Source organism: Amborella trichopoda, chromosome 7 (genome assembly GCF_054954075.1).
Source record: "Amborella trichopoda isolate Santa Cruz 75 chromosome 7, AtrichopodaSantaCruz75HAP2 v2.0, whole genome shotgun sequence".
Taxonomy (NCBI): Eukaryota; Viridiplantae; Streptophyta; class Magnoliopsida; order Amborellales; family Amborellaceae; genus Amborella; species Amborella trichopoda.
This window is the reverse complement of record NC_142342.1, coordinates 1,314,949-1,459,127: the sequence shown is the minus strand read 5'-3', so window position 1 is coordinate 1,459,127 and position 144,179 is coordinate 1,314,949. Positions and strand designations below refer to the sequence as shown.

At 34.6% G+C, this 144,179-nt stretch overlaps 8 protein-coding genes across 35 annotated transcripts in view; 7 read left to right on the top strand and 1 right to left on the bottom strand.

Annotated features, from left to right (window-relative positions):
* LOC18995803 (synaptotagmin-2) overlaps positions 1-5,926 on the bottom strand; it is a 7,651-nt gene extending 1,725 nt beyond the window's left edge. The window contains exons 1-11 of one of the 8 annotated variants that reach the window (XM_020668653.2): positions 5,510-5,926; positions 4,198-4,398; positions 3,881-3,979; positions 3,265-3,315; positions 2,756-2,879; positions 1,733-1,851; positions 1,521-1,622; positions 1,096-1,170; positions 718-794; positions 373-619; positions 1-147 (exon numbers count right to left, since the gene is read on the bottom strand). The exon at positions 1-147 is cut by the window's left edge and continues 216 nt beyond it. In XM_020668653.2, coding sequence (XP_020524312.1) covers positions 1-147; positions 373-619; positions 718-794; positions 1,096-1,170; positions 1,521-1,622; positions 1,733-1,851; positions 2,756-2,879; positions 3,265-3,315; positions 3,881-3,979; positions 4,198-4,305 — 1,149 coding nt within the window. In that variant the 5' untranslated portion in view covers positions 4,306-4,398; positions 5,510-5,926. Of the gene's footprint in view, positions 148-372; positions 620-717; positions 795-1,095; positions 1,171-1,520; positions 1,645-1,732; positions 1,852-2,755; positions 2,880-3,264; positions 3,316-3,880; positions 3,980-4,197; positions 4,399-4,480; positions 5,290-5,509 lie in introns of those variants that run through there. The other 7 variants (XM_020668655.2, XM_088872007.1, XM_020668656.2 and 4 more) reach the window with 7 other exon arrangements.
* A 33,196-nt stretch (positions 5,927-39,122) lies between these two features.
* On the top strand, positions 39,123-52,033 carry EIN2 (NRAMP metal ion transporter family protein). Of its 6 annotated transcripts, none has more exons than XM_020668660.2 (8): positions 39,123-39,623; positions 42,170-43,146; positions 44,077-44,163; positions 44,323-44,433; positions 44,521-44,733; positions 45,013-45,210; positions 45,732-48,392; positions 51,592-52,033. In XM_020668660.2, exons 2-8 carry the CDS (start codon positions 42,898-42,900, stop codon positions 51,946-51,948), a joined length of 3,876 nt encoding a protein of 1,291 aa, XP_020524319.2. In that variant the 5' UTR covers positions 39,123-39,623; positions 42,170-42,897; the 3' UTR covers positions 51,949-52,033. The 6 variants fall into 6 exon arrangements, with proteins under 6 accessions (XP_020524319.2, XP_088728129.1, XP_088728130.1 ...); XM_088872003.1 differs by having other exon boundaries at positions 39,280-39,623; positions 41,960-43,146; XM_088872004.1 differs by having other exon boundaries at positions 39,299-39,623; positions 42,055-43,146; positions 45,016-45,210.
* Positions 52,034-60,455: 8,422 nt separating this feature from the next.
* On the top strand, positions 60,456-68,398 carry LOC18995800 (large ribosomal subunit protein uL10). 4 transcript variants are annotated; one of them, XM_006846733.4, is made up of 5 exons: positions 60,456-60,772; positions 63,604-63,720; positions 66,858-67,142; positions 67,636-67,704; positions 68,025-68,398. In XM_006846733.4, the coding sequence occupies exons 1-5, from the start codon at positions 60,641-60,643 to the stop codon at positions 68,331-68,333; spliced, it is 912 nt and encodes a 303-aa protein (XP_006846796.2). In that variant the 5' UTR covers positions 60,456-60,640; the 3' UTR covers positions 68,334-68,398. The 4 variants fall into 4 exon arrangements, with proteins under 4 accessions (XP_006846796.2, XP_088728126.1, XP_088728128.1 ...); XM_088872000.1 differs by having other exon boundaries at positions 60,471-60,772; positions 67,885-68,398; XM_088872002.1 differs by lacking the exon at positions 66,858-67,142 and having other exon boundaries at positions 60,546-60,772; positions 67,885-68,398.
* Positions 68,399-71,027: 2,629 nt separating this feature from the next.
* Positions 71,028-78,054, top strand: LOC18995799 (uncharacterized). Of its 5 annotated transcripts, none has more exons than XR_016059344.1 (15): positions 71,028-71,342; positions 72,855-73,048; positions 73,213-73,324; positions 73,408-73,545; positions 73,806-73,910; positions 74,116-74,199; positions 74,285-74,400; positions 74,756-74,857; positions 74,973-75,076; positions 75,253-75,309; positions 75,712-75,778; positions 75,894-75,947; positions 76,464-76,538; positions 77,243-77,278; positions 77,442-78,054. XR_016059344.1 is itself a non-coding variant. In XM_011625972.3 (15 exons), the coding sequence occupies exons 2-15, from the start codon at positions 73,029-73,031 to the stop codon at positions 77,532-77,534; spliced, it is 1,173 nt and encodes a 390-aa protein (XP_011624274.1). In that variant the 5' UTR covers positions 71,028-71,342; positions 72,855-73,028; the 3' UTR covers positions 77,535-78,054. The 5 variants fall into 5 exon arrangements, 4 of the variants coding, with proteins under 4 accessions (XP_011624274.1, XP_088728125.1, XP_011624276.1 ...); XM_011625972.3 differs by having other exon boundaries at positions 74,963-75,076; XM_011625974.3 differs by having other exon boundaries at positions 71,324-71,499; positions 74,963-75,076.
* A 9,561-nt stretch (positions 78,055-87,615) lies between these two features.
* On the top strand, positions 87,616-96,649 carry LOC18995798 (Nucleotide/sugar transporter family protein). Of its 3 annotated transcripts, none has more exons than XM_020668704.2 (8): positions 87,616-87,709; positions 89,993-90,149; positions 90,812-90,996; positions 93,038-93,105; positions 93,293-93,425; positions 94,259-94,420; positions 95,483-95,755; positions 96,347-96,649. In XM_020668704.2, exons 2-8 carry the CDS (start codon positions 90,029-90,031, stop codon positions 96,434-96,436), a joined length of 1,032 nt encoding a protein of 343 aa, XP_020524363.1. In that variant the 5' UTR covers positions 87,616-87,709; positions 89,993-90,028; the 3' UTR covers positions 96,437-96,649. The 3 variants fall into 3 exon arrangements, with proteins under 3 accessions (XP_020524363.1, XP_011624273.2, XP_020524362.1); XM_011625971.3 differs by having other exon boundaries at positions 87,616-87,714; XM_020668703.2 differs by having other exon boundaries at positions 87,616-87,813.
* Positions 96,650-100,863: 4,214 nt separating this feature from the next.
* On the top strand, positions 100,864-108,365 carry LOC18995797 (Ribophorin I). 2 transcript variants are annotated; one of them, XM_088871997.1, is made up of 9 exons: positions 100,864-100,985; positions 101,802-101,837; positions 102,842-102,886; positions 103,058-103,689; positions 104,404-104,551; positions 106,552-106,731; positions 106,871-106,939; positions 107,574-107,663; positions 108,006-108,365. In XM_088871997.1, the coding sequence occupies exons 4-9, from the start codon at positions 103,544-103,546 to the stop codon at positions 108,153-108,155; spliced, it is 783 nt and encodes a 260-aa protein (XP_088728123.1). In that variant the 5' UTR covers positions 100,864-100,985; positions 101,802-101,837; positions 102,842-102,886; positions 103,058-103,543; the 3' UTR covers positions 108,156-108,365. The 2 variants fall into 2 exon arrangements, with proteins under 2 accessions (XP_088728123.1, XP_006846793.1); XM_006846730.4 differs by lacking the exon at positions 101,802-101,837.
* Positions 108,366-127,148: 18,783 nt separating this feature from the next.
* On the top strand, positions 127,149-140,491 carry LOC18995796 (Pleckstrin homology (PH) and lipid-binding START domains-containing protein). Of its 3 annotated transcripts, none has more exons than XM_011625970.3 (22): positions 127,149-127,584; positions 129,354-129,428; positions 129,740-129,793; positions 129,900-129,965; positions 130,089-130,150; positions 130,884-130,924; positions 131,484-131,582; positions 131,656-131,702; positions 131,803-131,903; positions 131,981-132,076; positions 132,440-132,504; positions 132,595-132,666; positions 132,787-132,933; positions 133,475-133,785; positions 134,289-134,358; positions 134,808-134,983; positions 136,323-136,424; positions 136,698-136,748; positions 136,832-136,975; positions 137,068-137,163; positions 138,036-138,137; positions 140,066-140,491. In XM_011625970.3, the coding sequence occupies exons 1-22, from the start codon at positions 127,426-127,428 to the stop codon at positions 140,153-140,155; spliced, it is 2,226 nt and encodes a 741-aa protein (XP_011624272.1). In that variant the 5' UTR covers positions 127,149-127,425; the 3' UTR covers positions 140,156-140,491. The 3 variants fall into 3 exon arrangements, with proteins under 3 accessions (XP_011624272.1, XP_088728115.1, XP_088728116.1); XM_088871989.1 differs by having other exon boundaries at positions 132,433-132,504; XM_088871990.1 differs by lacking the exons at positions 127,149-127,584; positions 129,354-129,428; positions 129,740-129,793; ... (6 more) ...; positions 131,981-132,076; positions 132,440-132,504 and having other exon boundaries at positions 132,595-132,671.
* A 3,288-nt stretch (positions 140,492-143,779) lies between these two features.
* Positions 143,780-144,179, top strand: part of TPST (tyrosylprotein sulfotransferase) — a 14,517-nt gene continuing 14,117 nt past the window's right edge. For 3 of the 4 annotated variants that reach the window (XM_011625969.3, XM_088871994.1, XM_088871995.1), the window contains exon 1: positions 143,781-144,179. This exon is cut by the window's right edge. The gene's annotated coding sequence lies outside the window, so the exon portion shown is untranslated. The other variant, XM_020668666.2, reaches the window with a different exon arrangement.

Sequence of the window (144,179 nt, the reverse complement as noted above, 5' to 3'; positions counted from 1 at the left end):
AACCACAATTTGACCTCTATTCCTCTTGTTTTGGGGATCATTGAGATTCATGTTCTTAAGTAACTCAAGCTCAAACGTCTTGGTCTCATGTGGAGTCAGCAGCCTAAGAGGAATGACTTGCATTCCCAACTTATCATGTGAACCAACCTGCATGAAGAATGGCATAGCCAAACTGTGAAAAATTCGATAAAGAAAATAAGAGAAAAGAACATTGAGGGACTCTCTCTCTCTCTCTCTCTCTCTCTCTCTCTCTCTCTCGATTTATGGATTGACTGACTAGGATGTAGACAATGGCTAACCAAACAAAGTGTTAATGGAAGGCTCATCTACATTATACTAAGATATGTAAGCAATTGCCGGTAAGAGATTTGCCTTATCCCAATCATAGACATGGAGTTCAAGGACTTGAGACTCGGGATCCTTCACAACAAGCTTGAACTGCTCGTTCCACTCAGGGCTCAGATTGCTCATTTTGATGGTGGTTTTCTTTGCTGGTAGTTTCTCCTCACTTAGGCAAAGCTTCACATAGGGATCGGATTTCCCCAATAAATCCATCTTTCTGAGGTTGATCGCCCGGACAACCTTAACATGAAGTACGCCTACCGGCTTCTTCATGGCCCTGTTGTTACAGATAGTAGTGTCATTTACATGGTTTAACAGATAATTTAAGTCCCATTTGTGTAGAAATTTCACAGGAAAATAAGGGGAAAAGAATACCTAGTATTTTCAAGAATAGGTATTTCCAATACTTTTGGCCATAGGTAAAGGCAAACAATTTGTTCTTTAATCTTCTCCTGCAATATCCATTTGGACCACATAAAAGATAAGACGAAAATATAAATTTCTTGCATTATTCTCTTTGTATTTGATGAGAACTAGCAACCCATTTATTGACAATGCACATTAGAGATTAGATACAATCTAATTATATAATTTTTTAAAACAATTTGGTGGCTTTTCATAATAGCCTAAATTTCCTTGCAGATGAGTGGAGATGCATGTGACTACCATGATATGACAATATTTTCTAGACCAATGATACTCCCATAAACATTGCCGTAATTTAGCAACAGATCCAGTGAAGTTTGAGAGTACCTGAACATATCGATAGAGACCAGGGATAGCCATGATATCACCTCCAAGTAACTTCAGTCCAAAATCGACATGGGGCTATAAAAAAACAAGCAAAAAAAATAGAAGTGAGGAATCAAAGCTACTAAGTACTGATAAAATCAAGGGAAAGAATACTGGAACCCAACAGGCCTATGGTGTACTCATAATCCAATGTGGTCATTACCATCCAAAACAGTTTGAAGAATGGGATGAGGCCTAGTGGAGATGGGCACCACCATCCCAATCAACTTTCATTGGTTCATTGGATGTTTGTAACCCAATGGACTATTTTTTTTTCCATAGTCCTACAGATAATAGTATACTTTCCTTTTAATTGAAAAATGGGATTATTTTCTTAGCAGCCATTCAAAAGACTAGGAAATAAACACCATTTTCAGCTTTCTTACCTTCTCCATCAAGGACACAATCACGTTGGCAAAGCATGGGAAAGATGGCACGAGTGGCTTCATAGTTATGCGAGGAGTTAGGCAAATTTGCAGATCCAGTAGCTGAAGATACAGTTTGGTAACACTGTTTAATAGGTTTAAGTGATGTTTTCAGATTACTATCTTAGAAATAAAAGAAAGGAAGGAAATTGGTACAAGAGAAGTTGCTTAACCTGCACAGTCACCGGAAGAGATAGGGCTTTTACAATGACTGATATGTTGGGGTTTCCAGCCCACTTAAGCACAGGCTCCAAAACCAAATCCTTTTCCTGTGTGTCATAGATTTTAACCCCTGCCATGGTGGAATCACTCAAGAATTTGCTTCCTTTAAATATATCTCCAAGAATCAATACAAGTGAAAAACAGGTTTCTCTCTATAACAAAATAAGGCCATATATGTACTTCTTTATCAAGTTGGAATATTTGAATTTGAACTTTAAATGATCAACAAGCACTAACCTTTTCCCTTTCTCAGTTCTAATCTTTGAATGGTAATTGTGGGATTCATCATCATAGTCAGAGCCTTTTCCCAACAGATTTGAGGTTCAAACCAGCAAATTTGGGAGTGAGAGCAGTAGTTTCTCATTGTATTGTGAGGAAGATTTATTTCAACTAAATTCCAGATGTTCTAAGCTAACTCATCTAAATATATTAGTTTAAGTCAAGTGATAGCCACTACAAAAACTCATTCCATTTTAATATTTAAAATGGAGAATAAATCTTTTTGACAACTCGAGACCTCTCTGGGAAAAAAAATATTTTTGAAAAGTTGAGATATAAAAATCCAAGTAGTGTTTGATATATGTAAAATTGAAAAGAATGACTTGAAAAACATAGCAGAGAAGAGTTCTATTAAACTGCACTCTTATGATAGACTATTATCACTATTTTTCCCTGTAATTTTCTCCATTTCATGTTTGTTGTCAATAAAAGGAAAGAAATTTTTCTGATGCACCTCAACTAAGGCACACACCCATCTGACACCTTAAATTCCAATAGAAGTATTTCGAATTAACAATTCATCAACAATTTCAAATTAACAGATCAACAATTTCAAAAGTAACAGATCACAGAGGCAGAAAAAGCTTGTATATAGACCATAAAAATAAAACAAATATCTAGTAAGAAAATATTTCACCCAAATAAGCTCAAATTTTCATTCTGTTATCACTAGAAAAAGGAACTTCATTGCATACCTTGAACAGTCGGAGGCAGAGACCCAAGAGTTAGGCTGTCAAACTGAATAGACTCAATGCAAAACTTCCCAGTGTACTGACCAAATATTGGTTCTGCCATTTGTTTTATTGTTCTACATATTGCCTGTAAACAAATAGCATTATATGAGCCCAAGAATACATTATGAATCACATTAATATGAATGAAATAGTATCATGTATTTTCAAGTTCATCTCTAACTACAAAAAGGTGAACCCCAAGGAAGCTCAGATAACATAAATGAGATTAACTATAGAGTAATACGTTTAAGGACGTGTACTGTGACCCAATGGAATATGGTCTATGATACTCCAGACGCCATGCACCTTGGGTCCTGGTGATGGAGAGCAGAGATTAACCCCCCGTGACATTCACTATTATATGCCCCTTGGGATGGATTATGGTACAACTCTGCTATTCCAATACATTATCTTCTTAAGTAATCTAAAACTGCAGTCAGAAGAAAAATATATAGAGGCGCTAGAATTACCTTGTCTAGGTAAGGCCACATATCATGAACAAACTTGTTCAGCCAGTCTACCTGAAATCATCATTTTCAGTCGGTTTAATCTTGCTAAGTACAACATAAACATCTTATAGCATGAATGGTTTTTACTTTGCCAGCTACTGAATATTGCATTGAACTTATGGGAAAGCTTCTTTAAACCAGTAGATTATTCAACTATAGTCCATTGCCATCACTGGACTAGTGGATGGGCATATAGTGGTATCCACCATAATAGGACATGACCCCATTTAGTGGGTCCTCCTCTCTCACTCCATCTCCATAACCATCTGTCATTTCAGTCGATGGAGGTGACCACAATGGACAATGAGTTTCCATAGCAATTGGATTATGTAAGACTTCCTTCAACTTATAAATTATTGGAAGAAAGTATCAGTTGCAATCTCCATATTTGAAAAACTATGTTAAATTATATGAACACAAAGTCATATTGAACAAGGTGCATTATGTTTGAAATTCAAAAGGATATCTTTCAAATTGATATCTTTATTTTGATCCACACATTTTACCAAAACTCATTTCACACCATGTATCAAAGTGTATGAAAAATAAACATGGACGAATGTCAAGAAATACTCACTCTGTCATAGTCTGGGTTCTTCACCCATGAAGGAATCTCTGGCAGAAGGGAATGCAATGCTGTTGAATCCAATTCATTAATTGGCCTTATATTTGGATCCTGTAAGAGTCTAATTAGAAGGTAACTCTAGAAATAAAATAAATGACAAGAAATGCTTAAAATATCTATGAATAAAAGTAATGAGGCAGTTAGACATTTCCAGCTTTCATCTTGTTCAAGGAACACTAGCAGGCTTAGCAAAGCAGGTTGTGAGAGAGAGACATTGAAAAGGATGAAAATTAGTAAAAACTAATCATCAAAAAATTGCCGGGACACACCTTAGTCAGAGGTTCTGGACTCAGCTCAGGTTGGGAGTGTGGCAAGTCCCGAGGTTTTGCCCAAGCACTGAGTTCCACCTGAGTCACTTTTATAGGTAAAATACACATCGGACTGATTCGGAACTCACCCGAATTCGATGGGGTGACTTGGGATTATAGTGAGTCCAAGCCCAAGTCTGTGGTTTTTATCACTGGTAACAACTAAAAAAACAGAAATAATGAATATTGAGCATTACTAAAGGACGAAAAGTTTTTGTAACAGAGGGAGAGATGATGAGAGTACATGGCTGAGGAGGCCTGCTTTTGAGAGTTTGTACGAATGCAAAAAGGAGTTTGTTTTTGTTGGGGGGGGGGGGGGGGGGGGGGGGGAATTCTGATAGAAATTTTGAATAGTTGATCAGAAATATACTACTTCACAGTGCCTTTCTCATGTAGCAACTTTAGACTCACTTGAGACTAACAAAATAAATGCTCGAAACATTTTAAACTAAAGATGATTCAACAATGGAAAATTCGATAAATACTACCACAGAATTCACCCTGACCCAAAAAAAAGGAGTTTAGAGAACTAGGTGATGATAATTCACTCTGATCGCCGAATTTCCAAGCAGACAAAAACCAAACAGAGTGATGCAAATATAAAAAGAAAAATTGATTGATGACACCAAATTAGAAACATATCACATATAACATCCAGATTAACATACTGAGTTAAGAAACATGTAAACTAATCATTTTAATGTAAAATCAAAAATTCAAAATTAAAACAAATGTAACAGTTGACCAGCCAACATCATGCATGCTTGAATCTTCTAATCCTCTTTCTAAAAAGCATCAACAAGATTAACCAAAAATCACTAAATTAGTCGGAAATGATTAACACCAGCATAAAAGAAATAAAATTATGATATACATTAATAACTTGATCATGACACAACAATATAACCGAAACTCAATCGAAAAGTCATCAACCCATTCACTAAAAATTGCAAAATCTCAGGCAAAGCCCAGAAAAAACAAGGGATAATCACAAGCTTAAAGACTAATTTTCCATTAACAAGAAATAAACAACTCTGTTTTAATAAACCCAACTTGATGAGTGAATCTATAAACCAATGATTTAGTCAGAAGAAACGAAATCATAAATATCAGTTTCCATCAACAATGAACAAACAGCTCTATTCGAGTGCGACCAACTTGAACAAACTAATGAATAAATCATTGATTATGTGAAACCAATATATCATTAAGAAAAAAAACAACATTTCTTTGAATGAAATGAAAAAATTCAAAGAATTTCATAGAAAAATACCTTGATTTCTTTGGTCTGGAAGTATATGAACAAGAAATAGCCCAACAGAGCACCAATAGGTATTCCAAATCCAAAACCAATGAGCCCCAAAACACTACTGAGAAAACCCATCTCTATGATTTCATCCAATAACTCAAAACATGGGTGAAAACCAACAACAAATAATAGAAAAATTTAAGAAAATAAATGGAAAAGACCCCAGTTCTATTACTGGGAAATGGCAGAGAACTTCTAAATGGAAATATAAATACTAAAATAAAATAAAACAATAAAAAAATAAAAAAATAAAAATGAGAGCAAAACTAAAGACTTGGTTTTGCCGGCCTTTTTTTTTAATCTTAGAAAAATCTTATTTTCCGTGCTGATGATGAAAACCGTCGAAACTGCAGAAACGATTCATTCTACGAATCCATGCATAATTAAATAACAAATTTGGCCTTGTCTTTTGTGGAAATATCCATTGGACTCGTCGTCATCAAGACTTTTTGGTCAGGGGTAAAAGAGTAAAATGGATATTTTTCACGAAAAAAGGTATTTATCTTGCTGCAAATATCTTAAATACCCTTTTAGTAGCATTAATTTGTTTTTTTTTTTTGGATAATTAGCATTAATTTTGTTGATTTTATCATGATAGCCATGAGAGAAGATAGCTCCTAAATTTTTGTTTTAAAATATGCAAAAAAAGATATTTTGTGGGGCTCCAGATTTATGAGTCCGCAGATCAAATCTCATCGAAAAATGCAGTTTCGGTACAAAAAAAACTTCAAATACATATTTACCTCGATGGTTTTAGACAATGATAGATTTTAGACAATGAATATAGTTTATCTAGTAAAAGACTTTTGAATTATTTTTTGAGCTGCAAAATTTATAGTCTTGCAAAAATAAATTTGTAAATAATCAAAAGGGTTTTATATATTTAAACTAAACTTTTTAGTATATTTATCAAGATTGGACCGGATTGATTGGTCGGGTAGTCAATCAGGCAGTCAACCTGCCAGTTTCGATCGACTAAATAAAATTACATAATTTTTTAATATACTTCATATTTTTAAACTATTATTGTGGAGCCGCATTCAATATAATGTGCCGAATTTAAATATTTGTCTCTCTCAATTCACAATAATGTTTCTTTACTGGAAATAAACGATCCCAATCCCATGTGAAGGGGAGATTTTATCAATAATTTTATACCAACCCAAAATAAAATACTTTCGAAAGAAATAGCTAAAAAATGACTTTGCTAAAGGACCGAGAAAGGAGGAAATAAATGTGCAAGGGTGGCATAGGATGGGCATCACATATAAAGTAGGAGGTATCATTTTTATGTATAAAGTCCGAATAAATTTTTGTCAGATTTTATACGCACCCAAGTTTATAATAGGGGCTACTACATTTCACATCTGATAGTCCAGGGTGATTTTATCGTTCATAAAAAAAGATAAACAATCTCATTGTATACTTCCACATGTATAATTAATTTGAATATATATGAATATAATCCATATAAATGGTTTTAAAAATAATAGTAACATATGATGAGCCATGAGGGCACAAAAAACTATGACATTTTAAAATTGTCTCGAGTCTTGATTGAAATCATTTTTCTAGCATCCCCAAGAAAATTAAAATCAAATTGATCATCTTAACCTCAACAATTATAAATTTGAAACATAAAACGATTTTAAGCGCTAAAAATAGTGAATTTTCACATTCTTTCTTGGAACTTGTTTTAAACTTCGAATTTAAAATATCGACTAGAAATAGATTTTAAGGCAATTATAAGAGCTTCCTGCTGTTTGTTAGTTGTTTCTTATCAGTTGTTCCCAACCCGAGATGTACGTAATTAACTTATTTTATAATGTCAAATACTCTTGTCAAGCAAAAAAAAAAAAACAAAGAGCTTCCGGTTGTTTGAGTTCAAGAAATCTAATTCTCATGCTTTTTTCTCTAATTAGGTTTTTTTTTGAAATTTTTGGGACAAAATGTGAGGAGTTTGGTAATGTTCTTTATGAACCTTTGAGTACGCACCAATAAAAAATTTAAGGAATATAAGTTCAAAAAACTAAAATAAATTAAAGCATATGCTTAAAATTTAATGAATATTTATTAAAAGCATGATAGAATAAGTTAATAAATTCGATACAGTAAGTTAATAACTTCGACTTTCGTGGCTTACGAGGATGAATATGATATGAAAGGTTATCTTTAGGGTTTATTTTCAACAGGTACAGCTTGCTTCCGCGTGAGCATACTGTACACTAGCTCCCTCTAGCAAATGCCTCTATTTATGAGGATTTTTCCAGTTTGATCCACTTTAGAATTGCCTGATGAGTATCTAAAGAGAAAAGGTCAAAATAAATTGTGAGTTTCTAAACGCACCGTCAAAAAATTGAATGATCTTTTTAATCTTAAAACATTTTTTTTATTCACATACATTTTTTTTTTTTCTATTTTACATTAGGCAATAGATTGAGGAGGTTACATCCTGAAATAGAGTCTTAAGCAATTCCTATACAGTTTGATGAGAGTTCAACAAAAAAATAGGTACTGTCAGAGCTTTAACTTATGGAGTAAATGTATTATATGCTCCCGCAGGAATGTATGATCCTTTGCTTTTTTTCTTTTGTATTTTTGTATCTTTCATACCTACCCCACGTGAAGACCTCCACCAGTAAGGAACATCCCCATAAGTTTTGGACCAGAATTAACCCAGTTTTATAACCTTCTAGAGTAAGCTAGGCAATTTTCAACAAAAAAACAAGGGGAGATAACCTCAGTCTACATGACCAATTAAAATTGGAAAGGAGTTTATATAAGGTTGCGACCTTATATTATTGAAGTAAAGTGCACCTCAAAAATCCTAGGCGAGAGTTTACTGATGTTGAAGAACCCTCCAATTGATCATCTTGACATTTAGATGTATGGAAATGAAAAAAAAAAAAAAGAATTCTACGTTCAAAAAAGTGTACATCTTGTAACAGGTATATGAACTGTTTATTTTCAAGATTTTCAAATATTTATTGATCTGCTCAATTTTTGCCATGTTTAAAATTTTAAATTCTATAACTATGGATGAAAATAGATTTTCAAACCATCATAAAGTCTCTGATACCATAACGACGTCTTTAAATAAATTTTAGAGGTTCGCCTTACTTCTATTGTATAAGGAGGCAACCTTATACAAACCTCACCCATTAAAATTAGGTAAATAGTTTATCTCAATTAGGTCATTAGTCAAGGGAGATATATTAAGGTGAGTTAGTCACCTTAATATATCTTTCCTATAAATTCAAAATTACCAATATCTTTCTTTTAGTTAATTTTAAAATATTGGTAATTTTGAATTTATAGGAAAGATATATTAAGGTGAGATAGAGTAATTTTATTAGTCTAAATCTCTAAGAGAGATAAACTAAGACAAACTCTAGAAATTTTAACCAATTTATCTAAAAGCATTTTGTTAGCTATATTACCAAGGGAGATTAAATTAGAGTGTGAAATTTGAATTCCTCTCCATGATTCTATTTTTTTTCAAACTTTATATTCCATTCTCTAACTCTATCTGAGGACACTCAATAACTCCATCTCTTGGATTGTTTCTGGAAGGCACGGGAAAGGTAGGACTCAGGTTATTATTATCATCTCCAACTATTTGGTTGGCTACATGAATTTTATTTTGTCATTTTACTCTATCAAAGGCCATACATTTAGTGCTAGCCATACTCTCAATGTTCATTACTGTAAAGTGTGTCGCTTACAGAAAATGCTCATGAACATATAACATCGATTCATGATTCATTAAAAGATGCACCAAAGTTATAAGTTGACCGCCCACCTAACACAATCCCTCCTCCTTTCTCTAGGCTTGGGATCGGTTGTGGCTAGATTAAGACTCTCATTTCATATATTTTACTAATTATCAAAAGTACAATGTTAAAATTGCATTTTTTTCACAGCAAAATTATATGTTATTTTATTTATTAAAGTATTTGTTATAAATAATTGTTATATGGATGGGGTTTCTATGAGTCAACTAACTCATACGTACACGTGCCGCCCCGCACAAAAATTTACCTTAAAAATAAATTTTTTATCCAAAATTTTAGGGATTCATCATCTAAGCCAAGTTGATCATATGCAAACGAAAATAAAAAAATTGAACTTTAAAATGTGCTATTTTGGGATGCTTTTGGCACCCTCCATATTTGAGTTGACCTGTGCATTTTACGCGACGTCCATCTTAAAGATGGACGTTGAAGAGTCATCGGGCTCCTGCACCTACTTAATCATGAAATAATTTTCCAACTTTGTTATAAGAATGGCTAAAAAATCCAATTATTTTGATATAAATTAGTCAAAAAAATAATCAGCAAAATAGTGATAAAAAAATGGATAAATATGTATTTTACGCCTCACATAATATGTCTTGGCTTAAATTATAGGAAAATTAGAAGGAGAAAGTAGAGATGGCATGGAATTAAAAAATAACGCCACCATATATTATCCGACGGTACATTAATAAGCTTTAATTATAACATTTGAATTGAAATTTTTTAAAAAATTGGACAACTTTTAACAATAGTTGAATTTTGAGAGATCCATCTTTTAATATTGTAGAATAAACCGGTTAAAAATAAAACTGAAACAAAAATACCTTAAAAAATCCAAAATTTTCATTGTATCAATTTGATACACAAATTAGCATTGGGTATTGCTAAGCCCCATGATGAGGTCTTTAACTTCATTCTCACCAAAGAGGTAGGGGCCAAATCCTATTGATTTTTCATTTTTTGAAAATGGCATGGGGCCTTGACGGTAGTATTGTTGAGCCTCATGGTGAGGTCTCTGACTCCATTCTCACCAGAGGATAAGGGTCCAAATCCCCACTGACATATTGCTTTTATATTTCTATTTATTTAATTACCCAAGAAAAAATACCAAAGGTTAGGGGTCAAGGGTCAATTACCATTTAAGATATATATATAACATAGGATTGTCTACAAAGAGACCATTGATCTTTTGTACAAGGAGGTCACAATGTTTCGTGTTCCTTAATTTTCAAAATAGGTGATTGTAAAAGTGTCATTGAATACACACAAAATTCCAAAAAAATTTTGCGGACTTCGTGATTCACTCCAAGCCATTCAATTTGATATTTAATGAGTGAGAATTATTGTAACCTCCATGCACAAAAAGATAAAGGAAAATTGTTTCATGTGGCGAGGACCGTATTTTTACATTTGTGGTCCTCGAAGTATAAAGCATCAATATTAAAGATGGATGTAAATACGTGGTCTATCTAAACACAATTGAAACGAATGGTCCAAATGTTTTCTTAATAGAATTATAATTTATAATTTTTAAAATTTATTTATTTATTCATATTCATAATCTCCATATTAAAGATTACATGTTCTTAAAAATTAAGTAAAAAAATCCATCTCAAAAATAGATTTTTAAGAGGTGGCTCATTTCTACATAGACTCATAAAAACCGTGTCGAAAGATAAATGGTCTCTTTGAAGACAATCTGATATAACGTATCTCTTTTATTTTTCCAACATAGCTTTGTACAAGTACACTCACATTATAATTAGTGGCCTAAGTTTAATTGCCTAATTTGGTTTGCTTGTTTGCCGTATTAACTTTTCTAATTATTATTTTTCTTAGAAATAGCTAACGACTAGTGTTTTCTAATTTAAACATAACTTTGTTTTCAAAGTTAAACCTAACTGATTTGACATGAAGACTATGTTCCTTGAGGAAACTACTGGTCCTGGGGTTGGTCACCTGCTCGCTCAAAACATGTACTTTTCATGGTTAAGTTGAAATAATGCGTCTATACTGCTATGTTAAACTTCTTAGAATGTAAGTCCTTTTACATGATTTATTTTAAGGGAAAGATTTCTATACTTCCCCTACATCTATGCTGCCCTTACCATCCAGCCGTCTAATTTTGATCAAGAAAGTTACTCACCGTTTGATCTTGGATCCAACATCTTAAGGTATTTTATTTCTAGTGTTTTTTTTATACAAATTGTATGAAAATGAAATTTGGTATGTATCATCTTCTTATTTGGATGCACCTACAAAAAATATTTAAAATAAATTTTTGATCAAATATAATGACCAAAATACCCCTTGAATCTTTCAGGAGTATTTTGATTATTTTATTTTATTAGAAATATATATATATATATATATATATATATATATATTTCGCTAGTGCGAGTTAATAGAGGATTGGACGTACAAAATTTGGTGCCAAACTAATTTATAGAAAAAAAATGAAAAATAAAATAGTGTAGAGATGTGACATTGTGATTGGGGCAGTCTTAGCCCTCCATTCAGAATGGAAGGTTGGATAAGAGTAAGTATATAAGTTTTATGTTGTAGGGGAAACACGGAAAGCTTGCCCTTATTTCAAATACCATCTATGCTAGATATGTTTTTTTTTTTTTTTTTTTTTGGTGAGTCAATAGGGAGAGGGCCCTTACCCTTGATAGGAATTGAGCCTACAACGTAGCGTTGCAAATCGTCTAGTGCTAACCAATTAAGCCTAGGCTCTTTTCCCATGTTAAACTTATTAGGATGTAAGTCCTAAGTGTTTGTGTCACCACAATGCAATAACTGTTTTTGATACTATAGTTAGGGATAGGGACTGAGGATGAGGTCCTGAGGGAGAGAGGCTGGTGGTAGAGAGCTCAGAGGGGCAGACGGCCCTGGCATTAGGGTTTGGAGCAGAGGAAAATGGGTATGGACTGGGTTACGGTTCCGGTGGTTGAGGCTTTTGAGTTTTCAGTTTTTTAATTTTCACCTTAATCGATTTAGGGTTATTAGAATATTAGGGATTCCTAAACTCAATTTAAATAAGTTAATAATTTATTAATAGCCTGTTCATGAGTTTAATTAAAATATACAAATAATATATTAATTAACTAGTTAATGTTTAATTAAAAACAAAATATAAAAGTAACATATTAATTATATAATATAAAAGGGTCGGGTCGGGTCTGGGTCGGACCCATATCCGACCTGGACCTATTTTGGGTCCACGATATTGCACCTATACTTAGACCCGGGTCTGGTTTAACCGGCGGGTCCTAAGTCAGGTCTGGGTCTATTGCCAAGCCTAGCTGATTTGTTAGATTTAATTTAGCTTCTATTTATGTTGCACACAACACGGTGTGAGCTGGAAACAATTAAAGTAAGGTGTATCTCCAAATCCGGGTAGAAGATGGAGTTCTAGCTTGGAAAACCCTACAAAGACCTGGCAATCTATTTTTGCTGCCAATTATAAAATTTAAATCTAAAAAAAATGTTGCAAATTGAGCAAATTTATAAATACTTAAAAATGGTTAGTCCAGATAACATTTTACAAAATACACTTTTTTTTAAGATTTGAAATCTTTTTTCTTCGTATAAACACATCTCCCTTACTAGTTGATAAATTTGAGGGTTTTCTAACATCAAATATTCTTTTTCAGTAGGTCTTTGAGGTCTATCTTACTTTTATATAAACTTTTTCCTTAGATATTTCTTCTTTTCTTGCAAATTAAGGAGCTCTACTTGCACACTACAGTTCACGTAAATAATGTTTTGATGTTTTTTTTTTTTTTAGTTTTTTTTGTAAATCTTTCTCTTTTCGCCTCTAATTTGAATAGACAACTAGGACAACTTTAGTCTGACCTTTGATCATATGATCTTGATTGGATGGATTGTAGTATTTTATTTTTAATTCTTTATACACAAATTATATGGACATAAAATTCCAAGAATGATGCATAGATAGACCTGGCTGCCTGGTCTAGGTGGGTCATTTGCCGTGGGTTAAGAGGGGTTCTTATGCTATTCTTAAGTGGAAAATTGGGGCTATTTTTGTGTTTAAATATTTTGTGAGTATATAGAATAGCCCCAATTTTTGTGTTTAAATATTTTTCTTTATGAGTATATAGACCTGGAATCGCTATTATGTCATTATGTAACAACCATTACTGCCATAAAGGAAAATATTTTGTTCACAAAATTTTTATTCTCTTTATGAGCATAATATTGGGTACTTATCCATAATTATCCATGGATAGGGGAGATGAGTTTTTTATCCACTTTTAATGCTGCTCTGTTTTAAATATGGGCAATTAAGCCTTGTTTGAAAGCTTCTATTTCTTAGATCAGCGTTAGGCCTTGGTTGGACTCTCACATTTTTTGAAGACCCTGTTGGCCCTGATTCTCGCTGTGCGAGGGTCAACTCATATCTAGTTGATCCTGGGTTAGGCGATTTAGGAGGTACTGGGTCTCACTGGTTTGAACCTCAACGGCCTTCCCTTTAGCTTTGGACTTAAACGACCTAAATTATCGGCTGGTTCTCCAAAATCGTTGAAAATTTATCTCTCGATATATCCTACAAGTATTCGAGACCTCTCTCTCACAAATATAGATTCAAAAGAAACAAAAAAGCAAAAAAAGAGAATGATCTTTAAGAATTTCATGCGAGACATCACGCACACACATACGTGTGCATGCACATTGCCCTAAAAGAAGTGGAATGTTAGCTTGGCATGACACTATTCATGAATACTTATCAAGAATCAAATCCAACGTATAAAAAAAAGATGAGGTTTTTACAAAACACTTTCGAAGACAGAAATCTCCACGATGGCTCTAAATCATGTTTTGACATGAACAATGGAATTCGAAACTAAAAAATACATGATACGGGAATATTTTCACGAATGCCTTGATGGCATGTAAAGATAAGGCTGAGATAGAACTAACATGACATCCAAATGAGATCTTACTCAGGAAGATGAGCACATCTGAGTACCTAACGTTATACCAGTGCCAAGTACACTCAAGCACGATATATAGTAAGAAATTTGTATTCAATTTTTGTTTTTATGTTTCATACCCTTTTTATTTTATTTTATTTTCTTATCTTCTTTTTTTTTACTTCAAAATACCCCTGCTTTAGAATTTCAAGGATTGAAATGGGAAGACATTTCTTAGCTTCTAATCTTGAAGATTAGAATTAGCTTCTAATCTTGGAGATTGGAAGCTAAGACTCAAAATTTTAACTTGTCGAATTGATTTTGGAACTTGAAGATCTGAAGTCTTATGAAGCCAAGACTTGTCAAAATGACTTCAGACCTTGAAGATATGAAGTCATCTCAACAAAACTTAGTCACAATTAAAAAACTTAATTTTGAAGGTCTGAAGTCATACTAAAAAAAACTTGTCCAGAACTTCGACCCAAAGCCACTGTCACTTCAAGGTCCGAAGTGGGGGATTTTGAAAAAATAAAAATTTGAAGAAGGTATGGAAATAAAAACGCACAAAAGTTTTTTTTTTAAAAAATGTTGAACGGCAATTATTTTCCATTTGATATTACATTAGGAAAATTTTATATATAGTTGCAACCTTACACTATTGAAATTGAACCTAAAAAATCCCACAGGAGAGAGATTTCTGGTGTTTGCGAACCCTCCAATTGATCATCTCGACCTTGAAATGTATGAACATGAAAAAAAATACAAATTTGAAGTCTAAAAAATAGTGCATCATGTAACAAGTTATTTGGAGTGTATATTTTCACGTATTTATTGATCTGCTCGATTTGTGTCATTTTTTAAATTTTATATTTTATAATTAAAAATAAAAATAAATTTTCAAGCTATCATAAGGTTTACAATTAAACAAAATCTCTAATCAAATTTTAGAAATGTACTTTACTTCAACGGCATAAGAAGTTGACCTTATACAAACCTCACCCTTAGCATTAATACCACGCTACAACCATGGTCCTGAGGTGTTTCTCAAAACTTTGATTGGTTGTTCCATTTCATCAACCAAGGTTTGTATAAATTTCTTTGTGCCCCCCAATATGTTGATTTAAATTTCTTACTTATTAAATTACTTTATAAATACTGTTGTATGTTGTTGTTTAAGAATTCTAGAGAAAGAAATGACCTTTTGAGAAGATAATTGTGCCCTACATTAATCGATTGTGGTGGTTCTTTCATTGTATTTATAATGGTAATACAATGGTATAATGTGTACCTTCATATCTTGTTACATGCAATATAAACTTTCCTATCATACTACCTTCTACAATGGCAATATTTCAATATACACTTTCCTATCTTGCTACATTCTAGTAATATTTTCTTTTTATTACTCCCCCTCAAACTCGGCTAGGGAGGCATTTGAAGCTCGAGTTTGAAACAAAGATATTGAAAAACATCTCGTGGCAAAAGCTTGATGAAGATATCAACTACTTGATTACAAGAGGAAACAAAAAGAGTGATAGGTAATCCAAGAGCAACATTTTCATGCACAAAATGATAGTTTAAGTCAATGTGCTTTGTCCGTGCATGAAAAACAAGATTAACTTTCATGTAGGTAGCACTAATATTGTTACAAAAAAGTGTTGGTCGCAGAGGAAGAAGTAATAAAATATCCCGAAGAATAAAAGAAAGCCATGTCAATTATGCAGAAGTGGATGCCATAGATCGATACTCTGCTTCAGCACTGAAACGAGCTACAATCGGTTGTTTCTTAGCAGTCCAAAATATACACTTGGAATCAAGATAAGGGCAGAAACCAGTGGTTGAACAACGAGTGGTTGGACTTCCAGTCCAGTTTGCATAAGAGAAGACATATAACTCAAGGGAACTAGCAAATAAGATTATTATACCATATAATTGTGTACCATCGAGATTACGAAGAATCCGCTTAACTGCATAAAAATATACAATTGTAGGGGCATGCATAAATTGACATATTGTATTAACACTATAGGAAAGGTTTGTTCTTGTTATGGTAATGTATTGCAGTACACCAACAATACTTCGATAAAGAGATGGATTAGAAAATGGATCAGAATTCCCATGAATAATATTCTTCATTGCCATTAGTGTTGAAATAAGTTTGGCACCGAGAATCTGAGCATGATTAAAAAAATCACGAGTATATTTGCTTTTTGAGAGAAAAATCTCACCTGAAAAATAAGATACCTCTATACCAAAAAAGGAGTGAAAAAGTCCAAGATGTTTCATTGCAATTTCCCTTCCAAGTTGTGAAATGAACCATTATAGAATATTTAAGTCATCACCAGTAACAATAATATCATCAACATAAAGGAAAATGATAATAGTGCATTTAGTAGTATGAGAAACAAATAGAGATGAATCAACGATGCTACAATAAAACCCCAATGATAATAAATAGGCACTAAATCGGTCAAACCAAGCCCGAGGTACTTGTTTGAGACCATATAAAGCTCTTTTTAATTTACAGATATGTTTTGGATATGTTGAGCTCACTAATCCAGGAGGTTGTACCTTAAATACATATTCTTTAAGAAAGTTATGCAAGAAAGCATTTTTCACATCAAGTTGTTTGATAGGCCAGTGACATACAATTGCTATGGTGATCCGAGTACTAGCAGGCTTAATAACATGACTAAATGTCTTAGATAAATCAATTCCAACAACCCGACTGTTTCCTTAGGATTTAGTCTGACCTTAAGTCTCTCTAGACTTCCATCACAACATTCATACCTGGAAGACGTGGAACTAGCTCCCAAGTTAAATTAATATATAGGGCTTCAATTTCCTCTTCCATAGCACGACGCTAACCTGGATGTCCTAAGGCACACTTAATGGTTTTAAGTTCAGAATGGATACTTTCAAAAGCAAAAGCACTTGATATTGCTGCCATGGATGGGAGAATTCGAGGTCTTCAAGTACCATCTTGAGATCGTGTAACCGTATGATGATGGGGATGCTCCGATGCTGGTAAAAAATTCAATTGGTTGGTTTCTTGAGTAGCAACATTTTCATCACCATGGTTATGTGTTGCATCATCCTAGACATCTTGGATCGGTGTTGCAGTGGTGACATCTTCCTCTATCAGAGAAGTTTGAGAGCTATCATTGGTGATGGGTAAAGAAAGACCTGCGGGACCATATACATCAAAGGCATCCCGTATGGGTGGTTGATGTGGAACTAATGAATCAGAAAAGGAAGGAACTTTGGTGGTTCATGTGGAACTGATGAATCAGAAGATGAAGGAACTTTTGGTAAGATAATTGTGCCCCACATTAATCTATTATGGTGGTTCTTTCATTGTATATATAATGGTAATATAATGGTATTATGTGCACCTTCCTATCTTATTACATGCAATATACATTTTCCTATTTTGCTACCTTCCACAATGACAATATTTCAATATACTTTTTCCTATCTTGCTACATTCTAGAATGGTAATATTTTCTTTCTATTATACCATAAAGAATTCTAGAGAGAGAAAAAAACTTTTGAGAAGATAATTGTGTCCCACATTAATCTAATGCGATGGTTCTTTCATTGTATATATAATGGTAATACAATGGTATAATGTGCACCTTCTTATCTTGTTACATACAGTATACACTTTCCTATATTGTTATCTTCTACAATGACAATAATTCAATATACACTTTCCTATCTTGCTACATTCTACAATGGTAATATTTTCTTCTACAATGGTAATATTTTCTTTCTTAAATTGTTATTGTTGTTGTTATTTATACACACCACCTTATAAATGTTTGTTTGCATGTAAGGGCATTTTTTTGTTTTTTGAGAAGTTGTTAACTTTAATGCCTAAATTTATTCTTAAGAATTTCATTCCATTTTTTAAAAGTCGGACTCAGTTCTAACTTGCTACTTGGGTGAGTCTCGAGTCAAACTAGGCAATCTCTAATGATAAAATTCAAAAAATTATAAAAAATGGGGGACTCCAGTGATTCTTGAAAGAAAGACTAGTGTGATCTTGCTGGGGAACATTTTATTTTTATTTTTTTATTTTTTTCACTATTTTTATTTTCTTTTGGCAAATATCACTTACAAGTAGTCTTATTACAATAACTCTTGCTTCAAAGAAAATAAAACTAACAAATCCAAGATTTTAAAAACCTTGATGCCATTAAACCAATTTTTGTTAAACAAAAAAAATACTCACAATTCTTTTGCTAGGGAATATAAAGATAATATAATTAATATGACAAAAAACAAAAAGAGAGTGTCGAAGATTACCTCAACTGGACTTAGTGCACCCCACACCAAGTCTCCTGCTTCCGATCGTACTCGGGATCTATAATCGGTTTATTGATTCTCCTACATATCACAAAATCTCAATGGCATGTAGATCTCGATCTAAAAAACAACTGCCTTAATGTCATAGTCTTGCTCAAACCCCTTTGGCTTAATCTTTTGAGAGATAAGAGATAGATCAAAAAGAGAGAAAGAGATCTACAAGGGGATCATCCCATTTGCTATCCAAAAATCAAACCGCCACAAGATAAGCTAAACTCTTTTGAGAGATGAGAGATAGATTAAAAAGAGAGGGAGAGATCTATAAGGGGATCATCCCCTTTGCTACCTAAAAATCAAATCGCCATATGATAAACTAAAATCATTTAAGGGATGAGAGATAAATCAAAAAGAGAGGGAGAGATTTACAAGGGGATCCTCCCCTTTGCTACTAAAAAATGAAACCACCACAAGATAAGCTACCTTTAGCTTGGGTATGCCACTTAGAAACGAGAGAGAGATAACTTGGGCATGCCCCCTTGGCTTGAGAGAGATTACTTGGGCGTGCTAGAAAAGCTTTCACCTAGAAACAAGAGAGAGATAACTTGGGCATATCCCCTTGGCTTGAGAGAGATTACTTCGGCGTGCTAGGAAAGCTTAGGAGAGATCTAGGTGCATGCCACCCTTAGAGAAAGAAGAGAAAATAGGTGTGGGGGTTTTATAAAAGAAGAGAAAATAGGTGTGGAGATTTTATAAGGTGGGAGAGCCTTTTTTTATAGATTTTTTATGCCTTGGGGTTTGCTTTAATTCATAGGGTCAAATCATGACCGTCGATCTAAGAAGACGTATGGAGAGAGAGATTTGAGCCATCTATTTCTTTGATCCACCATCAAGATTCAAAAAGATGAGCTAGAACCTTATCCTCCTTTTCCTCGATTAATCCCCATCAAATCTTTAAATAAATAAAGTATACATCTTATTTTCTATTTTAGCATATCCAATATTGTGGATCAAACAATCTTGATTCAAAGATTTATTAAATATTTCAAATATTCAACTTAATGGTTATATCAAAAGATAAGTCAACAAACAAGTGTATAACATTCTTCCCAAGAAAAATACGTGAATGGGTGGGGCATGTCACCTTTTTGGTGGCCACGTGTGGGCCCCACCTAATCCACATGTTTTTTAAATTTTGGGCCTTATATTTTATTAAGGTCTGATATATTGTTTGCAAATATTTTATTTCATATTTAGAAGTTTTAAATCTTTATATTTTATTTAAAATATTAAAAAATTAATTTATCTTAATTTATAAATCTAAATGACAAAAATAAAATACCATAAGATTCACAAAAATTCAATTAAACATTCTAAAAATCATATATTATAAATTAATTAAAACTAGTTAATTTTTATGGGAATCAGATCCAATAGATATAGGAATTATCAATACATTGAGCACTCCGCCTTCAACTGCGAATCACTATCTGCCTAGCTTTCTCAAACTGACCCAGCAGTTCCCATGACCCATAGTCCACTGCAGAGGCTCATGATTGGATCACCAAAGTCAGTCAATAGACTAGGAGATGCAATCCCAGTTTAGAGTTGCAAACTTAGGAGATGTTTCTTATCCTGAAGCTCTTGAAACACAAGGTGGACTCATGAGTTCACAAATGCACATTTAACTTTGAAAAAGTTTATATAAGGTTGCAATTTTAAAACCTTGAATTAATGTGCACCACAAAATCCATCACAAAAGGTTATTTCAGTGTTGGGAAACCCTCTAATTGATCATCTCAACATCGAGATGAATGAATATGAAAAGACAAAAATATTTTTAGTTCTAAAAATAGCGTATCTCACAACATATTATTTGGACCATCAATTTTCTAAATTTTCAAGTCTTTATAGATCTATTTACACTAATTTGAAGTTTAAGATTTTATAATTGGAGATGAAAATAGATTCTCAAGTCATCTTAAAAAAAATTTATACCAAAATTACAATTATGACAAAATTTGGATGGGCATCTTAATTTTATTGTCTTAAGTTACAACCTTATACAAACCACACCCTTTAACTTTTTCCTTTTCCATTTTTCACAAATAGGCCATGGCAACATTTTCAAGTGTTGGACCAAAACATATTCTTAGCTAGTAATAAGTTAAAAAGGGTGCCTTTATCTCTATTAATTTATATTCTTCAGCAACCTTTTAAAGGGCCAAAATAAATCTTTATGTAAGCATTACTTTAATCTAGTGCTTTAGCATTGGACTGAGAAGGGCAAATCCATAACAAGACATGTCTTTTATTCGACCAAATATGCCCTCTTTTGGAAGGATATAGCTTTTGTGAGGCCTAGGACTCATATATATGCTTCCCCTCTTCCTGACCGAGATGGATTTTTAACCTAATTTTTTAAATATATGTAACCTCGAACATGGAGATAATAAATGCATAAAAAAATAAATGTTAAAAAAAGCAATAACTAGTTTATGAAAGAAATTTCTAAACTGTTGATTTTACCTTGTTTTTAGAGAGACCACAACTCTACGTCTACTTTTATGATGCCCCGGGGGCCCATGCATCCTTTATTTGCAAAAGCTTGTGTACTCTGCTCAAGGTAAAAGAAAATGTAAGGTTATAATTGGATTTTACTGCATAATGCTAATCGCATTTTATTTTTTAAGTATTAATGGTAGAAATGAAGCTCAAGACGTAATGTTGAAACACCTGACCCTAACCACAAATGCCACGAACCCATTCCATGTGTTTTGGGCAGGTTTTTAAGTGGTGCCAAAATATGCCTTACTGGCTTATTTGGAAGCAGCTTTTTATGCTCTTTTAGCTGCACACTCATACAAAAGAACACTGCTTTGTGTTACAGAAAACACTGAAAAGCACCGATTTCACCCCCAAATGTAGAAGCGCCACTCCTTTTTATGGAATCTGCAACTGCAACCAACAAAAACATGTGCAGCAGCCAAACAAGCTATAAAAGCTGTGCCGGTTTTCAAGTTCTAAAACAGAAAAAAAGAAAAAAACTAAAACTTGTGTCTTCTCAGCTTCAAAGCTAATGAAGTTAGTTTCAAAACTATGGGGGTCGACCGCAATGAAAACTAACTCGTAATGGCAATGACAAAATTGTTAACAATAGCTCATTTCCAGAAAGCAACAGTAGAACTGATCATCATGCTCATAGGAATGTAGAACTGCTAACCACTTTAATATTGCATGAAGCAATAAAGAACTGACAATGATAGAACCTTCAATTATTAAAGCAATATTGTTTCATGCGGCAGGGACGACATTTTTACATTTGCAGTCTCCGAGGTATAAAGCATCCATCAAATATGTAGTCCATCTAAAAACAATTGAAACTAACGATCCAAATACTTTCTTAATGGAATTATTATTTTTTTAAAAAAAAATTTATTTATCTATTCATATTCATAATCTCCATGTTAGATATTACATATCCTTAAAAATTAGGTCAAAAAATCAATCTCAAAAATAAATTTTTAAGATGTGACTCATTTCTACATGGACTCATAAAAACCGTATCCATTGTTGAAAGAAATGACTTTTGAACAAACACTAGTTGTGCTTGAGCTGAATCGTAAACACATGATGCTCTCGCTAACTTTAAGGTATTTAACAACCCGACATGATTCCTCAAGAAGCAATAAGGTTTTTGCAAGGCTACTTCCAAGATAGAACTTGACTATGTGAAGCATTGAAGCTCTCTTCGGTTTGCACACTCAGAGACAGGGATAGAGATTCAGATACTGAACTTAAAAATTAGGTCAAAAATTCCATCTCAAAAATAGATTTTTAAGATGTGATTCATTTCAACATGGACTTGTAAAAACCATTTATTATTTAAAAAAATGACTTTTGGACAGGAACAAGCACTAGTTGTGCTCGAGCTGGATCGTAAACACATGATGCTCTCATTATCTTTAAGGTATTTTCCAGCCCGACATGATTCATCCAGAAGCAATAAGGTTTTTGCGAAATAAAATGGAAGGAAAAATCAGGAAAAGTAACCTTCTCTCTTTAAGATTTGGGGTTTATATAGACCACTCAAAATAATGATTTCTTGTTGTGAATGACAATCATTCACTTGCAAAGAGGGGAGCTAGTATTGGACCATGAGGAGAGGAGTGAGCACGTATCGGCAAATCATCACAGTTAAAACTCTTTTCTATCTAAATGAGGTCGGTTACATGAATTCAAGTCTACCATTCTGCTCTATTAAAAATATACCATCATTAAAAACTTATTGACAATTAAAGAAATGACATAATTTGACATTCACGAATAAAGAGATGAGCAATCATGTCACACCAAAGAGTTTTTTCTCCCTAAATCCACGTACCTTTCAATAAAGTTAGATTCCAAATATTTGTTGGATATTGAAGCACTCATATTAGTTATGGGTGTCCTAGGCAACCCTACAGACCATGGTGCGTCGTGTCAACCCCACCTAGGTCCAAGTCTAGGTCCCACTTCTAGACCTTGCTGGTTAAGGTATATCCAGAAGGATCAGCCATTTTGTCTTGACTAAATTTATGTCTAGATTGATGCGACCCGACCCATTTACACCCCTAAAATTACCGATAATTTGTTATGATGAAGTGCAGAGATATTTGTTCCCTTCTAGTAAGGAAAATTAGTTCAGGATGGAGAGTCACAATGGGGACACATATCTGTTTAAGAAAGAATTATTTGGAGTATGTTTGCCTACAAACCTCAGAAATCTTTGAGTAGCTTGGTTTATAGAAAGGAATAAAGGGATACTTAACATGTATACAAATCAATGCAACTCGAGTTCTATTATAGGCTGAAAACTCACCACCACATGTTCTAAATGGCATTACAACGCATCACCACATGTTCTCATCACCACATGTTCTAAGTGAGTACTTAACTACGTCTATGTACCTTCTCAAATGTGGTGGCGGCAATGGGCCCGATCAGATCCGGGACCCAACGGATAGACCCGACCTTGGGTTTGGATATGAGTCCAAGTTTTGGACCTGACCTGTACTCATAGTTATAGGGTATATTAGATGTTCATGTTGTCACAATATTGGCAATATTTCCAGTATTGTTGGCAAAAAAAAAGAAGCTCATGGTCATAAGGTATATGCTTGTTAAAAAAAAAAAGGCAAAAAAAAAACAGAAAAAAGCTCATAGTTATAGGGTGGCAATAGATCCGACTAGAGCCGAGACCCGATGGGTCTAAATATAAGTCCAAATTTTAGACTCAAATAGATGGGACACAACCCGTTGCCACCTCTACAAATGCTCTCTTCTCTCTCTCAATGTTGGTATTGAATAGGAAATTGGTACTTATATGCAGGCATTCTCTCTCTCTCTCTCAATGTGTTGGTATTGAATAGGAAATTTGTAACCCCCTCTCTCTCTCCGTGCAATGAATCTTGTTATTGAGTAGGAAATTAGTAATATAGAAGCATGTGAATGTATTATGCACGGTTTCCAAGTATCCATCTTATGTGGAGGACCCCTAAGTTTGGTTCAAAACTTTGGAAATAGTGTAGATAAATTTTAAACAAAAGTTTAGCCCAAAACCTAAATAATATAAAAAAAAAAGCTTTTTTTTATGATAATTTAAAAAAAGAATAGGAGAACGACCAATTTATGAACTTTGGTACGTGTTTATTGATTTGTTTGTTTTTTACTAACTTTCTACCTGGCTCTAACCTCCTGCCAAAAGGCTTAGGAGGAATTTGCCCCCAAGTTCTACACCCAATTGTGTTTATAAACCCTTTTTTTTTGTTTGCTAATTTTTTCCTTCCCCTTCCTCAACTTTATTTTATTTTAAATGCTATTATTTATATTTGTTACTTTTACCTTTAGATTATCTTTTTTGTTATTTTTTTTGACAATGCATCATACATAAAGTTTTAATAGAAAGCATAATCAAATAAATATGGTCAAATTTTATCTTTGGCCCATTCAAGTGATGTGATGAATAATCCAATCTTTAACAGTTTTCCATAATGGCAATGGTCAAATTAATTTCAGCCAAAAAAATAAAAAATCATCATCATCATCAAAGACTTTTTCTAACTATTTGGGTTCGCCTATAAGAATCATATTATGTCATTTGCTCTATCAAGGGTAATACCCTCAATGAGGCCAAAAGTTCCGCCATTTTTTCTCACTACTTTCAATCATATCATTTTGGGCTATCCTTGCTATTTTTTAGCCTTCCACTTTAACCAACTTATAAATCTTAACAGGTGTTGTATTGTGTCTGCATGGCACATGGCCAGCCCATCTATGTCTACTTTGTTTCATCTTATCGTCTATTTGAACTACACTTAAGTTCTCCAAAATGTGTTCACTTCAAATTCTGTGACTTTCTGTCTTGCCATCTCAACATCTTCATCTCAACAACACTCATCCTATAGGTATAGTGTTTCTTGACTGCCTAATATATTCATCTCCATAAAGCAAAGCTGGTCCCACAACTTTCCTATAGAACTTCTTTTTAACTTCATTGGTATGTGGCGATTACATAAAATTTTGTTTGTACATCTCCATTACGCCCACTAATCTCTAATTCTATGTATGACATTTTCTTCAATCTCTCCAGTCTCTTGGATTATCGACCTAAGATATCGAAAGTGTGTTCTTTGTTATATTTTTTTAGCACCAATCTTAACTACTTCCTCGTTTCACTCCTTTTATTAATAATTTTGTTAATAATAATGATAAATAGATTAAAAAGAAGTAAGTTCGATGTATCCTCCTTATTTTCACTAAAATGCCTCAATGCCGAATTTTACCATAATAATTTTTTATTGTTCTTTTTTGTTTTATTTGTTTTTCATTATTAAGTCCCATAATAATTCATTAAATTTTTTGGTGATATACAAAATCGAGATGACTCTTAGTAATTTGAGTAGGCAAATGGGAAGCACGAGCTCCATCCTCTAAGCTTGAGCCCCTTGTGAGATGATAATAGAAATAGTGATAAAAAATATTTCTAAAAAACTAACAATTATTATTAAACTGCAATTATAATAGCACGTGGTTCCCAAACAAGCTATATTCTGAATTTTGTTTGCATAAATATAATTTTGAATGTGTTTGCAAATATAAAGTATTGGGGTTGGTTTCTCACAATACCGAATTCATTTGATTAAAGGTCCATGTTCAATGTATAACAATAACTCAAAACAGGTTGTTGCATTGGGTGGAGAAGCGGAAATGAACAATGTGACGGTGCTCTGAACTAAGAAGGCTATGGAGAGAGAAAATTGAATTATCTTTGTCATGAGTGACTAGATAATATTTGTTTATTGTAGAGAGAGAGAGAGGAGAGAGAAAGAGAGGGAGTACTTGGTAATTGTAGGGTTGAGACTGAGCAGGAGAAATATCACTTGTTATATATATATATATATATATATATATATATATATAATGCTGGTATAGATCTATTAGCCTATTGCTATATATAAATTGAACAATCTGGGCTGATCTGACAAATACGATATCATTTTGCATTTGAATTTTAAATTATTTTCTACAAATCCAAATCATATGAAATTTAGATGTATATTCTTCTCATCAACGCGGACCTAATAAAAATATTAAAAAATAATTCACAAAATATAAATTGATCAAAGTACCCCTACAATATTTTAGGGGTATTTTGATCAATTTATTTTTTATGAGATATGTTTTTGATAATTTTATTGGATTCTAATATTTTTAAAGATATTAATATTTTTAAAGAACACATGCTTAAAATTTCATATGATTTAATTTATATTAAAAAAATTAAAATTAAAATATAAAATACAATTGTGATTATTGGATCTACCCAGATTCAATATGGACCGTTGAGCCTATACATCAGCTTTTCTTATATATATATAGAGAGAGAGAGCACTTAGTTAAATGTAGGGTGGAAGAGCGAGAGATTTACAAAGTGAGCATGAGATGAGCTATTGAGGAATTAGTGGAGGTTCAAATTTGAAAAGCGAGGTACTCCCTCCGAGTGATAGTAGGTAATACTGCAGTGTGCATATCTTGTCGTCCAGCGAGAGCACTCTATACATTTGGTCTTGGATTATTTTATCGATCTAAATTGTTTGATCTTTTTTGTAAAAGATTACAGATGGTAATTTTGAAAGAGAAAAAGAAAATTAGGATTTTAAATTCATATAGACCCAAACTTTTCTTTTCTTTTCGATATGTTAATGGTGGGAATGTCTAAATAGTTGATATTTATTTATTTATTTATTTATTTATTTATTTCCGTTTTGCCATTAGGTTGAGTAGATCACTTCCCAAAACTCTGAAGTCAAAAAATTACTCTTAATTAGGGTTTTGCCCGACGGAGCAAATGTACATTTTGCTCTAGCAAGTGGACACAATATGTTCGTGAAAGGTAACTGGAAAAGAAAGGTGTGTTTCCAAAAGCTCTATTTGAATAATAAAGAAGTGAAAACATTAAACTAAGTGACTAAATTGGTGGGTTCTTGTTTCTCAAAGTTCCTATGCTACATTTGTATTTCAGATAGTTTGCTATCATCTCTTCAGCCATGCAATATCAAGAAGGAAGAGAGAGATGTGTAGCGTAGAAATGATACACCCCAACCATCCGATGCTAATCTTACCGTTCGGATGGCGCGGAATCTCATACGCCATTGATCTTTCCCAGTGCAAACCATTGATCATATAAATCATGCTCATGCATATACCTTTCAGAAAAGATTATATACTCCTACAAGAGAGAAATATACATTTGCACCCTCAGGCAAAACTTATTCAACTAGAAAAAAGGGCAAACATATTGAACTAAAAAAAAGAAAAGAAAAAAAACAAAATTGATTACACTCTTTGGATCTACTAGAAAAGCATAATGCTGGGGCTGCAAATTAACCATCTAATTTTTGGGCCGTCAGATCCAAGTACTTAGAGTCTCTTATTCTTTTTCTTTTTGAAAAATGCACGTCTAAGTTTTCTTTTTGAAAAATGCTCATCTAAGTTTTCTTAAGTGGATCACAAAATTTTAGAAAATCATCATTTGTCATCAGATGCGATGCGGGGAATAAATGGATTTTTCCACTCCCACTCATATTTTTTTAAAATTGAACAATATGAATGATACCCTGATCAAACCTAAGTCTAAGAGAGTTTCAGAGCAATACGTTCAAAGAGACCTAGATATCTACTCATAGAGCCCAATACTTTCAGAGTGACCTAGATATCTACTCATAGAGAATTGGGTGAAGGTCAATCGAGGTTATATGCAGTTCCTGTACCCGAAATGTTGACCTAAAAATCTATTTCCCTCCTGAATATGAAATTTTACCTGAAATTGGTGACTTTCATTCATGCTGACACCACCTATTGACACCTTCAAAAAACCTAACTCCTTAATCTATCTAAGAAAAGGGGTCTGTCTTTCCCACTAAATTATCCAAAAAAAAAACACGCTTTCCAAATAAAATTAGCACCGATAATTATGGGACTTATTAATATTCTTTGTTTAGGGAATACAATGTGTCCTAAAATTGGGACCTTCTCAATGACGGATAGTGAAGCAAATCGTCCTTTTGATATTACAAATCAAATCTCTCTCTCTCTCTATATATATATATACTTTTTATATTATAAATCAAATCTCTCTTTCTCCCTCTAAGCATATCTTCAAATCAGATCTCTCTCTTTCTTTCTTTAGTATCAATTTTCATAAATCTTTCCCATGCTTTTTTTTTTTTTTTTTTTTTTTGGAGAATCAAGATAGATGTGCATTGTTTGGTTTCTAGAGAGAGAGATTGAGGCAATGCATCATTCTAAAATCACTTGATTCTCCAGTAATTTGATTTTGATCCCAATCTCAAAGGGTAGATATGAGCACGATTATGGAGAGAGAAAGAACATTTTATGATCACTAGATTCTCGTGAAAAATAATCCTGATTTTGGTAGATATGAGATCAACTTGGTTTAGAGAGAGAGAGAGAGAAGATCTATACGTAGAGATCACAAAATTCTTGTGAAATATGCTTTTATAATGAACACTTATACTATGCTCCTGAGGGAGCATAGTATACTTCTACTCCCTGAGTTAAAAGACTTACTTGGGAAGACTTTTTTGGTCCGAAATTTTGGGAACCTCTTAAGAATTAGTAGATAATTGTTCTAAAAAGTAAAAGTTAAAATTTTGAATTTCTTAACACTTAAGTCTCACCATTTAAAAATTGGATGGTTTCTATTCAATCTCGAGACATTTTTTTTTTTAAGCGCATAGATAATATAATAAGGAATTTTTTATTATTATTATTGAGGTTAATCTATAGGTTGAAAAGGTTGCATCCCTAAATTTGGGATACTAAAATCTTTTCTAGGTGAATTTTTCCCCGAGTAGAAAAGTTTTCAGCTTTTATGATAATATTGTCTCTCTCATGTATATATTTGGCATATGTATATATTTCTCTTGAAATATGTTAAAGAGAAATATATTGTTAAAATAATATTGTCTCTCATATACAACCGTTGCATTGGATCAGTGCTCTATATGTTTTATGTATATATCTATTTATATGTTTCCCTTATATATATAACTCTCGGCGAGCTTTTTATGTCTCTCCTAACCCTTATGATTTATACGTGGGAGAGACATAAAATTGTTGGATTTTTTATCAGATGCGCTATTATTTTTTGCTTACTCTTGGCTATTAGATGGTGATTAAATAGTTGTAGATCCACAAATAGATAAATTATATAAATTATCTGTGTATAAAAGCACAAAAAAAAAAGATTTTCTTATAATTTTGATTGAAAATCTTGCATGATACTTCTAAATTTCTAATATTGAATTTCCATGCCTCTTTGTTTATAGTCAATGATCTTAAAAATAAGTGATAAAATCACACATGATATCCCAATATCTATTTATCTTATTATATATAAAGCGAGAGGATGTCCCCTATATTATCTATCTATCTATTATATATATTTAGAAAAGAGAAAAAGAAAAGAATTTTGAGGTCCTAACGCTTGGATCAGGCTATCTGAGAATTGATTGTCTATGTTCAATCTTGGGATTGCTTTTCTTTTCCTTTTTAAGGCAAATATAAAGGAATACTTCTTCTTCTTCTTTTTTTACTGTTTATAGCTAGGTTGAGATGGTTATTTCAGAGTCTTAAAAATACTCCTAAGTAGAGTTTTACCCGAGGGAGTTAATGTACAGTATTCTCCCTCAGGAGCTTTAGGCAGTATTTTTATTATTATCATTATCTTTTCTTCATGCCATTTAGCTATCAATGATTTTTGTTTATTTTTTTTTACCGTTTATAGCTAGGTTGAGGTGGTTATTGCATAGTCTTAAAAATAATCCTAAGCAGAGTTTTACCTGAGGGAGTTAATGTACAGTATTCTCCGGCATAAGGTTTAGGCAGTGTTTTTCTTAATTTTTTAAATCTTTTTTTCATGCCATTTAGCTGTCAAGGATTTCTAGCCATATTCTCTTTGTTTTAGGTTTCCATAAAGGACTCTAAGACTAAAGTCTAAAGGCTAAAAAATGTAACTTCTTTCAGTATCCAAGCTTTCATCAAATCTTCCAATAACAGTATATTGTGATTTTGTGCAAGGGAAAACACTCAAAGATAGGGAATATTTTATTTTCGTGTGTAACATTCAATTATAGGAATGGTGAAAGTATTAATGCACATTTTGCTCTCTCTCTCTCTCTCTCTCTCTCTCTCTCTCTCTCTCTCTCACACACACACAGAAAACATTCAAAACTAGAAAAATTTTCATGCAGTGCATTGGTCTACAAATTGGTCTCTTTCTGTCTCTCTCTCAATTTTGTGCAACAAACATTCAAATTAAAGAAATATTTCACATAGTTGGTCTCTCTCTCTCTCTATTGTGTAACAAAGAAACATTCAAATTCAGGAAATATTTCACCTTGTTGGGTAGCTCACGAGATTACAACTTTACATTTTGGTCTCTCTCTCTCTATATATATATATACGTTGACAAAGAGTTCGTTGTAGTAGGGAAGATGGCTTGGAAGATTTGTATATTACTTTTGTTTCTAACTGTCAATAATTTACAAGTAGGGTGAAGGGATTTGTCAACATTTATCTCAAACGGGTTGCCTCTTCCCAAAGAGACAGGGCCATGAAATGTGTTTCCCTTGGACTCAATCACGCTTTACTTGAGGAAGAATCTCCACACCACCATTTTACTCACTTCCCATCAATTTGGGCCACCATGTGCTTACTTCAACACTACTCTCTCTCTCTCTCTCTCTCATTATTTTATGTTTGATTCGGTATGAATTTCAACACATTACTTCATTATTGGGGATGAGCTCCAACTCTCTCTCTCTCTCTCTCTAGGGTAGTCATCCATGACTCGCTCTCCTCTCTCCTTATGGTAGATATCCAAGTTTCTCTCTCTCTCTCATGTAGAGACCCAAATTTCTTTCACCTTATCTAGGATCGAAGTTTCTCTCTCTAAAGAGGATATCCAACTCTCTCTCTACTGTAGATATCCAATTTTCTCTCCCCCCTCTCTCTAAAGTAGAGATCCTTGAAACCCAAGTTTCTCTCTCATCTAAGATAGAGATTAAAGTGTTCGTGGTTAAAGTTTTTTTAAAAAAAGACGGTAGAGATCAAAGCGTTTATGGAAAATGATAGGGTGAGAATGCGTTGGGTCAGGTCTGGAGTCCAGATGATGACCTTTTATATGGATAGGGGGGGGGAATGGGTCAAGCTGGGTCATATCCGGTCGAGACTAGTTATAAGTTCTACTCGGACATAGGACGGATTCAAATTGAGTCAAATTGGGGTCCAAATTACATATATATTGAAAAAACGGTCGAATTTAAAAAAGGAATTATCAGTTTCACATAGTAAAATGATAATTTTCGACAGTAAAATGGTGATCCGAACTGCTGATTTACGAATCTGGATTGGTTTTTGGCCAGTTCACTGTTTTTCACATATTTTTTTACCGGTTCACTATTTTTTATGTATAGTAAGAGAGCAATTCGGACTACCAACTCACCGATTTAGACATGTTTTTGAGGTGCCTGATCTAGGTCACCGATCTATTTTTTAATCACTGGTTTGTACTAATATATATTAGTTTAGGGTGAGCTCAATCCGGACCCAACCCAACCCAACTTGGCATATCTAAGCTCGACCCGGACCTTGATCCGGACCTAGACCTGGACTCATACCCCACCATTAGAACCCTATCCGGTCTGCCCGACCCAATTCCCAGTATTCGGTAGAGATCATCTTCTCTCCTCTCCCCCTCTCTCTCTCTCTCTCTAGGCAGGAGACCCAAGTCTCTCTCTCTAGGGCAGCAACTGAATTCTCTCTCTAGGCCTCCCTGAGCCCGTGGCACCGCCTCCTCTCGGCCAATCACAGGCCGCCAAGTGTCCTCGAAGCCCGTGGCTTCACCTCTACGTGGACGAATGGCCGTGTACCACGTCACCATTTCCCTTTGGCGCGTGGGTTCCACAATAGCCTTATCTTTGAGGTTCTCTCTCTAGACCTTAGCAAAAGTTATGGAACCGTTGACAATATTTCTTACCTCCATTAAAGTGGTACCATCTTTTTCTTTAAGATCAATTTTATATTGTCTCATGTGCCCCCACGCCCCCCGCATTCAAAATATTATTTTTCACCTAATTCATGTGGCAAAAATTTTTGTTGACAATATTAACCTTGATCTTTCCAAATATTTATTTTGTGTGTCAATTATTTTGGGAGTAATCTCAGGGTTGGCTGCAGGCTGGATGTTGGGGTGGCAACGGGTCGGGTTGCGTCGGGTCTAGCTGGACCAGGACCCAAACCCAGTACCGGTCTTGAAAATATAGTGTGAGACCTGGACCCGACTCAAAAGTTAAAATATTAATGTATTTAACTATATTTAAATATATTTCATATACTGGAACCCAAAAATATTATTGGACTTAATCCCAAACCCAGACCCGAATAGTATTTAGTTCCAAAATTTAGACCCAGATCAGACCCGTTAGGTCCAACTTTTAGACTCATATGTGGATTCGGATTAGGTCCACCTCTCGGATCTTAGGTCAGGTTTGGATCCATTGCTAACCCAAGCCGGGTGCCCGATTAGTCCAAAATTGAAAAACTAGGGTCTAAGTTCCAAAATGTGGTGTGAGAACCTACGACCTGTGTTTGTTTAGCGATTATTTTTCTTTCCTTTTAATTGGCTCGGCCTAGGCTTTAGCTATTGTTGGGCTTAAATAATTTTACTAGGCCATAAAGGGCTAAACATTTTTTTGAATGTTAGATTCCGATTTAGTGAAAATGAAGCTCAAGACATCATGTTGTAGTACCTACTAGATCACCTCTACCTAGAGTCTTTTTTGGTATCAAGGAAAAAAGCCTTTCATGAGCCCATACACGTGCATTTTATACATGTGGAGATTGAAAGCTGTCTGTGAGAGTTGTCAATGAGTTGATAATAATTATATATAGTAGTCCGAGCTATTTTTATTAAAAAATAATTAATATAAAACATTGTTGTTCGTTCATTGCTAGTCATTCGACCAATAATTAGACGATAGCTTAAGAACATCAAATGTTATGCCTTCGGATCTTGATGGATGAATTTTAGTAAGTTGATGATAATGGCACAGACTAGCATAAATTATTTTTGTTTAAAAATAATCAATACATGACGTTGTTTCGTCTCGTTGATCGTCGTTCTTTTAGTGTCAGTTCCTGAAACCATATATGGGGACTTGCGGTTGTCTAATTTTGATCGGATGGCTATGAAAGAATCGAAAACAAAGATCACATGCACAAATTGTACTTGCTATAATTAATTCGTGACGTTATTTTTGGCTCGCAATGCTAAATCTTTTGATTGAAATGCGTACAATATTTTTAATTGGAAAATTTATCAAATTACTCATAAAAGATGAACAACATTTATCAAATTACTCATAAAAGATGAACAATATTTATCAAATTACTCATAAAAGATGAGCAATTTAACGCTATATATGTCTTTTGATTTAATTTTAATACACACGTATCTTTTGAATAGTTAACCTCTTGTTTCTATTTCGATGAAGTTCCCTACTTTTAAATATGGAAAAAGTTTATATAGTGCCGAGGCTCTAAACAATCAAATTAGAGCCTACCTAAAAAATTTCACTAGAAGAGGTTGTTTTGATGCTCAAATATCCTCAAATTGATCATCTCGGCATCAAGATGCATGGGCATGAGAAAAAAAAATGGATTTGAAGTTTTTGGAAATAGTGCATCTTGTAACACATTTTTGGACCGTCAATTTTCATGATTTTCAAGTTATCATATATTTGTTCGATCTGCACTATTTTTAAAACTTTAAATTTAATAATTAAATATGAAAATATATTTGAAAGCTATCACAAAAATTTCCAGTATTGAAACTATATTTCTTGATACTATTTGAATGTGCGCTTTACTTTGATTGTTTAGAGCTTTGGCTTTACACAAACCACACCTTTCAAAATATTGGCTTAGATTTTTACTTTGAATAAAGGAAAATGGTTATATAGAGTGATAGTCCTATCAAAATAAGTAAATCCTCATCTCATAACTCATTGAAAATTGTAAGTATTGGAAAACCTTTATATCGATAATCTCGACTTGAAATTATAGTTGTGAAAAAAAAAAAAAAAAAAAGATTTCAAGTTTTAGTGTATATTGTAACAAATTATCTAGCCCAACTATTTTGTTTTAAAAATAAGTGTTTACATATCCGTAAGATCTCTGCCATTTTTTGGATTTCAAAATTTATTGTCAGTGTTGAAATTTAATTTTAGAGCCATCATAGAGATTTCGTCACAAAAAAGTACTTTTCTGATAAGGATTTGAGGAGGGGTTTTATTTTGTTTTCATAAAACCTAGGCCTCCTAGAAACCCCATCATTAAATAAAACAACCACTTTGACATTTTTACTCCCCTTTCCTCTTCATTGTTCCCACGAATTTGATGAGCATGGCCTATAGCTTTAATGAGGGATATTACGTCATTATATGATTGCTTTATGCAAAAATACATAAATCAAGAGAGAGATGGGGGATATTACGTCATTATATGATTGCTTTATGCAAAAATACATAAATCAAGAGAGAGATGGGGGATATTACGTCATTATATGATTGCTTGATGCAAAAATACATAAATCAAGAGAGAGAGGGCATGCATGCTTTGAGGAATAAGTTAGAGAGAGAGAGGGCATGTGCACTTTGTATAGATTAGAGAAAGAAGCATGTTCTTCGTGCAAAGAAGTGCCAGTGGGAGAGAGGGAATTTGTGTTTCGAGAATCAGGTTGTTCAAAAAATTAGAATGGTGACCTAAATAGCCAATCCGGAAATTCGCTCTAGATTGTGAAATAAGCTATATGGTCAAGTAAATAAAAATAAAAATAAAAATAAAAATTTGAAAAACAATAAAAAAAGTAAAAAGTAAGGTCTGATCGGTTGGTTCTTGACATAACCAATTGGTTATGTCAGGGATCGGTTTGTACCTAGCAAGAACTAGCTGGTTCGTACATAATTATAGTTTACTATATAGTTTTCCAATATTTTACACAGAAATTCCTCTTTGCCGTCAATTTTTTTTTTTATTATTCTAGTTTTGCCACCGGTCTGACATTGTAAACATCATAACTATTTTTTTTCATTGTTTCTATGGTAGTTTGACACTGAAATAATAAACAGATCCAATTCTTTAATAGTACGCTATTGGAAACATCGGATCACTCTTGTGTTGACTTGATCATCGTTGATTCAATAAATGTTCATCTTATGGACATGATGATGATTAATGAATTGAAGGTTTTATCCTATGAATGCATTAAGGAAAATTGTTTCACGCAGGTTGGACCGCATTTTTACATATGTAGTCCATAAAGTGTAAAGTATCCATCATGAAGATGGATGCAAGTAGGTGTTCGATCAAAAAACAATGGAAACTAACCGTCCAAATGTTTTCTTACTAGAATTATTATTTAAATTTTTTAAAATTTATTTATTTTTCATGTTCATGATCTCCATGTTAGAGATTACATGACCTTAAAAATTAAGTCTTAAAATCCATCTAAAAAATAGATTTATTAAGAGGCCCGCATTTCTACATATGCCGGTTTAGCCACATAAAAACCAGATCCATGTATTAATGGTGTGGAAAATATAAGAATGTACACATATTCGTATGCCTATGTACACAAAACTTATCCAGATTTTATAATAAAGGAAAAGGTCAAAAGAGTGTTTGTAACCTCATACTAGAAGTAAGATGCACCTCAAAAATCCAGTAGAAAAAAACATTATGGAAGTAAGATGCACCTAAAAAATCTAATAGAAAAAAACGTTATGATGTTGGAGAGCCTTCTAATTGATTATTTTGACATCAAGATGTACATATATAAATAAATAAATAAAGAATTTCAAGTCCAAAAAATATACATCTTGTAACAAATTATATGATCAATTTATTTTCAAATGTTTATAGATGTACTTGATATATGCCTTTTTTTTTTTTTTTTTATTGCGTCGACCGCACATTTTCAAACCAGACGAAATTTGGAAGTGCGTCATACTTTTACATTACAAAAAAACACCTCATGTAAACCTCACATCATAAATCAGTTTAGATATCTATAAGATGGAACCCTCATTAAATCGATGATGATCACATTGACTAATGAGAATTTTGGGTTCGATGTAGAGCTGGCTATGGGCCGGATTTGGTCGGGCTCTAGTACCCAAAGGGCAGACCCAAGTCCAACCCTGCCCTGCTCAACCCAAGCCAAAAAGGCCTTGGCCCATGCCCGACTCAAGCCTTATCTGGCAGTGCTGGGCTCGGTCGAAATCGAGTTGACTTTAGCCCATGCCTAACCATGGCCTAGCCCTCGAGCCACATTTTATGGCCCAAGCCCTAGATTTTTAGGCTCAGATGGGGCCAAGCCACCCGACCCATTGCCACCGCTAGTTCAATGTTAGGAAAATTGGACCTCTCAATTTTTTTGTTTTTTATAATTGGGTGAAGTGTCCACTTTATACAATACAAGTAAGTTGCATATCTAAATTTTATCGGAAGATGTAGCTCAGCTGTCAAAACCTTTATGATGTCTTGAAAGTTTATGTTTAATCCTAATTACAAGATTTAAATGTCCAAAAAGTGATACAGATCGAGTAGATCTATAAACATTTGAAAGTTTTAAAATAGACAAGATAACATGTTACAAGATGTATTATTTTTAGGATTTTGAAAATTTTTATTTATTTATATCCATACATCTCACTGTTGCGATGAAAAAATTTTTAACTTCAAAACACTTTTTTTTTTTCTTTGACTTTTTTAAACACTCTTATCTACCGATTTTTTAGATGCACCTTACTTTTGTAAACCTTATGTAAACTTTTTCTTTTATAATTTAAAGGGGTATATTGCTCGAGATATTGGATAGCTTTATACCCACCATGTGGGACAATAAGGCGGCCCGTTTTCAACATAAGACTGCCCCAAAAATGGATCCATCCAATATTTGTGGCATCTGACTGCCCTAGAAATAACAAAAAAAAATTACGGCAAAACCAGAAGAAATATATATAACGAGAGACAAACTTGGGTATAGGTTATAGCATTAGACGTACATAGTTCAATCACAAACCCGACCATTGTTGGGCTTACAGCCAACCCTGAGGCGCAAATGAATGCACACAAACCTATATGCATGTAGAGAGAGAGAGGATAGGAAAGATAGAGAGAGAGAGCCATTGTTAGGCTTAGGATCAACCTTGAGGCTAAGGGTGACAATGGACCCGTCCAAACTTGAGACCCCACAGGTAGATCTGATCTCGAGTCCAGGTATAAGTTCAGTTTTGGACTCGAAAGGTTGGGTCCAAGTCTAAAACATAGACTCGAATACTATTTAGGTCCCGATCCAACCGGACCAGACCCTAATGATATTGGTATATGTTACATGGGTATTCATACATGTTGCCAATATGAATTTCCAGTTATTACATAAAACAATAAGAAATGTAGGTATATGTTGGTATTCATAGATGTTGTGCAATACTATAAATGTTGCCAATAATATGGGTATATGATGGTAAGAAAAAAAAAATCATAATCATATGATGGCAATGGATCCGACCAAACCCAACTCAAAAAGTCAAGTCCAGATCCAAAATTTAGACCGGTTTGAGTTTGGGTCCAAATCCATAAACCTAAATACTATTTGGGTCTATATCCGAATCTTGTTGGACCTGACCAATTGCCACCCCTACCGGAGGCGAAAAGGCATGCATACATATATGCAAGGAGAGTGTGGATAAGAGAGAGAGAGAGAGAGAGAGGGAGAGAGAAAAGTTGGTTAAATGCAAGTGGCCTTAAAGTCTCGAGCTAAGCTCTCTAGCTCTCTCTTTGTGTCGGTATACCTCATACTCTCTCTCTTCCTCTATATCCACTTCTCTTTCTCTCTCTAGTCTTTCCTATGTAATCTCACTCTCTCTCTATTTACTAGCCAGACTAACTACAAAACTTCCTCTCTATTTACTGGTCACAGTAACTATAAAACCACTGACCATCTCTCTCTCTATTTACTAGTCACTCTTAACTACAAAACTACTTAGCATCATCAGTTATCACTCCAATGCCTACAGAAGTGTCCAAAGGTCCCAAGGGTAATTTTGTCCTAAAACAAATGAGGACAAAGAGCAAAAGCCTTTATTTCTCTCTCTAAACAAATTGGAATGCCACCAGCGGGAAGTATGGGTACGTCTCTCTCTCTCTCTCTCACAAACGGTGGGGCCATGCACGTTTCTCTCTCTAAACCAATTTGGAGCCCCATACTCTCTCTCTCTCTAGTCTCAACAGTTGAGGAGGGTCTAAAGAGGCCACAGAGCTTTCTTTCTCTCTCTAAAGGGGCAATGGAACAAATCAAAGAATGCTCTCTCTCTCCTCATTATAATTGACCAAAAATGTATGGTAATCAATATCAATATAAAATTTCTCTCTCTCTCTACATAGCTAAATCAAAAGTAGATAAAAATGGTAAATACTAAATTTATATATTTAATGTATTGAAAATATTTCATCTTATATAGGCATTTATCATTTATAAGTGTAATTAACAAGATTCAGAGCATTGTTCATTTTAGGAAAAGTTTGACTTTCTCTCTCTAAAAATGTGACTCTGTCTCAAATTATGCGCCTCTCTTTATTGGGAGCCCTGTTATTAATGGAAAAATTAAAAATTGTTACTCTCTAAAAATATGACTTGCCTCTCTCTCTCTCTCTCTCTAAAAATTTGTTACGCTCCGTGACTGGCCTCTCTTTTTTATTACTAATTGTGATTATCCTCTCTATATCTGGCCTCATCTCACTGATTGCGTTTCTCTCTCTAGAAAATTGTCAACCTCTTTCTCTCTTAAATTATGACGCCTCTCCATCTCTCTATTCAAAACCGGTTATTTTGGGCAACAAAAAATGTCTCTCTCTAAAATTGTGACGCCTCTCCATCTCTCTATTCAAAACCGGTTATTTTGGGCAACAAAAAATGTCTCTCTCTAAAATTGTGACTGGCCTCCCTCATCGTGATTCTCTCTCTTAAAAAATGAATGCCTTTCTCCCTCTAAAACTGTGAATTGTGACACCTTTCTCTCTCTATTCAGAGCCCAGTATTATTTAGGAAAAAAATAAAATGTGATTCTCTCTAAAATGTGTGATGCTCTTATAAATGTGACTGGCCCCTCTCTCTCTCTCTCTCTAAAGTGTGATTATCTTAAAAATGTGACTGGCCCCCCTCTCTGAAAAACATTGGGATCTTCCTCTCTCTCTGTCTCTCTTATTGTTTAGGGGAGCTTTAGGCCCATGTGTTGTTTTCTGCGCACTCATTACTCAGGGGACTGTGTTGCCCCCAAATCTTTTATCAGACAAAGCTCGTCTCAGACATTAATGGCGGCTTCTCGTCCAATTACACTCTTCTGAGAGGTGAGACCTACGGACCCTAACTCTAAAGTCCAATACCTAGTTCCTTGATAAAAGTTCCACTGGAAAATGAACACTTTTCTTTCGTCTCATGGTGGAATATACGCGATTCATAACTCGCATCAATGGGAGCTTTAGGTTTCAGTGTGAGAGTCGTTGTTTTCGTTGCTTTGCCCTACTTATTAGTCGAGAAGCTTCGTAAATCTATGCGTTTTTGTGGTTTAGTAGTTTTATGGAGCTTGCTGTGGGGCATTAATGGTATTTACTCTTTTGAACGGTCCGGTGTTCTGAAATTGTAAAGCTAGTGTTTCGTTGGAAGGGACTATAGATCCAACCAATTCTGTAATTATGAGTGAAAACCTTGTTTTCTTGGAAGTGAAATGAAGCCCTAAGCCTGAATCTTTGTGTCTAATTGAATCATAGTGGAAACTGTAAGTCCACTTAATTTTTCTGTGTACTTTTTGAAGGCTTTATGTGAAAATCGAAAAAGCTCCCTGTTCTAGCACAAAGCTAAATTTTGAGTGGAGGACCCAAAGTTAATCTTAGTTGTAATATTCTATGAGAAAACCACTTTTAAATCAACTGAGTTTTTGTGTTTACCAGTCATAAAAATTTATTTTTTGGGACATCAACGGCTACCTGTTACAGGAGAGAATCAAATGGTGGGCTGTTAATCTGTTCTAACCTTAAATCTTCACTGAAAGAGAAGTCGAACTCCACATACTTGTAACTATTGATTTGCTGAATTGGGCAACCTTTTGTGAACCCTACTTTCTCTTTCTTTTCCATTTCCTTGGGCTATAAATCCATTGATTTTGTTTGATAGAAATTTGTTGTTTTTCTCTAGTGTCTGAATCTGTTTCTTTCAAAAAGAGAGAAGGGAAGAGAACAATGTTTTGGCAACTCAGAACTAGAAAAACACAGGGAATTAATGTAATTTGGACGCATGATTTTTTATTTATTTTTTATTTATTTTTATTTTTTTTAAGCTGCTGGGTTTGCTCGTGTTGTTCCTCTCATGAGCTCGGGTAGTGTTTCTGCTTTCTGGTGTTTGGTATGATATTTTTCTTCCCATTTGTAAAATTGGGAAGCATTTTACTTCCCTCCCCCCTCCCCCCGGTATTATGTTGAGCTATCTGAGTTACTACAAACCTGATACTTTCCTTTTTCTTTTCTTCTCTTTTTCCCTTGAATGAAATCAAGTCGACCAAGCAAAATTGGAAACTAAATTAAATGGAAGATTTTGTCAAATTCACACAATAATAATTGTATTTTTTTTCTTAGTATTTGATCTATGATGCTTGCCAATGTATTTGTTATCATTTGATATGAACTTCTTGCTTTTCTGGGTAATTGAACACCATGACAATTTTTATATTTTTAAATATCTATTGATTTTTATCTGAGATTTCATTCTGCAGTTGGTTATTTCCATTTTTACTTGGTGGGAACTCACTAGCATCTTCCTTGAGGAACTGGTTCTACTAAGTGATTTAATGCCGAACCTTTTAGGAATCGGAAGTTTAGCCCCATCTCCTAGCATAGTCTTAGTAGCAGTAGTAATAATGATAGTCATGAAGATGGAGATGATGTTGATGATGACAATAATAAAAATACCAATAAAAGAGTAACATGCTATATCAATCTTCTACTACTTGTGCTACCACCACGTGAGTATCTTGTGAATGTTTCTGTCTGAGTATACTGCATGTTTTTTCTTTGCCTTTTGGTGCAAATATTACCATTGTTGTCCCACTTAATGATGTAAAACTGTGAAACTGCTTATTCCAGTTCATGTTCTTCTGTGAGAAGATTTTCTGATTTATCATGAATTTATGATCTGTTCATAATACAGAGTTATCAGAAGAAATCAACTTTGTAATTGATTCCATGTGGATTTCTGAGTTCTCTTCTGTGGGTATTAAATTCCTTGCATATTATTTGGAGTGTTAATTTCCTGCACTCATCTCATATTTCTTTTGACTGAGACATTTCTCCTGTGAGACTTCATTCGTTGAAGTATCTGCATTGTCAGTAATGACTAAGTTTGAGTGATTTCTTGATATGATGAGTATTTTTGGGTTTTGGGTGAATATGGTGAATTTTGAATCTTGATACATCCATTTTCTGCATACAATAAAACAGTTTTGCATTTATTGCTCTAGGGTTTCATGGTTGTACATCTGACCTACGTCCATATGAAGAAATCTGTCTGCTGCTTGTGTTTTTTATTCCTCATGTTCATTTCGATTTGCATTCTCATGTGGTTTCCGTCTTGTTGTCTTTTGTTTATCTGCTATAGTTTCTTTTAAAAATACTAATTTGATGTTTGAATTCAGTTTTACAGGAGACTTCTTACACTGATGTTTGTATCTTCAAACTGAATAAATGCATGGGGATGAATAGGTGGTTGATTTTCTATTTTTGGTGTCAGGACTTTCCCTTGGTGGCATATTTGTCTTTGGAAACTCCTTCTATTTACTTGTACTAGGCATTGCTTTGTAGTATATGACATGACTTAAGTTGTAACTTGAGGATGCCATCCACAGAGTGCATGGCTGAGTTTCCTATGGATGGGTGCGGGATGGATGTTGGTCTTCTGCACATTGAACAACATATTCAAATGTAATTGTATCTCTCGCATTGCTGGCAAGGGCGTTTGAATACTTTATCAAAGGGAATATTGTAGCTTGACTTTTTGGGTAGAGAATCAAGGCTTAGTAGTCAGATCTCATGCTAGCAGCTTCTTTTGGTGGGGATTTTGTGTGGGCTGAGAAAATTAACGAGGCAGAGTGCTTTTGGAGTGTTTGTTTTGTCATGGCTTTCATATCATTTCAGCATTATATGCTCTTCTAATAAACAGCTGCTTATTGTCTTGGTGTGGTTTTGCCCGAAGATGGTCAACAATGAGACTCCTAAATGTCCTGATGGATGACAATTTGGGGGATGCATTTATGCATCCCTATGACATCAATTATCATGGCAGTCAGGATTGAGGTATCTTTGTCTTGCAGTTCATTTGAGTAAATTTCCCCAACTACAACTTGGTAGAGATCACCTTTTCTAGCCACCCCTGGGGCATATAATACTATTAAACAGGATTTTAATCTTGTATCTCAATTAGGTTCTTTTGTGTGATCATACTCATTGTGCTTTCCAATGCTCCTTTTGAGGATTTTTGGCTGCAATAGAGTATATGGGCGTGGGAGATATCTGCCGACATCGCCTGTATTAATTATTAACAATTTCTGATGTAATTCAAGAGTTGCATGCACTCATGGAAACTGATATCTCAAGTGAGCTACAGATACCCAGTATGGCATCACGGATCTGTCCGTTCTTTGCACCTGCTCTGCTGATCTCTATGGGGTATATTGACCCGGGCAAGTGGGCTGCAGCCATTGAAGGCGGTGCTCGTTTTGGATTTGATCTTGTGCTACTGCTTTTCATTTTTAACTTGATTGCTATATTATGTCAGTCTCTTGCAGCACGTATTGGCATGGTCACTGGAAGGAATCTTGCACAGGTGCTTATTTTTATCATAACTGTTATATTTTACTCTTTTTCATTAGCAGTAGTTTTGTTAAAACTTTTCCTTATTACTTCCGAGATGGTTGAGATAAGGCTAAAACAATTTCCTGCATATTAACCTCAATGATTCTTTCACTCCAAGCTAGAAAACAAGTATAGATCTCCTGTTCAATTTGTTTAATGCTATTTGAAATCACTTCCTTTTTGTAGCGATGTTGTTTAATGGTCCCACTAGGAAGTTATTAGTTCTACTTATCTTGGTACCATTAATTCTATTTTCTAACGGTAATAATGCATGTGTATGGTTCGGCAACTCCAAGTTATTAGTTCTATGTATCTAATTAGCTTATTGGGCTCAATATTAAGGAATATGTCCCGAATTCTATCTACACTAGGTATTTTGGGTTTATAAATACTTGCAATACTTCTGGGTATTTAACCTGATAATTTGACATATGCTAGAGGGGTCCTTAAAGGGGCCTAATAAGGGGAAAGAAAAAAGAGGTTTTTGAAGCTTAGATTACTGAAATTAAGTAATGCCTTCAGAAGGATTCTGATGAATAAATAATATGGCCAGTCTATGGATTTACAAAGGATTATGATCATTAGATAATATGGCCAGTCTATGGATTTAAAATTTTCAATCCTTGCTGAAACTGCAGTTAAAATTTATTAAATTAACATCTAAATCAAAAAACACGTTTACTCAAAAAAACAAATTCCGTGCTGAAACTCATCTGCTATGATGCACGCATTACAGTTCACGTTGTTGGAGTGGTGCTTTGGTTTTATTGATATGTATTTCTTGTCTATATCCATTCTGTTTGAATGTCTGGCACTTGGCTACTTAATATTGAACTTTGTTATTCACCCAAAAAATAGTAACTTTGTCATTTTGTACATGTTGGCATGCTTGTTGGGAAAGATCTGTGAGGAGGAGTACACCAGGCCCATGCGAATGTTTTTGGGAATTCAAGCAGAGCTGTCATTGATTTTGCAGGATTTGACTATGGTATTGTGCTTCTTAACTTAATTTATGGTTGGAAACCAGGACTATGTATTTCCCAATGAGAGTTATGAAGTGAAAGAGGTCTCTAAATTGCATGGTTAACTGCTATGTTTGGATCTAGTGTAATGCAAACGTAATGTATGTTTGCATTGACTATGTCAGATTCTGGGAATCGCACTTGGGCTTAATCTTCTGCTTGGCCTCGACCTGTTTAAATGTCTCCTCTTCACAACGATTAATGATGTTTCGTTTCCCATTATCATTGCACTACTGGTAAGATGAATTGTAGATTTTCTTTCAACACAGTCAAATCATTTGGTGGTTTTCTTGTTTGGACCTTTGTGGGTTTTCATGTTGCAGGGGAATCAAAGGGCAAAAATGCTCTGTGTATGCATGGCAGGCTTCATACTATTTTTTTTTGTATATGGAGTACTCACCAGCCAGGCAGATGTTCCTTTTAGTTCAAATGGAATGGTTCCTAAGGTGAAAGCAGAAAGTTTATACACACTCATGAGTCTTCTTGGTGCTAGTATCTTGCCTCACAATTTTTATATGCACTCAACCATTGTACAGGTATGGTAATTAATGGCATTTAGTTTTAGTTTCGTTGTAATATCTATAATATCTGATCATAATATTCAGCTGTAGTTTTGTTGGCCTTTGAGATGCTGCTACATTATACCTATTATACCTCATTGTTGTAACTAATAGCACACTTCAAAAAATATTCAACCCTAGTCCGTTTTGCAACCATAAGGTTTCTGTTAGTTTGCAGATCTCTTAAGATCGTTACTCATTAAACAGTAAGTTTCTGTTTGAACTTTCTAAGCTTTAGTTTGTTTGGACTTCCAGCAGGAAGAGCAGCAGTGCCGAAGATCGCCAAATATTTCACTGGGGACGGTTTGCCATTACCATTTTGTGGCAATCACAATAATTTTTAGTGGTATTTTATTGGCAAATTATGTGCTTATGAGCTCTGCAGCAACTGTCTTCCATGGTGCTGGCCTTTCAGTGCTCACTGTTCAGGATGCTTTGTTGCTAATGGATCAGGTTTTCCTCTAATCTCTTTCTCCAATGATGTTTAGCTAGTATCTTTTTTACGGCTTGTCTCTCCTAGTATTTATGGAGTACCAAAGAGAAGTCTAGGTTAGCTTGTTTGGGCTATTCAGGACAAACTTGGAGGGTTTGAACCCTTGACCTCCCTTACCCTTACAGCTAAGCCAATGCCTGAGGGAATTAAAAATAAAAGTATATTGGCCCAAAGCCAGTATATATGGATTGATTAAATATCCTTTAGTGATATCGTGGCGCTATATTATTAATGCTTTTATGAGTCTTCCTAGATCCTGAAACCATATCTTTATTTATTTTTCATTTTAGAGTTTTTAAAACTAAATATTCCATCACTATACATTCACAACTGTGATTTTACATTTTTTGGTTTCCTTATCTCATCGTTTTTTCTATTTTATTTCATTCGACCTACAGCGATTTAAGAGCAAGTTCTGATTGTTATCCAATGGGTCACTAGTGACATATCTACTTATAAACTGGGTCATATCTTCATGCAGATATTCAGGAGTTCTACAGCACGTTTCACATTTTTCTTGGTCATATTTTGTGCAAGTTGGATTACAAAGTTAACATGTGACATTGGTGGAAGATCAGTGTTCCATGGTTTTTTAGGTCGTGGTCTTTGTAAACGTGTGATAATAAAAGCCTTCACTATCATCCCAGCTTTATCTTGTGTTTGGTTTTACGGGGCTGAAGGGGTGTATCAGTTTCTTATTTTTTCTCAAGTCATAATGGGTTTGCAGCTTCCATCTGCTGTGATACCCCTCTTTAGGATAGCATCTTCAAGCTCCATAATGGGTACCTACAAAATCCCTTTGTTTATTGAAATCTTCTCGTGGACCTCCTTTTTCGGGATGTTGGTTCTAAACATTTTCTTCGTTCTTGAGATGGTGTTTGGTGATAGTGACTGGATTGGTAATTTGAGGTGGAACATGGGGAGCAATGTTGCTCTACCCTATCTAATATTACTTGTTATTGGTTTCACCTCAATCAGTTTGATGCTTTGGTTGGCTGCTACTCCATTAAAGTCAGCAAATGACAGGCCTGATGCTCAAACATGGAATTTGGAGTTGCAAACTTTTCATGGATCATCAGAGAATCTGGACCAAATAATGTCAGATAAGCTCAGGAATGATCGGGATGAGAAACCCATGGATGATATGCCTCCCTCTGAAGTTGTCTCAGACAGTATTGCGAAAAGCTCAGTTGTGGATGAAAAAGCCTTCTCGGCTCAAAGCATTGTAGAGGTGGATCGATCTAGGCCATTGGATGTTAATCAAAGTCAGCCTGAGTCCTTGAAACTTGCATCCAAGGTATCACTCCAGTCAGATACGGCTTCAGTTTCAGTGCCAACAATAGAGAAGATTGATGTTGATGCTGGGTTAGAAGTTAAGGAAACACCTATGAGTGTTGAATCCCAAGGTCCTATTCCAGTAACTAGAGAAGTTGAAGCAGATCTAGAAATAGAGAAAGATGACGATGATACAGATGTTTGGGAGCATGAGGATTCATCTGGAGGGGCTTCTGCAACTACTCCCACATCAATGCATGAGGGACCAGGGTCATTTAGGAGTTTTAGTGGCAAAAGTGAAGATGGGGGAAGTGGAAGTGGAAGCCTTTCGAGACTATCCGGCTTGGGTCGAGCGGCTAGACGGCAATTTGCTGCTGTTCTTGATGACTTTTGGAGGAAGCTTTATGATTTTCACGGACAGGCAATACCAGAAGCAAAGCTCAAGAAGATTGATCAGATGTTGGCTGGGAAACCCTTTATTAATTCGGGAAAGATGGGAAATGAAGCTATTGGGCCAGAGCATTCCATGTATAGCCCCCAAGAAATAGACCGGGGTTTTGATTTCTTGCCCAAGTCTATGGATTCTTCTCCAAGACAACAGTTGAACCAGAGCAATTTAGAGCATTCATCTTATGGGGCTTTGATTGGGTCTCCAACTTGGTCGTCTCAAATTCCTCCGCTTGATGCATATGGAATGAGATCCAGCTTCAGCACACTTGATAATGAGCGGCGCTACTCTAGTTTGCGCCTGCCTCCATATCAGGAGAACCGGGACTATCAGCCAGCCACCATACATGGCTGTCAGGCCGCTTCTTTTCTTAACAGAACTAGCATGAACAAGAACATGGATCCATTGGCTCCCCTTGATACAATGGCCCGAGATCCTTCTTCTTTGCTCTCTAGTTATACTGATTCTCTTGCTTATGCCATGGGGAAAAATGATTTAGGCTCAACTCATGATTCAGGCATGATAAGCATGGCAATGTCAACCCATTTACCATCTGATTCTCGACCGTACTATAATCCTCCTTCCTCCATTGTGAGCAATGACAATTCTGGGTCCAATAGCTATGCAAAGAAGTACCACAGTTTGCCAGATATATCAGGGCTCGGAGTTTCGTGTTGGAGTCAATTAGCTACTGATACTAACAACAACCCATGGAGCAACAGCATTAGCCCATCTTTATCTATCGGTGGGAGAACTACATCTTCCATACAACCACCGTATTCACACATCAGATCAAGGGCTGAGCGAGGTCCTTTGGCTTTTGATGAGCTTTCGCCCTCTAAGCTCCACAGAGAAGCATTCTCATTGCACTCAGACCAAGATACCAGTAACTCCCTTTGGTCCAGGCAGCCCTTTGACCAACTTTATGGCAGGCCTAGTGCTCCTCGGGCATTAGAGAGCCAACAAAGAGGTACTCAACATGACGTTGCATTGTACCAAGCTACTTGTGAGGCTGAGGTGCTTCAGTCCTTGAGATATTGCATAATGAAACTCCTTAGATTAGAGAGCTCAGAGTGGTTGTTCTCCCAAAGTGGTGGCTTGGATGAAGAACTTATAGACAGGGTAGCTGCAAGAGAGAGATTTATTTATGAGGCTGAGGCTCGAGAATCAAGCCGGGCATATGCTGGTGATTCAAGATATTTGTCGGCTGATCGAAGGTTTGGGTCGAGGATTGATGATTCAGGACTGGCCCAGATGCTGGTTTCCTCAGTCCCAAACTGTGGAGAGGGGTGCATTTGGACTGTGAGCCTGGTTGTGAGCTTTGGGGTGTGGTGCATACATCGTGTTTTGGAGCTTTCACTCATGGAGAGTCGGCCAGAATTATGGGGAAAGTACACTTATGTCCTCAACCGCCTCCAAGTATGTATCTACACTCCCTTGCTTGTGAATGATCCTAATCTTATGTTTATCTTTATTGGCATTTTAATGAATATCACAATCTTAAGAATTGACTAAAAAGATAAATCATTAAGTGTTAGTATCTTTTTCCTTACAAGGATTTTCCAACATACTTCTAATATTGTGATCTTTGTTAACATCACCAAATCTCTTTAGTGTAGAATATACTCACCATCTATCACAAATCAATCTGGAGTTATCATCAATATTTTTGATGTTTTTAAAGGCATGCCTGATGGGTACCTTCAGAGTCAGTGACATTGATAGGGTTTACTATTAGCCGTCAAGTCAAAGCCGCCCTTTTGTTGTGCGATGATATTCTCTCTTGAGGCCCCACCTAGAGTGTCTTTGTGATAACACTGTAACTGGGGATACTAGTTGGAATGATGGAATGGTAACTGACAAATTTATGTCAACAGGAGAAGAAGGGAAAATATCAGTAGGAAAGAGGCCCCATGAATTGCCATGATGGGAAACCCCTCAACTGCCATAATGGATATCATATGTATATAGCTTAGGTGGCAACATCATCCACAAAATACGCACTTGAGAAAACACTTAGATTACTCATGGGGATGTAAAAGAAACAAGTAACAAACACATCTAAATAACCAGTGCCCGAATATTTGAATTCTTTTACTCTTGAAATAATGTACTAGAGGTGTCTTGTCCAGAATCTATGATGATACCTGTGCCTCAAAAGGGATCAAACAATTTGAATTGTTCAATCGGAGCAAGATTCATGGACAAATTGGGGACAAGGTAAAACTGGAAAACTTGAAGTATTTGGAAGAGATTCGTTTCCATCCCAATTGTTGAAATAAAACAATCACTAGTAGTTTAAGCCAGTTGGTTATAGATCATTCGATTAAGCAGGGATCCAAGATCCAAGAAATTTTGGAAGAAGGCCCAGTACCTGTAATTGATGCTACAAAAATATATTAAATCTGCTAAATAGCTGCTGATTAGAGAAGGCAAGAGGGCACAGCATTAATTGACGAAGCTGCAACTACTGGAATTTCTCTATGCAACGACCAATAATCCAATTAGATTCGGCTGATTGTATGAAACACAAATTTTGATTTGAGCAATAGAACCACTTTCCAAGGACATGTACTTTCAAAAAGTAATATTTTGTCAAGCATAAATCATATAATTATGTGTTGAAGTTGAATCTTTTTAAAATTAGCTGACTAAGACAGAATACATGGAATGCAAGTTTAGTAATAATAGGAGTAGAAATGATGAATTAGTTAAGATTAATGGCGAAGAAGTACCTAGAAGAGATTATATTTGATATCTTGGATTGATGATCCATGAGAATAGATAGATTAAGGAAGATGCTGCGCATAGCATTAGAGCTAGGTGGACGAAGCGGAGGTGCTTCCGGTGTCTTATGTGATCGTTGTAGACCAATGAAACTTTAGGTGAAGCCTGTGTCTTATGTGATCATTGCATACTAATGAAACTTAAGGTGAATTTCTAACGACTTTTGTAAGACCAGCCATGCTTTACGGGACATAATGTTGGGCGATCAAGAAATAACATATTCGTAGAATGAGTGTAGTTGAGATGAGGATGTTGAGATTGATGAACAGCAATACAAGAAAGGATACAATTTGGAATAAACACTTTTGAAAGCACTTAGGGGTGGCTCCAATAGACGATGAGATGAGGGAAAGTAGAGGGTTTAGGTGGTCTAGTCATGTGTAACATCGACTTAAAACAACATCAGTTAGTAGGGGCGATTGGTTCAAGTGGAAGGCTCAATGAGGATGAGTGAAAGGCCCAAAGGACATAGATGGAAGAAGTGAGAAGAGATGTGGTGACTTATGGTCTAATTGAGGGCATAACCCTTGATGGAGCAGAATGGCGGAAATATTTATTTATTTTTTTGGCCTATTTAGCTAGGAAAATGAAAAGCAAAAATTGAGAAATTGAGATATTGTTTTATTTTTCTTTTTTCCAATGGGCCTATTTGGTCATTGCTTGAGATTTGGCAAATCGGCTGCTTTGTGCACATAAGGTAAAAGATTTGGTGGAAATTGGCTGATTTCCAGTCCATCTTTGTGACCAAACTGGAGAAATGTGCTCATGAAATCCAATCTAACAAGTCGATAGCTTGAATACTCTACGAAGGGGCTTATTATATACTGGTAATGTATCTTAACAGAGATTTATTATATAACGAAAATGTATATTGATGAAATTAAGTTGAATTTTCTAAAGTGTAAATCATGCAGTAAATGCTACATGTGGGCAAGAAGGGTGAAGGGCCGTAGCTTTCACCTTTATTAAACATTAAGTGCCCCTTGCTCAACTATACATGTCTTTTCCTTATTTGATAACTATTTCTAGCCATTTTTAGATGGGGTTATTTTCATTATTTGTCAGGGCAATGGAAAAAAATACAAGTCATGCCTTCCACCTTGAATGGCTGCTCTCACTTTATAGTAACTCCCATCGCTGTCCCATCCAAATGATGATGCATACCCTATCCAAAAGAAGAAAAAGAAAAGGCTAGAGAAAAAGACCAAGACCAATGTTGAGGAGTTTATGAGAGTTTCCATTCCAAAAAAATGACGTATTTTAATCCAGCAACTTTCATGGACTTTAGGCTTTTCCCGGTTATACGAGGAACAATTCGTCTCTAGTAGCCATTAATGAGTATGGCTTGTATAGATCACATGCACGTGATATGTGTGCATTCACGATTCCATGTATAGATATGTATATCTACTTGCCTATGCCTGTATATATACTTGTATATATATATTATGAATTCATGCATGCATGCATCTATGTGAATTGAAACCGTGGCTGCCACTGCATTCTGGGGAGCATAAACATTACAACATTGTTTGAAAAATCAGAGACTCAACTAGGGACTTGGGGCAAGCCAGCTCGGTGCCCTGGCAAGCCCAGAGGCGAAACATAGGTCTTTCTCTTAGTATCCCCTATAACCCAAATTTCTGTGTTTGAAAATCATCAGTCCAACTAGGGACTCACCAAGTAGGACTGATGACTCAGGCTCCTGAACTCAATAGTTCCAGCCCAACCCATGTTTTTAAACACTGCAGTACCAAACATTAAAAACAAAACAATGGAAAAAGAAGAGCATGTATATAAGTATATAATCTAAATTGTGCTTTTGCAACAGGGGATTCTCGATCCAGCTTTTTCCAAGCCCCGGCAAGTCCTTGCCCCTTGCTTTTGCCTTCAAATCCCATCGATCGCCCTTCGTAGACCAGGCCATGCAATAACTCCCAATGGGCAAGGTTCAAAGGGAAAATGCACAAGTGCTTCCATGCTGTTGGACCTTATAAAGGATGTCGAGGCAGCGGTGGCCTCAAGAAAGGGGCGGACAGGCACCGCTGCAGGAGATGTGGCTTTTCCCAAGGGCAAAGAGAACTTGGCTTCAGTGCTCAAGCGATACAAGAGAAGGTTGTCGCATAAGACTCCAGGTACTCATCATGAGGCTTTGAGGAAAGGGCTGCCACCCTCATTAGTTCCATAGGGTTCTTTTGTTGGTTGGGTGGGTTTTACCGTGTAAAATCTCTTGGTTTATGTGAACATTTATTTAAAGCTGTTGGTCTCTCAAAGTTTTCTCCTCTTTTCGCTTTCAGGGGTTTGAAGCCCCTTATGTTTGCTGTTTTGTGTTTTGTTTTGCTTCCTTTACTGTATGTGAGTGTATGAAAATGTTATGGTCCCGGCCCTCATGGAACAGGTTAAGGCACTCTGCACCGTCTAGATCAAATGTCGCTAATCAGGTTAATTTATTGTAAAAATTTGCAGTGCTCTAATCTAAGTTCACCATTAGAGAGTGTTGTATTAGGGAATAGACCATATAGATACACATGCATACATACACACATTTTACATTTATCAACTTGTTAAAATCTGTAAATATTTAGAACAACTCTTGTTCCTTGTATAGCATTACTACAAGACAAATAACTGTCTCTAGTTTCTTTCATTTACCCAGTTTAGTGGCATAAATATGCTATGAGATTGATTAGATATAGATATCATTTTAAGGCACGTCTTAGCATGCAATATGCCGTTTATGTATTCCAATTCAGCCTCGTCTTTTTTTTTAAGGTGGAGAAATCTAGGGGAGAATATCCAATAAGCTGTATACCTTTTGAACTCCAAATATGGTTCAAATCATGGTTCAAATCAAGTAGATTTATAAACACTTGGAAATCTTAAAATGGACGGTTCAGATAATATGTTACAAGACAATATTTTTTAGGACTCAAAATCTATTTTTCTTTCCATGTTCATACATCTTGATGTTGATATGATCAATTAGAGGGTTTTTCAATATCAAAACAACTTTTTATGATGGATTTTTGAGGTGCACCACAATTTTACATTTTAAAGTTGCAACCTTATATAAACTGTCCTTTTCTTTAAGGAAATAGTTTATATAGAGATGAGGCTCCAAACAATCAAATTAGAGCCCACCTCAAAAGTTTCACTAGACGAGGTTGATTTGATGCTCAAATATTATCAAATTGATCATGTCGACATCAAGATGTATGGACATGAGAAATAATGGATTTCAAGTTTTGGAAATAGTGCACTCTGTAACACATTTTTTTATTGTCAAGTTTTTAGATTTTCAAGTTTTCATATATTTATCTTATCACACTATTTTTTAAGCTTTAAATTTTACAATTAAAGATAAAATTATATTTTTAAGGCTATCACAAAGATTTATAGCATTGAAACCATATTTTTCAACACTATTTGAAGGTGTGCTTTATTTTGATTGTTTAGAGCCTCGGCTCTATACGAACCGCACCTTTTTTCTAATGTGTGAACTTGTATTAAAAAAGTTATTCATGAACTAAAAATGCCCCCCTGTATACAATCCCACAAAATATAATATATTCCATATGGCCTTCATAAAAACCCAGCTACAAGGGTTACGAGGCGGCTATGGGTGTGCCATTGGCCATACATTTTGAGAAAACATTTTTTCCAATTATGCAAGCAAATGATATGCTCTCAATCATCTGACGATTAGGAGTGGTTGTGATCTCTTTGTACCAAGATAATTGGTTATAGTGTCTATTGTCTTTTTTAATATACTTATGGTCCATATCATTATAATAAAAACATGTAAAAAATGTGATAATGAGGTTTATCACCTTCCAATCAAGGGGTTGGAGGGTAATGTAAGGAGAGTGGGTCCCACAGTTCACTGTCTAGTGTGCTCTCCATCGCCATTAAACCTTTTGATCGGATGGTGACATGGTGATGACTTTCTTGGCCATGACTTAAATGGATGATAATATACTTTGCCTTATGATATAGCATCTCAATTATAATGGTGAAATTGTGAAACTACTTATGTTGGTTTGGCAACGAGCATGCCCCTAGCCATGCGCAGCTTCAGAGGCGCCGGCCTGGGACCCATCCTAGGTTGCTTGGCCCGACCCTTCCCTAGTATGGCCAAAGGGGCCCTGATGCACGCATTGCGGCTGGGTTGGGTTCGGTGATTGCGAAGAAAGAATATTAACAAAAGAGGGGGGCTGAGGGCCGGTACTCTGGCCACATTTTATGGCCCAGGCTAGCGCTTTTCAGGGCTACACCCGGATTGGGCAGGACCTTGCAGACCTTGCAGACTTAACAAAGAAAACAAAAACCCGAGCTGGCCGGACATTTCTCCTAGCCCAAGCCACACCGTCGGGCCAACTCATGTGGCCGGGATGGGCTGTCTGGCCCTTCGCACATTTTTTTTTTGCTAAAAAAGTTGTGCATGAATGATTTATATGCCAATCTACTAACTATTCATTGATCATGCATGCATATGCATGAAGCGAAAGGCCATGAAGATATGAAACAGATGGTCCGCATGCAGTCTGTGTGTGTGAAAAAGACATTAGCATAGAGGGGAGACGGAAAACTCAGTGGAGTTTGCAGAGAAACTTCCAGGAGGTTCTCCAGGTGCCTCCAGGGCGAGTTGGCCTACATCTTAGTTTAAAGAGAGATGATGATGATGACAACGACTACGGCATAAACGACAATGATGGAAGCACTCTGGTGTAGACAACGATGACATACGTCTTACTTTAGAGAGATGATGATGATGATGACGACGACTATGGCATAAATGACGATGACTGTGGAAGCACTCTTTTTTTTTTTTGAACGGTGACCGCGGAAGCAATCCGGTGTAGACAATTGTGACAAAGGAAGCACTGACTTCTTAGTAATGTCCATCTTCTCCTGAGAGAGAGAGGATGAAGAAAATGACGATGATGGAAGAAGCCTAAACAGTAGCAACACACCCAAAGAGGATGCTCAAGCAGGCCACTACCTGTTTTCATGCTCTTCTTCCTAGAGAGAGAGAGAGGGAGAACATTCATAAAAAAAAAAAAAAAAAGTATGCTCAAGTAAGCCCTTTAGTTTCAAGTAAAAAGTTTATATAAGGATGCAACCTTATAATGTAGAACTACAGATGCATCTCAAAAATTCACTGGAAAAGGTAGTTTTAATGATGAAACATCCTTTGATTGATCATCTCGACATCGAGATGTATGATCATGAAAAATAAAAAGATTTTAAGTCTTAAAAATAGTGCATTTTACAATATATTATCTACACCGTCCATTTTCAAGATTTTTATAGATCTACTTGATTGTAACCATTTTTGAAATTTGAAATGTTATAATTAGATATAAAAATAGATTTTGAGATAATCCTCAAAACATTTTACATCAAAATTATATATTATGATAAAATTGGAAGATGTACCTTACCTCTACAGCTACGAATGCATCCGTATGCTAACTGCACCCTTAGTTCAATTCATCATCATCATCTTCTTCTTTGAGAGAGAGGCGAGAGAAGAACAAGAAGAAAAAGACCATTGAAGAAACCTAGCATTCATTATCTTCTTAGAGAGAGAGAGAGAGAGAGAGAGAGGATGAATTGTAGATATTGCAACAGAGATCCTAAACAACCTCCTTGAATTTTCCTCATTTTATCTTTGTAAAAATGGGGAAACCCACACATTACAGAGAGAAAGTTGGTATTTTGGAGCAAGCATTCCATTACTTCCCTCATAGGGAAATCTTTTAATAATGGCACATTAAAATGGACGTGGGGTTCTTTATTAGAAACTCCGTAATTTCCATTCCCAGATTCCTTTTTTTCTATTTCTTTTCTTCTTTCTAAACGGAATTGTTGCATATTTTCAAGAACTTACATTTATCTAACTTGTTTCTAATATGGGTGTGGTTTCTTAAACAATCCAATTAAAGAGCGTCTCTAAATTTTATCACAACATGTAATTTTGGTGTTAAAAAATCTTAGGATTATTTAAAAATCTATTTTCATATCTATTTATAAAATTTTAAACTTTAAAATTAAAATCAAATAGATCTATAAACATGTGAAAATCTTGAAAATAGACGGCCTAGATAATATGCTGCAATATGCACTATTTTGGGGACTCAAAATCTTTTTTTTTTTTTTCATTTTTTTGTTTTCCATATTCATGCATCTTGATATGGAGGTGATCAATTAGAGGGCTTTTCTACATTAAAGCAACCTCTTCTGATGGACTTTTGAGGTGCATATGTGATTCTACATTTTAAGATTGCAACCTTATGGAAACGTTTTCTTTCTCATTGTCAAAAGTCTTTTTCCAACTAATGGGAGTAGTCCACTTTTTTGCTCTATTAAAGGCCATACCCATAAGTCTCTCATTTCTAATGTACATGTATAGTAAAGTATGAAAAAGCAATATCGAATTTAATAACTTCACAGGGTTTTTTTTTTTTTTTCTGTAAATGAAAATTAGCCTGCATTTTTAGATGTAGATGTTCATCTTTTGGATGATCACAAATAGTATTGTAAGTTAGCATGTCGATGGTAGTTTGATAGTCGTTTTCACCTTATGGTGAGCCCTCCTTGAAATTCACCGAATTGTGTAAACTTTCAGAACTCACTTAAATAAGGTGAGCCCTCCTTGAAATTCACGGAATTATGTAAACTTTCAGAACTCACTTAAATTCTTCTTTATGCAACCTTTACCTCTCTAGGGTAGAAATGGACCCGAACTCGACCCAGGACTTGAGGAGTAGACCCATTCTAAGTCCGGGTATGGGTCCAAAAATTGGACCTAGACTTGGACTCGAAAATATAATATGGAACCCAGATTAAGAAACGAACCCGAAATCGTAAGGGGTCGTTCATTTTATTCGAATCTGGCAGGTGTCCAATTTTTGGACCCATACCCGAAAAGCACAAAATAAACGATGATCAAAGCTCCCACACATTCCCAGACTCGGATTGCCCAACGAGCTACCATCAACTCCAATGAACAATGAGGAGGTGGTAACAACTCATATTTATCAAACTACTAAAATTTAGCATTCTATCTATACTTTTGAAATCCCCACATATTATTTATTAGCTGACGAACAAGGAATCAAGAATCCTATTCTTCGCAGTCTCCTCACCAAGTACAAGGCCCTTAAAAACCTTTATGTTCCTCTCTTTCCAAGTATCCCACAAAATGACATCTCTAAAAATTTTCTGAATTTTTTTTTTCGATTTTTGTAGATTTGGAATATTGAGATAATCCCAAATATGGGTAAAATCAAACTCAACACTAATAAATTGAAGGCCCACATCTATTACCAATGTTCGTAAAATCGAATCGGAACAGTTAATCTGGGCCCAAAAGCGGTTTAACCGGCCTAAACCAGTAAACTGGCCGATTCAACTACTCTAACTGAGCAAGTCCAGGGCGGTCAAAAAAATATTGAAAAAGTAAAAACGATAAAAAAAAAAACGATTAAAACGTGAAAAGCATATAAAGAATTATTAAAACAAAACACATGCAAATGAAGTTTTTAAAAATAATGAAAAAATGGACTTTAACGAATCAATTTGTGTCTAGGGGTATTTTTAATTTTTTTGAAAAAGATGAAAAAAATATAAAAGTCACTATTAATGACCAAAACAATTTTTAATCCTTACCATAATATAAAGAATATTAAAAAATGCAATACAAATCAAATTCCTTATTTTTAAGAATTTATATACTTTTTTTTATTTTTTTAAAATACCGGTTGATCACCAAAACTGCCCAAAATCGGAACTAGCTAGTGGTTGATTCCGATCTAACAGGGCGGTTAGTGGTTGGATCATTCGGTTTTTTCTAACAGTGACTATTACATGCCATATTTTCCTTAATTGATCCACTAAAAGCACTTTTCCCAAACTTCATACCCAAAGAAAAGGAGATTATATACTATGAGACCATTTTTCATTAGTACGAGGCAAGCACAATCAAATCATAGCTATTAGATGCCAAATTTGAAATATGTCATTAAGTTCAAAAACTTTATTTTTGAACTTTGAGTCTAGTCAATAATATACTTACAACTATTTGATTTGAAATATGATGGACATAGTAATTGTGACCTCCTTGTACAAAAAGTAAATGGTCTCTTTTGAATACGTTTTTAAAAAAAAACTCGAATATTGTTAGAGATCGGCCATTTCCACACCTTCGCTCTTATGCTATCATACCATTTATTTTATATTTTAAATAGTAATAAATAAAAAGATTTAAACGAAAACAAAGCATCTAATTCACACTCCAAAATAATCTCATCCTCAACCTCTGTGGAGATATAAACATCCTTGAATGCAAGAGTTTTGTCCCCTTCTCCTATCACTCACCAAGAGTTCAAAAGACCTTTCCAAAAAAATGAAGTGGCCCTCCCTTTCTTAGCCCATTCCAAATGGGCAGACAATCCTTATCCACCCCATATTTTGCGGACCATACCTCATTGTGAAGTTGTGTAGCTTCTTGACAACTTCGCTGCCATTTGGCTGAAAGAGACTGATTCATAAATTTCAACCACCAAGTAAGGGGTGGCAATGGACCTGGACTCGACCGAGGGGTTGGTTAGACCTGATCCAGGTCCGGGTATAGCTTCAAAAAATGAACCCTGCGGGTTAAGTCCAAATCCAAAATTTGGACCTGAATACTATTTGAGCCTGGATCTAGTTGGATCTGAGTTCAGGTCCCGCGTATATTTTCAGGTCTTAATTTATGAAAAATAATTAAATGCATATATATATATATATATATATATATATATTAGTTTTTGGGTCAGATTGGGTTGTGTATTGGTCTGGCAATATATTGGGGAATGATTTCATGCAACAGTTGTATTATAGTATGATGCAACCACACATCTAGAAAATCATGTTTTTGACATTTGTATGACCCCATATTTTGGTTGCACATTCCTTTCATCCTCATAATCAATTTTAGGGAAAAAGATATTCAATTTGCACTCTAAATATGGTCAAAATTAGTATCTTCCAACAATGAATCTTGACCGTCAGTTTGGGAAATTTCAAGATCTAGGCCTTGACAAATTCAATATCACTTTTTTCTTTTTAGCATTGTTAATCTAATGATGATAACGCTATATAAAAATTTTGAAAATAAAAAAATCCTTTTGAGGCTTATATCTAACCATTGCACTAAAATGGACGACTTATATTAATTGGGCTAGAAAAACACTTTCAACAGCATTTTTTCAAAATTTTCTTTTTTGTGATTGTTCTTTAGAGTTAAAAGAATGTACATTTAAAAATTTGTGTCAAATAAATGTCTCTAACATAGTTTTGAAGATGGTTGCATTATACTACTATACAACCGTAGTATGAAATCATTCCCCCAATATATTTTCAGGTCCGTGTTAGGGTCTAGGTTCCACACTATATTTTCAGGTCTGGGTCCAGGTCCTATAATACCTTTTCAAGACTGGCTGGACCTGGACCTGGACCTGACCCAACATGTTGCCATCCCTACCATTGAGACCCATTGCTTTTTTGGCAAGGTTTAACAAAATGTTGATTTGGATTAGACCCGGCCAATTTGGATAAGGAATCATCAAGAACAAATCGGTTCCTGTGAATCGTCATCAACAATTCAAGTCTACTAGCCAACTCATTTGGTATAAAAATGATATTTTATCGTGATAAAAGACTTTCTCGACAATATCATATGGGATTGTATACAGTGTAACCATTTACCTTTGGTATAAAGAGGTCACAATTACTTGCAACCTTTCAATGTGAATTTTGATACTGGGTATGTTACAAAATTCAAAAACAAAAAATTTGAACTTTGAGATTGGTCAATGAATAAATGCAGCCACCTAAATTGTGACCACTTTCTTCAAAAGGTAAATGGTCTTATTATATACTTTCCCATATCATATATGAGCCTAAAAAGCAATTTGTCGATTTAAATTTGGAGAGGAACATGTCACTACCTAAAAATAGCTCTAAAGTGTCACTAGGGCAAAATCATGAGCAATTTGTCGATTTAAATTTGGAGAGGAACATGCCACCACGAACTACGACTTGGGGCATTTTTAATATAGGCCCTAAACAATCAAAGTAGGGCACGTCTTCAAAGAATGCTGAAATATGTTGTCTTAATATAATAAATTAATATATCTTTGAACACTTTGAAAAATCTTGAAAATTGATGGTCTTGATAATACATTACAATATGTATTATTTCTAAGGTTTAAAATCTATTTGTTCTTTTTTATATATATATATATATATATATATATATATATATATATATATATATATATATATATATATATATATATATATATATATATATATATATATATATATATATATATATATATATCGACTTAGGGTTTAAAAACAAAATAAAGTCTCACCTCAAATATTTGTCCAGAAAGCACTTTGAACTATAAAAATCTCCATGAAGGATCTAAAATCAATTTCCAACATCAACAATAAGATTTGAAACTAAAAAACTAGTACAGATCTTGTGGATCTATGAACACTTATTTTTAGCATGAAAGGACCGGATAATTTGTTACAATATATTATTTTTAGAGCTTAAAATCTTATTTTTTTTCATAACCATAATGTTGACATCGACATGTGATGTAAAGGCTTTTCAGTGCTTGAACTGTAATTTTCGGTGGCTTTCCTTATTTTAATAAGATTGTAGCCCTATAAAATTTATTCCTGAAAATCTATTACAAAAAAATAAAATACAATAAAATATTACATTTATAGTATTTAAGTATGCTCAATGATTCGAAAATGAAAATAGATTATCCAAAATTTCCCCAAAACACTGTAATCAATTACGCACTAACCGCATCATGTTCTATCCCGAAGCTCCAAAAAACACACCAGCTAGCAGAGCAACCGTTGGTCTCTCTCCTCAAGCTTCAGAGACCATTGTAGGCAGAGCAACCATCAGTAGTAGAGTGACTGTGAAACCCTACTCCCTGGTAAGCCCTCTTCCTCCCCGGTAAGAAACTTGCTTGAACTCTTCAATCAATTGCTTCTATGCATTCCTTCGAGCTAATTCAAATTCAAACCCCAGTTTTATTTCATTGCAGCCATTTGATTTGTAGAAAGCCATGAATTACATTGATCCGTGTTTTGGAAATATACGTGACAAAAATGTGTTCTATATTTCTAATTCCACATTATCCATGCTTTCATTTTCTGTTATGTTTAATTTTATTTTTTTTGTAAAAACAAATTCCCAATTCAATTCCAAGTTCGATTATTTTGTTTTTATTGTTTGATTTACTGGGGCTTGATGATTGAATGTCTTCGAGCAATCAAGGCAATTGAAAACATGTTGAAACAAATATTTTAATTTGAATTTTGATCTCTTCTACATAAGCATATTTCTTCTATATGAGCATAGATTAATTAAAATTTGTTGTTATTTCCAGTTTTGCTTGCCACTCTTGGAGTTCCATTTTGGACAATATGATATATTATCGAAGCAAAGTGTGTTGATTTTTGTGGAACAGTAGTTTAATGGATGTTAGGTTGCTTTCTGTCTCTTCTCTTCTAGCTTAAATGACAATTTCCCTTATATACAGTTGCGATAAGGTAATGACTTATGTTGTTGTAAGGTAATGTCTAACACATGTATGTCATAATGTCTTGAAAGATAATTACGTCTGTAAATCTATTGTGTTAATTGAGGATCACCAGTTTTTAAGGTGCTTTCTCTTTAGAATTTGAAACATAAGAGTGTAGAAAATAGAAAACCATCTTTCCCTATCAAAGCTGGGGTCATTCTTGCAAATTTCAAGGTATATGAAATGCAATTTTAATGGAAGCTCCTGCTTGAAATATCTTTTGATTTTCTCTCTTTTTTGGTAGGAGTTGATCTTTAGAATTCCTTATGTATGCTCCATGAAAAATCCTTTTGCTAATTATTGTGAAAAATTAGTAAAAATGTGGATATTACCTCCACATTTTAAAAATCAAAGTAGTTTGAATTGATATTTTATACTAAAAAGGAAAAAAAAAAAAAAACCCACATTACTATAGATAAAATTAACACAGTATTTTCTAGTCAAATGGTAGTAATGTATTTCTCAAGTTGCATTTAGATGCTACCAAAACAGTGACAATCCTTTTGCAGATAATGTGTTCCGTCAATAATGTATTACGCTTGTAGTATATTTTTTAAACAATATATTTTCAAGTACCCAAATAATATATGAGTGTTCAAAAAGGATTAACCTCTTTTGACCAGATGGCGATGCATACTTCTCTAGTTTTGATTGTAGAAAAGCATGAATGAGCAAATGAGAAAAATGCTCCTACTACATCACATAATTTTTTGAATAGCGGGAATTCTTTGGACATCTAAAGAACTTTTTTTTTTATGGTGAGGTTTGTAAATTTATTCATTAAATGCTTTAACTGGTGACAAATGTACTATATAAATTTATTCATTAAATACTTAAACGTCGAACCAAAAAAAAAAAACAAGACACGATTTTTGCTTTTAACTATAGTACGGTGACTATGGTCACTCCATAATTATGGTTAAAGTTCTATAAATTTTATTAATTGAAAAGAGGCCGGTAGAAATTTGGATTTCACATCTCTATGTTTACAATTTAGAGAGAGAGAGAGAAGAAGAGAAGAAAATAGGGCTAGGCTCATAGTCTTTAGGGTTTATGGTTTAGAGAGAGAAGAAGAAGAAGGAAAAGAAGAAAATAGGGCTGGGTTCATAGTCATTAGGGTTTATAGAGAAGAAGGAAGAAGGAAGAGTTCATCGGCATCACAAACTTGATTTTTTAGAGAGAGAAAAAAAAGATGGGATGCGAATTTGGAACAGTTTGAAGGAGATTTTTCTCTCTGATTTGGGATGTGGTTTGAGAGAAAGCGCTAACTATACTGATTTGTGAAGATGCCCTAATTGATTTTTAGAGAGAAAAAAGGAAGTGGGTTTTTCATTTTCTTGAAAAATAGCAGGCACCGCTGAACAATTAGATTTGGGAACCAATCCTCTATGTACAATTGCTTGTTCATATAAGTTTACAGTTTACGTTTGCCTTTGTTATCACATAATAAAAAACAAAGATTGATTAATTGGTCGTGTAGTCACACTCTCTTCTTCTCATTCATTCGTAAAAGGCTATGTTTTGGGCTCTAATTTGTGCCATAAACAGTGTTTTCATAAAAATAATTATCACAAATAATTACAGAAATCTGCATGTATATGATTTTATTTATTCAATGATTTATTTTACAAAATGATTTGCTATAAACAGTATTTCATATACACAATGATTTTCCATAATAACAACTAACATCTGCATCTATTTATTTAGATTTAAAAAAAATAAAAATAAATTAATACATTCAATATACAATTGTGGCTTTGAAAAACACAGTTGGGATAAAAAATTCTATTTTAGGTTTTTTTTTTAAAATAATATTTTTTTTAAAAAAACGGAGCAATGGTTGCAATAGACAAAACGGAAAAATAAAAATAAAAATAAAAAAATAAAAATCTTTCAAAAAAGAATATATGTAAAAATAGGTACGATTTTTTTGCCTGAATTAAATCCTATTATGAAAGAAAAGGGCGTTTTAAACATTATTAGGAAAAAGTAAGATATTTTTTCTGACCTTCTCAAAAAAGTTGCCGTTTAAAACTGTTTCCATAAAAACTCCTATTTTTTGAAATAATCGCCGATTGAAAGGAGATTTTATAAACTATGGTTGCACCTTACTTCAAAGTTTGAGACTTTATATAAACTTTTCCTTCACCCGCCACTCTCTCTCTCCATTTCTTCAGGCCCTAGCTCTCATTTGTCGCCACGAGCTCTTATATCGTTCTCTGGTCTCTCTTCAAATCCATTTGGGGAGGAACCCGCAAATGTTCGCCATTAAAGCCAGGAAACTGCTTGGAGAGGTAATGTATAGTTCAAGCATCCATCTCTCTCTCTTATTCATGTTACCTTTTCTCAAGGATTAGATGTAATCAGATTTTTATTTTCTATGAGCTCCAGTGATATTAGAAAATATTTGGTATCTATAGACGAATGCATAAATGTCAAAATCTTACTGCGTTCTAGGGTTTGAATTATCAGTTTTACTGTGTTCTAGGATTGAATAGTCAATCTTGCTGTGTTCTAGGATTTGAATAATCGATCTTTTGCATTTGATACTGTTGATCGTAATATTGTATGATCTTAGTGTACATAGTTTATTTGTTTGAGTTGATTTATTGTGTAAAAATCGGATTCTGTTTCTTAAGACCTTTATTTATAAATGACAAAACGGGATTGTAATTTGAGAAATTTAGATGCCTAAACAGAACCAGAGGTCCTTATGGAGATTTTGCGGGGCATCAGAATATCAAATCCAACATTGCAAAACTGGGTTTGAAACCAAAATTTTCCAAGCTCTTGATGTAGCAAAAAATGAAAATGTTGGAATTTATGGAAAAAGAAATTTTTTAAATTTGGATTTTTTTTTTTTGTTTTTTTTTTTAGTTAACCTTTTTCCTAAAAAAAAAATTAGATTTTTTTTTCTCTTTCTGTAATGGTATATGGATTCTTTTAATATAAATACGTTGGATTGTTTTTGGCTGAAAAGAAAACTTAAATTTTGAGTTTGCAAGAGTAGAATCTGGGGACGAAACCAAAATTTTGATTGAAGAATAACTGAAATATTGGTGTCATATGTTCAATGCAATCCAAATATGTGTACCATTCTGAGATTCTAGAACCACCAAAGTATGTGAGTTGGGATTGAATGTTCCTTTTACACCTGTATTGAAATTACTGCTATAATCCATTCACAAAATCAAGAATTTTATTGTTATCTGGAAACTTTGCCATTTCACCAGTCCGATACGTGGTAAAAGGTGAGATTTCTCAGGTATTTTATGTTGAGCAACTTCTTTGTTTGGTGCCTGTAACTACTTCACCTAAGCTTGTTCCTATAGCTTGAAAAACTCCGTGTTAGTTCGAGAAAAACCATTTGTTTGAAGTCATGTTCCATCATTTGAGAAATTCTATCCAAAACAACCATGTCGTTGAGAAAACCACACCACACCCCTGAACAGAATCTCGCGATTCCCATGATCAACTGGATAACTGTGAAATGTCATAAGAGCTATCTTGTGAGCAATGATTGATCATTTGACAGAAGCTCAATGCTAGGATATGGGTGCCTCAAACTTAGAAATTGTAGCAATTGTTGTCCTGCATGCGGTGGGAGGGACTGGGGGAGGTGGGCATGATTTCACCATGCTGAATCTTTGTATTCTTTTCAGTGGATGCAAAGAGACAGGGCCATCTTTTCATTCACTATCCAGCGGTAGGGTGTCTATGGAGCCAACTGCACAACTATTTGGGGAGCAACATATTGCCCTAGGAACCATAGTACAGCCATCCTTGGCCTACTTTTCTCCTCTATTTCCAAAGCAGGCTTGATCCTTCAAAGTGTCATGATCATGGCCCTCATGTGGAATGTCTGGTTAGAACGTAACAGGACTTTTGATGGCAAGGGGTGAACCATTCAAAGCATCAAGGAGAACATCAAAACTGTGGTTTTTGAATGGGCAAGACCACTCAAATGTTTATAGTAAACTTATTAAAAAAAAAAAACGACCACTCTTTTATGCGGAACTGGGATGCCCTAGCCAGAGCTGGTGGGGCTTCCAACACTAGGTCGTTTCTATGGCAAACTTCTGAACCAGGCACCATCAAATTCAAATTTGATGGAGCTTACTGGGAAACCTGGGAAGGGCAGGAGTGGGAGGTATCTTCAAGGATAGCCAGGGCCCCTATGATCCTATCCTTTTCTTTTTTTCCGGGCCCCACTGGTAATACTAAGTTTACCATGACTGTGGCTCTTATGTTTTTACAGGAACGCAAATTTTTTGACAGCAGCTGGGGCAAGTCACTGACTGTCGAGGGGGGTTCTAGAAACACTATTAACTGGGCTAACAGGGTCTCTACAAGCACTTGGGGAGAGGATCACATATTTGAATAAATTTTTGCAATTAGATGCTTATTGTTTTACTCAAATGTCACGTTCCACCAAATATGGCAGCTTCCATTATATTTGGTGAGAGAGTCAGACTAACAGCATAGCAGATAGCTTGGCTGAACAGGGGCCTCTATATACATACTGCCTAAGTGCTTAACCCTTGCTGAATTCTGAAGCTATCTGCAAGTCTTTCGTTCTTCCAGACTGCTCCGCCATTTTGTGAGACTGTGCAGCCCTTTCTTCTTTGGGATGTCTATCACTTATTTTCTTAAACAGTATACACAATCTACTGTAGATTGTAAATGTAACACACGTTTCAGAAAAAGAGAAGCGAAGATTAATATTTCAAACAATAGATAAATAAATAATAAATCAAGTCATTCCAATGTTTTGATGATTTACATAAGGAGGCCTTCACCTTTTTCTACTGAGTGGAGAAGGAGAATTCTCACCCTCCCTTGTTGATGTGGGACAAAGAGCCCATATGATAAAGCTAACACAAACAAAGGAAAAACAAGAGCATAAACCCAAAAAGGAAAATGAAAGCTAAAACTATCTTAAACCCCAAGTACTTGTGGATGCTGTGGTCGACTTTGCTCGTCGGTCCCTTCAGTAGTTGCAAAAGAATCAATGTTGATTAATGCTTCTCCTCTAGAGAAGGGTCTGTTATTCTACATGATTCAATATTGTTCTCTTCTCCCTCTGTCACGCGTCAAGGGACTTAAATCTTTGTCAATTTAACAGTTGTAATTCACATCAAAGGCTTGACTTCTATTTTGCCAAAAAAGAAAAGTAGAGAGGGAATGGAGTCAGGGCATCAGTGGTTAAGGGGGCAGGTGCCTCAACAATCAACATAACGTCCTAGGCTCCATTCCCACCATTAACACTTTGGGAAAAAAAGAAAGAAACAAAGATAGAGACCTCAACTTTCAAAGAGAACTTGTTAAGATTCTGATTCCCGAGTCCAAACTATCGAGATCAATTAGAGTCTGTGTTATCTGATGTATTGACTGTCAGTTGCCTTCCATGCTTCATTCTTTGTGATTTTAGGGTTTCCTATGGAGACATTATTTTGGGGTGGCTGTGAAGTCTTCAAAGAGAGAAAAGAAGCTTGCATATGACCATAAGGTATGCCAATTGCTGGATCAATACAACCAGGTTCTAGTTGCAGAGGCTGATAATATAAGATCCAATCAATTGCAAAATGTTCGCAAGGGAGTCAGCCAGGATTCAGTGGTGATAATGAGCAAGAACACTGTGCTAAGGCAAACCATTAAGGCTCATGCTGAGAAGACAGGAAACAAGGCCTACTTAAATCTCATTCCTCTTCTTTATGTGAGCCTTTAGCGGTTATTTATTTATTTTCCAGTTGTTTTACTCCATGTTCTTTGGCATTTATGGCTAGGATAAGTATATACAATGGAGTAGGTATAAAAAGAAATATTTTCTTTCTTCTTGGGCAACGGGTCAGAGATAGAGAGAAGGGGTAGCATCAGAACTGCTTCTTGGTTACTGGTTCCCTCTGAGAGAGAGAGAGAGAGAGAGAGAGAGAGAGAGAGAGAGAGAAATCAAGACTGCTTCTTGGGTACTGGTTAATTGAGAGAGAGGACTGCTTCTTGGGTACCGATTCATTGAGAGAGAGAGAGAGAGGCATCAGGACTGCTTCTTGGGTACTGTTTCATTATGTGTGTGAGTGAGAGAGAGACCCCTTCATACATAAGATGCAGTAAGAAGTCTTTTTTCTTGTTTGGTGGGAATCTTCGGGATTGCTTTCTAGGCCCCTTATAGTCATCATATTTGATGGGGAGTTGGTTAAATTTGTTTCCAGGGAAACGTCAGTCTCATTTTCACTAAAGGTGACCTCAAGGAAGTGCATGATGAGGTTGCCAAGTTCAAGGTATGACTATGGAAGTTTCTTCTGTGTTTTTGGGTTATAATCGTTTGCACGCCTATTGCATTCTCCTAATTGTTCCCTTTGAGAGAGAGAGAGAGAAAGAGAGAGAGAGAGATAGAGAGAGCTCTTTTTTGGCATCATGGAGTGGTCATGCTCATTTCTAATCACAGTGTTTCGAAACAGATTTGTAGCAATTTGAATGTTTAGAAGGCCTATATTTTGAGAAACATGGATTTTGCCAAACTCATCAGCATGTCCATAGTATCTCCCTTGTCATCTCTCTACAATCTATTGAATTTCTCTTTCCTTTCGAGCTCGTGAAGAAGGGAGTAAAGGCGGGATCTGCTGAGTCTTCTTTGCTCACAAAGCTGGGGATGAAGCCGTACTCACTCGTGGTTCACTCGGTGTACGACAATGGCTCAGTGTACAGACCTGAGGTTCTCGAGCTCACTGAGGATGAGATTTACAAGAGTGGAGCTTCCATTTTAGCTTCATTATCTATGGCCCTTTCATACCCCATTGTGGCTTTATGGGCAGCTTCACCACCCATAGGTATGGATGGGTCTAAGAATGACATGACCATGAATGCTCAGCCAGAGAATTCAAGCTCTCAGGCTCAAAATGTCCAGTAGTATGTTGAAGTAATGGTATTGGATTGGTGGTTTTGTTTTATCAAGTCATTGGATGATTTTGGGTTTTTGGGTCTCTTTCTCTCTCTCTCTCTTAAATTGCTTAGTTGGCCATGCGACACAGTTACATATCAATTACTAAGAGGTTGGAGTGAAAAAATTTAGTGTTTTTCAAAAGATGAAGATGTTTTTGGCCAAGTTTGGAGAAAGTGATAGTTCTCTTTTGTTTGAAATGCTATCACTTTAGTGGACTGTTATATTTTTTATTGACATTGTTGTTAAGTGGAAGTTATGGTGGACATTAGCCCTAAAAGAAAAGAACAAAATAAAAAAATTTGGAGCGAGCCTCTCTCCTTTTTTTCTCTTTTTTATATTTGTAGAGGTTAAGGTAAAAGAATGCCCCTGACTACCTTGTAATGACCATGCCTATTTCTTATGGAAAAGGTTTCTATATAGTGTCAACTTCATACTGGAAAAGTAAGGCGAACCTAAAAAACCCATAAAAAAATTATTTCGTCATTAGAAAATTCTCTAATTTATAATCTTAACATCAAGATGTATATATATATATATATATATTTGGATATAAAAAAAAAAATGAATATCAAGTCATGAAAATAGTGCATCTTGTAATATATTATCTAGGTAAATCCATTTTCAAGATTATTGAGTGCATATGTTAGATTTATAGAGCTTTCAATTTCATTATAACGGTGAAAAATAGACTTTTAGGTTATGATAAGACTTTTGGCACTGAAAATACAGATTTTGGGTTGCACCTTATCGTGATTGTTAAAGGTTGACACTTTATACAAACCTCATCCTAATATAGCCTTTCTTTGTTTAGGGTGGATTTATTAATTTTATTATCTATTTTTTAAAAAAAAAATTATTTTTGTGGGGCAAATATGTAAATAATACTACAAGACAAATGGTATTTTTGTCATCTCTATAAGGGGCAAATTAGAAATTTTAACTAATAAAGTTTCAAGACACTAACTTCTAAAATGTCATTGTACTATTGTAAAAATTTCAAATTTTTTCTTGTTTAATTATAAAGTTATCTATTAAAATAACTTTTTAATAAAAAGGTAATGATTGTTTTCATAAATATACCCATCACAACTCTTTCTAAATTGAACTTTGTATTTTGAGAGGTTGTTAACTCTAGACAAATCCATATATATATATATATATATATATATATATATATATATAACACTTAAATTCTTGGTTTTATGTTTATACAAACAACCATTTTACATGAAAGAGATTTGGATTTAGAACAATTGATAAATAAATAAATAAAAATTATATAATAAAATCATTTATCTTTGGTACAAAGCGACAGGGCCACATAATATCAACCAAAATAAGTTGAACGGTCAAATGTGATAGTTTTTTTTTAAACGCGGTTGATTGGGCCAAGGTTCTTTATTCAACTCATACATGATAGAGGGAGGTTAATTTCACAATGTGTTTGAGAGAGAGAGATCAATTTCACAATGTATGAGAAGGAGAGGGCCATGTGTGTGTTGTTTTTGAGAGAGGGGGGCGCCAATTTCACAATCTGCGCGCGTGAGAGAGAGATTAACTTCACAATGTGTGTGCGTGTAAGTATGAGAGAGACCCATTTCACCATGTGTGTTGCGAGAGAGATGGAGGTCAATTTCACAAGGCTAGCAATGGGCCGGGGAGCTTGGCCTTGAAAATTTCGGGCTTTAGCAACAAAATTTTGTTTTTTTTGTTTTGTTTGATAAAAATTCTATTACTTTATCCAACTAAAGGAGATTATAGAGTGAGTCAGCGACAGTTTCAGAAAGGATGAACCCCTTTTAACAAGGGAATCAGCCAATACATTCGCTTCCTTATAGACATGTACAAAAAAAAAAGGAGAAGGGACGAAAAAGGTTTAAGATTTGAAGAAACAACTTCTGCTTCCCCTTACACCATTTAATGACATTCAACGAGTCACCTCCAAAACCACAAAAACTTATCAATTTTCTCTCCACAAAGATACGAAAGCCAAAGAACAGTGCAAATAGTTCGACATAATTAGCAGTACGCACCCTTAAAGCATCAGCATACGATAATATAACAGTCACTCGCCAATCTCTGAGAACACCACCAAATCCAGCAGGACCTAGGTTTCCTAAAGAGCTGTCATCAAAGTTTAACTTAAAAACCCCAACAATCAGAGCGCCCACTTACCTTTCAATCTACACTTCAGAAAGCACAATTGGAAGAACAACTTTAAATTACTCCTAACATCTACCTCCGAGATATCTTGACCAAATTTAGTAATTGAAAGATATAGCAAAATAACATCTAGAATCTTCTCTCAAACGATCTCAAATGGCAAACTTATCCCATCAAACACTCCTCTATAGCCACAAAATTTTGTTTCACACAAAGTCACCACAACCTAAGGGTGGGGTTAGGGGCGGGCATGGACTAGGGCCAGGTAGGGCTACCTTGCTCTGTATTGTGCCTTACTCTCTTTCCTTTGAATCTATCATACTCGAACACTCTCGGACAAAGCTGAGGCCCGTCTTGGGGTGGGGCCAGCCTGGTCAGGCCCTGGCCCCAAATCGGTACTAAAGTCACAAGTAGGGCCCAAGCCAGGTCTAGCCCTAAATTTAACAATGTGTGTACTTGAGAGAAATGGATGTCAATTTTAGAGAGAGAAAGAGAGAGAGGGGGGGGGGGGGGGCAGCCTTTACGGCATTAGGTGAAGGTTGGAGGACTCGGGCTGGTCGTTCCAACTAACACACCCCATGCTTCCATCAAACACATTTCATACGCACCTGCCATTAAATTTTTCCAAATATTTATAAAGGGCATTCTTGACATTTTAATAGATATGAACGCATCCTTATCTCCATTTACTCTAAGACCAGGGTAGTTTTGGTCATTTTGTTAACTGCCTATTTTTTCTATGCTTTTTTTCTTTCTCCATTAAAGCGTGACATCTGAGACCATTCAAGAATCTCAGTGCTCATTTTCAAACCAGTAAGTTCTAATTATTCACTCCCACCCCCCCTTATCCCCCCGCGCCCCCCCTTTTAATAAATTTTTTAAATTTTGTTCTATTTTTTGGGAGAAGTTTCTTTTTCTGTGATCTGAGATACTGCATTCGCTTTCTCTGCATAAATCTGTGAATTTTATGGTATTTTTTAGCCCACATTCTTTCACTTTGACTTATAGTAAGCCATCAATGATTTTTTTTTTTTTTGTGGGGGCGCCGGGGGGGGGGGGGGGGGGGGGGGGGGGGCGGGGAATTTTTGTGTGAGATTTTTAGTTACCTTGTGTAATCTGTGCTATAATCTTAGTTATTAGCGGGAATGGTTCTCATGTATGTGCAAAACTTTTCATTGATTTTTAAGGACTGATTTGTCCTGGAAAATACCTAGGGCTTCATTGATGAATTTTTCTCATTATTCTTATTTTTTAAGATTTCATTGTGGTTTGTTTCATCACTGATTTTTCAGCGACTAATCACAATTCTAGGGGTTTTAGTGTTGAAATAGTAGAACATAAACATATTGGGGTTTTTAGATATGATTTTTTATCTGTGATTGCGTTTAAATTCTGATTTGTTCTTACATTTCTAATGGGAATTGAGCATTTTTGTGGTTTCTAGAAAATCTTGATAAATTTATGTGATGGATGTGATATTAATTGGATCTGTTCTGGGTTTCTCTAGAAGTAAAACTGAACATATTGAGTTGTTTTCCTGTTTGTTTGGTCATATAGCTGTTATGGGTTGTAAGCTTGAATGGGTGTCAAAATTATAGTTGATTGATAAAATCAAAGGAAAGTAAAATGAAACTATTATAATATTCACATTTTGTGCTATTCATTATAGTACAGTTGTTTAGGGTTATTTTACAGCAAATGGAAAGCACAATGGGAATGCCATTTTGATCCTCTCTTGGATCAATTGTAAAAGATCTAGTTTGACATATTTTAATACTTTAATCTTCCCAAGTATAAGAAAAAGCCTCAGTCTACCATTCAGTTAAAAAAAAAAAAAAAAACCTTAATATGTTCTTTTCATATTTATTGCCCAATTAATTTCATTTGATTTATTATGACCTTTCTTTCAAGTGTTTTTAAAGTGGCATGAGTCACTGTAATTTAGGAACTGGGACACTCAAGAACCATGTCCAAACCATGGCAAACTTGTCTGGATGTTGAAATTCCTTGTCCTTGGCATGTCCATTCAATATATTTGACTTATTTTTTAGCTGTCAAAATTACATAGTTACACACCCTACTTTACTTGCTTTACTGTGTTATATGTATTAATTTTCAGCAAGTTTTGAATAGTGCAACAATAATCGCTTGTCCTATAATCGACATGACCTTCTTACAAAATTCTTAGACTTCAATACGCTGGGCTTGCCGACATTTTACAAAGCTTTAAGTTAACCTCGTCATTGCTTTCTTAAATTTTAGCATATATGTGTGCCTGTGAATATAACCATCCAAATTTAAATCACATGCTTTGTCGATTTTCAGGTGCTTGTTGGATTCTACTCTGTGGGGCATTCATTGAGTTAATTACAAGAAGCCTTATTTTTAGAACTGTGTCATTGTTCTCAAATTTGGTTTCAGGGTTTGAACTTTGTAGTGTTATCCATTGTGTTATAAATTCCATTTGATGTGATCTTTGAGGGAAAACCTTCATTCAAAATGCGGAGCTTCAATCGCAAGTTAGTGTTTTTTAACCCGTTAGTTATTCTTTTGCCCTTTGAATATCCATGTGCGACTGTTTCCTTTGCCTTGAAAGCTATATCTGTGCTCATTTCTAAATCTTATTTACAAAGACATGCTAAGGTGTGTTTTGTGATTTACTTGTTATTCTTTTCAATTGCAGTGGGCATATGAGAAAATCAAATGACCCGGGAAGACCTATTTTAACTACTGTTTTGGGAGTTGTATTTGGGTTTTTAGTGGGAATCTCATTCCCGGCTATCTCTATTACTAAGGTATAGTTTTGTTTTTTTGTTTCTTTCCATTTTGGTTTTTGCATAGATCACAACTAGCATTCTTACTTTTCCTTTATTGACAGCTCAACTTACCGTCCAGTCTTAGGCCTGCAATTGATTTTGCATTTGAGGGCAAAAGCTCAGTGATTTACTCACGAGCATCTCAAACAAATTCACATAAAAACAAAGATATCGATACACGTGTTCCCAACCAACCCAGGGTACCGGTTGTTTTGCTTATTATGTTGTTTTAGATTTGTTTGTTCTTTCATTATTTTGATCAAACATGACTTTGTAGTTCATATGATAAGAAAAGAAGAGCCATCATAATTTCATGCTTTGCTTTCATTGAGTATTAAAGTGTGAGCTTTCTTCTTCCTCCTCCTTCTCCTCATCTTCTTCTTCTTCTAGGGCTGGTACCTATTTAAATTATTATGTGAGAAATGCTTCTAAGAAGTATGTTCCTGATATCTGTAATCAGATATTTGTTGCAACAAATCCCCGTGGTGCAGAAACATTACCACCAGGCATTATTGTTGCTGAATCTGACTTCTATTTACGTAGATTATGGGGTGAACCCAATGAGGTGAGTGAAACTCTTGATAATTAAACATCTATTTTATTTGCCTAATTGTGGTTTTGGTAGCATATTTTTGGGCTGAATGGTCCTGTACCTCATTAGACTTCTGTCTTGCATGATTCTTGATGTTGAACCCATTGATTTCCCCATGTTCCAATTTCAATAAATGGTAATGTTATGGTTCTCAATTTTTAATGGTTGAAAATCGCAGGATCTAAAGATTAGGCCAAAGTATTTAGTGACATTCACTGTGGGTTTTGATCAGAGGAATAACATTAATGCAGCAATTAAAAAGGTTATATTTAGTTAGCGTTTTATATTATTATAGTTTCTTTCATTTCCTGTCCATTTGACATAAAACCCTCAATACTATGCCTCAGTTCTCAGATGATTTTCAAATTTTGCTCTTTCACTATGATGGGCGAACAACTGATTGGGATCAATTTGAGTGGTCCAAGCATGCCATCCACGTCAGTGTCCGGAAACAAACAAAATGGTTAGGATTTTAAATTCTCGGCCTTGTGCTCCATCTGTTCATTGTAGAACCAGGAACTCTAGGATTCTTGTTCTTACTTCAACTGAAGGAATTAATTTATATGGATATCAGCTACTAAATAACCCCCTTATACTTTGGACATTATATGTGGTAGCCGCTTCATGCCGTGACTATCGTTGGAATCTCTCTCTCTCTCTCTCTCGCTCTCTCTCTCTCACACACACACATGCATATATAGTGATATTGATAGAGAGAGGTTTGCAAAGGAACCCATCGATCCATATGTATGAACTTGATTACTCAAGCATTTGCTTTTTACTGGTATGGACTAATCTATATATTACAACTTTCATAGGTGGTATGCAAAACGCTTTTTGCATCCTGACATTGTTGCTGCTTATGAGTACATATTTATTTGGGATGAAGATCTTGGAGTAGAGCACTTCAATGCGGACAAGTAAGTTTTTTTTAAGTTTTATTTTTTCCTTAATGGTTGCTTAACTCCATTCCTGCATTGCTCAGATTGACTTGTTTCCTGATTCAAGTGTGTACCTCATCCTAGATACATTCAGCTAGTGAAGAAGCATGGCCTGGAGATATCACAACCTGGTCTTGAGCCCGATAAAGGGTTGACCTGGCAAATGACTAAAAGGAGGGGTAACAGTGAAGTGCACAAGTATGTTTTTGCTTTTGTTTCTTTATTCTTTTAAGAGTTAGCTCATGTCTAACTTGATGAAACATAGTTCGGTGTTAACTAAAAAAAAAATGAAACACATAATATGGTTTGGTCTTCCTCTTTGTTGAACATTCTCCAATCATGACACTGCATTTATGGTTTGTGGCTGAATTCAGGGAAACAGAAGAGAAACCTGGTTGGTGTAGTGATCCTCATTTGCCGCCATGTGCAGCGTATGGACTCTTCTGAAGAAATCTTTTCATGTTATGAAATGTGGCTAGTTTGCTAGGGTTTTATTTTTATGGCTTAGTTGTTAGGGCACAAGAAGTGAAGGTCTGAGATCCCACTTTGAAAAATGGGAGCTTTTTTAAGACGAAACTTCTGTGAGCGTAAATTTTCCTTTTAAGTTTACTGGTTCCTTTGTTTTAGAAAAGTATACCTGAAGTCCATGGCAACTCATATACATTTTGTAGGAACATTGTTGAAAATATTGGGGTTTATCTTGCTTGTTTCTGTGTTTGATATCGGATCTGATTAGTTGGGAATTTTGTTCGTTGTCTTTGATTTCAATATTATACTTACAATGGTCATCTGTAATTTATCCTTCTTCCTCTCACTTGGTCCTTGCACCTCAGTTTTGTAGAAATCATGGCTCCAGTGTTTTCTCGTGATGCTTGGAGGTGTGTTTGGTATATGATTCAGGTATTCCTTTAGTTGTTTCATTCTGCTTCTATTTGAACTTCCTCAATTTTGGTGGGACCCTCCAGTTTAGAGGATTTGCCACTCACCATGACAAGCAAAATACTCATGGTTGCAGAATGATTTGGTACATGGCTGGGGCCTAGACTTTGCACTAAGAAGATGCGTGGAGGTTAGTTTATTATTTTTAGGAAATTATGTGGAGTCCAAATGGAAATGTTATACAATGCTCCAAAGTGGTATCCACCACCGTTCATGAGACAAACACTGGTGATAACTGTAGTGGCGCCACCTGGGGCATCAGGCCAGGTGCAGTTAATCTCCACCGTCATTCATCGGGAACAGATGTTGGATGCTCCTTTGGAGTACCTTGTACTATACTCCATTGGATTTAGTTTGATAATTTTAGGTCATGTTTATTTGTATGTACAAGTGGTCAGTCCTTGTTTTGATAGTTTGTTTCTTGATCATGTAATTTCTTGTTTTGATAACACTTTCAATTAAAAAAAGTAATTTAACCCACTCCATTTCCGATGATGAATTTAACCACCTATTTTTCCCTTCCCTGCCAAAAGGAAAATGGAAACAAACTATTAGAGGACAATTAACCAAATTGGCAGGAAGCACCTTTGTACGCATCTAAAGTAGTCACTTTATAGTTTTTTAATTTGGTTTTCTGATTATGCAGCCTGCACATGAGAAGATTGGCGTAGTCGATTCACAATGGATTGTCCATCAAGTCATCCCTTCACTTGGAAGCCAGGTGAGCCTCTGACATCGAGGCCATTTGATTCGGAGATCCTAAAAACTCCCTTCATATATGGTTTGAAACTAAAAACAGAGCAAAGTTTTTCTGTTAAATTAGGAAAAAGCTAATATTGAAAATTGAGAAGTTTTCATTCTTTAGTAAAGACAGTACTTGGATACTAATGTTGGAATTTGCATTCGGTGGGGTCAAATCCAAGATGCAACAGCCACCATATGGTTAGTAGTTTCATGCAATTGGTTTGAAATTTTGGATTCATAATTATTATCAGGGTAAAACATGAAAAAATGAGGGGAAAAAGAAATAGAGGTAAAGAGTTCAAACCATGCCTGAAAGGTGTGCTGACTGCTTAATTAATCTTGAATTGAGTAAATTTATATATCAATTTACAAAATGTCTGGTTTTCTCTGTCGTAGTGGCCGTGTTTCCCCTGCTATGCTTATTTATTTAAAGCTTCTATAACACTTTTTATGATGCTTTCTGATTTTAAATTGTAATTCTAGTTTTCTGTTTATATTATGCTTATATTTAGTAGAAGAAAAATCACACTTGGCCACGCCTTAGGGTTTTCTGAAGTTTTCAGGCATTGCATCATGTTGGATCCCTTTTTTCTTTTCTATTTCTTGTTACTTGTGGGGCTCTTTATGTTTGTTTGGGATTTAGTTTTCCTCGTGATAGTCAACCTCTTTCAAACTTTGCAGGGCGAGTCCGAGAGTGGGAAAGCACCATGGCAAGGGGTATGTTTCCTTATTCAACATTTCTTTCAAAGTCTTACATTGTGTCATGATGTTAATGTAACCTCTGTGTGTGTGTGTAAAAGAGAGAGAGAGAGAGAGATTTCTTTGTATTTTTCTTGTTTTCTTATTTTTCAAATTTAATCATATATATTATCAAGTGCAGGTAAGAGAGAGGTGCAGGAGGGAGTGGACTCAATTCCAAGCTCGCCTCTCTGATGCAGAAAAAGCCTACCTATCACTACCCGAACAGGTCTAACTTCAATTGATTTGATTCCAACTAACCCAACATTTGTTTGTTTTGCCTCACTTTTCCCCATGCCATTCTTTTGCATCTCGCCCCCCCCCCCCTCTCTCTCTCTCTCTCTCTCTCTCTCTCTGGTTTTAGGCAGTAAAAAGAATGTTATCTGAAGGGGTCTGAATATCATTCTTTTGGGTGGACTTGTTTTCCTTATAATCACGATTTAATGGAGCTTTGAGCTTTCTATTTTGGATCCACCATCTTAGAAACGAAAATGACCAAGGATCCACTTTTTCAAAAGAGGTTCATAGTTTTTGAGGGGAAAGTTTACTTGTGTTCTCATTGGATCTAGTTTCTGAGAGGAAGTTCACTTGGTGTTCATAAGGTTTAGTTTTTTATGAGAAGGGAGTCGTATATCTCTCCCCTTGTAGTTTTCTCTCTTTCCTGGCTTTCTCCACTCTTTCCTAGTTCTGCATTGTATTATCAGTACTTTCACATACAGATAATGGCAGCTATATATTTCATTGTTATTCTTTCATTTACCTTGTTATGTTACCATTGTTATTAGATAATTTGACGTTTGTGAAACTTAAGTGCTATTAGGTTCACACCAACAATCGCCCAGGTGAGGATTGAGGGATTTAGTCATAGCAAAATCAGTCTCACCACTAGTTTAATTGGTTTGACTGAATTTTGAAATATAAAAAAATATAAACAATATTAAATATATATAGATAATAGTTAAAAAATATGTAATGTATTATAAAAAGTGTTGCACACTTTGTTTGGCCAATTGAACCAGCTAAAATCTGTTAAATATTGTTTTGATTTATTTTTTATCAAATCATGTTCTTGCCCTAGACTAGACCAGCAAATGTATTGGTTAGTCATCCGACCATTTGGACTAATGGTTTAGTCTTGTCTTGGTAACTATGCTTATAATCTTAGACTAGTTTTTAAACAAGGGTTTCGATTGTATTAGCCACCCTATATATCCAAAAGATTACATGCTCATGAAGAACATGCTATGCATGTGCCCCTCATGCAAAACCCAATCGAATGATATTTTTAGGATCCAAGCTTTGTTAATATGATATCTTCAACCCATATGCTATATTCAAAAAAATAAAAATAATATATATATATATATATATATATATATATATATATATATATATATATATATATATATATATATGGGATATTTTAAACTTCACAACCCTTCAAATTACAAAGAATATCCTAAGCTATTACCTATAATGAATAGTATAAGCTGTTAGCTCTTAGCGGTCATATTTTTATCGGGTAGTTCAAAATTCATCACTATTTGAATTTTAATCTTTTTTTTAGAAATCAGATTGTAATGAAAAATTTAGATGTGTGTATTAAAAAATAGGGTGCATAATAAATAAATAAATAAATAAATATATATATATATATATATATATATATATAATATTTTTTAAAATATAAACTGATCGAAATACCCTGGAAAATTGATGGGGGTAATTTGGTCATTTTAATTTATTGAAAGTAACTGTGTTATATTTCTATAAGGTGCGCAATATTGTTAGGTATATATATCCAAAATTTCATCTTAATCTGATTTATAAAAAGAAAATTAAAATTAAAATAGTGATATAAATTTTGAACTACACGATGAAGATCTGACGGCTGGGAGCCAGTAGTTTATACTATTCGTTATATCTAGTAGCTTAGAAAATCTCTTTCATGTATACGCTCTAAACAATTAAGATATAGCGTACTTTCGAGAAATGTGGTTTCAACATTGAAAATCTTTGTGATAGCTCTAAAATATATTTTTGTCATTAATTATAAAATTTAAAACTTCAAAAATAGTGTAGATTGAGTAGATCTATGAAAATCTTGAAAATTGATTGTCCAAAAATACGTTTCAAGATAGCTATTCCCAAAACTTAAATCACTTTTTTTCTCATGTCATGTATCTTGATGATGAGATGATCAATTTGAAGATATTTGAGCATCAAAACAACCTCTTCTAGTGATATTTTTGAGGTGGGTTTTAATTTGATTGTTTAGAGCCTCAATTCTATATAAATGTTTTCGTGAGTGTATATATATATGGCGCCTTATCTTGATGCACATAAAAAATACATTGAAAAAGGCTTTTTTGATATTGGAAAACTATCTAATTGATCACCTTGATATCGAGATGTATGGATATGGAAAAATTGATTTTGGATCCCAAAAATAGTATATCTTGCAATACATTATTTGGATCATGCATTTTCAAGGTTCTCATGTGTTTATAAATTTGCTTGATTTGAACCATTTTTAGAGTTTGAAATTTTATAATTAGAGAAAAAAATAGATTATCTTGTTATCCTAAGAATTCTCGACACCAAAATCGCATCTTATAACAAAATTTGGAGGTACCCCTTACTTTGATTGTTGAAATTAAATCAAAAGAAATATATGGTGTTATGTAGATCTCTTAGGTACTGAGCTTCTTAAAAAATAAAAAGAAAAGAAAAGTATATAATGAGATCATTTATCTTTGGTACATGGTGTTTACAATTAATCTTGACCATTAGATGTGAAATTGAGTGGCTACATTTATTGCATTGACTAAGCTCAAAGTTCAAAAGAAATTTTCTTGAATTTTATGATACTTCCAAGCTAAAATATTTTACATCGGATGGTTGTAAGTGATTGTGACCTCTTTGTATCAAAAGTAAATGATCTCTTTCTATACAAAATCCCAAAATGAAAAAGCCAAAGCTACTGCGTGTTTTCTAATGTCAATAACCTTGATGATAATCCATATTTCATGTGCGCCTTTGATATTTTAAATTTTAAATAATTAGTAACAAAATAAGAAATATGACTTTGTATTATGTTTCAGTCTTTTTTTTCGTTTTATATTTTTATTTGGGCAAGCTTTTTATGCTTCCCCTACAACATAGAAGTTCTATCTTCCCTCTTATCCAACCCTGTATTCTGAATGGAGGGTTAAGATTGTCTTAATCACAATATCACATCTCTACACTATTTTATTTTTTATTTTTTTTATAAACTATTTTGACACCAAATTTAGGACGTCCATTCCTCTATTAAACTCGCACTAGTGAAAAATATAAAAAAAATATTTTCAATAAAATAAAATGACCAAAATACCCCCTAAAAGTTTTAAGAGGTATTTTGGTCATTATATTTTATCGAAAATTTATTTTAAATATATTTTTATAGGTGCACCCCAATAAGAAGATGGCACGTACCAAATTTCATAGTCATACAATCTGTATAAAGAAAAACTAAAAATAAAAAATTTTGAGACGTTGGATCTAAGATCAAATGGTGAATGGTTCTCTTGATAAAAATTGGACGGCTGGATGGTAGGAGGAGGATAGAACTTCTATGCTGTAGAGGAAGCAAAGAAACCTTTCTTTTTTTATTTTCCTAAATTTTTTGCGGTTAATAGATTTCGGACCAATCTAATAAAGGTGCATTTGCACGGCCGATTCGTTTAGTAGATTTGTTTCTTGTATTTTTTTAACTCTTTTGTGACCGCCCAGGACTTGCTTGGTTAGAGCTGTTGAATTGGTCGGTTTGCCGGTTAAGTTAGTTGAACCGCTTTGAGGTCCATATCCGGTTAACCGTCCCGGTTCAATTATTCCAACACTGAGAAGAACAACAGCCAAGGTTGAAATTAATTTCTAGAATCTAGTGGATGAGCAGAACAAGAGCCACCCGTGGCCTTTCCCTTCATGAACTCTAGATTAGCATATTGAACTCGACACTCGCGAGGTAGGAAGGGAGGCCCATACTTATTGCACAGTAGACATAGCAGGTCTCGAAAGCTCCATATATTTTTGGGTTGCAGAACTAGCAATGAACACGGATTGAGGCTCTTTAAACACACCATTCCATGACTGTAAGCCATGCTTGCTAGCCAGCCACTATGCTGAAATCTCAGTGATCTAGGGTCACAGTGAATGAGGAGAAAGAGTTTGGGATGGAGGTGAGGTCCATTTATCTCCTCTCATCCTCAAGAAGAGGGAAAGTTTTTTATTGTGTTGTGGCAAAGGATGGACAAGAAAGATGCCGGTTTCGTGATTTGCAGAGTCTCGAACCTGGTTAATGTAACCAACCGTTTTTCTACCCTTTGAACGCAAAAGTGAAAACCATCTTCAACCTGCTTTGTACTAAACGAAAATAAAATCACTCTGTATCTCTCTCCCTCTCTCCAGCCAAGTTATTTTCATCTCTCCTTGATTCCTAAAGCAACAGGACAGGAGTGGGAAATCAAATAAATTGGAGAGATTTTTCATCTAGTGACTTGACTCCTCAATAGGGTATATATAAAATTTTAGATAAAATCCAATGACTTCTCAATCACTTTCAATTTCTCAATCATATTCACTTAATTTCCATTTCCATCTCCATCTCTCCATTTCAACCCATTCAACCATTTTTTATCTCTCTAACCTTAATGTTGGGTTTACGTGGCCTTTGAAGGCTTTATGAGTGCTTGTAAAATGAAATGATATTGTGAAATATGAAATCGATGGGAGTGTGGTCCCTTGTGGACCATACTAAGCAAATGATGATTTGCTGATACCGATATGTGTTTAACGATCTATGCCAATCGGTTGGGAAAAACTCTTGTTATTTGGGCAAGAAGTACAAACCGATGAGGGTTTATGGGTTAGCCCTTGATGAGGTCGGAGAACATGCCCGGATGAGTAAGCTGAGGGACTATGTGACCCTTGTGTGTGATGGTGCCCTACAAAGACAAGGGCCAAAACCGTATTTATATACCATCACACGACATGCATATCGATATATCATTCGAGAAAGCCAGAAATCCACTTTTTAGAGTGAAGCGTATGCATGTGCGAGAGATACCCCTATGCACCATAGGAGCTGTAGTTGCATCAGGTCTAGGTAACCTTGACTCATCTCTAGGAGAGGACCTGAAATCCGCAGACTGGGATTGCGAGCCCTTGGCTCATCAGACGGACTTTGGTGACCTGCTAATGAGCCCCTGCTTGGACTGTGGGTCATGGGAAACACTGGGTTGGTCTGATCAAACAAGTGTGGTATGTAGTCCACAGTTGAAAGTGGAGTGCCCCAGATTGTTGATTCCTAAACCATAGTGATCATTTTCCCATCAAATTAATTTAATTGTGTTTGTTTTATGATAGAAATTATTTTAAGATTATTATTTGAATTTTTATGATCCCCTGGATATTTTATTTATAATTTTTGGATTTATAAAATTAAATATATTGATTTTACAATTGTTTAAATATTCAAATAATATTCTAAAATCCTTTTATTAATTTTAAATATATAAAAATATCATGGGGGCCCATTGTACACATGGGCCCGCCATATTTTAAAAGGTGGGGCCCATGAGTGCCTCCCTTGGGTGGCACGCCCCATCCTTATTCTCTTTCTTATTTTTTGGTGATATGACATGTGGCCATATGGTTGGAAGATATTGACTAAATATTGACTTGACATATCTCTGAAAGATTTTGTGGAATACTTGATATATCTCTGAAAGATTTTGTGGAATACTTGATATATCTCTAAAAGATTTTGTGAAAACATTGAGTAGATTTTTGCTATTTTATTTTATAGTATGCACAATATTTTGATTAAATTTAATTTTTTTAATTTCTATTGATGGAAAAATGGTTTAGGAAAGAGAGATAATGGTTCATGCACCTTCCATAATGTTGATGACCCATCTATATAATGGATGGCTTAGATCTCTCACCCTACAAGTCACCCTTGATTGACGGTATATATTCAATCTCACAAAAAGAAGCAAGCCAAGGAAAACCCTAAAAAACCCTAATATTGTTCAAACCTATAAAAAAGGAATTATCTCTACCCAAATTCTCTACACCTTATCTTTTTATCTCTCTCTATTAAGAAATTTTATCTCTCTCGTGTTTGATCTCTCTCTCACATTGTTAAAGAACCTAAGGGTTTAGGTTATAGAGTTGTTCTCTCATATCTTTCAAATGTGGATGTTTGATCTCTCTCTCACATTGTAAAAGAACCTAAGGTTTTAGGTTATAGAGTTGTTCTCTCATATTTCTCAAATATGGATTTATGGCTAAGGGTTTTAGGATTTAGCAAAAAGAGAATCCATCTCTCTCAACTAGGTTGCTAAGAGAATTCTCCTAAAGTTTGAGTTTGTGATCAAAGGGGTTTATGTTCCATTCGTGTGGCTTGGTCAAAATTTGTTTTCCCAGTTCGAGACTGAAGCTAGACAATTGATCCCGTGCCATCGAATGGTGGTAACTCGGTACGGGGTGTAATAAGCTTGGTTGATATAATCTTCGGCACTCTTCATTTTGTTTCTTGCAGTCTTATCTTTTATTCTCAAACATGGTGCATAGTTGTTTCAATGACATCAAGTTGTTAAGCTCTTGATTTTATTGTTGTGTTGATTTTATTTTGAAATTTATCTTATTATAATAAAGACCACATGTAGGTGATATTTTACCAAAAAAAAAAAAAAAACATATTCCTCAATAAATAATCACATACGTCTTTATCTCACTTAATGGCTAACCATAAGTATCATGGTCAAGCAAGACTCCCTCAACCAACCCCAAAATATCAATTTAATGCATCAAGAGATCCTTTACATGCTTAGCTGAGAGAGAGAGAGAGAGAGTCACCTACTTGCTGTTGCACCAATGGTTGAAATTCTAAAAATGAGATATTTTCAATAATGTGAGAGGGGCAGAGAGATCAACTAGTTATAGTGTTGGTTCAGCAGTAGGATCCAAACTCGGGATGTAGTCTTGCAATTTTTGACACCTCAATCAATCAAGCTCAAGCTTGGATCCCAATTTTAATTGATGCTCTTTCTAATGAGCTGGAAACGGTCTTAATTTTTGATTTTTTATACACAAAGTGGCTTGCTCTCAAGAATCGAACCCACATTCTTGCGCTGGCTACCCAAGCCTTTTACCATCACTTGGCATGACGGCACCTATTCAAGTCCGACCTCTATTTCACTCAATTAAGAAACCTAGAAAGGAATTGTTTCCAATGGTCAGTTCAGGGCCTCTTCGATGAGAAAGTACGATAAGAAATGAGAATTCAATCCAGTGCCTAATTAAAGCAAAAAATCGAGCCAAATATGACAAAAATACTCTGATCTTAAAGAGTTGGCAAACTGGTGGCCAGGTGCCCAACTCTAACCAAAAAGCACTAAAAAACACTCACTACATACCTACAGATAATTTCCTTCTCTTGTTTATGATGATTCCTAAATTTCTTCAATTGCTTTGAAAACCAATCCAACCTAATGCATTGAGAATCATTCCAATTTCACAAGTCAGAAAAGTTGAAGTCCTTATCATCATAAACCCTAAATTTTCAAAATACGATACTAATGGTCAAAATTTTCAGTGTCGGACAAATAATTGTAATAATAGTCCTAACTTGTGCCTGACCTTTTATCCCAGTAATATGTTATTTTTGGAAAAAATAATTGCACCCAACCAAGTATCCATGGCTAATAAGAGAAAACCCAAGAAATAACAATGCAATCGATAGTCACAGTAATTTATCCAATCGTTACAGTACTTTTCGGCACTACAACTACATCTCCGGCAGGGTTTGGAGATATGTCTCACTTTGATTGTTTAAGTTGGGTGCCTTTTATATAAACATGGTATAAGAATACCTTAAAAAAACCTTTTTTAATTTTTGAAAGTACTCATCTGGTGTCTCTCAAGCTCAGCTCATTCCACAATTGGATGGGGGGGTGGTTAAATGAGACTTAAGTTAATAACATATATTAACCTAGCTAAAAAAGATTACAATTTTTTGAAAAAGGAAAAAAAGATATAATCCTTGTACCATTTGTATCCACTAACCTGTTGCACACACAACTGAAGGACCAAGAAGAATTTTGATGATGAAGTACAAACACATGATATTCATGCACGTGTGAGGGGTTTGGCACAATGTGTAACACGTGTGGCAATGGAAGCATATTGTAGGGTCCAAGCAAGCAAGGTGAGATGCAAAGGCTTTATCAAGTGGTTGGGGATCCACCCATGATTTAGAGAGAGAGAGAGAGAGAGAGAGAGAGAGAGAGAGAGAGAGAGAGAGAGAGAGAGAGAGAGAGAGAGAGAGAGTTTGAATGTGGTTGGGGATCCACCCATGATTTAGAGAGAGAGAGAGAGTTTGAATTGTGTAAAGGAGTATTTTGAGTGAGTAGGAAGCATAGCACCAAACACCATCTAGGTTTGGAGGCACTAACCCTGTAGAGAGAGAAAGATTGAATTAAGTGAAAACTAAATGTTTTGAGTGAATAGGAAGCATAGCACCAAACATCTCTAAAATTAGAGAGAGAGAGTTTAGAGAGAGAGAGTATAGAGTGAATAGGATGAGGAGCAGCATGCCACTAGGTTTGAGGCTACAAACCTTTGCTTGCATTCTCAGGAATTTTACACAAAGAAAACCTCTCTCTCACCTGCCTAGCTTGTGTACAAAGATTGATCATCTAAACTTTTTACTAATATTACCCTCTAAGGAATGAAAATATTTCAATAATAATAGCAATAATAATTTAGGGAATGAAAATATTTTAATAATAATAGCAATAATAATTTAGGGAATGAGAGAGATAGAGTCATGAGTCCAAGACATTTCCTACTCCCCCAAGAGCACGCTATTTATTTACTCTCCCGATTAAAATGTAATGTTCGGGAGATCCTTTGGAACCCTAATTTTGGGGATTTAACCTTGTTAATCCCCTGAGTAAAAAGCAATTCCTCAAATCTACGCCTCAACGTAGGATAATTTTTAGTACTCCAAATTTTAGGGATGTAACTTCTCATAGACAAACCTTAAACAAATAATTTTTCAAATCACATACACATGTGCCTGAAAGAAAACCATTTCCGAACCCACGCCATCCGATTTTTTTAACGTAAGATGTAAGCGTTAAAGAACTCAAAATTTAATTTTTTTTTCCAAAAGTAATAATCATATGGTGATTCTTAGATGGATCCCAAAATTTCAAATTAAAAAATCATCGTTAATAGTTCTTTTAATTGAGAGAGTAAAGGCTAAAAAATTCATCCCATATTGCTGTTTTATTTGAGAGAGTAAATGCATTCAATTGAGGCAAAAAAAATCAAGAAAGTTAGATATCTCATGAGAAGTCCATAAAATTTCTGAAAAGATATTCTAGAAAAGAAAAAAAGCAAAAAAGAATTTTCAGACAAATAAATCCGAATAGCCCACACACTATGCTCCAGTGCGCACTGTGGCGCTGCTCTATTAGTAGTATGTTGTCCATTTGCTCCCTCAGGACAAAGGAGTATTTAGAAGATTTTATTTATTTAAATTTCTGGAATCTAACTAAGAATATTCAAATAATTATTTTTAAAGAATAAATTTTAAGTTTTTGAAAACATAGATCTAGCCATCCAAAAACTGGACAGTCCCAACTATTCAATTTTTGGATGTTAACTATTTTTTAGCACTTAAAAAGTCCTATTGATTTTTTTATTTTTTTATTTTTTTTGTGAGATTAGTGGGGTGGATTCAAAAGGTTATGTTCCCACAATTTGGGGGTCCTAAAAATAGTTCTAAGACTGGGTATTACCCTAGCGAGCAAAATGAGAAAATGCTCTTATGGGAACACAAAATCTTTTCAGAAATCTAAAATCCAAGGCTAATGTTGTTATTTAAGTCCAACTCACGGCAATTTCGAAATGAGTATTCTTAAGTCTGGGCAGTTCTGATATTTTTCCCTATTTGTCTACTATTATTTGTGTCAAAGGTGTTTCCGTCGTCCGAATTGGCACGTGTCGCGTTGACGTCTCTTGCGATCGCCGTTAAAAAGGAAGTTAACGGCGGTAAATAACGCTATTAACGGGGGAAATTACGCATAAAATGGGCGCAAAGCAAGCATCCGCCATTTTGAGAGAGAGAGAGAGCAGTGTTCGATCTCCAAGAAGCCATTAGCCTTTTAAGAGAGAGAAAGAGAGATATTTCAAGAGAGAGAGAGAGAGAGAGAGACATTTGGGGTGGCTTTAAAGATCGAGTAGCTGTGAGGTGAGAAAGCATTTGGGGGAGGCTCGAATTGGTCGACATTTAACGGAATCAAATGGAGTTGCAGGCCTAGACTCTGAACAAACAACTTTTTGTTCTCCGTTTTTGTGAGGTTTCCCTCTCTCTCTCTCTATATGAACTTCCATTGATGTCTCTGAGTTTGAACTTGTATTGATGTCTCTCTCTCAACTTGCATTGACATCTCCTTGAGGTTTGAGACCCCCCTCTCTCTGTCTTCCTTCTAAGTTGCATTGCCATTTCCTTGAGGATTGAAATTCTTTCTCCTTGAGATTTGGAACTCTCTCCCTCTCTCTCTTTGAGTTTCTTTCTAAGGCGTGGGATTCTCTCTCTAAAGCATCATATTCTTTCTTGATATTATTCTGAATGCATAGTTGCTCTTCATTGAACCAATACAATCTCTCTCTCATGCTTCCTTTTGTTCTCCATCCACACTACATAATTACTGGGTTTGTTTATCTAAATATCGAAGAGCAGAGAGATAGAGAGAAGCAAGAGAGAATGAAGTAGAGAGTATATTTGGACACGAATACGAAAGGAAAGTATGAGGGGTTAATATAGAAGGTATATATTGAAAGGAAAGTATATATTGTACATCTCATTAATATGGAAGGCATATATTGTAATATTAATCGGATATACGATATATACTTTCTTTTCACAACGTAGACCGAGAGTATACTTTCTTTTCACAACGTAGAGAGAATGAAGTACTGACTAACTTCTCAAAAAAGAGAATCCAAGAAAAGAAATACAGCCTGTGTATAAATGCCATATTTTTTGGGTGTGGTTTGTATAAGGTTGCAACTTGAAACAATCAAAAGTGCACCATCAAATTATATCATAAGATGTAATTTTAGTGTAAAAAGTTTTTAGGATGATTTGGATATCTTTTTCTATCACTAATCATAAAATTTTAGCTTTAAAAAATGGTTCAAATCAAGTAGATCAATAAATAGATGAAAATCTGGAAAATGGACGGTCGAAATAATGTAGTGTAAAATACATTATTTTTTAGACTTGGGAATTTTTTTTTTCATATTTAGATATTTTGATATTAAGACAATCAATTAGAGGGTTTTCCAACTTTAAAACAGTCTTTTATGAATGGTTTTTTAGGTGCACTTTCTGCATTTCAAGGTAATTTTTTCCTTTTTAAAATATCATTAAAATTATTTATATACTACTACTTTCGCTCTTTTTTTTCTTATTTAACCTAGGTACCTTATGAAAAAAAAAAAAAAAAATTCTTAAACCAAGTTGCCATAATAAAATGATAAAAATACTGCCTGTTATTATTCATTAGAAATAAGGAATATACACTTCAGGATTAGTAAGGATATTTTTGTAATTTTATATATGTAAAGCATTTAGGTGACATATGATGAAAATACCATTTGTTGTCCTTTATCACTAATCCTGAAGAGTATACTCCTCATTTGTAATAAAGAACAACTTACTATATTTGTTGTTCGGCCAGGGCATATGGGGGTTGAAATTTTTAGAACACCTTTGATTGTCTGTCGCTCCCAATACAAAATAAGTGCAATTGAACAAATTTTTAAATTTGTTTTGGAGAGGTACATAAGTGAAATGAGAAAAAAAAAGTGACAATCTCAAATGTTAATAGGTAAAATTCAACCCCTTTAATAATTTTGTATGAGGTTCCATCCCCTTAAATGATATTTTTTAGAGAGAATGAACTAAAGACTACATTTAGAGAGAGAATGGAATAGAGACTTTGTATAGTGTCTTTTGCAGTTTTTATATTGAAGTTTAAAATATGGAGCAATTTAATAACGTTGCTTTGTTTAAACACACAAGCTTTTTCTAGTCGTACGAAAAAGAGTAACAGTCATTCGATCAAGGTCAGATACTTAGAAACAAGTTGAATTAGATAGTTCAATTTGTCTTATTTGTCTTTTTCCGCTCATTAAATTAGCCTTGACGAACATATATCTTAGATGTGTATGAGAACTTGATATTGTTAGCCGGCTGGCTTGTGCTATAGTATAGATTGGATGGTCCAGACTCCAGATTTAACTATCTAGATGGCGCATATTTACTGTTATATGTGAGGCATTTTTTGTATTTTTAATTATGCTTGTGATTTAATTTTTTCTTGTGCACCTAGGTTTATGCACTTTCTTACAAAATTCAGCTCAAAAACATTTATAGAAAATTAAATAAATAAATAAACCAGACATGCTGGCCATTGGACATTATTAGATATCTAGCCTGCCTCACTATTCCCTGTTTCAAGAACCTATCAAAATGGTTCTCAATGCATGATTGACATGATAGATACAAATTAACATTGATATAAAAAAAGAATAAGAGAGGATTGATATGAGAGTTTCTTTTTATTGCAGGGAATTAATTCTTTTTCTAGTGTGAGGAGAGAGAAAATGACAGAGACGAATGAGCTTCAGCTTGGTGTGTTTGGAGCCCTGAGCCTTTCAGTTTTGTCATCAGTTGCCATTGTCATATGCAATAAAGCCCTTATAACCTCTCTTGGCTTCCCCTTTGGTAAGATGTCATTGACTTGAAAGTTGAGGCTATTCAGTCAAACACAGACAATACCCTAATTCCTATATATTAAAATGAAAATAAATATGTATATTTATATTCACATTTGTTTAGAGACCAATAACTATTTGATTTTTGATTGGATAGCCAAAAGTAAGCTCCACGATAGACAGATGGCATATGATTTTGTCATTGATCAAAAGGGAAATATTAGTGTAAAACCGCGGCTTTTTAAATCTGGGGCACAAATTTCATCGGGAAACCCTCAAATTAACGATCTCTGTTTCGACGATATTGGATCTAAAAAATGTTGGACTTCTAACGCCAAAAAGAATGTATTTTGCAACACGTTCTTCATATTGTTCATTTTTAAGTACTCACATATCTTCCAAATCTGCAATATTTATGCGAGTTTGAAATTCCAAATATGCACTATTTTTAGGAGTTTGAAATTTAACAATCAGTTGCGATAAAAAATTTCACGTCCTCATGAAACTTTAGTGCCAAAACTACATTTTTGCTTGGCGTCTAAAAGTGAAATTTTACATTTTTACCATAAAGCCGCGGCCTCATGTAACTGCAACCTATTCAAATCCCACAATTTTTTCTTTCTTTTCCCTTGAATTTTCACTTATGACCTTGCAATCTTTTTGTCTTTGCAGCTACAACCCTCACTAGTTGGCATTTGATGGTCACATTTTTCACTCTTCATGTGGCTCAACGCCTCAACTTTTTTGAACCCAAATCTACAGACACGAAGACTGTGGTGCTCTTTGGCTTGCTTAATGGGGTTTCAATTGGGCTCCTTAACCTTAGTCTTGGGTTCAACTCTGTTGGATTCTACCAGGTTGGGTTTCTCAAGATGCTAATATAGGACCATAATGGTAATCTTTGATCTAGAGTAGCCTTACAGTAAGGTGGTATTATATTTCTTTGACATGCACCACACGATTAGATGGGAATAGGGTTGAGGTCATGGCGGTATCACCATCTGAGCTTCAGTTTGGTTTTTATGCCCACTAACACATTTGAAAACCATATTCCCTACTTATCTACCTAAAAAAGGCCACACAACTAGATGAAAACTCAAACCCTATGCTTTGCTTTGAAGCAAATCTTCTTAAGGGCCCTATGCTTTGCTTTGAAGTAAATCTTCTTAAGGTTGGAGTAGCTTTCTAAATTTCTTCATATTAGTTTTTAAAAAATCGGATCAGTGCCTTGAACCGATCACCTACTGGTTCTTGGTTGAAATGTGTGAAACATTAGAGTCAGTATTGGCAATTCAGCCAACTTAAGAAAAATAAAATAAATAAATAAATAACAAAGTTTTAATAGTGATTTACGTATAGACCTTAAAAGTTTAGATAAAATACAAAATACTTCATTTATATGCAAAAATTATAAAGAAGGTTGATCAACCGTCTTTTTTTTATTTTCCTAAAATTGCCCCTAGGTCAACCCGATTTTTTATTGGTTTGTTTAGTTTTTTTTAGTTTTTTCGTTAGTAGGGCAGAGCTTTAAAGCATGGGTACTGCCCTACTAACAAAAAAACTAACAAAAATTATAATTCGGGTTGATCGAGAGGTACTTTTATGGAAAAGTCTTCCCAACACCTATAGGGAAAAATGAATCGTGATTTTGCCTACCATCATCAACGTCTAAAGTTCATCGTACGGTCACGATTGTCTGGTAGTGTTTCATTTTTCATTTTTTTTTTTCTACAAATCAGAATGATCTAAAATTTAGAGTGTGTGTACATCTTATTGAAGCGCACCTAATAAAAATATAAAAAAATTAATTCACAAAAAATTTTGACAAAAATAACCCTGAAGCTTTTCGGGGGTATTTTGGATATTTTATTTCATGTAAAATATTTTATTGATATTTTTTGTAGATCCGTTTATTTTTTATGAACACAAGCTCCAAATTTCAGATCATTCTGATTTGTAGAAAAAAAAATAAAAAATAAAACACTACTGGACAATCGTACCGTACAGTGAATTTTGAACGGTGATGAGGATATGCGAAATCATTGTTCATTTTCGCCTCTAGGCGTTTTGTAGTATCTTCCTTTGGAAAAAATAAAAAAATAAAGGATCGACCGGCCTTCTTTGTAATTTTTACATATATGTGGAGTATTTCATATTTTATCTAAAATTTTAAGATCCGTATGTAATTCCCCCAAGTTTTAAAAGTTCAAATGAAGTTTGGGAACCTCTAATCATTCTAAAATAAGTATTTTTCATACCTTAACATGTGATTTTTGGGTGATTCGGTCTAAGTCCTAGTTTAGCTAGGGATGTAGGCAGGTCACCCACCAGTTTGGTGTTGAACTTTCTCGTTCCATTTTTAAAAACCTACTTCATATGTAAAGACAAAAATGAAATATTGTGTACTAATGGACAATCATGTGGGTTTATCTGGCCTTAGCCTTAGCATATGTGGATCGACTGCTTGTTAGGCAGACATAGCCCGAGCCCGAGCCCGAGCCTGACTCAAAAAATGACCTACTAGGCCAATACATACACAAACACAGACACATATAATGTTCCCTGACCCAAAACTTATACGTACACGGCCCCACAATTCCTTAAGGCCTAGCATAGATAGGCCTTGTTAAGCCCGTGGGGCTTAATGTGTTGTACAAGTCCTGCCTGAAATCAGGCCCAATCCAAACGTCCACAGGCCGTCCAGGCCCGACCCATTTGGCAGCCCTAAACATAGCGCTAGATTTGCTCCTACACATCTTTTGCACCAACATCCAAAACTTTGTTACATTTAACAAATTTTTAACACTAGTTTTAAATTTTTTATTTTTCTTGGGGTAGGTAAAAGTAATTCCCTAACCATAAATTTCAAATATTTTACTGATACCTACTTTTTTTCAGATGACGAAATTAGCCATCATACCCTTCACAGTTCTCTTAGAGACCATCTTTCTCAACAAGCAATTCAGGTAAGTGTTCAAAAATTTAAAGGAAAAAAAAAAAAAAGAGTAAAAAGGGAAATTAAGACAAAAGTAATATATTCTCTTTTCTCACATGTCAATTGCTTCCCCTTTTTTTGCAAAAGTTGTGCTTTTAAGTTGAACTAACTGTTTATTTGTTTGTTTGTTTGTTTTTTTTTTTTTTTGGCATTTGCAGTCAAAAGATTAAATTTTCCCTCATGCTCCTGCTTGTTGGAGTCGGCATTGCGTCTGTTACAGATCTGAAACTCAATCTTCTCGGCTCAGTTCTCTCTTTGCTGGCGATCGCGACAACATGCGTTGCGCAGATTGTATCCTTATTTTATAAATAATTATTATTTTTTTAACTATTTTTATAAAATTCACTATGTTGCTTTTCATTTTATTTATTCAATTTCAAAATATTTTTTATTATTTCCTTGTCATTATTTTAAGGAAAAGGATCAAAATGGATCATTTGTCCAATAAAAAAAAATTCCTCTAGACTTATTTGTTTATTTTCTTGTTAATACTTAGTATCTTTTAATAATTACTATCAATTTACCCTAATATATGAGGCGCTATGCGTCGCTTAAATTGTGTCTTTATTTCATATTATTTGCTTTGATTTACTGACTTTACATAATATCCAATTTGACTAAGTTGGTCACTAACATTTATTTATTCAATTTCAAAAATATTTTCCATTATTTTTCCTTCCCATCATTTTAAGGAAACAATAAAAATGGAATCATTTCTCAATAAAAAAAATGGGGGTTTTTGCACGGAAGGCCTAGGCTTTGTAAAAACAAAATAAAGCCTCACCTCAATTCTCATCAGAAAGCACTTTCGGCAACAAAAATCTACATGATGGCTCTAAAATCAATTTCCAATACCGACATTGAAATTTGAAACTTCAAAAAATAGTACAAATCTTTTGAACCGATGTAAAGATCTTTCAATGCTTGAATTGTAATTTTTAATGAGTTATAAAGTGAGGCTTTACTTATTTTGATAAGGCTGCAGCCCTACCAAACCATTTTCCTGTCTACACTTTTTTTCTCCCCTCTTTAATATGTGGTTTCCATTTTACCGCCAATACATGAGTCAAACAAAATGCATTTGAATGAGAATGTATTCCTTAACTCTTTCCCCAAAATTTTAGATGACAAACACTATACAAAAGAGATTGAATGTTTCATCAACCCAACTTTTGTACCAGTCAGCCCCTTATCAAGCAGCCATCCTTTTTGTGGCCGGTCCTGTTGTGGATCAATTCCTCACAAAGAAATATGTCTTTGCTTACAAATATTCCCCTGTTGTTGTGGTACTTTCTCAAACCCCTTCCATTTATGTAAATGTATACATCATACCCATGCATGCATGTACATAAACCATACATCCATTACGATCATCTTGCTGTGGATAGGCGTAAATGGAATGGTCTATTCATGCACACATGCATTTATGTATGTATACCTGTAAGTTTGTACGTATTTTTATCCTTTTTTTCAAGTTAGGTTAGATTTGAGAAAAGAATCAGGCTTTGTATGTATGTATATGTGAATGTATGCGTTTATACATATATGTACCAAGTATGGATGTATATATGTGTCTCTTATGTATGTGCACATCTATATGTGCGTCCATGCATGTGTGTATGTACATATATATGTAGACATGTATGTATGTATGCAACTATATGAGTAGGGGCATGTGTATGCATGCATGTTAATATAGGTGTCTAAATGTATACGTGCATGCTCATATATATGTATATATATGTATGCCCATACATGCACATATAAATATAGTCAAAAGATTCTATGCTCCTGCAGAAGCATATTGTCCATTTACTCCCTCAGGTAAAACTCAATCTAGGAATACTTTTAGAACCGAAATTTTGGTGATGCAACCTCTGCAAACTAGCGACTAACCTCAAAAAAAAAAAAAATCAAGTTGCTCAGTGCATGTACCTGAAAAAAAAAGTAACATCTCAAATATGAATAGGGACTGTCTAATTGATGAGATCTAAGTGATGGAGAACTCAAAATCCAATCTTTATGATTTGGTGAATTTTTAGTGGAACCCAAATTTTCAGATTTAAAAAAAGAAAAATCCTCCCAAGTAGCTCTTTCCCCCGAGAGAGTAAGTACACAGTATACGCTCCCATAGTACACAGTATATGCTCCCGTAGAAGCATAATCTATGGATAGGTACATATATATTTAAGTACACATGCATGCATATACAACTATATATATATATATATATATATATATATGCTTATATGCATGCATGTATGTATGTATATCCATATGCATGTCTTTATGCATTTATGTGTGCACACTGTAAGGTATAATTCTGATTATTTGATGTTATTATGCAGATTTTCATCATTCTCTCTTGCATAATAGCAGTATCTGTCAACTTTAGCACTTTCCTGGTGATAGGGAAGACATCTCCTGTGACATACCAAGTGTTGGGCCATCTCAAGACATGCTTGATTCTCACCTTTGGCTACACCCTTCTTCATGATCCCTTCACATATAGAAACATTTTGGGCATCACAGTTGCCATAATTGGGATGGGTCTCTACTCTTATTTCTGTGTATATGAAAGCAAGAAGAAGCAAAGTGAGGAGCCATTACCAGCCTCTCAAGTGAGTTAAACCCTGATTTATAAAAAACAATCAGCAAGTTTAACATAAAAATTAATAATAATAATAAGGGAAGCTATCATACATATCCTTTTTAATTAGAAAATGATCCTAAAGAAGGTTAGTTTTGAAAAGATGCCCTTTTTTTCCACTATTTTAAAAGGAAAAGTATACAATGAGAACATTGACCTTTGGTACAAGGTGGTTACAATTAATCTTGATCATTGGATGTAAAATTTGATGGTTGCATTATTCCATTGACCAATTGCAAACTTCAAAATATATTTTTTCGAATTTTGTATAATACCCAAGCTATCAGATTTCACATCGGATGGTTATAAACAATTGTGACCTCTTAGTATGAAAGGGAAATGGTCTCGTTTGTATAGAATCCCATTTTTTAATGATAAAATTGCCTCTAGTTCTACCCAAAATATCTACTGTTTACATATATCCAAACAAGTGTTACCTGCTCGAGATATTATTGTACAAATCCATTTTTTTCATTATCAAAAAAATAAATCCATAATAGTTCAATTTTATAAAAAGATAAAATTGCCCCTATAAGTAAAGTTCTATGATTTGTGGCTGCAGGTGCACAAAGAAAGAGAAACCATGCCAATTGTGGTAACTGTGAATATGAACTTGCTCCCTAGTGATAAGCATGCACAGCTGATTCTTTGAGAAGACATATGCTCACAAGATATTCAATTTATTTTTCTTCTTTCTTTTTCAATTTGTTTTTGTTTTCCTACATTTTATTTGTTATTACATAGAAAAAAGAAAAAAATAAAACAAAAGCAGTTTCCTTTTCTTTTCTTTTTTGTTCCTTTTGTTGTGCTAGAACTATGATTCGTACAAATTACAAGCAATGGAATTTGGGCCCTCCGAATCAAATTTTTATCGTTGAGATTTTTTTTCCTTTTTTTTTTCTCTTTTTTCTTTTTTTTTTTTCTCTTTTTTAGTGTTAACTTTAGTTTTTGAGCCTTTTGATTAAATGTAAACTCTCGATCCAATTTTTGTTATGTGTACTTGCCTTAGACTTCAATTCTACACACATGCATGTGTTTTAGGCTAGGGGTGACAATGGATCAGGTCGGGTCCGGACCCAGACCCGGATCCAATCGAACCCAACCCAAAAATTAAAATATTTATGTATTTAACTATACTTAAATATATTTCATATATTGGTATCAAAAAAATATTACCAGATCCGATTGGACCCGGACCTGGATTTGAATAATGTTCGGGTCCAAGATTTGGACTTGGACCCGGACCTAACCCACCGGGTCCTACCCGGATCGGATCTATCTTTTGAGTCTCGGGTCGGGTCCGGTTCCATTACCACCCCTAACAATAAGACGCTTACCACTTATAAAAAAATATTATAAATACCCAAGCTGTCAGAAGTGAAATTTGTTGGTTGTGGTGTACCATTTCTTTGAAAAAGTCCGAAGAAAACTTTGAAGGGCTTCGAGCTTGACTAATGGTACACCCTCAATAGCCCAATTTCATATTTGATGGTTAGGTGTAGTTGGGACCTTTTATACATTTTTACTTTCCTAAAAAAAGTGAAGTATGACAACTCTTTATGTGATCTTAAATTTTAGGTAAATGATTGTTAGAATTATAGGAGGATGGGAAATTTATCAAAATATTGCCAAGAGATGCACTATTTTTGACAATGGGAAGGTATTTTGTAAGGCCACTAGCCATATCCTAAATTTTGCTGGAAAAATTTATCTCTAGTGATGGAAACTCTGTGTTTCCGTCTTCACATTAATCGATGAGGACAAGGTAGAAGAAAGAAAAGAATTTCATGCAACACTGTCCGTATGCCGTCCCTTTAAGGTTTTGGGAAATTTACACTCCCCTGATTTTTTGTATAATATATTGGTGCCTCATGTTTTTTTGTTTTTCCATAATGCCCCACTTTGGCCCTTTAATATTCAAAACATATAACTTTTGAATTTAAAGATTTAAAATAATTTTTTAAAATAAAAAATGGGGCATTAGAACTTTAGGAACATATAACTTTTGAATATAAAGATTTGAAGTAACTTTTTAAAATAAAAAATGGGACATTAGAACTTTAGGTTCCGGAATCATCTCCTGGCATCAAGCCTTCAAAGTTTGATGACAGGACTATATCATTTTAGTTATAAGTTTTGGCTTCGAAAGTGAAATGACTTTAAAAATATTGAAGTATATCGTAGAATAACTACTAAAGCCATGACTTATTTTGAAGTCTTTGGTTTTGGATCTTGAAGAGCTGAAGTTATTATTCAAAAATATTTGAAAATAAAAAGTCATCATGTACCTTATCACTTCAGTCTTGAAATTTGACAGTGTGGCCAGTTTGGGAAAAAGAGAAAAAAAAAAAAAAAAAAAGTGCAAAGTGAAGTACACGATTTTTTTCATGGCGATTTTTTTAGAGAAATTTATCAAAATACCTAGGAGAGATGCGTTATTAAAATTTTGCACATTTGCAACTATTTCAAGTCATGATCATATGTATTTTGATGGGCATTTTGAAATTAAATTAGACAATAAAGGTGAATTGTTAAATTGTTCATCTCTAATAAGTATTTTGATAAACTTCTTTTGTTTTTATGAGGTAAATTTGGGCGACATCAGCATAAATTTCCCTTTTTCAGAATTAGAGCTACACCATTTTCTGATCTCTAAATTCCACACTTGGCGTAGAAATGGATTTGCAGACCATCATGATATCGTTTAGGGCTAAGCTTTTCGATGGACTTATGAGGTGAAGCCGTATAAGGATGTGGCCTTATTGAAACTTCACCCTTTGACATTTCATCTATTTCCTTTTGTCCTAATTAAAGGAAGACACTAAAGTATATTCATAATGGGTGAAGGAGTTACAAATTATTGTTTTTTTTTTTTAATACCAATATCTCACGGGTATTGAGGGACTTCACAAAACATTCTGTTTCCATACACTGATCTCCCTTTAAATATCTTGTGGGTATTAGTATTTTTTAGCACTAATATATAAATGATTCGACCCATGCAATATCGGTATTTTCGAACACCAATATCCTCTCTAATGCACTAGAGAGATATTGGTATTTACAAAGACAAATATTTTTACACCAATATCCTCTCTAACTCATTAGAGAGATATTGGTATTTACAAAGACAAATATTTTCACACAATTTAAATGAATCTACCCCTTATCAATAATGACTTGTTGTTCTTATAAAAAAATTAGTGATAACCATATGCTTCTTGTATGATAGTTTTCCTTGTAAAGTTGACGCCTTACTTTGATTGTTTAAAGTTCACAAGTGAGAACACAATCAAAGGTTGATATGTGAGACTACACCAGCAAACAATCATAGTAATCTCACAAGAGAAATCAAAGTGAGCCTATTTTGATTGGTTAAGGTTGAAGTTTGATTTGTAAAATGGCTGCAGAGGTGAATAAGAGTTTCTATACCTTCAAAACAAGTTCATCAAATTGAGAAGGGATTAGGTGTTGGATTTGGCAGGGTTTCAAACACAGAGTCCATTTTCTCCTGATTCTGCTTCTAGGTTGACGAGATTGTCGAGAATGATAAAGGATGGAAACAGTGAACTTTCTACAATATAAGTGAGACTGTGAGATGCACCTTAAAAATCCATTAGAAAAGGTTGTTTAGATGCTAAAAAGACCTTCTTATCAACTATATCAAGGACATATATATAAAAAAAAAAAAAAAAAGTTCAAGTCTTAAAAATAGTTCATCTTGTATCATATTATTTAGACAATGTACTTTCAAAATTTTCAATTGTTTATAGATATCTTCAATCTACACCATTTTTAGAGCTTTAAATTTCATAATTAGTGACAGAAACATGTTTTCAGCTTTGAATTTCATAATTAAGAATCTTTCAAACCATCGTAAGGATCTTCAACACTGAAAGTGCATGTTCGCGCAGAGTTTGAAATTGTACTTTCTTTGATTATGTAATGCAGGACCCTATGTAAACCACAAGAAAGAGAGCTTTGGGCAAAGCTTGTCAAGGTGGTGAGTGCCACAATCTCACATCTAAAGTTCCATTCTCATTAGGTCCTAAGTGAATACAAAAAGGAGTTACTATAGTCACCGTAACATAATTTGGGGATGGAAAAAGTAAAGATATCAATCTAACATGGTAGAAGTATGGTGCGTCTCCAAATTATCAGAAAAAGTGTTCCTAATAAGATGCACCTCTAAAATCTTTTGAAAAAGATTGTTTTAATATTGTAAAAATATCTAATTGATTATCTCGACGTCGAGATGTATAAGTATAAAAGAAGAAAAAAAAAACGATTTCAAATCTTAAAATAGAACATCTTGCAACACATTAATGAACCATTCATTTTCAAGATTTTTACGTATTTATAGATTACTTGATTTGAACCATTTTTTAAGTTAAAAAATTTATAACTAGAGATAAATAATAGATTATCACATTATTCTAAGAACTATTAACGCCAAAGTTGCATCTCATGATAATGTTCAAAGGTGCACTTTGATTTGATTGTTTAAGGTTGCAACCTAATGTAAACCTGTTCCTTATGGATATGCTTATAAGACATTTGAATTTTATAATCAGGAGTTCAAATAGATTATCAGGTTATTGTAAAGTTTAGTGTTGACACCTTAATACCTTAGACCTATTTTTAAATAAAGGGAATAGTTCTAAAATACTAAAGGCATTTTGGTTATTTATAACTTTCAGGGCTTCACAAACACGATATGGAACTGGTGGTCAACCAGGATCTTAGCCGGTTTGATCAAAAATAAAAATTTAATTTAATTAAAAACAAATCAAAATCAACATTTGATTGGTTTTGGATTATTAAATCGGTTCTATTTTAACCGATTCATCTACCCAAATAATGTGGTACAAATGATTATGATTTTCCTAGACCCGTCGCCGGTTAACGGCCATTTCGAACTAAAACTGTCAAGTGTTAACCATTTTGAGGACAAAGTAGAAAGTTTCAAGGGCATTTTAATCATTTGTATAGTTTTTAGGGTTAAGATAGTCATTTCAACCTAACCCGCGCTTACTTTCATGTGTTTACTTAGAGTCATAACAGAGAGAAAACAGAGTGCAAAAATGGGAGCTTCTCGTCTCAGATTTTTTGCCCTAATTTTCATTCTGCTTCCATTTTTGTTCCTCTTTGGAATCTCTTATGCTTCTTCGGAGCTCGTGATCAATAAAGCAGAGCGCAGGGTAAGCGTTTTTTATTCATTTTTCCATCGTAGATCCATCTGATTCGAAACAATGTTTGTTTAGACGTAGATTCATCATTTTGATGGATTTTTTTTTTTTTGTTTGTATAGCTCAAATAATTGATTTTTTGTTGATTTAATGGGGAAAATGGGCTCTGATACTATTGTTCTCCGTGGTTATCCTTTAAGTGTCCAATTATTTATCGTAATTTCGAATGATATTGGAACAATTTTAATTTTTTCCGCTTCTGATGATTTGCAGGTTTAATATTGTTGTAATTCTCCCCTTGTTCATTGGAAAGATACTTTTTTTGAAATTTTTTTAATGGATTGATTCCTCTGGATAAGGCCAATTCTCTCTGCTATAATAAGGGGAATGAAAATTATGACTTCTGATGGGTTGGCTTATGGTTTCTAGAGAACCCACATTAACTTGATTCTCTCTTCTTCTTTTTTCCCAATTAATTGGGAAAAGGCTAAAATGATGATGATGATGATGATATGTTTTTGAACGGAAATGTTAAGAAAATTTTTGAAGCTATAAACGAAAAAATTTGTGAACTATTTTGAGATAACTTGAACTTTTTTTTTTTTTGTTATTGGAAATAAATTATGCGACCTAATGAGTAACTTGTCTGTTGCTCAATGCAATAGAGCTAGTGTGTATAAACTCAAGCGAGAAGCTGGTAGCTTTAAGGAAGGAGAGAACTCTCTTACTGAGTTGAGAACTTGGGTTTCCTTCAAATTTGAGCTTTAAGACCAATTAATGGTGTACCTTTAGTGATCTTGAACTATTTGGGCTTGTTTGAATTTTTAGGATGGAGCTGCATAAAGGTCAACGTGCCATTCAAAGGTGATGTTGAGGCATAGTTTTGTAGCTAAAGTCTAAACTGTAAGCTAAATGCTTAGAGAAGCAGTGAAATTTTTGCGAATTTTTACTTTCCTTGCAACATGGAATACATAAATGACTTAATTTCTTATGAAACTGAAGTCTTTGCTCCAATACCAGTCAAACTTTTGTTGATTATTTAGTGAGTCACACACAATGGCAATAGTTTGTATGGATAAACCCTTGCATAGATGTGTACACGAAGATCACTAATGTGTCACCTGATTCTTTTTCTTTTCTTTTTTTTTGAACAATAATGAAATTTATTGATGGGGATAAGAATGTACAGACGAAAAGGAAAAGAAAAGATGAAAGCAACATCTCAAAGGACTATATGCTCTATTGCTACATCTATCACAGGGCTACCACTAGAGTCTCCCTCATTGGCACCTATGTGAATTTGTATAGACAAGACATCCATAGAGTTTCCATATGCCACAAATCTCTCCACAAACCATTCCCAACTGCTACAAAGTGCCCTCTTCTTGTGTGATGCAATGGTCTTGTTTTCTAATCATAGTCAACCCAGATCCCTGATGTTATCCCGCTTTCAATGTTTTAAACCAAGGAGAAGGTAGGTGCAATTCAATTCATGAAAAATGCTTAAATAGTCTGTAAATTATATTAGTTGGAGTCATTAATTTTTTCTTGTATGGGGGAATATCAATGATATAACCTTATTTAATGGCAATGTTATGTGGGAAAATAGAAAGTGAAGATTTTAATCTGTTAATTGAAGTAATGCAGTTGGGATAAGGCTTCTATGATGATGATGATGAATTGAAGTAATGCAGTATTACCTTATTAATTGAAGTAGTCCAGCACCAGCTTTGCGGGTGTCCTTTTTTCTCAGTTAGCCATGTACAATTAGATTGTCACCCATGGACATCATTTCCAAATGCTCTGACATCCTGCCTTTTCTTTTGAAATGGATGCTTATGGAATCTCTTGGCTGCAAATTTGTGCAGATTGATTTGACCTCCTCAATTGTCAGAGTTTACACAACTTTAAAGGTAATATAGGTGTTTACTTACTAGGCCTTCATTTACAATCCAGTTCTCCTGTTGAATGAATTTAACTTGTCATTGTTGTCAATGAATTATCTGTATTTCCTCTACTTGCATAATTAGCAATGGTTTGCCTCTCTTTCAGTTTGTTATATTAAGCTAATGCATCTCTTTCAGGTTGAGAATACAGGGCCTTCTTCTGCATCAGAAGTTCTTCTTGCTTTTTCACCAGCCGAGACTGAACATCTCTCAGTTATTAAGGCATCTTTTGTAGAAGGAAAACGAAAAAAGAAAACTTTCAGTCCTCTTCCTGTAAATCCCACCAAATTACCTAGTGCCCCAAAAGGCACGCAACTATTCTCTCTGTCACTGTCCAAGCCATTAAACAATGGCGAAAGCATAACTCTTGAAGTTCTTACCATATTTACTCATTCACTTCAGCCTTTTCCTGTAGAGATCTCTCAGTCTGAATCACAATTTGTCCATTATCGAGACAGTGCTGTATTGCTCTCGCCTTATGAGATTAAAGAGCAGATAACATATATTAAAACTCCAAGCAATAAGATAGAATCATACACAAGAGTGGACCCTACAAATGTGGTGGGCACCGAATTGAAGTATGGTCGTTTTAATGACCGCCCCGCTTTTTCATTTCTCCCCATAATGGTGCATTTTGAGAACAATCACCCTTTTGCAGTTGTTGAGGAACTCATACGCAGAATAGAAGTATCACATTGGGGAAGCGTTCAGGTAAAAGAGCATTACAGACTGGTCCATGCGGGGGCTCGACACAAGGGCGTTTTTTCAAGGTTTGCGTCAATATAATCTTCTGTTTGAACCATGAATTACTACTATCTATCACAAATTATTCTTTTTCTTAGAAAAGGGCGAAGAAACCGCCTGTAATATCGACCTTTTGATGATTTCGTTGAAAGATCTTTCTTTTAGGAGATTGCATGATGCATCAACAACTGAAACATACATTGCCTTTTCAAGCTTATTCATGTAGTATAGCCGTTTAAAGTTTCAACCTGATCCCCATGAGTGGCCAACAAACCCATTCTTTTTGAAACATAATCAGACCGAATAAATATCTTGATAAATTCCATGATATGGTCTTCTGGGATCTTTTGTTGACAGATGAACTTACACCACTTTTGGCATTTCTGAACAAAATGTTTTCTTACTATTTGTAATAGCAGCAAGTAGTACTCTTGGCCACATTATTTCGGTTTTACTCAGTTATTTCGAGCAGCAACTAGTATGTTGCCAGATCGATAAAAAAAGCAAATATGCTGGTCGCCTGAACACTCTTATTAGGAATCTATCTTATTCAGTCTAACCCCTTAACTATATCATCCTCAGCCCAATCTTTTTGCTCAAATCAATCAAATAATGTATGTCATCTCAGTCCAATTGGTCAGATAAAATTGAGAGCAACTGGGTAGTTTTATAGTTTTTTAGTTGCTCAAAATCAACACCAATGCCAAAATTTTTGTTCATTTGAGAACTCGCATTGACAGGGTGGATTACCAAGCAAGACCAGCTTTCAGTGGTGTGTCATCGTTGAAGCATCTGTTGGCCAGATTACCACCTCATGTTCATTCTGTTTACTACAGAGATGAGATTGGAAACATTTCTTCATCACACTTACGTGGTGATTCTCAAAAGGTATGTCCTATCGTTTTCCCTTCTCTAATGCAATATGTGAAAGGTGAAGAAATCTTAGTTAAAGGAAAAAAGATGGGCAGATATTTTTCATAATGTAAGATGCTAAGTGTTTATGACTTTATGTCATCCCATTAATTGGAGGTTTGAATATATCAAGGTCTTTTCTTCTGAAAAGATCAGGGATTCCCTCTTTCTTTATTTGTTGCTGTCCAAGAAAATGGTGCAAGATCACATTGCAGGTAATTAATCCATGATAAAATGATGATTTCCTCTTAGGAAAATACACTATAGTTCAATAGATTATGGTTTTCAATAGTCTATTGGGCTCAAAATCTTCCAATGAAATGCGTGGTGATGAGGAGAGAGTGGAACCTACAATTAGTTTCATGTACTGTTCTGGCGATCCCACTCTTTCTCGTCTCCAATCCATCATTTGTTTGGATGATCATGACCTGTGTTTTGAAAACTCAGGTGAGTCTGCTTGACTCACTGAGTTACTCACCTGAGACACCCCAAAATTCGGGGGATGGTATAAAATAATATAAATAAATAAAGAGTGTGCATTGCTTGGGCAAGTATTGTAAGACTCATCTGGGTAGCTGACTCACCCAAGTTTACAATGGTCAGACGAGTCACTACAGTTCTTGGCAGACAATTGTACACCGTAGCAGTTAAAAGGGGATGGAAACCAGCCCCCTTTTTTTTCTCTCATATTTTATTTTAGACAACTTTGGAGGAACTGATTTGAGCTTGTATTTCAGTTATTGACTATTTTTTGCATGAGCAATCCACTAGATAGATTACATTTAAGAAGAAAAAAACCCAATTTGATGGATTTCAGAATCTGAAGCTTTCGACCTAGGCTTTGGCCTATTTTAAAAACTTGTGTTTTCTTTGCAACGGGTAGTCGATCTTTGATCAAATTTTATTATAAAGCCTATTTTTGGGTTCTTCAACCCATATTAGGCAAATTTCCTGCAAAAAGCTCAAACGAATTGTATTTTGATGAGTTAATTTTTGGATTCACTATTCATCCAAAAGTTCTAAGGGCTTGGATCTCCTAGATCTGAACATGAAACCCAAACCTGGTTTGGGATCTTTACTGGGGTTGTCTGAGGAAGCTTAGACAAGAATTGGAGGTATCAATTCCATTGAATGTGAAGATTGGGAGGTTCAACTTGAAATTTTTGGTAAGTTATTTGTTTCAATTTAAATTCATAAGATTGGTTTATTTTACTAGATAGGTTTTAGTTCTTTTATAATAATTATATATTTTAATAAATTTTGTTTTTTCTTGTTTTTTCTATTCTATTTTTTCCCCTTTTCTTTTTCTTTTTTTTTTTTAAGCCAATAACATTATTAATGCTTTACATAATACATGTATATACTTTCATTACTTTCTATGATTTTTCTAAATTTTTCTGTTTTCTGATTCTTATCGATTTTTTCCTTATTCTTTTCTCATATTTTGGCCTCTTTGAGCAGCTTGGGTGGACCCAAACTCGCCCAATTAACTCTGCCAGGCCAGGGACCAAGTTCTGCGGTGGAACCGAGTTGTTAAACATTGACCATAACTTCAAGGGCCATATGCTTCACGGGAAAGAAATCTCTAAGAAAATTCTTTCCTGCTGGACTTCAGCTTTCCCATTTCTGTTTCATGGGAAAGCATAGTGTGTAGAGAGTGTTCCACAGCCAAAGTGGCGCTCAATGCATTTTGGTGGGAACAAGGCGTCATATCTATATATGTGTGAAGGCACTTTCCCAATGTGGGGGAGGGGGGAGCTCTATCTGGAATGAACTCTGCGGAGAGAGAGCTTTCCACTGAAACAAACATGCCCTAATCGACGACGGTCTTCCATAGTCTGTTGTCTTAGCATGGTTTCCTTCCTCCCATTATCTTTCGCATGCTGTCCTTCCTCTAGTCTCTTGTCTTCTTTTTTTTTTTACCTTTTTATTTATTTATTTTCTTTTTGATTTACTATTTGAGTTTCACGTAACAGTCAGAACTTGAAATACAACCAAGATACCCATTATTTGGAGGATGGAAGGCTCATTTCATCATAGGTTACAGCCTGCCATTGCAAGATTTTCTCTTTGAGACGGAGGAAGGCAAACGCTACCTCAACTTCTCTTTTGGTTGCCCCTTTGTTGAGACAGTCGTCGACAAATTGACAATCAAAGTAAGTTACAATATTTGTAACACCCAAGCTCAAGGAGTACTTCTGTCTATTCTTTACCCTTTTATCTATTATTAGATGCTACCACCTTGTATTGTTTTGGCTGACTGAACAATAAATGGGTAAATTGAATATTTTCCAGATTGTGCTGCCTGAAGGATCCAAAGTACCAACTGCTGAAGTCCCCTTTCTAGTGGAACAGGATCAAGAGGTAACATCCCCTAACAAAATATAGTTGAAGTATTGGTCTCTCTCTCAACATATGTACATTTACTAGTTTGCCCTTTTCTATAGAATAAGTATACAATGAGGCCCTTACCTCGTGTACAAGGTAGTCACAATTACTCTTGACCATTGGATGGCTGCAATTATTCTATTGACCATGCCCAAAGTTCAAAAGAATTTTTCTCGAACTTTGTGATATACCTAAGCTATCAAATTTCACGTCAGATGGTTATAAGTAATTGTGACCTCCTTGTACACGAAGTAAATGGTGTCATCGTATACAATCCCTTTTCTATATAGGTTATACATTTATGATATCATCAAAACAACGCAATCATTTTATAACAGAAACCTTATGATCTACATTATTGCAAATAGCTACACACACACACACACAGTGTGCTTATCATCCCCACCTCCAATAGCTAAGAGGGGTTGTGTATAAATGATAGCTCTTGAAAATTTAAAGCATTTCCTTCTCTCAGGAAATGCAATATGTCTCATTTACTGGATAAAGCCATCAAGTTTGTGATAGTTGTTATGCTTTTATTGGGTTGTTCTAGTATTCTTTTGTTTGGGAAGGTTCTTGCTTATTCTGCTCTTTTCCATAACTATTTCAGACAAGTTTTTCTTATCTCGATGTCATTGGAAGACCTGTTGTAGTCCTGAAAGCTAAAAACATTGTGCCCGAGCATAATGTCCCGTTTCAGGTAATGACTTTTGGATATTCAAAGCTTAGTTTCTTTATCAGTTACGTCACTGAGATCTGATATATGGTATGCCACACGAGGCATGCACCCTCCATTTGCGATGATCGATGTTGGAGATTAATCATACCTGTGTGATTGTTCATGTCGGGAACTGTTAGCAATCTCCACCATCAATCATTGTGAATGGATGGTGGAATCTGCAGAGGTGTACCATTTACCATACGCTATTGATGTATATTATATTTTCACTGTTTCTTTTGCATGATGATGGTGAAAGGACTCTCTAAGTGGTTCGCTAGATGAACTGGTTTAATGGTTAGGATATGGCCTTTCTTGTTGCAGGTTCACTACAAGTTCAACCGAATATTTATGCTTGCAGAGCCATTGATGTTGGTCTCAGCTGTTTTCCTGTTTTTCGTGGCATGCATTGCATATCTTAACATCGATCTCTCTATTGCAAGGCCATCTTCCTTGCAATCTTCAAAAGAATAACTCCCAACAAGATTAGGTGGGTGGGTGGGTGCAGAGATATCTTATAGTGGTTTCCAAATTTTTTAGGTGAACTATCAGACGGGAACCAGTTTCTAGTAAATTTTGATTTTGAAAGAGAGAGAGAGAGATTTGTGCCATAGATGTTTATGATCTCCAATGCTAGAAAATTCTTGGAGAGGCTTTTCTATCAAATATGTTTATGAACTCTAATTTGACTGTGTACGAGAGAGAGAGAGAGAGAGAGAGAGAGAGAGTCCCTGTGAAATGCAAAGAGAGAGCCAGTGACGCTATTATTGTAAAATTAGTTCCGAGTGTGTGTAGAGAGAGTTAAGAGGTTCTTGTCACTGTGAAATGTGAACATGTAGGAAGATGAGGCCATGTTTTTTCATTCATTCTAGGACCTGGCAGCAACCATTTCCACAAACTATTGTAAAATTTTCCCTTTTTTAAGGGTGAGATTTTCTGAGGCCACAGCTGTATACGGCTACGGCTCAAATCTCCACTTAAAAGACCATTCCTGGGCCCCAAATTTTGGAGCATAGAGAGAGAGGCACCAAACTTGTGGACTCACTGTTTCTCCGCCTAAAAGACCTCATGAAAAAACATATGAAGTCACGCAGGAGTATGCTGACTATATACTCCCTTAGGTAAAACTCAATTTATTAGTATTTTTAAGCGTGTATACTGTGCTCCTATAGGAGCTGCTACCGTCCAGGTACTGGGGCAAAGAAACCCTACTCATGAATAATTTTTTAATCTTAAATTTTGTGACCGTTCAAGAATCACTAGATGATTATTTTAAAAAGAAAATATTTATTTTTAAGTTCTCTACTACTTAGAACTTCAAAATATTGAACAATATGTTCAATCTTGAGATTGCTTTTTCCAATTGCATAGAGAATGCCAACAGCTTTTAATTTTTTGAGGTTAGGTTATGGATTGCAGGGGTTATATTCCCAAAATTTGGGAACTTAAAAGTTACTTCTACATTGGGTTTTACACAAGGGAGTAAACGAACATTATGCTCTTATGTGAGCATGAGATCTTTAGCATTTTTAGTACTTCAAATTTTGCTGACGTTACCTTTCCAACCTCTTCAATTGGTAGACTAACGTCAATAAAAACGCTTCTAAATTGCGCTTTCTATATACTTGAAAAAAATAATATCTTAAGATTGAATATTGCCCGGCCAATTTTTAAAGGGTTAAATTTAAGTATTGGAGAAGTGGAAATTTAAATTTTTTTTTTATTTTGAAAATAGTCATTTAGAGATTATTATGTGGTTATCTTCAGATAAAAATAAAAAATAAAAAAATAAAAAACTTTCTATGCAACCCAACTTTTTCTCTTCCTTTTTTACCCAAAACAAACTTTCTATGCATATATTCTCTTACTTTTTTCCCCAAAACAAATTTTTTATGCAAATACCCCCAATGAAAAAAATTCATTTAAAAAAAAAAAAAAATTATAAAAAAAAAACCCAAGACCAAACATTGCATGCAACTTACCCCCAACCCAACTTTTTCTCTAACTTTTTCCCGCAAAACAAACTTTCTATACAAATACCCCTCAAGAGAAAAAATTCATTTTTTAGACAGAAATGACCTTCCCGTACACAAAAATTTTTTTAACTGAAAACAAACTTTTTATACAAATACCCCCAAGGGAAAAAATTCATTTTTTTCGACGGAAATGACCTTCCCGTACACAAAACTTATTTTGGCCAAATTTGACATTGACTTTTAGACCCAGTAACACATTGTCAGAGTGCACAAGTGCTAGACTGCCCTAAGACTATTGCCGGACCGCCCTTTGCAACTGTCGAACCATACTTCACAATGTCGAAGCCCTACTGTCGGATTGCCCTTTGCAACCGTCGGACTATACTTTACACAATACCAGAGCCCTACTGCCGAACCGCACTTTACATATTATCGAAGCACTTTACACATTGTCGGAGCCCTACTGCCGGATTGCACTTTACACAGTGCCCGAGCCCAATTGCCGAACCGTATTTTATACAGTGCCGGAGGCCTATTGCCGGACCGCACTTTATATTGTACCGAAGACCTACTGCCCCACCGCACTTTATAGTGTCGGAGCCCTACTGCCGGACCACACTTTAACACAGTGCCGGAGCCCTACTGTCGGACCACACTTTAACAAAGTACTGGAGCCCTACTGCCAGACCGCATTGTATATAGTGTTGGAGCCCTACTGCCGAACCACACTTTAACAAAGTGCTGGAGCCATACTGCCGGACCACACTTTACATAGTGTCGGAGCCTACTGCCAGACCGCACTTTATACAGTGTCAGAGCCCTACTGCCGGGCCGCACTTTACACAATGTTGGAGCCCTACTGCTGGGCCGCACTTTATACATTGTCGGAGCCCTACTGCTGGACCGCACTTTATACAATGCCGGAACCCTACTGCTGGAGCACACTTTACACAGTGTTGGAGCCCTACTGCCGGACCGCACTTTATACAGTGTTGGAGCCCTACTGTCAGGCCGCACTTTACACAATATAGGAGCCCTACTGTCAGGCCGCACTTTATACAATGCCGAAGCCCTATTGCTGGATAGCATTTTATACAGTGTCGGAACCCTACTGTCGGACCACACTTTACAGTGTCGTAGCCCTACTGCTGGACCACACTTTATATAGTGCTGGAACCCTACTGTCAGACTGCACTTTACAGTACTGGAGCCCTACTGCTGGACCGCACTTTATATAGTGTCGGAGCCCCACTGCCTCTGATACCATAATAGAATGTCTCATAATACAAAAAACTCATATTTAAGACTTGCGAAAACCTTAGATTTGAGGTTTATGGCTCTGATACCATAATAGAATCTCTCTGAACACTGCAGAGGGGAACCCTCTATATATTGATTGATTAAAGAGTACACAAAGTATGCAGAGAACCGATTGATTAAATAGTACACAAGACTCGCATAAATAATCTTATCAATATATATATATATATATATATATATATATATATATATATATATATATATGGGAAAAGATGGGATTAGCCACTAGCTCATATGAACATATGAGCCCGGCTCATATTGAATCTGGGCCGATCTGACAATTACAGATGTCCAGTAGTGCTTGAATATTAGTTTATTTTTTACATATCCAAATCACTTGAAATTTTAGGTGTGCGTTCTAAATCACATGAATACTATGATTTGGATCTAACAAGGTATATATGGACACGACAATATATACCTTGGATCTGGTCTTGAATTTTATTTTATTTTCTCTATATCCAAATCCTAGGACTCATGTAGATATGCATCCCCTCTTCATTACCCATTTTTTAGATAGATTTTGGCCCTAATTTTTTAGGTATATATAATCTCTAACAAGGAGTGCATGCATGTGTTAAACAAAAAAAAACGAAATTTTAAATAAGTTGTAAAAACTAAAAATAATAATTTTTTGAACAAAATTTCAAATGGTCAATTTTACCTATTTTTTAAGCGAACACAACTCCACATCCATTTTTAAGATGGACAAATATAAGGTTGCAACCTCGGACAAATATAAGGTTGCAACCTTGTACTATAGAGTAAGGTGCACCTCGAAAATCAGTAGAACAAAGAGTATTTCGAAATTGGAAAACTTTCCAATTGACCATCTCCATCTCAAAATGTATGAATATATTAAAAAAGAAAAAGGAATTCCAAGTCTTAAAAACAATGCACCTTGTAACAATTAATATTGATTGTCTATTATCAAGATTTACAAATATTTTTAGATTTGTTCGATCAGCACAATTTTTTTAATTTTAAATTTCGTAATTAGGTTTGAATATGGATTTTTAAACAATTGTAAGGTTTTTGACACCAAAACCACATCTTTCAATAAAATTTAGAGGTGTGCCTTACTTATCTATACGTCGGCAACTTATACAAATCTTTCCCATTTATAGGAAAAAAATTTACACTTGTGTGTGCGTAGACCTAGACATGATCTGACCTAACTTGAGCCTAGTGTTTGCAATATCGGTTGGTTTAACTCAGAACCAGCTGGTTAGATTAGAATCGGGCATTGGTCGGTTCCGCTTTTGGCTGGTTTTGGTGATCAAGGTAGGTATTTTAAAAAAATTCAAACAAATTATATAAATCCTAAAAAAATAAGGGATTTGTTTGTACTGTATTTTCAAATATATATCTTTTTATCATTTTGTCAAAGGTTGGAAAATGTTTTGGCCACAAATACTTATTTTTAAAAAATTTTCTATTTTTTTGAAAAAACTCAAAAATACCCTTGGGCACAAATCGATTTTTTAAAAATCTATTTTTTCACTAATTTTGAACTTCATTTGGATGTGCTTTGTTTAATCATTTTTTAAATATAGTTTCAATATTTTTTTAGACTTTTTTGTAATTGTTTTAAATTTTTTAATACTTTTTTTATCAGTTGGGAGTTGCCTAGTTAGGCCGATTGAACCAGCCGGTTTACCAGTTACTCGGAACCAGCCCTTGGCCAGCTTCCATACCAGTTCGATTTTTTTGACACTTATACGTAGATACCAGTTTGGATTTTTTTACACTTATACGTACATAAGACATATGGAGCATGGTAGCTTTATGTTGTTCAGGCATATAGAAAACCATGAATTTGGTATGTATATTGAAAGGGAAATGGTGGTTAATATATACGCATATAAGGCTCACAGAAAAGGACACATATACATATATAACATAGAGATGTGATGTCAGACAAGCAAATGCCACTTGATTGTAGATATAACCTTGAATGAAAAAGCGATGGTGCAAATTAATATATATATATATATATGTTTTCTGAATTTAGTTACATATAGTATTAAGAATACAACATCGTTTGTAATTTTGTTTATGCATAGAATAGTTTGGTGCCACATGGTATCACTTGTGTGTGTGTGAGAGAGAGCATTGTTTGCACAACAGACGAACAATGTTAATAATTTGTCCGTTTGGCAATTCGAACCAGCCTCGGAAACTGGTCTTTTGGCCGGGACTCAGTAACTGGGTAGGTCCTAGGCGGTTCAAAAAGTATTAAAAAATACAAAACAAATATAAAAAATATGTGAAAAATATATTTAAAACATGATTAAACAAAGCACATCCAAATGAAGTTGAAAAGCAATGAAAAATAGATTTTAAAAAACGAATTGCGCCTAGAGGTATTCTCAAAATTTTCTTAAAAAGAGGGAAAAACTTAAAAATAAGTATTTATGGCCAAAAAACACTTTTCAATTTTTTCCAAAGTGATAAAAAAAAAATAAATCAAAACCACATAAAATAATCCCCTATTTTTGAGATTCTAGAATATTTTTAAAATACCCGGCTGGACCACCAAAATTCGCCCAGCTCCGGTTTGTCACGCCGAATTTACAAACACTAGTTTGGTGCCACATGGTATATCTACATCACTTATAATAAGAAAGAGGGGGAGGCAACGAAGAATAGGCTCATTTGATGTTTCATTACCAAGTTAGGCATGATTTGTTATGAACACTTCGAATTAGGAAAGACATTCTACTTGATATGGTCCCCCACAAAACCTAGCCACATACAACACTTGGCCATTTATCCAATAATTAATAACAAATACTATCTATTCATTACTATAATAAGTATTGTTTATTATTGGGTAATGCCTGATTCTTTTGGAGTAAAGGAAGACCTTTGCCATAAAGTAATACCCCATTCTACATATAATATATGGCTTTTTCAATTGATTAATGGGGTATATTTGCTATCAATGATTGCACCTTACTTAAATTTTTACATATATTATAATGTTAAGTCGCTCTTTACTATCTGTTTAAAGTTGTGGTAGACATGTGCACTTATTTTTAGGGTGGATATTATCCTACGATTGGGAGAATAACCCCTTTTCCGAGCTTGCACAAGGGTGTAAATGGGTCCGGCGAGGTCAGGTCAAGTGGAGCCGAACTGATAGTTGCAAGGGTTGAACTCGATTTGAGCCCGACCCGATTAGGTCCAGGTCATCAATGCAACTTGTTGGCTCAAGCCGTGTTCGCAATATCGGCTGGTTCAACTCGGAACCGGCTGGTTATATCAGAATCGGGCATTGGTCGGTTCTACTTTTGGCCGGGTTTGGTGATCTGGTTGTGTATTTAAAAAAATATTCAAAATAATTATATAAAAGCCTAAAAAATAAGGTATTTGTTTGTAATGGGTTTTCAAATGTTTTTCATTATTATTTTGTCAATGATTGGAAAATGTTTTGGCCATGAATACGTATTTTTACATTTTTCATCTTTTTTGAAAGTTTTTAAAATACTTTTGGGCACAAATTGATTTTTTAAAAATATTTTTTTTTACTAATTGTAAATTTCATTTGGATGTGCTTTGTTTAATCATGTTTTAAATATATTTTTTTAAAAAAAACTATATTTTTAACACTTTTTTGACTGGTTGGGAAGAGAGAGACGTATTTTCCGCACTTGGTTACACGTACCACCATCTTATCTAGGCTCGTTGTTACTTTAAGTGTTCGCAATATTAGCCAGTTCAACTCGGAACCTGCCGGTTAGATCAAAATCGAGCATCGTTCCACTTTTGGCCGGTTTTGATAATGAGGTTGAGTATTTTAAAAAATTTCAAAAAAATTATAGAAAATACTAAAAAAAATGTTTGTAATGTGTTTTCAAATGTTTTTATTATCATTTTGTCGAAGATTGGAAATTGTTTTGGCCATGAATACTTATTTTTACATTTTCCATCTTTTTTGAAAATTTTCAAAAATATCTCTGGGCACAAATCAATTTTTAAAAAATCCATTTTTTTCACTAATTTTAAACTTCATTTAGATGTGCTTTGTTTAATCATGTTTTAAATATATTTTCCATATTTTTTTAGATTTGAAGCCTATCTAGGTTGGTTGTTATCTTTTAAGTGTTCGCAATATCGGCGGGTTCAACTCGGAACTATAAAAAGTTCAAAAAATTTATATAAAGTCCTAAAAAAAATGATTTGTTTGTAATGCATTCTCTCTTCTTTTTTTTTTTATCATTTTGTCAAAAATTGGAAAATGTTTTGATGAATATTTATTTTTACTTTTTTCCATTTTGTGAAAAAATTCAAAAATACCTTTGGGGACAAATAATTTTTTTAAAATTATTTTTTTTACTAATTTAAAATTTTATTTGGATGTGCTTTGTTTAATCATATTGTAAATATACTTTTCATATTTTTTTAGATTTTGTTTTATATTTTTAACACTTTTTTTTATGGATGAGAGGAAAGACGGACTTATTTTCCGCACTTGGTTACGCATATCACCAGCCTATCTAGGCTGGTTGTTACCTTAAAGCTGTAACGAATCAAAAAAGTGTTAAAAAACATAAAAAAATTTTAAAAATATAAAAATTATATGTAAAACATTATTAAACAAAGTACATCCAAATAATGTTTAAAATTAATGAAAAATGGATTTTTTTTAAAAAAAAAGCAATTTATACCCAAAGGTATTTTTTAAATTTTCAAAAAAGATGTAAAAAATGTAAAAAAATATATTCATGGCCAAAACATTTTCCAGCCTTTGACAAAATGATATTAAAAAAAAAAAAAAAAAACATATGAAAACATTTGACAAACAAATCCCTTAATTTTAAAAAAATTTATGTATTTTTAAATTTTAAAAAAAATAAAAAATAAAAAAAAAGCTGAATCACCAAAAGCAGCCAAAAGTAAAACCGACCAATGCTTGATTATGATCTAATTCCGAGCTGAACCGGATTGCGAGCACTAAAAGGTGACAACCAGGCTAGATAGGCTGGTGGTTGGTGTAACTAAATGGAAATAATAATCCTCTCTCTACTCCCAACCACATTTTTAATGTAGCAGTGTTTGACCAGGACCTCAAGAGACAAAAATATCACACTTCTCCATTCTCCCTATTTAATATTTCTAAAACTTGTTTTTCTTTTTCTTTTTTTGGTTTTCTTTTAATCGCTCACAAAATTAGCCAACAAAATTGACCAAGCACATAGACTAATATACTCCTCATGTTCAACAAGTAACTTCATGTTTGATATTTTCCTAATTTTCAGTAAGTTCAAACATAAGGTATTTATGAAAGAGTGCAGTTTGTATGAGGTGTCAATCAGAGGAAATGTATTTTTAAATTTTGCTGTGTGTTGTAAATAAGGAAAAGTATTTAAATGTATTTCTATATAGGCATAAATGTATTTTTAAATTTTGCTGTGTGTTGTAAATAAGGAAAAGTATTTAAATGTATTTCTATATAGGCATAAATCATTCATCGTAAAGATGGATGTAAATGATGGTCCCTCTAAAAATTAAATCCAATAGTTGAAATATTTCCTTCAAAACTTATTATTGTTACTTTTTCAAATTTTAATTTTTTGCATATTAATGATATCCATGTTAGATATTATATATTCTTTAAAAATTGGGACCAAAATCTATTTGAAAACTTGTCCAAACTTAAATACTATAAATTATATATAAATTAAGCCAAAAGATATTATACCCCGTGGGAGTATACTAACTACTTTCGCCTGAAGATCGAGATTTTTGGGATGTACCCAGTGTTTACCCTATTCGACTCAGGAATCGGTAATGCCATGTCGGTTCTAGTATAATACACGAAGTGTTTACCCGGTTCGACTCGCTTGGTTCGACTCAGGAATCAGCAACGCCGGTTCTAGTATAATACACGAAGAAACCGCCTGTGTCTAGAGAAGATAACTCGGTTCTTCTAGTATAATAGAAACACGAAGAAACCACTCTTCTAGTATAATAGAAATACGAAGAAACCGCTCTTCTAGTATAATAGAAACCTGAGAACGGTTATGACGTCACCACTCTGATTCTACATGAAAGACCCGAGAATGGTTATGATGTCACCACTCTGATTCTACACGAAAGACATCACACACGTACGCGCAGCATCACGTGCGGCAAAAATCACGTGGCACATATCACATGTAGGGTTGCCTCAATGATTCGCACACATACTTTATATTATATTACATGGTTATTTATATAGCAAAGTTGAATACCCATCTTTCGATGTGGGATAATTCCCAAACATCATTAAATGAATATGAAACTTAAATATATGTTATTTATAGGCAACATATCATCACATGCAACGAGTAGGCGTGATGGTTATAACTTCCGCATTTTGATTGACCTCCCAAGGTTGAATCCCCTTGGGCGTTGCATATTATATTAATTTTTGTTGTATAGCAGTTAATTTTGTTGGGCGTTGCAGTGGTTAATTTTTGTTGTATATAGTGGTATAATTATTTTTATTGTAAATCATATAAAAGACATAAAAAAATGAAAAATAAAAAGTTTATTCTATTTGAAATCTTTCTCTTTCTACTAACAATATCTTTCACTAAATTTATTCTAGAAACCTAAAAAATTAAATTTCTGAAAAATTAAAGTGTTATTTTGAAAATCTGTACGCATTTTATTAATTTTTATATTGATAACCAAATATTTAATTTTATTTATTAATTTTTACATTATAAATCATGTAATGTACTATTTTTATTACAGTTGTCAATAATACATTTTAAATTAGATAATATTATAAAATATTTTGAATTTGTTATTATTTATATAATAAAATAATTATAAAATATAAACTAATAATTATAATTTCAGTATATGATATTATAATTAGTTAGGCTGTAATAATTCTGAATTATAGTTAGTTAGATTGTAATAATTTGGGTTTTTTTAGCAGATTAGGGTTTTTCGCCAAAACGAGATTTTAGTGGTCATTCTTTCATTGATTTAGTCTACTATTTATTAAAGTCCATGTATAATTATATATTTTATTCAGGATAATTTTATGAATTTTATTTTATGTGATATAAATTTAATGGTTAACATAAGTTACACAGGGAAAGAACATCTCAGTATTCATAAATTAATGAAAAAAATGAAAGTTAATAATGTAGTACTCTCATTTCTTATTGGATTATTAAAAGATAACATTTATAATGAATTTTAATATTTTTTTTGGAATTTTTTTAAAGCTTAATCCGACCGATTCAGCTGATTCTCGATCCGGATCGCCGATTTACCGATCCGGATGGGTTTTTGAAGTGCCCGATCGGGGGCACCGATTCGTGTTTTAAACCACTGGATGTAACCATTTTCAACTCCTAGATTAACCAGAGAAAAGTTTTCGAATTGCAGACTCTAAAAAAAAAGATTTCTCAATATTTGAATAGAAACTATCCAATTTTTAGAATGTGAGATCTAAATGTCAGGAAACTCAAATTTCAAATTTTCTCTTTGTACAATAATAATATAGTGATCGTTAGGAGTTCCCAAAATTTCAAGTTGAGATCTTCTGATCGAGGAAGTAGATGTACACTATGTTTTTGTGGGAGCATAATATATGTGGTCATAAATCACAAATTATTATATATTTCTGCTTAAAGAGACAAAAAAAAAAAAGTTACTCATTTTATTTTGCACTAGCATTGAAATATGGGCAAGCTTTCTATGCTCCCCCCACAGCATAGAAGTTCTATCCTCCCCCTACCATCCAGCCGTCCAATTTTGATCAAGAGAGCCACTCATTTTATTTTGCACTAGCATTGAAATATGGGCAAGCTTTCTATGCTCCCCCCACAGCATAGAAGTTCTATCCTCCCCCTACCATTCAGCAATCCAATTTTGATCAAGAGAGCCACTCACCTTTTGATCTTAGATCCGACGTCTCAAAATATTTTATTTTTAGTTTTTTTTATACAAATTTTATGAATATGAAATTTGGTACTTGCCATCTTCTCATTGGGGCACACTTATAAAAAATATTAAAAATAATTTTCGATAAAATATAATAACCAAAATACCCCTTGAAACTTTCAAGGGTATTTTGATCGTTTTATTTTATTGATAATATCTTTTTATATTTTTCGCTAGTGCGAGTTTAATAGAAGAATGGATGTCTAAAATTTGGTATCAAAACAATTTATAGAAAAAAAAATAAAAATAAAATAATGTAGAGACATGGCATTGTGATTGGGATAATCTTAACCCTCCATTCAAAATAGATGATTGGATAAAAAGAGGATAGAACTTATGAGGAAGCATAGAAACCTTTTCCTAAAAACATAAAATATCATGCCTCACCCAAAAAATCTACGCATATGCAGCATTCAAACAAGACTCTTGTAGTAATAACAAGGGCACAAAGGGCTATTTTGGTAATTTCTCTTTAGAATATTCGACTATCGTCAGCGAATCACGCTCACGCTCATCGAACCGAAAGGCGCGTCTAAAAAGATAAAAGTTAAAAGAAAGAAAAATAAAAAAGTATAATAATTTGTAATTTTTATAAAAATTATTCTCTTGTAAAAATAAATAAAAAATGGAAAAAAAATCCCAGTTGTGGGGCCCATCTCTGGTTCAGTTTACCTGAAGAACCTGCGCCAAGTACGCTGTATCCTTCTTCAGGTGTACCCATGTAAGACAGTATGACGGCGATTACCCTCAAACTACTTTCAAATGACCCTATTATCTCCAACAAAATTTATGTGTTTAGGAAGGGATGCTGGCATTGGGATGGGAGCACGCTCAACTTGACCCGGCTCGGCCCTCAAAAATTAGAGTTTGGACTTCAAAGTTTGGACCGAGTAGGCCCTCGGGCTAGACTTTGTTTAGGGCCAACAATGTGCCTGCCCAAATTTGCCCTTTTTTTTCCCCTTATGTCTCTTTTCCTTTTCTTTTGAATCTTTAGGAGCCGGTCAGATAGCCCCTTTGGCCCAACTAGGTCAAGCCAGGCCTATGGGGACCTAGGCTAGCCCATTCAGGGTGGGAAGTAGTTCAGGTCAACCCATTGGTTGACCTTCTAGCCCCAAACAATGAACTGAACCCCCAACGCGATCCGGTAGTTATATGTATAAGGTATATATAAATATATAGCAAATATTTATTACAAAATATATGATGTTATGTTTTATTTTATTTTCTTTAAAGCCGGATCCAGTCTGACCTACCGTCCAATGGAGATAGACCAGCTTGGGTCTAAGTCTAATTAGATCCATGTCCAAGTCAACTCAAACACAAATTGACGCATTCCTAGCCTTTTTGGGATTGACACTCGTTCAATCTTGATACACCGGTTGGGAGTGATTTTACAATAATATTATATAATAAATTTGATAAGTTGGTTAGGAGTGATCTTGCGATAATATTATATATAATAAATTTATGTGACAAGCCCGATAGTTGATTGACCTCCACAAGGTAGTTGCAAGTGATCAAATTGTGTACTACCTCCACTATTCTTGTCGGGCTGTAAGTGATCCAATTGTGTACCAGGTGCACTATTCTTGTCGGGCTGTAAGTGATCCGATTGTGTACCAGGTGCACTATTCTTGTCGGGCTCTAATTGATGTATGGACTCATTGTTTGTAGACCTCAAGTTAAGCCACACAAGACTTATTCTTGCATGACATCGCATGAAAATCTTTAGAGTCTCGGTTGCACAAAAACCACAAAACATATTATCAACTCGCTTGAAGATCAAAAAGTTGATGGTCCCTCAAACACAAATTCTTGTTAAAAAAATAACTTTTGGTGGAAGGAAAAGATACTACCATGAGAGATAGCTTTTCAAATAATTGCAAATTGAGAAGAAATGATAAAGCTACCACAAATAATTGCAAATTGACAAACATCTTTCCAAGTTCCACCTACATTCATGTTCCAACAACTCCATTTAAATAGAGACTTGTTAGTTAAGTTAGCATAAGTAAAGCCTAGGCTTAACTAAGATGAAGCATGGGAACATATTTAAGACCAAAGTCCAAGTGGATTTAGCTTGTGATAGCTAAAACATATTATTTATTATCTTTTTAGAGTGATTAAGCTTGGATCTTAGCACAATATCATACAATTGTTATCCCTTCACAATTATTGAGCCAAGAGGTTGATCTCCACATTGGTATGGTTCAATTGAATGATCTTGACCCCTCAAGTTTCTTTCCTTAATTATGACATAGAGTTCTCATTATCCCATACATATTCCAAAAATAAAGACTTTTCAATTGCCTAGATTTGCTACTTTTGGCAAATTTTGGGGCTAAAGGTTTCCTCTAGAAGTTTCGGAGAATCTAAAATTTCATTGGATGTAGAAATGCAGATTCCACCAATAAAGTTTTAGATTTTCAATTATTGAGATAGTTAGTCCTTCCCTTTTATAAAATGACAAAAGAAATGGATAAAATATAATTTAGGAAAGCAAATATAATTTAGAAAAGCACACAATAAGATCATTTACTTTTGATACATAAATATCACAATCACCCCATACATCAAACGTATAGTCACGCAACTAGGAGTACATCGTTTATCACAGTCTAGAAAAGTTTAATCAAATTTTTCAGGAGAAATGGCACACTCCAGCTTTATAATTTTACATTTGACAGCTTGTAGTGTTTGATCTTTATATAAAAAAAATGAAAAAAATAATAATCTCATTGTAGACAATCCCAATAACCGATTACCCCAATAATTTAAGTTCTAGAAATGGGCATATGGGAGGTTAATCAATCAAATTGGTTAATTCAAGATTTAATTTTCTTGTTGAACTTTTTCTCTTATTGGAGGCTCGAAAGCAAGCAGCACGCAACGGGAGAAATGGAGGGCCATTGTATTTACTTGGGCTCTTATGGTATTAGGAAAATTGATAAGGGCTCGTAGGTCACTCAGTCAATTCAATGACGAGTTTGAAGTAACAAAGCAACGGACCAGAACAGATTGTTGCTGATGTTAAATGATTCCTCAATAGCTTAATTACTGAACTACCCTCGTTTTTTGATTCAAGCGAAACGTAATGCAACATATTTTGGAAATGACCGAAAAATCTTTTTTAATGACCAAAATACATCTACTAAAAAAAACTTTAATGTACAAAACAAAAATGTATAAGTATTTAAATTTTATTAAGTGCAATGATAAATTACTCGAGAGCAATGGTTTAAAAAACGGATCGATGATCCGGATCGAGCTTCTAACAAACCGAACCGGATCGACGAATCGGCGATCCAGATCGGAAATCGAGTGAATCGGTCATAATAAAGCTTAAAAAAAATCCGAATAAATTATTAAAATTCATTATAAATATTGTTTTTTAGGAATTCAATAAGAAATGAGGGTACTCCATTAAGAATTTTCATGTTTTTGAATGAATATGTGAATATTGATATGTTCTTTCCCTGCATGAACTGCCATTCAGCATTTAATTTACATCACACAAAAGGATGAATATAGAATTATCATGGAATAAGTATATCAACATACATAGACTACAATAAAGCATAAAATTAGTAACATATGATCTAAAAATAAAATGATAGACGACGTTATTGTTCTTCTTGGTCATGTTGGTGCCATTGGTTGAATTTGTTTAACAATTCATTAATTCGATCTAAAAATGAATCATCGATATTAGCAGGCGTCTGACTATTCCCAAATCCCTGAGTGTTAGTGTTTTGTTGTGTTCCAAATTTAAAATCCTCGAAGATTGTCCATCCTTCATGCTCACCTACACTGTCGTGCTCATCTCTACACTGTTGTTGTTGAGACTCGATATGTGAATAATAGGCTGGGATAGGGCGGCCTCAGAATCATCATCTCTCTCATTTTCTCTTTGAATAATATGGATTAAAAAATATTAATAACAAATTTTTTAAAAAATCAATTATAGATTAAAAAAAAAAATCACAAATTTTCAAAAAATTCTATCATGGATTACAAAAAAAAATTCGATCATGGATTAAAAAAAAAAATCACAAAGTTTCAAAAAATTCTATCATGGATTACAAAAAAAAATTCGATCATGGATTAAAAAAAAAAATCACAAATTTTCAAAAAAATCAATCATGGATTACATAAAATTCGATCATGGATTACAAAAAAAAACAAACAAAAAAAAACAAAAAATTCAATTGTGGATTACAAAAAAAGAAAAAAACAATTCGATCATGGATTACAAAAAAATTCAATCATGGATTATAAAAAACTCTATCATGGGTTACAAAAAAACAAAAAACAAAAAATTCGATCATGGATTACAAAAAAAAAAACAAACATTTCGATCATGGATTACAAAAAAGAAACAAACATTTCGATCATGTATTACAAAACATTCGATCATGGATTACAAAAAATTCTATCATGAGTTACAAAAAAAAAAAACAAACAAAAAATTCGATCATGGATTACAAGAAAAAAAAACAAATATTTTGATCATGGATTACAAAAAATTCGATCATGGATTACAAAAAATTCTATCATGGGTTACAAAAAAAAAAAAAAACAAAAAATTTGATCATGGATTACAAAAAAAAAAAAAAACAATTCGATCATGGATTACAAAAAAATAAATCAAGTATTACAAAAAAATCTATCATGGATTACAAAAAAAAAAAAAAAAAAAAAAAAAAAAAAAAAAAAAAAAAAAAAAAAAGTTCGGTACGGGACATGCCGATTCACTGTACGGACTCGCCGATTCCGTACAGTGAATCGGCGAGTCACTGTACAGAATCGTCCGGTTCTCTCTAGAACCGAGCGATTCCCGTTTTTTTCGGCGATTCGACCCATCCATGGCGATTTCCGAGTCGAACTAAACACTGCTCGAGAGCGTCCTAACACACACACACACACACATATATATATATATATATATATATATATATATATATATATATATATATATATATATATATATATATATATATATATATATATATATATATATATATATATATATATATATATAATTTCTGTACGCCTATGTGCATACCGCTGCAGTAAACGGCCAACGACTTATAACGAATCTGGGCCGATCTGACGGTCACGGCTATTTAAGAGTGTTTGAATTTTAATTTTTTTTATAGAAATTTTAATGATCTGAAATTTGAAGCGTGTGTATATCTTTGTGAGTCTCACCTAATAAAAATATAAAAAAAATAATTTGTAAAAAATAAATTGATCAAAATACCCCTGAAACTTTTCGAGGGTATTTTGGTCAATTTATTTCATGTAAAATATGTTTTTGATATTTTTCGTAGATTCGCCTATTTTTATGAATACACGCTCCAAATTTCAGATCATTCCGATTTGTAGAAAAAAAATGAAAAATAAAACACTACTGAACATCCGTGATAGTAAGATCGGCTCAGATTTGATTTAGACCGTTTAATGTTTACTGTAGTGGTATACGAATCGGCGTACCGTGGCATATATATATATATATATATATATATATATATATATATATAGGGAGTGGTTTCTTTAAGGTTGCAATATTAAACAATCAAAGTAAGACGCGCCTCCAAATTTTATTATAACTTGTAATTTTGGGGTAACCTTTTTTTAGGATTATCTCAAAATTTATTTTCATATTTAATTATAAAATTTTAAACTCCAAAACTTCTTAAATCAAGTAGATCTATAACACATATGAAAATCTTGAAAATGGACGGTCTAGATAATGTGTTGCAAGATGCACTATTTTTTAGACTCATTTTTTTTTTCTATGTTCATACATCTCGATGTCGAGATGATCAATTAGAGGGGCTTTCAACATTAAAACAACTTTTTTCAATTGATTTTTATGGTGCATCTTTGATCCTACATTTTAAGGTTGTAACCTTATAAAAACTTTTTCCATATATATATATATATATATATATATATATATATAATATGAGATCTATTTTCACTCATAATTGTGAAGTTTAAAGCTCTGCATAAATATTTGAAAATCTTAAATAAATGATCTAACTAATGAATTACAAGATGCATTATTTTTATAACTTGAATCGATATCCATGCATATAGAGGTCGAGATCGAGAAACATCAAGGCAATCATTTTCGGTGGTTCTTGAGGTGTGCACTTTATAGTACAAGGTTAATGCCTTAGAGAATCACAACCTTAGATCATCTTAGCATATAAGAGAGCGTTGCTCAATTTGGATGATAACCCACTGTGAACCTTGTTCATATCCATTTTTAACCAAATATTCTCACAATGAACGGCATGGATGACCCAGCCACATGTGTGTCCATGTATGTAAATGTAGGCCTCTCTTGTTGAGACTCGTAAACCAAAACTAATAATTATAAAAGGTTGGGATTTTTATTCAGCAATGACTTTACAATATTTACTAAAGAGGCACCTCAAAACCCCACCAGAAAATGTAGTTGCATTGGAAATCCTTGTGATGGATTGTTAATCTATTTATATATTACAAGATGGATTATTGTTACATTTTCAACTCATTTTTCCATAACCATAATACTTCATATCAAAATTATCAATCTACAGGTTTTCTATCACTTAAATTACATTTTAATTTGAGATGTGGAGATATTGTAAAATGCTTTCCCATAGAAAAACTCCAAAAATATATTTAAGCCTAAAGAAACGAGAAAAAAATCCCTAAATCAAGATCAATAAATTTAACAAATTTATACACAAGAGGTTAGCATCCATGCACATTAGTGGTCAAAATAGAGGTCTCAATTGATAAGAATATAGGGCATTTATTTGTTTTGATTGAGTTAGACTGGTTTTCTTATAGTCATGAGATACTATGATCTTCATAGATACATAGAACATAACATTACACCAGCTGATGGTTCCTCTCATTTTATATCGCTGCCCAACCACTGATCGGATGGCGATCGGATGGCGATAAACCTGGATCTTCCATAGTCGCAAGCATCCACCAAAACATTACCTATCTCTCAATACCAAGTTCCACTCTCTCGAGAAGGGGCTGGGGGCATAGTGGTATCACCCAGCACTTAGTAATCACATTGTGATTTTCATTCCTACCACTAACACCAACCCAATAATATTTTAAAAAAGCTAACTCCTAATCTACTTAAAAAAACAACCCAATAATACCTTCAAAAAGCTCACTCCTAATTTACTTAAAAAAACAGGTAGAGGCTTGTCTTCTCCACTAAATTACCCAAAAAAAAATTCCACTCTCTCCACCACCATCCAAACACTGATTAGATGGTGAGAATGAGATTCTCATATAACATGTACTTCATGGTCTTTAGGATCATGATATGCATCTCTTCCTGCAACGATCCCATTAATGCCACTCAAAATACTCCCATCCATATAACTCATGGTTCTTACCTACTTCTGTTGCGTTATGATGTAGATATGGGTGTCAACAAATGCTAACACCAATTTAGATTTTTAGACCTAATATATATTTACATCTTTTAAAATTGTAGTAAACTTTAATGTTAATTGTATGATTATCTTAAAAGATGGATTCAGGCTCTAACCCAACCAAGGCTCGAGCATGAGTCCCCTCGGCTCGACTCAAGCGATTCCTAGTCAAATCAAGATCAAGGAATGTTTATAAGAAAGTTGTATGACTTATAAAAAATCTGGGTGGTAATGTGACTCCAGGGTTCTTTAGCTCAAATTTGCTTGGCTCTCGATCTGGTACGACTTAGGCAAATCTCGAGTAAGACATGCAATTTTTGAAATGATGTTTTAAAGCTTCAGCCCGAAAAACGTGTTCGATTTTCCAATATCGATAAATTGAATTCCCATACAACGCAATATTTATTCCATAATTTACAATGAACACCTACTGATCCCCGCGAAGAATAAAGAGCATTTTAAAGGTATTTTCATGAAAAATAAATGGGATTTTAGTAAGTTTTACAATAAATACGGTATTTGTAATTCTCTCTGACATCGCTGAACACACGTCGTCATATAATATAATTTTTTAAAATTTTTTATTGTTCTCAAAAATTTTTTATGTTTAAATATAAATTTTGGCTTATATATAATTATTATTTCAGATATAAATAAAAATTACACATTTTTTTTTTAAAATATTGGTGACAAAGCATACCTGTAAATAACCCCCCGAGCCTCGCCTTCACCAGAGCGATTCTCTCTTTCTCTCGCTCGCGCTCGCGCTCTTCTTTCTCTCTCTAAAACTTATCTCATTTCTCTCTCTTCTCTCTCTCCACTGTGAATTTGATTCTCTGATTCCTGTTTGTTTCTTGAAACAGGAATCAGAGAATCAAGGCTCACCCTCGTTTTCTCCACAGTTTCAAAAACCACCCTCCATTTCTCTCTCTAAAATCTTATCTTTCCCCTAGCATTGCATCCATGCAGCTGCGCTCTTGTTCTTGATCCAACAAAGAGAAGGAATAAGGGAAAAAGGAGGGAAATTTTGGGAAAATGGGGACCGATGGAGAGAATAGCAATAAAATAATCGAGGGGTGGTTATATTTGATTTGGTCGAACCGGTTCGGATTGCAGAGCTCTTCGAAGAGGTACTTCGCTCTCAAGGAAAACCAGTTGAATTGCTTTAAGGCTCCACCTGTATCAGACAGAGAGGTAATTTATGGGTATTTTTTATGAATTTCTCATTCCTTGTTTGATATTTATGGTTTTTTATTGCCTTGTTGATCTAGAACACGTTTTTAACGCAAATGGTGATTGTTTGATTATTTGAAATAATTGGGTTTTGTTGGCTGAGCTGAATTTTTGTTCTCTATTAGTATCTATATAGCTCTCTCTCTCTCTCTCTCTCTCATTATATTTGGTTTGTATTTTAATGCATATAGATGACCTTGATGACCTTGGTCCTTGGTTATAGAGATATAGATGTTTTCCTTTGTTCTATGCTTTAGATACAATGATAATGTTTGGTGGTAGGGAGACATTAAATTAAAAACAATCTATTTTTCATTTTTTTGGGTGGATTATTTTTCAAAAAGAATTTCCTTTTCATTTTCATCGATGATTTTTCTTATATATTTATTGAAACTGGTGTTGCAATGGATCCAAGAGAAGTTGAGATTATCATTTCTCAAAAAACTTCAAAATAAGATCATTGGGATTATTTATTTATTCTTTTTTTGGTTATTAATTTTTGAAGCCTTTCTGGAGTTGGTCTTGCTTTATAAAGAAAATTAGGTATTGCCAGAGCTAATGATGGGAGCTTCTTTTTTTTGTTTGGGTTTTAATCGATTTTTATTTTATTTTTGTGTTGTATTAAGGTTGGGGCTTTTGTTTCACCTTATGTTTTGGTCTTTTAGGATTTTGATTACTTGCAGAACCATTGTTTCTTCTGCAATCTTTGTACTTCTGAACTCTCTCTCTCTCTCTCTCTCTGTTTTTTTAATTTGTTTAGTTGGAATTATCGCACTGATGTTCAATTACTTCAAGATAGGAAATGCCCATTCTGTGCCCAACCTGGAGCCAGTCTTTCTCACAATTTAGTAATCCAACACCATAAGCTTAAAAGTTTAAGTTTAATCTGGCACATGCTGTTATTTGCTTTTGTTCACCTTTTCATTGAGCATTATAATTATATTTCCTCCATAGAAAACTGTTCTTCAGAGATATGGGTAAATGTGCATTAAAAAAAGATGAAAATAAACTCAATCAAATTATATTGCGTGCACTGTAAAATGGTCATAAACCATACTAATGATCAGAGGACAATATATTATCTTAAATGTAATAGAGAGCATTGAGTAAAATAATTGAAAAATCTGAATTAGTGAAGAGATCCAGATAACGAAACAAGAAAAAGAGGTAAATCTAGCACCAAGGTACTTGGAAATGACATTCAGAAAAATGTGCTTCATTTTTACCGTGCCAAAAAAGAATGCTTCATTTTTTCATTTATCATACATCTTAAGCACCAGGAATCACTTACTTTTGATGGCTTTCTGGTGTAGTTCCAGGACAAATTATGATGTCTCTTCAAATTCTTCTAACCTTACAATTCTCTGAGTGTTAATAATATACCTCCAATTCAAAGCTATTCTATTAGTTTATCTTTTAAACTGAGGGAAGACGTGTAAGGTTTTTATTTGTAGTTTATGTTTTGTATATTTGAATTTACTTTATATATATATATATATGCACTAACTTCTTTTTTCAAAAAACTTTATCGTAAGAATGCATGTTCTTTCCACTTGTTTAAACCCTGTCTCCATTGATTAGATGCATAATACCTCAAAAGTGTCTTGTCAATTGATAACATCATATAAACTTGTTCAAGGTTTTAAAAATTATTTCTCGATATTGCTTGACTTTATAGTGTATTTATGCTAGGTCCTACATCTTTTGATCTACATTAACTTGCTTTCCAGGACCCTGTAAGAAGTGCAGAGATTAATTCCTGTGTACGTGTTACTGACAATGGACGAGAAAACGTCAGTAGAAAAGTATGCTTATTCTCTTGGTATTCAATTTCAGGGATTCATGTGTAAGAGAGAGCTCACGCATGTGTGTGTGAGTGCACGTGTGCATGTTTGAGTGTGTGTGTGCAAGCATTTGTGAGTGTGTGTATGGGGGGAGGGTGTGTGTGTGTGTGTGTGAGAGAGAGAGAGAGAGAGAGAGAGAGAGAGAGAGAGAGAGAGAGATTTTAGCATTTACTATCAGTGGGTTCTTTTATCATTTAATATCTTTTTTTTCACTAAGTAAATATTGAACATAGGGCATTTCATTGACTAATATTTCTTGCTGCAACTTGCAGCCATTATTCATCTTTACACTCTACAATGCATCAAATCATGATGATCGGCTTAAGGCGAGTTCCTTAATTTGTATTTGCAATGACCAAAGTTGTTAACAGGATCCTTCTTTTATCAATTCTTTGTGAATAAACATTATGTAATGCCTTTTTATCTAAGCAGCTAGGAGCAAGGAGTTCGGAAGAAGCGGCCAGGTGGATACATTCATTTCAAGAAGCAGCACTAAAGGTTCCAATTGTTATAAAACGTGAACTTCTTTTAAGATAGATTTGAGTGATAGTTTTCCCTTTCACTTTGGTTTAATTCAAACATGAGGGCACAAATTCATTTACTTTTCTCTATAAATTTCAGGAGTGCCCTGATCAAGAAAGGAACTTCTCACTTTGTTCTAAAAGGAAATGGCAATCCTTTAGGTAAGTTGCATATCTCAGGTCATTTGTGGGTTCCTTCTACTTCCTTCAGTATGGTAATTGTAGATTTATGACTCATGAAAGTTTTGGCAAAGTTTTACATTGGTTGTTTACCTAACACAACTCACCTCCTTTACCCGGGCTTGGGACAGGTTAAAGGAAAGTATAAGGTCCTCACCTTTCTTACCCCACAGTATGATTATTGTCTAAAAATATATTCATTTGGGGTTCCTTCATTCCCTAATGTCATTATTTGTCGAGTAAATGTTTTTCAACGAACACATCATGAAAGAAAAACCTGTAATGAGAAAAGCCAGTGCCTCAATGTTTTGTGGAAAGCAACATTCTTTTTAATACATAACTCTCTTGATTGTCAAGCAATTAAGTAACAGTCCCTCAAGCAATAGAGGCTTGTGACATAAGCATCTGGCAAAACAAACAATATGCACGTGGAGCAAGTACTGAGGAGGTCAGAAAGTGTTCCCTATGGTTATTGCCTCTTTAACGGGTCCCTCCCTGGCTAGAGAGTCACAGGGCTCATTGGAGTCCTTGGGCACATAATAGAAGGGGATGACCAACAAGTGTCTAGTACTATATATCGTCTTTAAAACTTTTTGGATTGTCTTTTCAGAGTTGAGTATTCTTTTTATATTTTTATCTTTTAATGCTCTTTTATCATTTCCATCTCTTTAGTTGATATTTTGCAAGGTTACTGACTACATTATTTTTACCCCAGGTTGAACCGTAACAGGGGAGCGACTCGCATGTACTCCTCAGGTCAGATGGCTCTAAGGATATTTCTGTCATTTTCTTTGTGTTGTATTTCTATATATCAGGAATTTTGGGACTTTCTGAGTATCTAAATGTTTTCAAATAGTCGTAGTCAAATTCTAAGCTTTCTCACATGGAATACAATGTCAATCCTAGGACTGTCAGGTGTGCATTTGTCAATTTAATTTGTTATGGAAGGGGATCCTGCCTTTGCGCAACAGACATCTGCCACATCAGCCAGATCCTTTTAAAACTGCCACATGTTTCCCCCCCCCTCCCCTAATAGTGAGAGAACTAGATTTGTTTTTTAGTTTACTCCTTGGACACCATGGCCTGTTTACTGTTACCATATCCCTTCAAAAATTATATTTAGTAGTTATAGATGATGTATTCTGATTAACATGTCTTAAACCCAATGACTGGGATTGGCTATCCATTGGCTAATTGCTGCTATTGTTTATCATTACTATGTTAGCCTCCTCTGTTCTTCTAAATTATCTGCAAGTGAAAATTTCTGGCAGTCTAGTGTATTGATTGTCACCATGGAAATTGTTCCTTTTGACAGATTTGCTCGATTGGACTGGTTTTCCATCAGTGCACGTTGAACCAACGACAGCTGATGTTGTTGCACCATCTCCATGGACAATATTTGGCTGCAAAAATGGTATTCTAATGGTCCTTATTTTTGCAAGTTGGATTTGAGAATTTACTTCTTTTTGATTTACTTCTTCTTTCAGGTTTGCGATTATTCAAGGAAGCTCGAGATGTAGGTTGCCATGGAAAGGTATTCAGCTAAATCATTGACCTGTTTTTTGTTGTTTCACTTAAAATGAAAGTTTGTGGCAAATTATTGAGTAATTGCTGATGGATGCTCCCTTTCTTAGCATTGGGATGACCATCCAGCTATAATGGCAGTTGGTGTGGTCGATGCATCATCAGAGTTGGTTTTTCAGACAGTTATGTCTCTTGGCCCGTCAAGAACAGAGTAAGTATGATCCATCTCTTTACTTTGGCATGCCTTGAGCTATGTAACTCCTCTCAACCGAAAGAAATTCTATACAGATGGGATTTCTGCTTTTCTCGTGGAAGTGTCATTGAACACCTTGATGGTCATACCGATATAATTCACAAGCAGTTGCACAGTGATTGGTTACCTTGGTTAGAATCTTATACCCCTTTTAATTGCTAAAATTGAATTATTGTTTCATCTCAAAGTATAAAATGGAAAAGCCTTAGTCTTTCACTCTCTCTCTCTCTCTACATGAATGCGAGTTGTTTTACGTTTAATAGTTTCTAGTGCAAAACAGACAATCTCTCTCTCTCTCTCTCTCTCGCTCTCTCTCTTTGTGCACGCAAGTTGATCTTTCTTGGCTCACTTCGATTATGAAATAGATAATTCTCTCTCTCCTCCCCCCCTCTCTCTCTTTCTACATGCATCCATCTGCACTTTCCTTTTTTGTCGGTATGATGTATGTAATAGTCTCATTCTTAGGAATTTATGACATATCTTATAGCTGGCAGGGGAATGAAAAGAAGAGATCTGTTGCTGAGGCGCTATTGGAGGAGAGAGGATGATGGGACATACGGTACTTCATTTCTAAGATGAATCATTGAACATTTGAACTTTTTGAGTCATTTAGTTTATAGGCTAATACCTCAGTTGCCATTTGATGCAGTTATTTTGTACCATTCCGTATTTCACAGAAAATGTTTACCTCAGAGAAGATCCATTCAGGCCTGCCTTAAAAGTAATGTATGCTTTTAATATGGCAATGAATGATAATAGTTTTTTAGGTTCTTTAGTTCCCATATCTTTTCTGTAGGTGGAGGATGATTGTAGAACAATATGCTTGCATGATCTTGTGTAGGTGGAGGATATGTAATATCGCCAGTTAATCATGGAAAGCAGTCAGTAGTAAAGCACATGCTTGCGATAGATTGGAAATTTTGGAAATCTTATCTATCTGCAGCATCAGCAAGAAATATAACCATTAAAATGCTCGGGAGAGTTGCAGGTATATTACTTTTAAAATGTGTTTTTTTTGTTTATGGGAAAGTTTACAATAGTCCAATGGAGTATGATGCGTAATAGTCAGAGGTGGCAATCCACTCTCCATTCCTCATGGCAGATTTGGAGGCTAACCTTAGGGAATGCAAATAATATCCACTGTCTGTCACCTAGAATAGACGGGGATTCTCCTCTCATACCGTATACCATAACCCATTGGTTTATGATATTATTTCCCTTTGTTTAGTTGTCATTTATCATGTGGGATAGTTTACTATAATTTGATAGATATGGAAAACCAATGCCATCACCATCCAGTATTCCAGTTAAATTGATTAAGCAAACAAAGAGAGAGTGGAGTCTACCATTTGAGTCATGTCATTTCTACTTGGTCCAACTCTCTCTCCCCCACTGACCAAATGGGACAGTGGTGATCCAGTAGACTATTATTCTTCCATAGTTTGCTATGTTATATTTTCCCTTTGAACATTGAGAGTGCCTCTCTAAATCATGACATAGGAACATGCACTTCTCTTTTACCTGTGCAGCTCTGAGGGAGATGTTCAAAGCCAAGCTAGGAACCTATCAATGCTCTGACTTCTCATCTGGTGAATTGGCAAGGGATATTTTATTGCCCCAGGGTGTAAGGGAGGACATCAAGGTTGAAGTTGGGGTTCAGGTGGGGAGTGGTAAAAAATCCAAGTCCTCAGAAGAAGAGGATCTACTTAAACCAACCACTGGGTCTGGATCTTTCCTTCAGCTGAATGAGGTTGCAGATGAATTTTTTGACGTTCCCGAGCTATCAGAGTGTGACCAAAATGGTTGGTCTCCTGATGATGGGAGCGAAATGCCCTCTCAAGTAAGTTTGCAATGTAATAAATGGCCTTTGTGTTACCTTTAACGTTTACTCAAAATAATAAATGGCTTTGTGGATTTTTCCTTAATCCGATTTGATGAATTTCAGTGGCCAAATATAACTACTTGTGTTAGTATATTGGCTTGTAGACCACCATTTATTTCTTTAAAAATCCTGTCAAAGTCAACTGAATCTCATGGTGGTACTTTTTTCCTTGTGAGCTGGTGTTTTTACTGAATTTGATTTCAGCCAAAATTTCATCAGAATTTGGAGAAAATCAACTGGTCTTTCTTTTCTGATATAGAAAGGTCTCCCTTCAAGACTGAAATTTGTTCCCATTCCTAAGTTATGGTGTGGGTGGGACGAAATCCATCATGTAAATAAAGTAAAGCATTGTAGCAAAAGATTTGTCAAAGAGCCAAGTCAATAGTGAGAACCATTGCCTCGGTTATAGTGCTCTATCCTTAGCATTCTGACTTGCTTTGTTTTTTTATCATCAATTGCAGGATCTTATCCAACCTAAGCTATCATCAGCTGCAGTTTTTGTGAAAAGATTGCATGTATTAGCTGGCGGAGGTATACTTTTTAGATTACCACGGCCAAGTATCATGACTCGTCTATAGGTTCCTATATGACTTTCTCATTGTATGAAATGGCATGCTCTTTATGGGAAAGTGTGTGCGCGTGTGCGCATGTGCTTGTGTGTGTATTATCCAATAGGCTGTGGAGAACCACTGCCCATGGGGTCGTCCCCATCCAAGGATATGGTGGATGGCAAGTAGTCCTGTCCAAGGTAATGATGGGTGATGAAATAATGATGATGATGAGAGAGAGAGAGAGAGAGAGAGAGAGAGAGAGAGAGAGAGTTCCATGTATGGTGGATCCCACTCTCTCCATCATTTCCATCATTGTATTGGATGTTTATGGCTCCACCGTGATCCATGGTTAGCTCTAATCTGATTAATCTATAGTATGCGTTCTTATATTTGACTTGTGCTTTAACCTGTTAGTTTTTCATGTCGCAGTCCAAAGGAGGCCTTACATAGATTTAAGAGAAGTGTCTGAAGAGGAGGAAACATCATGCTGCTATGGAGCAACTCTTCCAAAGGATGCAACCTGTTCTATGCCATGCAGTTGGACAACAGCTGACCCTTCCACATTTCTCATTCGTGGAAAGAACTACCTGAAAGACCATGAGAAGGTATTGTTTATCATTCTTTCTGTTTCATGAGTTTTTCTTTTTTCTAAATAAGGAAAAAACTATATGATATTTAACTCAAGAAAATGTTCAAAGAGCATATCCTTCTTAGGTGCTACAAGCCTAAGAAAATAAAAGTATAGCCAAGAGCCCAAGTTTAGAGTGAGAGTGCCAAAACTATATTATGTAACAAAACATTTTCTCTTTAACTATGGGATTATTGTTTCAAGAAATGTTTTTAAACTTGTCCAGTCTGATTCGGACTTGCCTGAGTTACTCAGACCTGGCAAGGTGCCTGGATCTGTTGAAAAACCTTGGGAACTGTCTGAATCTTACCAGTTCCCTAGATTACTGTGTTATTTTTTAATAGACTCCAAGGGTCTCATAAGACCAGCTGACTGGGCTCAGTCCTTACCTGGCTCCGTGCTCGAGTCCAAGTTTCCAACTACCTGTTTCCAGCGCATTCGTACCAACTTCGTTATTAGTGACTTAGCCTAGCCACATCAGTTTCAAACCCTTGTATTTGTGTGGTAATGGTCTTAACACTAAAAATCTGAGGTCTAAAACAGCCACTCTTTATAATTATACACATTTCATTCTCAAATTAGTGTGTCTAAACCCATCTTACAAATGGAAAGGCTTACATTGTGGAGGTGATTAAAGAAGAGTTGTGAAATGACTGTTCAAGAAGAGTGCTAAGGTGTCAATCTCCTATTTCTTTGTGCTTAACAAAGCAAAAAGTAAAGCAGGTGCCTTTGTGCAAGGAAGAAAGTTGGGCCCCAACTTGTCAATCCTGAAATTTTATTCCTGACATATGACATTTTCTACAATGCTCCCTATCCCTCCATTTGCCTATTTTTTTCACTTACTGTTAAGTTGAACAAAGAAAATGGGAGGTCTTGGCTCGATAGTAGTTGCATGAAGCTGCACCTCTGTCTTCCATCTTGGAGTTGGAGCCCTAAAAATGGTCCATTTTGCGCCACTTCTTGTGAACCATCTTTTCATAGATCGACCAGGTCTGCTTCATTTCTGGAGTTCCAAATTCCACAGTTAGGATGGAACTGGATTTGCATGTGATCAGGAGACGTTTCGGGTCCTCAGTCCATCCAAGGTGGTCTTTTGAGGTGCATCCTTATGCAACTGTGGCATCATGAAATAATTTCCCTAGAGAAAAAGGCAATGGAAATCATGTGTTTTAACAATGGATTTGTTATTGGTCATGTTTTAACTATTGAATTCTCATAAGTTTCTCTTGCCATTGAGTTCTTCTTTTTTATATCCTTTGTACATTAACATGGATACTCCAATTCGTTTACATTAATGTCATCTATACACTCATCAGATAAAGGCAAAGAGCACTTTGATGCAAATGGTCGGTGCCGATTGGCTCAAGTCTGATAAAAGGGAGGATGATCTTGCCGGCCGCCCGGGAAGCTTTGTTCAGGTGAAAATCTAGTTAGTCATAGTGATTTATTACGAGACTGTACTATAAACCAATGGATTGCAGATTACAGTGTAGTATAGACCTAAACAAATCCTGTACTGGGGGTCCCATGTTTTCTCCATCATCACCATCATTTCATTGGATGGTGGTGATCCTAATGGACAATGGTTTCCACAGTGTAGTGTACTTATCCTATATTGAAATTCTATACAATTTTTCTTCTTTTTTTTTCTCTACAAGTAATTTTCTTCATTGTTTTTTTGGGTCATACAGAAATATGCTGCGCAAGGAGGCAATGAGTTTTTCGTCATTGTTAATATACAGGTAAATTAAAATTTTTATTGAGGTTCTTTCTTTCTTACTAATATTGCATGCTTTGTCTATGTTTTTCACCTCTTTGTTCTTAGGTCCCTGGTTCAACGACATATTCCCTTGCACTATATTATATGATGGACACACCTGTAGAAAAAGTTCCTTTGCTAGAGAGATTTATCAAGGAAGATGATGCATATAGGAATTCCAGATTTAAACTAATTCCATATATCTCTAAGGTAATTTCCTGGTAGTTAATTGTTGCGATTATTTTTCAACAACCTGTGAAATTGTGCTTCCACTTATGTAATTTTGGTGGGACTTGTCTTAGGGTTCATGGATAGTGAAGCAGAGCGTAGGGAAGAAGGCATGCTTGGTTGGTCAAGCTTTGGAAATAAATTACTTTCAAGGGAAGAACTACTTGGAGGTAATTATCTTTTTCCCATGTGTTTATAAAGTGTATTGTGGTACAATGGACTATCCACTCATCACTCTCCCACATATAGTGACGAGCGGGATCCACCAGAAGAGGACATGGTCTCATCAGTGGGTCCTCTCTCTCTCTCTCTCTTCCTCCATTTCAATGGATAGTGATGACCATACGGATTATGGTTTTCCATATTTCATTAGATTAAGTATATGTATCACATTTTATCTCCGCTATCTAATCTCCGAAACCTTGCACCCAATTGTATGGTCATGTTGTGTGCATGCTGTAAAATGTTTTCTTGTGCATGTGCACATACACTTGTAATCATGGCATTTAATTGTCCCTCTACCTCCACTAGCATAAGTGTGTGTCATTGTTTAAGAGACATTAATTTGACCAGATAATTATCTATGCATGCATATGAAGAGAGACATATGCATGTATATAATCAATGGATGCATGAATATTAGGACAGAATACAAGAATCCTACTTAGAGCTCAATCTTAGTAACTCAACTCGTGTATGTTTGCGTTTTGGAAAAGTAATTGTATGGCCCCTGTCTTAGAGGAAAAAGTATGGCATCCCCTCATTTCTTCATAGACATCCTCCATCTTGAATGCCATCTCAACATGGGATCTAGACTATCTCTTTCTTTTGATCATAGATCAGCCAGATTTGGACCATTCTTGGAGCTCTAAATCCATTTTTCTTGGGGTGAATGGATTTTCCGGGGTTTGGAATGGTTTCTAGGTCCTCAATCCATCAAAAAGTTGGATTCTGAGGGCGGGCCTTATGTGTGCATGTGTATTTATCTTTGTTCATTTACGTTCATATGCATGGCTTTGAGATGTGACACTTCAAATTTCAGCTTGGTGTAGATGTTGGCTCATCAACAGTTGCAAGGGGTGTGGTTAGTCTGGTCCTCGGTTATCTGAATAATCTGGTGATAGAAATGGCATTTCTTATACAGGTATGAGCTTCTTTAGGATCGTTTCTATATTGGGGAATGATTTCATGCAACAGTTGTATAGTAGTATAATGCGACCATCTTAAAAAACCATGTTAAAGACATTTGTTTGACACAAATTTTTAAATGTACTCTCTTTTCATTTTGAAGAACAATCACAAAAAAGAAAATTTTGAAAAAATGCTCTAGAAAGTTTTCATTCCCGGCGAATTAATATAAGCCGTCCATTTTATTGAGATGGTTAGATATAGGCCTCAAAAGGATTTTTTTATTCCCAAAATTTTTATTTAGCGTTATGATCATTAGATTAATAATGCTAAAAAAAAAAAAAGTGATTTTGAATTTGTTAGGGCCTAGATCTTGAAATTCACCAAATGGATGGTCGAGATTCATTGTTGGATGGGTACTAATTTTGACATGTCTCAGGTGCAAATTTAATTTTTTTTTTCGTAGGATTGATTATGAGGATGAAGAGAATGTGTGTGCAAAATTTGAGGTCATACAAATGCCAAAAATATGGTTTTCTAGAAGTGTGATTGCATTATACTACTATACAATCGTTGCATTAGATCATTTCCCTTCTATATTTCATTTCCAAGTGCCACAAAATTATCTTTTATTATGAGAGAGAGAGAGAGAGAGAGAGAGAGAGAGAGAGTTGTTTGCTGTAAAGGTATAAGCATTTTTTGGATCATTTCCATATTTCATTTCCTAGTGCTGTAAACTGTCATATTTATATATATATATATATAGTAAACCTTCCCAACACTTACGCACCATATAAAATATTTAAAAATTATTTTCAATAATTTAAAATGACCAAATTACCCCCATCATTTTTTAGGGGTATTTCGATCATTTTATATTTCTGGAAATATTTTTTAATTGTGCGCCCTATTTTTTAGTACAAACACTACAAATTTCATTATGATCCGATTTCTAGAAAAATATTAAAATTCATATAGTGATATGCATTCTGAACCACATCATGAAGATCTGACGGTTAGGATTCCACCTATATTACTATTTATTATAGTTGCCGGTGTTTGTTAGCTTTTTCCATATATATATATATATATAAGAAAAAGTTTATATATAGCCGAGGTTCTAAACAATCAAATTAGAGCCCACCTCAAAAATTTCATTAGAAGAGGTTGTTTTGATGCCCAAATATCCTCAAATTGATCATATCGACATCAAGATGCATAGACTTGAGAAAAAAAATGAATTTTTAAGTTTTGGAAATAATGCATCTTGTAACGCATTTTTGGACTGTCAAATTTCAAGATTTTTAAATTTTCATAGATCTGCTCGATCTACATTATTTTTAAGGTTTAAATTTTATAATTAAAGATGAAAATATATTTTAAGGCCACCACAAATATTTCCAGTATTGAAACCACATTTCTTAACCCTATTTGAAGGTGCGCTTTACTTTGATTATTTAGAGCCTAGGCTCTATACAAATTGTACCCATTTATATATGCAGCCTATAATGAATAGTAATATAGGTGGAATCCCAACCGTCAAAATCTTGATCAGGTGGTTGAAAGTCCACGTCACCATTTAAATTTGAATATTTTTCTACAAATCAGATTAAGATGAAATTTTGGGTGTATATGCTTAAGCACTATCGTGCACCATATAAAAATATAGAAATAATATTTTCAAGAATAAAAAATGACCAAATTACCCTCGTGATCCTTATAAATTTTAGAAAGAATTATGTTTTATAATTTTTTGTTGTGCACTCTATTTTTTGGTACACATACCCAAAATTTCATCTCGATCCGATTTGTAGAAAAAATATTAAAATTGAAATAATGACATGCATTTTCAACCATCCGATTAAGATCTGAGGGCTGGGGTCCACTTATATTACCATTTATTAGAGAGAGAGAGATTAAATACGAACTGTTTGCCATCTTCAGGGAAACTCGGAAGAAGAACTCCCAGAATTCCTCTTGGGAACCTGCCGCCTCAACCACCTCGAAGCCTCCAAATCGGTGTTGGCCAAGTGATAATTTTTCCTCTTTCACAGAAAATTATAAAAATTCCTTGATTTCCCATTTGAGATTCTGTTACGACATGAAAATATGGATCATGGGAGCTGCTGCACTAGTACCAATTTATTCTGAAAGCAGCCACAACCAGGTCTGTATTTTCTCTATAATCTATTTTAGTTTGGTAAAAAATCTGTCACCAATTATAGCTGAAGCTCTCAATCTGGTCATGCTGGTTCTTTCTCTTGTGGGGGGTCTGCTAAAGATCTGTAAATTTTATAATTACAGTGGAATTATCCATCCATTCTTTGATGAATCAATTGTAAGTATTAATTGAGGCTTCAGCTTTTCACATATCATGAGCAAAAATTCGTGTGTTTGTCAGTGTTATTTGCTACTTATAATTATTTTAGTTGAATTTGTTTTTGTATTAGTTGTATTTGAGTGTATTCTTTGTGTGGAATAAGATTTTCAATTTCAGAACTACTATATAACCTTCTTACCCACGCACCCTAGGGTTGTTTGCAGGATTTTCTGTGATGTCATATGGAACCATGCGTGTGCAAGTAACCACCTTTGTTAAGTACGTTTTTGTGAGAGAGCGAGAGAGGGAGTTGAAATTGGTTTGATGTTGAGAATGACATCAGGATTTGTAGTAGACCATTTTGATTTGGATTTGATCAAAACCACAAACAGGTGTTTTGAGTGATATTGTCCAAAATAAAATTTGAATGCGATCAAAACCAATATGTGACTTGTTTTGGAGTTAAATATGTGACCTGTTTTGATTTGGACTTGGTGGGTTTAGCCAATTGCCCAACCAAAGTTGCAATCGTTAAAAAGATATCATCATCATCATTTGAGTCTTATCCAACTATTTGGGGTTGGTTATATGAGTCTTGTTTTTATCTTAAAAATAAAATATAAAATATATTCCATGGTTAGTTTTCCCAAAGAATGCATTTTATTTGCTTTTGGGTGGATGACTAGGTTGATCCTCCCTCCTTGTGGCGTTAGGGTACATATTCTGCCCCAAACTTGGCACATGCATCCTCCTGCCTTTGATAGAGATGCTTACAAAAAAAAGGAGTAAAAACCTCCAAAAAATAATTGTCGCAAGCTCAACAAAACAAGTGCATGGTGTCCATTTCATAGGTAGTTATATAGCTCTTTAAGAACTCAAAATTTATCCAAAAAAATAAAGTCATCATCACCATCAGAGTCTTTTTTTAACTATTTGGGATCAGCTATACAAATCTTGATTTGTCATTATGCTCTATCCATGTTTAAGTAATTCTCTTCTAAATAAAATACAATTTATTGAAAAAAAAAGTTTGTTCATCCCATCTAAAGAATTTGGGGTAAGTAAATCTCCTGGGTGTTCCAATCCGATCCATTTTTTCTTTTCTAGCGGGCTATGTTCCCTGTATTTTCTCTTTCCTATAAAAAATCATCGATATTTTGTCCTTTCACTATCATCTTCCGTGGGAACAAAAGGATGAATGTGCTCTTTTGGGGATGTTACTTCTGTCCACCCTTGGGTAGAATTTTCTAGATACTCATCTCTTTTGGGGTAGGATTGATCAGCCCGAGAGAATTAGATAATAAAAAATAAAAAAATAAAAATAAAATAAAAAAATAATACAAATTTGAAAATTTGGGAATTGCGCAATCTGTCAGTTCCCTGCATAATAGGCAAGTTATATGGGGAGTCAGCCAACTCCTGCTTCCTAGTGGGAACTAGATTAGTTTTCAACTATTTACGATTCGAATTGGTCGTTCCGATCCAGATTGGTATTTTTCACCCTTTCTTTATGAAATAAGTTTATATAAGGCATAAACCTTGTGCTATAAAAAGCAAAGTGCGTCTCGAATAATCCACATGAAATGGTCGTTCCGATGTTCAAAAACCCTTTGATTGATTGTTTCGACCTCGAGTTGTATGGGCCCTAAAAAAAATGATTTCAAGTTATAAAATACCGCAACTTTTAATTATTGTCCATTTTCAAGATTTTCAATTGTTCATAGATCTATTCGACTTGAATCATTTTAGAGCTTAAAATTTCAAAATTTGGGGTGGAAATAGATTTTCCAGCCATTTTAAGAGTTTCTAACACTGAAATTGTGTCTTCCAACTATTTCAACTTTACATACTTCAACTAGTTGAAATAGAGAAGTCCTAAACTTTAAAGATACTTAGAAGGGTAGATAATAGACTTGCATATAAATACTTTAAATTAAACTGAACCCTTAGCATGATCTCATCTCTTAAAAACTGCATAATAAGGGAAGAAATCCTGCATTGTTAAGGCAAAATGCTATTTTTAAAGAATGGTATGGTCTTCCCATCAAGTTGACGCTTGAAAGGTGCATAAGCATGCTTGAAAGGTTCGCAAGCAACAAGCAACTTCCAGTGATGCAGATTCAATCAAGGCATATTTGAGGGTTACAAATTAATTTTGTTAACTATTTTTACACCTCATCACTAAAGCATTTTTTCCACTAATTGAGGTTAGTTAATCGTTAACTATTTTTATTACAAAATATTATTTACATGAAAATTAAGAGTGTCTATACATCTAAAAAGGGTGCAACTATTAAATATAAATATTAATTGAACCCGGTTTCTATGCGACCAAGCCTGCATATGTAGAAATATGGGCCTCTTAATAATTTGTTTTTGAGATTAATTTTTAAGGACATGTAATCTCTAACATGGAGATCATGAACATGAAAAAATAAATAACTTTTTGAAACTAAAAATAATAATTTTAATAATAAAACATTTGAACCGTTTAGATGGAATACCCACTTTTTTAGACTGCATAGGTAAAAATGCAGTCCAGAAACAATTTTACATATTAATTAGATAAAAATGACTAAAATAACCCAAAACATCTGTGTGCTGACTTTTTACTTCTGTCAAAAATTCTCCAAATCCACCTAGCTCACAGGAGCAATTCCTTCTCTCTTAAATTACTTAAAGATCACAAGTTATGGCATTATCTCTCTTGCCATTCTCCATAACCCCACAAAGAGACCATAATGGATTATTGACATTGAGATTATAGACACTCCAACACCCTTTCCAATGTAGAGAGAGAGAGAGAGAGCATTCAGAGAGAGAGAGGGAGAGTGAGGGGCACATTGGCAGCTCTCTCTCTCTCTCTAAAATACTTCAACAACCCAACTTATATTTTCTCAGTACATGCCTCCTTTTGGAACTCTCTCTCTCCTAAAATACTCAATGATCCAAGTTCCAAAATCTTACTGCACCAAGCCAAACCGGTCCCTCTCTCTCTCTCTAGAAGACCCAATGACCAACTCAAAACCAATGAGAAATTACGTATTTCTCTCTCTCCAAGAATACTCAACAACCGCCTTATCATTCCCCGATACGATGGGGAAGGGCAACTCTCTGATCTTTCCTAAAATACCCAAATTACCCGTCCAACCCAAAACCAAGTGCAAATGGGGAAAGCTCTCTCTCTCTACAAAAACACATCAAGTTTGTCACCTTCTCTCTCTAAAAATACCCAAAATACCGACCCCTCCAAGTAAATCCCAGGGCAAATAGGGAATTCTCTCTCTAAAAATATACTCTCCCTCCCTCTAGAAATACACACTTGACTTTGTACTTTCCATTAGAAAACGGAGGAAAACACATCGACCGTTTTGATCCGCTTCAGCGCGAAGTTTGGGACATACGCGCGAAGCATGCTCTCCTATTTTCTCTCTCTACGTTCGGCGCCTCTCTCTCTAGAATTATTCTCTCTCTCTAAGTTTGGCGTCTCTCTCTCTAGAATTATTCTCTCTCTAAGTTTGGTGCCTCTCTCTCTAGAATTATTCTCTCTCTCTAAGTTTGGCGCCTCTCTCTCTAGAATTATTCTCTCTCTCTCTCTAAGTTTGGCGCTTCTCTCTCTAGCACATTTTCTCTCTAGGGTCTGGCGCCCTGTTTATCCCTCTAAAAGTATTCGGTACTTTCTGTCTCTAAAGGGTATTTGATTTTCTCTCTCTAGAGCTTCGCGCCTCGATTCTCTCT

Excerpts from the sequence above, each read along its gene's own strand:
- LOC18995800 (XM_006846733.4), top strand. The coding sequence starts at position 60,641 with ATGTTCTATCCCGAAGCTCCAAAAAACACACCAGCTAGCAGAGCAACC. Across the intron at positions 63,721-66,857 it reads CCAGGAAACTGCTTGGAGAG|GGTTTCCTATGGAGACATTA; the intron begins GTAATGTATAGT and ends TTGTGATTTTAG. Across the intron at positions 67,143-67,635 it reads ATCTCATTCCTCTTCTTTAT|GGAAACGTCAGTCTCATTTT; the intron begins GTGAGCCTTTAG and ends ATTTGTTTCCAG.
- EIN2 (XM_020668660.2), top strand. The coding sequence starts at position 42,898 with ATGGAAACTGATATCTCAAGTGAGCTACAGATACCCAGTATGGCATCA. Across the intron at positions 44,734-45,012 it reads TGCACTCAACCATTGTACAG|CAGGAAGAGCAGCAGTGCCG; the intron begins GTATGGTAATTA and ends TTGGACTTCCAG. Across the intron at positions 45,211-45,731 it reads CTTTGTTGCTAATGGATCAG|ATATTCAGGAGTTCTACAGC; the intron begins GTTTTCCTCTAA and ends ATCTTCATGCAG.
- LOC18995798 (XM_020668704.2), top strand. The coding sequence starts at position 90,029 with ATGACAGAGACGAATGAGCTTCAGCTTGGTGTGTTTGGAGCCCTGAGC. Across the intron at positions 90,997-93,037 it reads ACTCTGTTGGATTCTACCAG|ATGACGAAATTAGCCATCAT; the intron begins GTTGGGTTTCTC and ends ACTTTTTTTCAG. Across the intron at positions 93,426-94,258 it reads CAACATGCGTTGCGCAGATT|ATGACAAACACTATACAAAA; the intron begins GTATCCTTATTT and ends CCAAAATTTTAG.
- LOC18995799 (XM_011625972.3), top strand. The coding sequence starts at position 73,029 with ATGCGGAGCTTCAATCGCAA. Across the intron at positions 74,401-74,755 it reads GTCCGGAAACAAACAAAATG|GTGGTATGCAAAACGCTTTT; the intron begins GTTAGGATTTTA and ends CAACTTTCATAG. Across the intron at positions 74,858-74,962 it reads GAGCACTTCAATGCGGACAA|ATACATTCAGCTAGTGAAGA; the intron begins GTAAGTTTTTTT and ends ACCTCATCCTAG.
- LOC18995796 (XM_011625970.3), top strand. The coding sequence starts at position 127,426 with ATGGGGACCGATGGAGAGAATAGCAATAAAATAATCGAGGGGTGGTTA. Across the intron at positions 131,904-131,980 it reads CTTGGCCCGTCAAGAACAGA|ATGGGATTTCTGCTTTTCTC; the intron begins GTAAGTATGATC and ends AATTCTATACAG. Across the intron at positions 138,138-140,065 it reads AAATGGCATTTCTTATACAG|GGAAACTCGGAAGAAGAACT; the intron begins GTATGAGCTTCT and ends TGCCATCTTCAG.
- LOC18995797 (XM_006846730.4), top strand. The coding sequence starts at position 100,869 with ATGGGAGCTTCTCGTCTCAGATTTTTTGCCCTAATTTTCATTCTGCTT. Across the intron at positions 103,690-104,403 it reads CACAAGGGCGTTTTTTCAAG|GGTGGATTACCAAGCAAGAC; the intron begins GTTTGCGTCAAT and ends TCGCATTGACAG. Across the intron at positions 106,940-107,573 it reads TAGTGGAACAGGATCAAGAG|ACAAGTTTTTCTTATCTCGA; the intron begins GTAACATCCCCT and ends TAACTATTTCAG.